Below are 115,546 nucleotides of genomic sequence, written 5' to 3' on the forward strand. Positions count from 1 at the left end.
TCAAGCTTTCCCTTAAATTGGAAATGTTTCATCTGTCTAGGAAGGAGAGAGACTGGTCTTGAAGCTGAATCTCAATGGCCTGCATTGTGACTTAGATCAAGTCCACCACAACAAGAAAACCTCCTATAATATCCATATTTTAATTCTGGCAGAAGACTTCAATGTAAAAATTGATTACATATCAAAATACACAAAATTAATCAGAAAACAATCAACTCTTAATGATAAACATACAATTGAGAAAGAATAATAGTTGGGAAAATTGATTCTGAAAAATTTAAATAACTCAAAAGAATCTAAAACCACTGGTTTATGTTTCTATCTCTAAAAATGATTGTTAATTAAGAAATGAATGGTTTCAATATGTAGAAGAAACAGCTCTGCTCAACTTTCTTTCCTCAGCATCTTCTCAGTCCTAAGGAAGATAACTGTCAGTTCTACAAGGAGGCCAGAGTAAGAAACAGACACTAAAGAATAACAGATTTACACTTGCTTCAATACTGGACTGAGTAATGTTTTTTGCAAGACCCTCCCTGACTGTTCTTTCTCATCTTCCCTAAATTCCTTTGCATATCACAGAAAAAGGCAAAAGCCAGTCCCAGTCTCTACGTTTCCATTCATTGTTTTCTAAGCCAGCCAGGTGACTGGAGCTTTAGATATGGAACAAGTGTTAGTATTTTCTCTGCCTTTCTTTCTAAGAATGAAACCTGATCCAAATACCTTATTTTAATTCATCAAACTCTATTATATAAACAGATTCAAAATAATAATACATAAAGTACAAAAATCATAAATCAATTTACCTTTTCCATAGTTGACTTGTAGGCAAAGTCAATCCTCCCATTCATCTCCCACAATATATAGTTTACCTCAACTGGTATGGGGTTTTTGTCATATCTATATACAACAGAAGCACAGTACAGTATCTTTTCTAAGATTGTAAAGCCATAGTAAGGATTCAAGTGTATTTACCATTTGCTAACTTCTTTCTATCTCTTTTCCAATAAATCTTCCAATTTTGCTAGCATTTGTCCTTTGTCAAATAAAACTGGAAGAGTTTTGCACAGACCAAAAGAGAGCCCTCCACTCTTTTCAGGGACATTTGCAGGACGAGGGTCAAAAAAGTCAAGATAACAGTTGTGATTTTGTGATTGGAATGCTGTTCCTTTGTGCACATATAAAAAGGTGTAGGTCAACAATAGCACAGTTGTGGCCACCATCTTGATTTCTTTTGACACCTTCAATTCTTGTCATGAAGAGTTGGGGAAAGTGTCTATAATACATACTTCCTAATGCATCTTTTTCTCATTCTTCACACTGTTTTGGTTTTACTTACATCTTAACATGAGGAAGAAAGTCCTGAATATAATGGCTCTGTAATGGGCATCCATATTTCTTTATATCATATATTACTACCTATGGAAAAGACAGTTTAGTACAGTTAAAAAACCAAAACAAAAAACAAAACAAATTGCATCAGTTAGTTCACTAAAATAAAATAGTAATTCTTACCTTGTTTCTTTTATGGCTTTTGTCTCTGAGATACTTCCTAATGTGAGAGAAAGAGGTTCTGAACTGTAATTGTAATATTCCAGTATTAAACATCACATTCAATATTATCTATGCCATCTGCATTAGATAAATGATTCAGTCTCTTTACCACTTCATAAGGACTATAGGGTCCCTAAGTTTTTTATGGGTTGGCCAGTCATAACACAATATATTTCTGATACATATGAGAATTAATATAGAGGATGGTTATGAAACAACCAATCTTAATTACTATTACCAATAATTAAAGATATTTCCAGGCTATGTGCCAATGAAATGCCTATTATTATTGTAGTCAGTTACATGCACAGTCATGTTTAGACTGGATTTAGAATTTTTATCCACCTATTGAGTCTTTCCAAAAGACCTGGTATAGACAGATGTTTGATGGTGTTTAAGATATTGTCACAGATTGCAAATTGTTCCTAATAAAGCTTTCTTTTGCAATGGACTGACTGTGATTTTTGTCAATGCTGATGGTATTCCAGTTAGTTTGCCATTTCACTGTCCTATTACTATCTTTATTTTCTTTTGCAACAGTTATTCTATCTAGAGCTTTTAGTTCTATTTGAGTCCAGTTCACTATTCCAACTGTGTTTCTAATGACTAGATTTGCCCAGGAATTAATTGTCTTGATAGTATATTATCCACTGAGTTTTGGACTTTAAGATCTTCCTCTTACGTCAGCGTGGCCAATGTTGCTGCGGGACGGCGATTCCCTGGGGCTCCGGAGGAACGCTGATATCCCAACCATTTTGGGGGTCCTTCATGGACCATAACTGTCTTGGAGAGACAGTGAAGAAGGGAGGCACGGATCGGTGCAAACAGGGAAGCGGCAAATTCCCTAGAGCCCAATATTAGCCTCCGACTCTGCGGCATGGGAAGTCAGCCATTAGAGCTGTCACAAACTGGGGCGGCCACACAAAAAGATTAGAGCAGGAGAGGCAATTGAACAGAGTATTCCTACTGGAAAAGGGATTTGCCAACGCATAGGTAAGAAGAAAACTTATTAAATTCTAAAAGAAGCCTTCAATTTGAAATCAGCAGCTAAATTGGGATGTGGAAGTATAAATAGAAGAAAAGTAAAAGTAAAACGGAACTTTGCAATTAAAGCCCTAAAAAGGACTTTCCATCTGAATTTTAATTTGGTGTTGGAAGAGACCAAATACTAAAAGAGACAGAAAATTGAAGGAAACATTGTTAACTAACAAAAGAACTAAGACAGGAAATAATAAACTTTGTGGATTAACAAGGGACATTTTGTTGCGGAAGTATTTGTGAATTGGAAAGAGACATCTGGTGGAGGAAAGAAAGTATCACATCATTGAGATCAACATGGGAAAAGAAGCATTGTTTTAACAGCTGTCATGAGATTCTAAAAGAAAAAGGGGGAGTGGAACCGATAAGGACTTAAATTGAAACAGTTTTAAAATATATTTGAATTGGACTCTTTCAGAAATAAAGAAGAAAAGATATATGGACTTGAATTTAACATAACATAACATCAGAGTTGGAAGGGACCTTGGAGACCTTCTAGTCCAACCCCCTGCCCAGGCAGGAAACCCTACACCATCTCAGTCAGATGGTTATCCAACATTTTCTTAAAAATTTCCAGTGTTGGAGCATTCACAACTTCTGAAGGCAAGTCGTTCCACTTATTAATTGTTCTAACTGTCAGGAAATTTCTCCTTAGTTCTAAGTTGCTTCTTTCTTTGATCAGTTTCCACCCATTGCTTCTTGTTCTACCCTCAGGTGCTTTGGAGAACAGCCCGACTCCCTCTTCTTTGTGGCAGCCCCTGAGATATTGGAACACAGCTATCATGTCTCCCCTAGTCCTTCTTTTTGTTAAACTAGACATACCCAGTTCCTGCAACCGTTCTTCATATGTTTTATCCTCCAGTCCCCTAATCATCTTTGTTGCTCTTCTCTGCACTCTTTCTAGAGTCACAACATCTTTTTTACATCGTGGCGACCAAAACTGGATGCAATATTCCAAGTGTGGCCTTACCAAGGCATTATAAAGTGGTACTAACACTTCACGTGATCTTGATTCTATCCTCTGTTTATGCAGCCCAGAACTGTGTTGGCTTTTTAACAGCTGCTGCACACTGCTGGCTCATATCTAGATGGTTATCCACTAGGACTCCAAGATCCCTCTCACAGGTACTACTATTGAGCAAGGTACCACATATACGGTACTGGTGCATTTTGTTTTTGGCCTAAATGTAGAACCTTACTTTTTCACTGTTGAATTTCATTTTGTTAGATAGCGCTCAATGTTCAAGTCTGTCAAGATCTTTCTGTAACTTGAGCCTATCTTCTGGAGTGTTGGCTATTCCTGCCAGCTTGGTGTCATCTGCAAATTTGATGAGTTCCCCTCATCCAAGTCATTGTTGAAAATGTTGATGAGTACTGGGCCTAAAACAGAGCCTTGGGGTACTCCACTGCATACTTCCTCCATGTGGATGTAGTTCCGTTGAGGACTACACGTTGAGTGCGGTTGGTCAGCCAGTTACGAATCCATCTGGTGGTGGTGCTGTCTAACCCACATTTTTCTACTTTATCTAGTAGTAGGTTATGGTCTACTTTATCAAATGCTTTACTGAAGTCCAAGTAAATTATATCAACAGCATTCCTCTGGTCTACTAATTTTGTCATTTTGTCAAAGAATGCGATAAGATTAGTCTGGCATGATCTGTTTTGACAAACCCATGTTGGCTTTTGGTTATTACTTTGTTTGCTTCTAGGTGTTCGGTGATTCGTTGCTTGATTATCTTTTCCAGAATCTTCCCGGTATTGAGGTCAGACTGATAGGTCTGTAGTTTCCTGGATCTGTTTTTTCCTTTTTGAAGATGGGAACTACATCAGCTCTTTTCCAGTCCTCTGGCAGCTCCCCTGTGCTCCAGGATCTTTGAAAGATATAGTTCAGTGGTTCTGAGATCACGTCTGCCAGTTCCTTCAGAACCTTGGGGTGTAATCCATCCGGTCCTGGTGATTTGAACTCGTCTAGGGTATACAGGTGTTCACTTACCATTTTCTTCCCTATTTTAACTTGTGTTTCTAATCTGTTTTTTGTAGTGCTGTTTTTGATAGGTTGGATTGTTTTTTCCTTTTGTGTAAAGACAGATGCAAAATATGAGTTAAGTAGATCTGCTTTCTCCCTGTTGTTTGTCATCTTCTTGCCACTTTCTCCCAGCAATGGGCCAATTGTTTCCTTGACTTTTTTCTTGTTTTTAACATGTTGGAAGAAGCTTTTTTTGTTATTTTTTACTTTTGGGTTAAGTTAAAGTAATAAATTGGAATTTAGACTATATACAAATTACGATAAATAAATTTAAAAAGTCTTTCTCCTTGTATTGAAAATATGGAGAATTGGGAGGAATTATGGGCGATGGTTTTGATGGTCTGAGAGTCTATTAATGGAAACAAACAAGCAGGATTGTGGCTTAAAAATAAAAAAAGAGAAGATGAGGAAATTATGAGATATAATGCTGGAAAAGAAATCAGTGAGGATAATACAGATGATCATATTGGGACTGATTGTGAAAAAATGAAAATGGAGAGACATGGAGAAATCTTAAAAAAGAGGGGGGGAAAGTGAAAAAGAAAAGACTGAGAAGGAAAATTAAAAAAGAAAAAAGTGAAAAAACAGATGATTACACTGGGATTAGCAGTGAAATAGTAAGGAGAGGAGGAGGAAAAAGAGAAAAATTGAGGGGGAACATCAAAAGAGTAAAAGTCAGAGGAAAATGGAAAAGAGGAAATAAGAAAGGGAGAAAAAAGAAAATGAAAGAAGGGAAGGAAGGAAGAAAAATATTAAGAGATGGGATCTGGGAGAGACTGAAAGAAAATGGTTAGAAGTAGGAGAAAAATAAATAAAAGAAAAGAAATTAAAGTAGTGATAGATTTGCTTCCTTTTTTTTCTTTTTTTGTATTGGACAATGCATGGAATGAGAAAAAATTAAAGTTGATGATTAAGATACAAATTTTAAATTTAAAAAAGAATGGAAAATCCAGCAGAGGAAATCTGGAATGGCATGGTTTATAAATGGAGATGATTGGAATTTAAGATGTAAAAGGGAATAAAATTGAAATGTTAGTATTTATTTTATTTATTTTATTAAATTTTTATACCGCCCTTCTCCCGAAGGACTCAGGGCGGTGTACAGCCAGAAGATAAAAAACACGATAAATATACAATTAAAACACCAAACTAAAAACAGAGCATATTAGAAAAATGGCCAACATTAAAAAATTTAAAATTTAAAATTCAAAACCCTAAAATAATAAAACCCCAATTAAAATTTAATAAAACTATTAAGCCAGTCCCGCTTGAATAAATAAGTGTGTTTTCAGCTCACGGCGAAAGGTCCGAAGATCAGGCACTTGGCGTAATAAATGATGTGTATTGTTGGAAGAAAATAATAAGTATTGAATTTTGAATAGAAATGTTAAGAAAATAAGAGGTGGAAAGTTGTACTAACTGATTGAATGATATAAATGGAATAAGATGAAGACAATGTTAAGGTTTAAAATATAGGAGAGGAGGTTTGAAAAATATGTGTAATAAATGAGAGAATTGGGGATGTCTGGACATTAGAGCAGCGATGGGATTCAGCCAGTTCACACCACTTCGGGAGAACCGGTTGTTAACTTTCTGAGCAGTTTGCTGAACTGGTTGTTGGAGGAAATCATTAGGGCAGAGAACCGGTTGTTAAATTATTTGAATCCCACCACTGCATTAGAGATATTGAAAATAAATACAGCAATGGAGAGAGATAAGAGGAAGGAGAGAGATGGAAGGGAGAGAGAAAGAAGAAAGGGAAAAGGAGAGGAGGGAAGGGAAGGGAAGCAAGTGTAGGAGAGAAGGTTAGATAGGGAGGAAGTAGGGTGGAGGAGGAGAATGGAAAGGGAAGTAGAGAATGAGGAGGAGAGGAGAGGAAAAAAGTAGATATGAAGAAATGAGGGAGGGAGAGGAGTATAAGGAGAATAAAAGATTGCTGTGAAAAGAAAATGGAGGAAAGACAACCCCGAAAATATTCGAAGAATAAAAATTGAAATAGTTAAACAAAAAAAGGGATGAAAGGGAATGAATATGAACAAAAATAGAGAAATTAGAAAACGAAGGGCAAAAATAGATGTGATTATATAAAATGAGCAAAGAAATATTAGGAAAGGAATAAAAAACTATGAAAAAAAGAGAACATCTTGGCTAAAATTGTAACTAAGAAAAATGTACCTGAATATTTTGAATTGTATAAGATAAGAAAATGTCAATACTCTGTTCATGAATTGTGTTTGTGTGGAAGGCGGGAAATTTAAAAACCAATAAAAACTTGTATTTAAAAAAAGATCTTCCTCTTATTTATGTGTTCGCTTCTAATCTTCTTGATTTCAGTGTATTTGATGTTGTCAGTTTGAAGGATGCTCAGCTATTTGTAGTAATTGTTTTCATCCAGAGTCTTTATCTTCTCTCCATAGGACATCTGGATTCTTTAGTTTTTACTATTTTTTCCTGTTGATGGTGAGGGTGGCACATTTCTACAGTCCACATTCCATTGCAATGTTTTGGCTGTATGTACAGGTGGTGCTGAGCAGCAATTTTAAATAATGTTTTTCCATGTTTTAAATGCATGCTCATGTAAATGATGTTGTCGTGTCCCACTCCTCCGCTGACGGCCGGGTCAGGGAAATCCGAATCAGGCTTGCCTCTGCAGCTCTGCCCAAAGTCCTAGCAAAGTCCTCAGAGCAGGCAGGAGACCAGTAAGTGACTTCAGCAAGATAGGTTTGACTTTGCCTGACTCAGAGACTGCCAGAAAGCAGATCCTTTATATAGGCCATGGGGTGTGGCTCCATGACTCAGCACTCATTAAGGCCTGCCCCTCCCTTCCTTCTGTTGCCTCCGCCTATCCAGTCTTCTGATGCGAGGGTCACTCCAATCAGCAGCTGTTGGAAATAAACTTTCCTCAGGCTCACATGCTGTGGAGGAGGGGGAGGGGTCTAGCTGCTCCGTTTGCCTGGGCATGGAGACAGGGCTGGGGCCGGGGGGTGCTCCCTCCTCTGCAGCCTGCTTGGGCATGGAGCCAGGACTGGGGCCGGGAGGCATACATTCCTCCGTGTTCGGAAGCAGATAAGCAGACCCCGGCTGCGGTGAGAGCGGGCAAGACACAACAGATGTGGGGTAGTCTGGCAGGTGTTTTTGTTGTATGATAGCCGTGGTTTGACTTAATAGGGGAATCTGTGAAACAACAAACGAACACTAGTGGTGATATTGAGTCTTCTTGAAAATTTTCTCTCCTGCTCGGCAATGAGTGGTATAGACTAGTGAGATGTTTCAACCAAAAACCATGCAATTCATCTTTATCCAGTGCTGATCAATCCTTAAACTTTTATCCACCATTTTTGTTGCTATTACAAGTTTCTTCAGATGGTTTTTCATTCTTATCCATCTCTTTTATTCGTTGCATTCTTGTATGCCACCAGAACTGTGCTGTTTCTTCTTTGTTAGGTGTCGACTTGTTCACTGCAGCCTCTCCTGTGGTGGATTTGTAGAAACATCTCTTATTCAAATGAAATAGCTGATTCTGCCTATAGTGTGCATTTTGAGCTTCATATCTGCTGATTTTCATGCTTATAGTTGCTAAAAAGCTGTTGCTTTATTATTTCTATGACTTCCTTAATTTTTCTTGTTTCTAAATGATATTTTTTGATCAGGCATTCTTTGATCTTGTTCTTCAGCTTCTTTTTTTTTTCATCTGCTCTAGATTGCTTGCATCTGATCTCAACTTGCTGATCTTATTTTCCAGTCTGAGTTTCCATTTTGGTGATGCACTGTTTGTCTTTTTTTTTTTTTAATAAATTGCTGTTACTTCGTTTGCAGGAAGAGTATAATAAGTAAAGAAGCCTTTATGGTCCATTTCTATAGTTAATACTCAGGATTAGATGCAGTTTTAACGATTTAAAATGTTTAGCATATATGTAATTCTTAGACACTTCTTACCAAGGTATAGTGAAGGCAAAATTCTCACATTGTAAAGGTTTCCTATGACAAAATAGAAAAAGGTGCTTATATAACTTAAAAACAAAAAATAATATTGCCTGAATATGACTTTTAACCTTCTGTTTCAGTATCCCCAAATCACATCTTGAGGCTAGTTGGTTAAAACTGTAAAAGTATATTATAGATCAAATTCTTTTTAATGAGATAGCTAGATAGCTAGCTAGACAGACAGACAGACAGACAGACAGACAGACTGATTGATACAGTAGTGAAATCCTTTTACTACCGGTTCTATGGGCGTGGCTTGGTGGGCATGGTGTGGCTTGGTGGCCGTGGCAGGGAAAGGATATTGCAAAATCTCCATTCCCACCCCACTACAGGGGAAGAATACTACAAAATCTCCGTTCCAACCCCACTCTGGGGCGAGCCAGAGGTGGTATTTGCCAGTTCTCCGAACTGCTCAAAATTTCTGCTACCAGTTTTATTTTATTTATTTATTTATTTATTTATTTGATTTTTATACCGCCCTTCTCCCGAAGGACTCAGGGCGGTGTACAGGCAAAATAAAACAAACAATACAAAGTACAATTTAAAATGCAATTTAAAAAACTTATTTAAATTAGCCTGAAAATTTAAAAATTTACCATACACTAAAAAACCCCATTTAAAATTAATAAAAATTTGACATTTAAAATTCAATTCAAGCCAGCCCCGCGCGGATAAAAAGGTGTGTCTTCAGTTCGCGGCGGAAAGTCCGAAGGTCAGGTATTTGGCGTAAACCTGGGGGAAGCTCATTCCAGAGTGTGGGAGCCCCCACAGAGAAGCCCCTTCCCCTGGGGGCCGCCAGCCGACATTGTTTGGCGGACGGCACCCTGAGAAGTCCCTCTCTGTGAGAGCGTACGGGTCAGTGGGAGGCATGTGGTAACAGCAGGCGGTCCCGTAGGTACCCAGGCCCTAAGCCATGGAGCGCTTTAAAGGTCGTAACCAACACCTTAAAGTGCACTCGAAAGGCCACAGGTAGCCATTGCAGTCTGCACAGGAGTGGTGTTACGTGGGAGCTACGCGTAGCTCCCTCTATCACCCGCGCAGCTGCATTCTGGACTAACTGAAGCCTCCGAGTGCACTTCAAGGGAAGCCCCATGTAGAGAGCATTACAATAATCCAAGTGAGAGGTAACGAGCACATGAGTGACTGTGCACAAGGCATCCCGATCAAGGAAGGGGCGCAACTGCCGAACCAGGCAGACCTGGTGGAAGGCCCTCCTGGAGACGGCCGTCAAATGATCTTCAAACGACAGCCAATCATCCAGGAGGACACCTAAGTTGCACACCCTGTCCTTTGGGGCCAGTAACTCGCCTCCAACAGTCAACTGCGGCTGCAGCTGACTGAATCGGGATGCCGGCATCCACAGCCACTCCGTCTTGGAGGGATTAAGCTTGAGCCTGTTTCTCCCCATCCAGACCCGTACGGCTTCCAAACACCGGGACAGCACTTCAACAACTTCATTGGGGTGGCCCGGGGTGGAAAAGTACAGCTGGGTGTCATCAGCGTACTGTTGGTATCTCACCCCGAAGCCACTGATGATCTCACCCAACGGCTTCATGTAGATGTTGAACAGCAGGGTCGAGAGAATCGACCCCTGCGGGACCCCACAAGTGAGGCACCTCGCGGCCGACCTCTGCCCCCCTGTCAACACCGTCTGCGACCGGTCGGAGAGATAGGAGGAGAACCACCGATACACGGTGCCTCCCACTCCCAATCCCCCCAACCGGCGCAGCAAGATACCATGGTCCAGAACCTGTCAGAACCTGCTGGATTTCACCCCTGGATAGATAGATGGATGGATGGATGGATGGATGGATAGATAGATAGATAGATAGATAGATAGATAGATAGATAGATAGATAGATAGATAGATAGATAGATAGATGATAGATAGACAGACAGACAGACAAACAGATAGAGAATTAAAGTACCTAACAAAACATTTTACACACTTCCCTACAAATGTAAACTCTGCTAAAACTCTAAGTGTTTACAATATTTTAAAAGGCTATGAGAAGGATAACTGGGTAGATTTTCCTTGAAAACATTCTCACTTTTTCTATATAATTTTTATTATGCTAGTTTTCAACAGAATAAAGGTAATACAAATTTTAAATTGAAGGTAAGAAGAATATAGAAGAGTAATAAAAAGTGAACAAGAAATTAATAGAAAAGAAGGAACAAAGAATACAATACACCCCAACTTCTAATAAATGGAAGGCATTTTATATGCAGAAATGAAATAAAATACAATATAAATTACACAGGTAACCTAGGTACACTGTTTACTTTAAAAGCATGTAAGAATAAGATGTTTTACACTTACAGAGGGCAAGCAAGTAGGAGCTCCCCTTACTGATGAAAGAATTCTAAATTTTTTAACTCTGATTTTCACTTTTAACTTGTAACTTTTACAATAACTTTGTTCTTAATTCTGTTTTTTAACTGTGGCTTTAATCAAGTGTTTATATTGTTTTATTATGTTGTTGTAAATAGTCGCTTAGGTGAGATGGATAATATAGAAATTTAATCAATAAAAATAATAATAAACAAAACTTTCCACAGTGTGAGAGAAGTCACCAAAAAAAGAAAAGAAATCACAAAGGTTTGTAACATCATTAGCAGCCATAATACACAAACCATCTCCCCTGATGAAATCATTGAAGTCTCCAGAGATGGACCTGAATACAAAAACAGAGACGCTCAGTGGCCCCACAATTCTGTAGAGTCATTTACAAAAAGGAGTCCAGCAAACAAAAGTTCATTTATACTATAAATTCAATTGCCAGATCCAACTCTAACTACAGCAAACTTTGATCATGGCCAGACCTATCCTTACTACAATGGATCCGCTCCCATGAACTCCATACAGAATTCAAAAGACTTCAAGATTACGGCGAATCTAACCTATACATCAACTACTGTGCTGACTGCATAAAAAGTAAAACCTACAATCAATCACCCAACTTTCAACCCTCCATCACCCAAAACACCCAACTATCCATCATCCAGAACATCCAACCATCCTTCATCCAAAACTAGGTACGCACACCCCTTACTTCCTCAATACCAACCACTACTGACCTTAAATGCAAACTAATAAAAGCAAGAAGCATCGTAAACAAAATGCCCGAACTCCTCTTCTTATTAAATACTGCTACATTATATTTTTCTGTGAAACATGGCTAAACTCATCCCTTCCTGACTCCATTATCACAGTAGGAGAATATCACGTTTACCGGTCTGATCACGAAACCCACAGAGGTGGTGGAGTAGCTATCTTCTACAAAAAGTCACTAAACCTAAAAAATATTCAAGTTGCACATGAACTTGCTCTTCCAGAAACGATCATCTGCGAACTTTTCTTAAACACCATACTTTGCTTTTTACTATGTTACAGAACCCCCAACTATGACATCGCACATGCGAACCACACTACTAACATGGGTAGCCTCTTGCCCATACCCTCTTATCTTTCTGGGTGACCTCAACCTACCTCTTATTAATTGGACAATAAACAAATGTACAACTGAACCCATCCATACAACCCTATATAATGCTGTTACTAATCTAGGTCTAGATCAACTAGTAACTAGCAACACTAGACACAACAAGTGCCTCGACCTCATCTTCTGCAACAGCTTAAACTCAATTTATGGATTACAAATAAAAGAACTCTTTTCCAACACTGACCACAGCACGATTGACTTTTGTCTCAATATACGCCCTTACAAAAATCACCATAATAATGGGATACCCAACTACAACTTCAAAAAAGCCAACTATGATCTCATAGACACCAACCTCTCATCTCTTGATTGGCAAATTCTATTCTCTGACTGTAACACTGCTGAAGACTATTATAACATTTTCTTGGTCGAAGTCAATAGAGTTATTAAACTATATGTACCACTAATCACCACCAAAACCAAGAAAAACAAATTATCCATATCAATAAGAAAGTTCCAATCAAAAAAAAAAATCCCTCTGGCAAAAAAACAAAACTGGCTATGTAGCTAACTTTAAAAGCCAATACAAAAATATGTGCCAGCAAATAAAGACTGAATGCACCTTTTACCACATCAAACAAGAAGAAAACCTTTTGCTCATGAAATCCAACCGCGCCTTCTATAATTTTGTAAACAACAAACAAAGACTTGAGATCCATCCCACCCCTAAAAGGACCTAACACTAATGAATGCAATGATAAAGCAGTTAAAGCAAACCTCTTTAACACATTCTTTAGCTCAGTCTTTGCAAACAGCAACGGCTCATGTCCAACATTCCCTGATCATACAACTAATAACTACAACGATCTAACACTAATAGATTTCCCAGAAGATAACATTGAAAAGGCTCTTTGTAGACTAAAACCATCTCTATCTACTGGACCTGATGGACTATTTGCATACTTCTTAAAAAAGCTTTCCACTTTTAGCAGAACCCCTAAGCATACTCTTTGAAAAATCTTTCAGGACCAGCTCCCTACCCTATGGTCACTAGCCACTGCCATCCCTATCTTCAAAAAAGGGAGACCCCAGCCTACTCAAAAATTACAGACCAATCTCTTTATGCTGTGTCACCTGCAAAGTCATGGAATCAATCATCAACCAATCCATTACCCTCCACCTAGAAACAAACAATCTATTCTCTAAAAAACAATTTGATTTCAGGAAAAAAAAATCCTGTAATCTACTGCAAAAACGTATGGACTACAAATCTTGATCAGGGCAAAGCAATAGATGCAATTTACATAGACTTCTGTAAAGCCTTTAATTCAGTGGTACAGGACAAACTACTTCTAAAACTAAAATCCTATGGCAACTCTGGACCCCTCCATAATTGGATAACTATGTTCCTGTCAAACAGACAACAAGTGGTCAAAATAGGAAGCATCCTATCTAATCCTGCATCTGTTAATAGCAATGTCCCCCAAGGAAGCGTTCTAGGACCAACACTCTTCATACTATACATAAATGATCTTTGTGATCATATTATAAGTAACAGTGTTCTCTTCACCAATGATGTAAAACTATTTAATACCACCAACAATGCTGCTACCCTTCAAAAAGACCTTGACTTTGTGTAGGAATGGTCAAAAAATTGGCAACTCCAAATCTCAACCAACAAATGCTCTGGCAAAAGGAATCAGAACACAAAATACAAACTGAGTGGACATGATCTTGTAGATGACCCTCACTCTGTTAAGGACTTTGGAGTACTCATATCAAATGATCTAAGTGCCAAAGCCCACTGTAACAACATCGCCAAAAAGGCATTAAGGGTTGTAAACTTAATCTTGCATAGCTTCTTCTCCGGTAATATTACACTACTAAACAAAGCATATAAAACATTTGCTAGACCAATTCTTGAATACAGCTTGTCTGTCTGGAACCTACACTGCATATCAGACATTAATACAATTGAACGTATCCAGAAATATTTCACAAGAACAGTCCTCCACTCCTCGGCTCACAAAAAAATACCTTATGCCACCAGACTTGAAATTTTGGGTTTAGAAAATTTAGAACTACGCCACCTTCGGTATGACCTAAGAATAGCTCATAAAATCATCTGCTACAATGTCCTACCAGTCAATGACTACTTCAGCTTCAGCTGCAACAATACACGAACACACAATAGATACAAATTTAAGGTAACCCACACCAAACTCAATTGCAGAAAATATGACTCCAGCAACAGAGTGGTCAATGCCTGGAATGCACTACCTGACTCTGTGGTTTCATCCCAAAATCCCCCAAATTTTAACCTTAGACTGGCTACTGTTGACCTCACCCCATTCCTAAGAGGTCCGTAAGGGGCCGTAAAAGCACCAGCGTGCCTACCTTCCCTGTCCTAATGTTCCCTTTAATTGTATTCATTTTACACACACACACACACACACACACACACACATATATGATCTAATACATACTCGACAAATAAATAAATAAATAAAACTCCAGGCTTCTTGCCTCTTCATTTAGACCTCCTTCCTTTAGGATGAATATATGAACATTGAGACAGTGTAATTCTGGTCAAAGGAAATGATCCTACTAGTACCTGGCACTAAGGAATGTAGGTATTTAAAAGTTAAAAAACAAGATCTTGAAATGGGCCCCGAGACCTATTGGTAATCAATGTAGCAATCTAAGCATAGACGTCACAATGCTTCAAGCACCTCCTGTCAGCAATCAGTTGAGGTTTCAGAGTCTTCTTTTAAGGTAAAAGGTAAAAGTAAAGATTCTCCTCACACATATGTGCTAGTCATTCCCGACTCTAGGGGCAGTGCTCATCTTCGTTTCAAAGCCGAAGAGCCATTGTCTGAAGATGTCTCCATAGTCATGTGGCCGGCATGACTAAATTCCAAAGGCACACAGAACGCTGTTACCTTCCCACCAAAGATGGTCCCTATTTTTCTACTTGCATTTTTTATGCGCTTTCGAATTGCTAGGTTGGCAGAAGCTGGGACAAGTAATGGGAGCTCACCCTGTTACATGGCAGCACTAGGGATTCGAACCGCTGAACTGCCGACCTTTCGACCGACAAGCTCAGCATCTTAGTCCCTGAGCCACCACATCCCTACTTTTAAGGGCACATCAAATAAAATATATTGTAATAGTTTAGCCATAGGGTGATGGGATCACTATTGCAAGGACATTCCAGTCCAAATGCTTGGAAGTATGACTGTGAGTGACTGGTGGAGGATGGCAGAGCCCTTGGCTCTTTCAGGAAGGGGATTGGTGAGAATCATATATTGTAATGTCCTTCCTGTTAAAGACTACTTCAGCTTTAATTGCAATAATACAAGAGCAACCAATAGATTTAAACTTAATGTTAACAGCTTTAATCTAGATTGCAGAAAATATGACTTCTGTAACAGAATCTTCAGTGTTTGGAACACTTTACCTGACTCTGTGGTCTCTTCCCATAATCCCAAAAGCTTTAACCAAAAACTTTCTAATATTGACCTCACCCCATTCCTAAGAGGACCATAAGGGGCGTGCATAAGCGCACAAATGTGCCTACCGTTCCTGTCCTATTGTTTTTCTTTTTCTTCTTCATATATATATATATATATATATATATATATATATATATATGTATATGTATATGTATATGTATATGTATATGTATATGTATATGTATATGTATATGTATATGTGTGTATATATATATATATATATTATATATATATATATATATATATATATATATATATATATATATATATATATAGGTCTTTGGTTGTTCGGGTTTTCTCTCGTGTAAAATTGGAAGTGTCTTGGCGACGTTTCGACGAAGTCTCATTCGTCATCTTCAGGCTTCAGCTTCGTGCTTCTGGGAGCAATGTGTGATCGCAGCTGTTTCTTCCTTTTAACTGCTAGTGGGGGTTTGAACTGATTGGGTGGGAGCTTGGCTGTGCTCTGATTGGATGGGGTTTTTTTGTGCTCTGATTGGCTGGGGGTGTGTCCTGTTTGGGTGGGGGCTTGGTTGTGCTCAGATTAGTCTGAGTTGCAGGGGGATTTGAACTGGTGAGCTGCATTGCTGTTGTTTGGCTTCGTGTCTTCATAGTGGGTGTCAGTCTGCTGCATGTATGGATTGGAGGGGTTTGAAATGGCTAATGTTGCAGCTGCGGTCTGGTTTCTGGTCCTTGGTTGTGCTTCATGATCAGTGTGGGTTTGGGTCTGCTTTCTGGGTGGATGTATGGTGGGACATCCTGTGTGGACCTTGTGAGTGTGGTTCTGGTGTCATTCCTCGTGTTAGGGACTCGTTTGTCAATAAGGGCAGGTTTCCAAATGGCTGGTAGGCGGAGGTGTCATCTCGTTTGTTCATGCTGTGTGGGCGTTTTCTATCTCAATGGCTTCTCTGATTATTCTGTTGTTAAAGTGTTCAGTTTTGGCGATAGTTCTGGTCTTTTAAAGTCAATATCATGTCCTGTGACTTTAAAATGTTGGACCAGGGAAGAAGTTGGTTCCTCTTTTGAATGAGTTCTTGTGTTCTTCAATCGTGCACTTATTCTTCTGTTCGTTTGTCCAATGTATGTGGTGGGGCAGGCGGTGCATGGGATTTCATATACTCCTTGATTTTCTAACTCAATTTTGTCTTTGGGGTTTCTTAGGATGGTGGATATTTTTCTGTTTGTGCAGAATGCTGTCTTGATGTTGTGTTTGTGGAGGATCTTGCTGATTCTGTCTGTGGTGCCTTTTATATATGGGAGGAGGGCTGTGCCGTTTTCTTGTTCTCTGTCTTGGATTTTAGTGGGGGGGTCTTTTTGGGTTAGCTTGGTAATCTTATTTGTTTGGAATCCATTGGATGTTAGTACGTTAGTGAGAGTGTCTAGTTCGGGTTTTAGGTGTTGTTCATCAGCTAAGCATTTTGTTCTGGAGATGAGTGTCTTGGCTACGGAGTTGATCTGTGCTGGGTGGTGGTGTGAGAGTGCGTGCAGATAGCGGTTTGTGTGTGTTTTCTTCTGGTAGATGGTGTGTCCTAGGGAGCCATTGGGTTTTCTGTAGACTAAGACATCCAGGAAGGGAAGTTGGTTATTAACTTCTGTTTCCATGGTGAACTGTATTTTGGGGTGTAGGCTATTGAGGTGTGTGAGGAAGTTGTCAAGTTTTTCTTTCCCGTGTGGCCAGATTATGAAGGTGTCGTCTACATATCTGAGCCAGAGTTTGGGTTTGTGATCAGATTTTTCTAGAGCTTGGGTTTCAAAGTGTTCCATGTAGAGATTGGCAATGACAGGTGAGAGGGGTGATCCCATGGGTGCTCCTTCTACTTGTTTGTATTTTTGTCCATTTTGTCCATTATATATTTTTGTCCTCACACGTAAAAAACTCATTCCAGTTCATAGAGATCATAAAGAAACAAAACTTACAGCCCAGCGACCTACTTGTGAGCTTTGATGTCATATCCCTCTTCACACAAGTGCCAATCAAAGAAGCCTTGACAGCTATCCAAAACAAATATAACCCCCCCAAGCACATCCTAGATCTGACCAACCACTGCCTATCCAACACATACTTCATCTATAATGGACAAAAATACAAACAAGTAGAAGGAGCACCCATGGGATCACCCCTCTCACCTGTCATTGCCAATCTCTACATGGAACACTTTGAAACCCAAGCTCTAGAAAAATCTGATCACAAACCCAAACTCTGGCTCAGATATGTAGACGACACCTTCATAATCTGGCCACACGGGAAAGAAAAACTTGACAACTTCCTCACACACCTCAATAGCCTACACCCCAAAATACAGTTCACCATGGAAACAGAAGTTAATAACCAACTTCCCTTCCTGGATGTCTTAGTCTACAGAAAACCCAATGGCTCCCTAGGACACACCATCTACCAGAAGAAAACACACACAAACCGCTATCTGCACGCACTCTCACACCACCACCCAGCACAGATCAACTCCGTAGCCAAGACACTCATCTCCAGAACAAAATGCTTAGCTGATGAACAACACCTAAAACCCGAACTAGACACTCTCACTAACGTACTAACATCCAATGGATTCCAAAACAAATAAGATTACCAAGCTAATCCAAAAGAACCCCCACTAAAATCCAAGACAGAGAACAAGAAAGCGGCACAGCCCTCCTCCCATATATAAAAGGCACCACAGACAGAATCAGCAAGATCCTCCACAAACACAACATCAAGACAGCATTCTGCACAAACAGAAAATATCCACCATCCTAAGAAACCCCAAAGACAAAATTGAGTTAGAAAATCAAGGAGTATATGAAATCCCATGCACCGCCTGCCCCACCACATACATTGGACAAACCAACAGAAGAATAAGTGCGCATTGAAGAACACAAGAACTCATTCAAAAAGAGGAACCAACTTCTTCCTGGTCCAACACTTTAAAGTCACAGGACATGATATTGACTTTAAAAGACCAGAACTATCGCCAAAACTGAACACTTTAACAACAGAATAATCAGAGAAGCCATTGAGATAGAAAACGCCCACACAGCATGAACAAACGAGATGACACCTCCGCCTACCAGCCATTTGGAAACCTGCCCTTATTGACAAACGAGTCCCTAACACGAGGAATGACACCAGACCCACACTCACGAGGTCCACACAGGATGTCACCACCACATCCACCCAGAAAGCAGACCCAAACCCACACTGATCATGAAGCACGACCAAGGACCAGAAGCCAGACCGCAGCTGCAACATTAGCCATTTCAAACCCTCCAATCCATACATGCAGCAGACTGACACCCACTATGAAGATGTAGCACGACCACAAAGCCAAACAACAGCTATGCAGCTCACCAGCTCAAATCCCCTGCAGCACAGACTAGACTGAGCACAACCAAGCCCCCACCAACACAGGACACACCCCAGCCAATCAGAGCACAGAAAACCCCATCCAATCAGAGCACAGCCAAGCTCCCACCCAATCAGTTCAAACCCCACTAGCAGTTAAAAGGAAGAAACAGCTGCGATCACACATTGCTCCCAGAAGCACGAAGCTGAAGCCTGAAGATGACGAATGAGACTTCGTCGAAACGTCGCCAAGACACTTCCAATTTTACACGGAGAAAACCCGAACAACCAAAGACCTATATACAAACACCCGTGAAATCCTCAGAAAACAAATATATATATATATATATATATATATATATATATATATATATATATATATATATATATATATATATATATATATATATATATATATATATATATATATATATATATATATACTTATTCCTCCTAATATTTACTCATATATATGTTTATACACTATATAATCTTTTTGTATGATACTTATATATATTGTTGTGACAAAATAAATAAAATAAAAGAAAGAAAGAAAGAAAAGGGAATGATTATCTTGGGGATGTAAGGCAGGACAATGTATCTCAGTGGTGATGGGCATGGGATACAGGAGCCAGAAGACTGGCTGTTACAGGGGAAGATGCCCCCGATGCGTAATATTGGTAGTGTACTTTGGCCAATATGAACTCATTCTCAGTTCCCGGACAGCATATCCTTGGTGGCCCTGAGGTTCAGCTGTGGCTGCTAAATGCTAGGTCAATTAATAACAAGGCTACCTTTATTCAAGATCTTATTGAGGAGGAATGAGCTGCCCTGATAGCAATATTCCAGTATTTGAGGGGCTGCCACAAAGAAGAGGGAGTCAAATTATTTTCCAAAGCACCAGAGGGAAGGACAAGAAACAATGTTTGGAAACTAATCAAAGACAGAAACAACTTGGAATTAATAAGAAACTTCCTAACAGTGAGGACAATTAACTAGTGGAACAGCTTGCCTTCAGAAATCGTTGGTGCTCCATCACTGGAGATTTTTAAGAAGAGAGTAGACAGTCACTTATCAGAAATGGTATAGGTTCTCCTGCTTGATCAGGGGCTGGACTAGAATACCTCCAAGGTCCCTTCCAGCTCTACTTTATTCATGCAACACCAAGACCTGAGTGAGTCTGGAAGGATGTGTGTCTCCTCTCGGAAATATGTCCAGCCAGATTTCAGATTTGGCACTAGCCAAGACCCCAGGGCAGGACAGGTGGTGTAGTAGTGGTTATCAGAAAATATCTTTTGGCTTTCAAGGGTCTTGCTCTGCAAGTTTGTGATTGCAAGATCCTTTTTCTGAAGCTGGGCTCACAGGATCGGTTGAGATTGTCGCTAGTATACCGGCCTGTCTACCTGAGCTGCTGAAACCATCTCAGGGTTGGCAGTGGAGTTTCCCAGACTCATGGTCTGGGGACTGCAATGTGCCATCCCTGGGTGTGGCCTCAGAAGCAGTCCAGGAATTCATGACCACCTTGACAGCCATGGGCCTATCCCAGATTATTATATGTCCAACTGAGGATAGTGATTACACACCAGATTTGATTTTTTTGTCTGAGCAATGGCAACATGACCTGGTGGGGGATTTTAGATTATCCCCCTTTTCATGGTCCAATCACACCCTGGTGTCCGTAAGACTCTCATATGCTGCCTCCTCCACAGGGAGTGTGGACCCATTTGGTGACTGATGGACCCTTATCAGGGATGAAATGTAAAATTTGTTACTACCGGTTCTGTGGGCATGGCCGGGGGGGGGGATGTGACTGGGTGGGCGTGGCCAACTTTAAAAAAAAAATTTAAAAGCATTTTTTCTACAACCTCTTCAGCCAGAAGATTGTAAAAAAAAATGCTTTTAAAAGCTTCTGACAATCCCAATTGAGCTGCACGATCATCAGAGGGTTTTTTTTTTACTTTTAAAAGCATTTTTTCAGCCGAAGAAAAATGCTTTTAAAAGTAAAAAAAAAAAATCCTCTGATGATCACGTGGCACAACTGGGCATGCCGGGGGAAGGGAGGGATTTTTGCTACTGGTTCTCTGAACCACCCGCCATCACTATTGGATCGGGCGATCCGGTCCGAACCCGGAGCATTTCACCCCTGACCCTGATAGGTTCCATAGGGAACGGGGATATCACAGGTGTTGTTACATGGTCCTGCCGAAGCCTTGGTGGTGGCCTGGAATCTAAGGGCAGCTTTGGACAGGATCATTCTTATTGGATCCTGAGAGTGTTGTCCTGGGTCAGGAAGGCTCGGGTGATCATCTGTAGGCCTGTGCAGAGGAGTTTGTTTAGCATCTGATGGACAAAGTAACGCAGTTTCATTCCCAACTGGATCCCATGTGTGGAGATAGTCCATGTAAAATGCCTGGGGCGAGGCCTTGCTTGATTATCTGGGAATGGTTTGACCCTGATGAAGTGGACAGGGTCCTTGATGCTGTCAGTGCTATCACCTATCAATTAGATCTTTGTCCCTTCTGAATGGTGAAAGCCTCCAGAATGGTGACTAGCAGGTGGGTCCAGGCAGTGATTAATATGTCACTAGAAGAGGAGACATTTGTGGAGACTTTTAAGGAAGTCCTAATTTGCCCCCTCCTTAAAAAAAACATAATTGAATCCCACTTCCTGGACAACTTTAATCCAGTTTCTAACCTCCCCTTTTGGGAAATGGAAAAGGTAGTGATCTGGCACCTTCAGAGGTCCTGGATGAAATAGTTTATCTGAACCCTTTTCAATAAGGATTCAGGCCTTGTTATGGGAAGGAAATGGCATTGGTCGTACTTGTTGATGATCTTTGATTAAATTGAGGCAAGAATGGCTTGCATATTACATGTCACAAAACAAGGAAAACTCAAGAGTTATGAACCATCTCTAAATCATTCTGTACCAATTTTCTCTTAAAAGTTTCGCTTGAAATAAATTTTAGCAGTTATTTTTTCAGAAATCCTTCCATTGTTGTAATTTGTTTTTATAAAAGTTTGCATCTACTTTATCAAAAATCATTTACTTGTTTTGCCTGTGTCATATCTTAATAGACATTTATGTATATGTCCTAATTAGTAGTCTTGGTTCTGTATGCTGTAAATGTTTCAAATTCTGTCATTTATCTCAAAAAAAAATTTTCTTCAGCTTGCCTTTTATTTTTCCAGAAATATGTAAATACAAATAATCCTTGCTAAATTTGTATGTTTAGTCTATTTCTAGAGTCTGGAATGTGTAATTTGTTATTACTGGTTCTGTGGGTGTGGCTTGGTGGAGGGGTGGGTTAATGTGACTGGGTGGGCTTGGCCAACTTTTTTTGTTTTACTTTTAAAAGCACTATTTTTTACAGCCTCTTCTGCCGAAGAGATTGTAGAAAAATGTTTTTAAAGGGTTCTGACGATCCCAGCTGAGTTGCCTGATCGCCAGAACCCTTTCAAAGCATTTTTTTACAGCCTCTTCGGCTGAAGAGGTTGTAGAAAAAATACTTTAAAAAGGTTCTGACGAACCCAGCTGAGCGGCGTGATCATCAGAGGCTTTTTTTTTTACTTTTAAAAGCTTTTTTTTTGGCCGAAGAAAAAGTGCTTTTAAAAGTAAAAAAAAAAAAATTCTGATGATTGCGTGGCTCAGCTGGGGGGGGAAGGGTAGCTGGTAGCAAAAAGTAGGGATTTTTGCTACCAGCTACTGGATTGGGCGATCTGGTCTGAATTGGGAGCATTTCAACCCTGGTTTGACCCCCTCATCTTTCTAGGAGCCCCTCAAATATTGGAACACTGCTATTATGTCTCTCCCTAGTCTTTCTTTTCATTAGACTATCCCTATGATGGTGAACCTATGGCACGCATGACAGAAGTGGCACGCAGAGCCATTTCTCGGGGCTATGGCCAGTTGCTCTTCTAGATTCTGGTGCGTCGGCCAGTGTGCCAGTGTGCCGAAAACCAAAAGAGCAGCTGCCCATTGCACATGCATGCTCCAGGAAGATGATCTTCCTGTTTCCAGAGTGCACATGCGCACCAGCCAACTGGTCTGGTTTCTGGCATGCATGCACACGCGAAGACTAGCAACAGGCGCACATGCCAAAACATGCAGAGAGGGGATCCTGGTGGTCGCTTCCTAAGGGAGCAGAGCAGCGTAAGCCTGGACTTCCCTCCCTTCCTGCCCATGAGGGCTTCTTGTGCGGTTCCAGGTAGTATGGAGCACCGGTGGACCAGCAGCCAGTGAGGGCGGGGTAGTGGTGGTGGGCTGCCTGGGCAGATGACCCCATGGCCTGGACTCCTCCCTGCTGGAAGCCGTCATTCCCTGGCCAGCAGCAGCACTCTTGGCCCCACTTTGGCAGCACCGTGCACCAGCGGGGAGGAGTCCAGGCAAGGGTTCAGGTCGCAGCAGAACGAACAACCAAAGCCCATCTCCGCCAGCGCACCTGCCTCTACCCCCCCCCCCAACACACGCTTCTCGGAAGAAGATATGGTTGCCAGCCCTGGGCACCCGAGGGAAGTGCTGGTGGCTATTTTGAAAGGGGAGGGAGCAGTTTATGCAAGCTGCAGGATACAGCCTGAGCCTCCTTGATCGGGGTGCCTCCCTGGGAATTGCTGCCCGGCCTGGCCTGGATGTTTGGAAAAACAGTACACTGCTGGAAGGGGAAGGGGAAGGGGAGAGGAGGAGGAGGGGCCTTACCCAGAGGCAAGACGGCAGATAAAACTGCAAGGCTCTGCTATAGTTCTTTCAGGTGAGCCGTCCTTGCACAGCTCTCAGGTCCCTATCCAAACTGACCTCAAAGTGGCGCATCACCTTGCACCCATAAGCAAGGCGGCGGCTGCTTTTGTCGGTAACTGAGCCCACAAGTTGACATGGTGGGCTCAGTTACCGGTGAGAGAATCTGCCGCCTCGCTCACGCCTTCTCATCCAAGCTGCCAGGTGTTGCTCCAGTTCTTTCCGCCATAGCCATGCAGCCTTTTCTTTCAATTCTAGCTATGCCTTGGCACTCGCAGCCACAGCAGGTCAGAATTGTAGTTCCCCTCCCTCCAACTAGCAGCCTCTACTCGTGTCAAGGAACCAGCAGCCAGGCAGGAGGAGGACAAGGATGGGCGCAAGGTGACACGCTGCTTCCAGCCCAGTCCGGCTGGCAGATGGGTGAGCAGGCAGCCATCAGGGAAGAGCGCTGCACTGGGTGACCCATCTCCCGGTTGCAGGCTGCATGCAGGGCCCGAGGTGGAGGGGTAAACTTCCCCAGCTGTAGCATGGCACTGCCGAGGTGGTGGGGCCGAGAGTGCTGCCACCGGCTAGGGAATAGTTGTGACACCAAGGAACGGGCCAGTTGTCTTCCGTTATGAGGCATACCAGCCCTCTTGGAAAAAGTGGACATGCGCAGTGCGGGGCGCATGCACACGGGGAGTGGGGTGGGTGGTCATGCACGCATGCCCAAATGGGGCACCCATTGCATTATGGGTGCTGGCATGCGGGAGCGCGAGAGCGCTTGCATGCTTGGACTTTTGGCATGCAACACTAAAAAGGTTCGCCATCACTGGACTATCCAATTCCTGTAATCATTCTTTGCATGTTTTATCTTCCAGTCTCCTAATCATTCTATTGCTCTTTTCTGCACTCTTTCCATAGTTTCAACATCTTTTTTATAAAGAGCCTTCTTTATAGAGCCTGAAAATTGTTCTTAGAGAAATTGTAAAAATCATGCCTTAGAGATAAGTTTTATAAAGGAAATATGTTTATATGAAAAGTATAAATCTGGAAATTTTATGAAATGGAGAATTTGGTGAGCACAAATATATACATGTAAATCAAAACACAGGAATAAAGAATTATGGATTCTGCTTTCTTCTTGTAACAGTATAATACACAATCAAAATACTATATGGCTATTAAAGTATTTATATTTGTTACACGCACAGACACTTAATACTAAATTTTTAATTTTTTTTAATATTTAACTTTGTTACAGGGAAATATAAGTAGATAACAGAAAAGTAGAAAAAGAAACAACTTACTTGTCTACAGTTATATTTTTCCATGGAGGACAGCCAACACGTATGTGAGAAAGCTAAAAAAAACCCACAATAGTTAAAACATTTACAAAAGCTTTCTCAAAGTAGTTGCCATATGCCCAAATGTTGTCTGTTTTCCTTTTTAAGTTGTGCCATGACTTGCTTTGATTTTGAAAAGTGTCCAATCTATTCTTTATAACTATTGAGTTTAGTATATGTAAGCAGGAGAGCAAAAGATGGAGTTCAGAGAGAATTTCTCCATATTTTATCCGCATAATATTATGAATGAAGTTGGGTTGGTAAAGAATGACAACCCAAGATTGAGTTTCTTGATCATATGGCTAATATAATCGATATTTTAATTATCATATTTCACTGTTTCTCTCTTTTGTGAGATATGAAGCCACTTGCACATTTCATTATTGTTATGAAATAATGAGGATGTACTGTAGCTATTAACATTTAGGACACTATCTATGTGAGAGATATGCATGTGCCCAAAGTTTCATTCAGAATACTTTTATAGCTAAGGAAAAGTTTTTGTAAGAGTCTATTCCTCAAACACACCACCAAAGGTACTGATGCCCACCTTTTTGTGCAATTCAATCTTTCAAATAATAATAAAAACTAAACATGAAGCAGAAATGCAAGTACTTCAACACTTGTAGAGGAGAAGAAAAATGGAGAGTGTGACTGCACAAGTGGCCATCATAACTTCTACCTGAAACTACTACTAATTTTTATTGCAGATATTAATAATTCTTAGTTTAAGGGAAATAAAATATGTAAAACTGAGAAGAATGAAACGTTATCTTCATCATTCTCAATGATAATCACAAATGTGTGTTTATTGTGTTACCCTGCTGAGGTAGGAGCCGGTATTTGTACAATATAGCCTGGCCACACACAAACCCACAATCCAATTGAAAATAAATATCAACAAGAGGGTATAAAAATCTCCTTGAAATAAATCTCTTTGAAGAGATATATAAAGGTGGAAATAATCAGTTCTTTGATTATTGATTAACATTGAGGATAAAATGTGATGGCTTCCAATGATCTAGAAATAGCCACAAAGAATGTCTGTTTAGTTGATTGTAATACTAATACATAATGCTTAGAACACTGAGATGGAGAAAAGAACACTTTTTATCTAGATAAGGACTATTGTCAAGTGTGTGATTGATGGTGGATGCTGACTTTTAAGAGTAGCTCAAGTTTGTTGAAGACAAACAAACTGAATTGTGAGAACATCAAAAGTTATGTGGAGAACAATATTCAGCCTAAAATGGATTTTGATATGAAAAAAAAAAGAGTATGAGTTTTCTAGTGGAAGTTGAATGTTTTCCCACTCTAGTGCTGACATATTTGTCAACAGGCTGGTCAAATCCAAGCAATAAAATCAGAGATAAGACTTTAATTTTTTAGGACCTATGTATAAAATGATAAAAATGTTTTCATACCATATGTTCCCTCAGCAAATTAACACTGATCAAGTATTTGTTAATTTTATTGTGATAATATAGCCCTTTTGTTTTTCTGATGCTGATTTAACCATTCATTTTGAAGTCTAGGACTGGAGGTGCTATCAGGCATTGTTTGTTATCAAAGTTATTACCTTAGAGCCATGCAGTGGTTAGAATGCAGTATTACAGGCAAATTCACTGCTCATATAAGCAGTTCAATCCTCACCGGCTCACAGTTGACTCAGTGTTCCATCCTTCTGAGGTCAGTAAAATGAGGACCCAGATTGTTGGGGGCAATATGCTAACATTGTAAAACACTTAAAGGGGGCAGTAAAATACTATGAAGTGGTATATAAGTCTAAGTACTATTGCTGTTGCTTAGCATAGCAGAATCTCAAAAACATGTCAGTTACTAAAGAATACCTGCACATTCCCCTTTAATTTAAAAGATCGGCCAAGTCTAACTAGTTTAATTAGCTCATTCTACAGAAAGTGACTCTATGGAGATAGCATGTTGATAGATGACTTTACATGGACTTTCCACAACATTACACTATATGAAGGTCACCTTCCATAAGAAAAAAAATAAAGATAAAAGTCACTGCTTCATTAGCTGCATCTGAGTAATGCTGTAGAGTTACCCACATCAAATAAATAGATTATCCTCAATGGAAAACTATAAACATTTTCTACCACATATATTCTGGAAAATAATAATGCCTGAGAAAAAGAAAAAAGACAGCCATCACAAAGCATTGTTTTCTACAATAGTAACATTTTTTTTTTGAAAACAAAAACTGTTAACACAAAGTTTTCAAAAACAGAGGGGGGAAAAGGATGAATGGGGAAAAATTATGAGAATTGTACACATACTTTATTTTTACTTATTTACCAAAGTCATACGCCGTTTATTTCACTTTCCCTCTAGCTTACACCTAGGTATATATTAATTGGAAGCAAGAATGTGAAACTCCTAATTATTGAACCTGTGATGGTTTTTTTGTCTTTTTCAAAACTTTAGCCCAACTATAAAAGTTTATTAACTGGAGCTTTATGCATAATTATTTATCCACAAATTTTTGAATAAAATAATAAATCAGAAAGTCAGTAAAATACTGTAAATTTTCTTCAGAAAGGAGTAGCAGCTACTCAGAGAAACTCAGATCATTTCACAGGTAGACCATGCATTTCTTATTACTGATTACAGTTTACAGGCTCTAAATGCAACAGATTTCTTTAGTAAATGTCATTGTGAAAATTGTACTGACCAATCCCAGGCCTCACTCAAATTACAGTGACAGATAATAATAAAAATATTTTAATTTCTTTATCAAAAAATCAGCCGTTCAGCGGTTCGAATCCCTAGTGCCACGTAACGGGGTGAGCTCTTGTTACTTTTCCCAGCTTCTGCCAACCTAGCAGTTCGAAAGCACGTAAAAAATGCAAGTAGAAAAACAGGGACACTTGGTGGTGGGAAGGTAACAGCGTTCCATGTGCCTTTGGCATTTAGTCATGCCAGCCACATGACCACAGAGACGTCTTCGGACTGTGCTGGCTCTTCAGCTTTGAAATGGAGATGAACACCGCCCGCTAGAGTCGGAAACGACTACCACGTATGTGCGAGGGGAACCTTTACCTTTATCTTAATTAGTAATCAATAGTATTGAATTCCTCCAGCTGCCTCCTCCTTACGTTACTTGGGATTTTAATTTCAACCTTAATTTATTATTTATTATAATTTATTATTTAATTAACATACCTTGCTTTTCGTTAAGCATGTTTTTCCAGATTCTGAAGGCTGAAATTCAAATGTCACAATACCTTGAGATAATGCTCTACATGTAAAAGAACACATATGAAAAAAAAATCAGATATTATAATTCCCTGTATTAGAGGATATATTTAGTATGTGTGTGTATAAACACACAGACACACAAACAATCTGCATGTATTTTTCTGCTTTCATATTATTAGTAAACTAACCTATCTACTAATTTATTATGAATTAAACTTTCATAGAAAATTTGAATAAAATTGAAAATGCTCCTTTTCTCCCATAAGTTGAGTATTCAACATATGTATCTATAAAATTACTCTATGTTTATATGTTTGATAACCAATACGTGAGAGAAAATATTTTGTTGATACATAACAATACCCCACAATCTTTTAAGTTGAACAAGCAAATTTCTACACAAGATAATAAACAGATATCAGAACTGATGATTTCAAAAAAACCAGGAAACATTTCAGTTATTTCTCTGAGCTTTTCATATCATAAAAAAATGATATAAATAAATTTCATGATAAAATAGCAGGACTAGAATTCATTAGAAATTTAACCTAATTTCTTATGGCTTAAACAGACTATAATACCTTTTTCTGTGTGTTCTGGTTATTTAGATAAGAATGACTGTACCATACCTAAGAGCTACTTTTTGAACTTTTGTAATTTTAGCTAACCTTCACTTCTCATGTTACTATTCCCTCCTTTTCCCCCCAGCCAACCAGAATTTTATGTATATATATTCTTCTCTTTTCTTAGATCTAAAATCCAGTTATTTGATGAATATAATTCACAAAAGCCTAAGTAACAATGTGCCTGTTAGTCCTTAATATATCATAAAACATTTGTTTTTTTCAGCAAGATTAAACATGACCATCGCCCTGGCTCTTATGTGATGACACTATTTTATTGGAAATCTTGATTCTAAATATATTTACGTTAATTTCTACATACTTTTCTTCTCTCTCTCTCTGTTTTAAAAAATTCTTTTATTATATTGTTATAAAACTTGCACATTACATTACAGGTAGTTTTTGAGCTAACAATACAGTAGTAATTGGGACCAAAATCTATATCACTAAATGATGTAGTCATAAAGCTTGACATCACACAACTGTTTCACTTCGTGATGGCAATTCTGGCTGTAATGTATCTTTAAGGGTTTTGGAGGGAAAATAGAGCGGGAAATAGCACGTTGCTAATTGGCTGAAGCCTCCAGCTGAACTGTATATAAGGAGGGGTTTTTACCGTTGCTGGCTGCTGGGTTCACTATAAACTAAAGAGTTGTTGTCACTCATCTGGTCTCCTGCCTCGTTATTGCCCGAATCTAACACTGGCGACGAAGATGGGATATTGAGGCAAGAAGGGCGCCAGGAGTTTACGAACCCAGCAAGTAAGAGGCGGTAAATAGCGATGTCTAGCTATACACCGCCAGCGCCATTCGACCCAGCAAAGGAAAAATGGGGGTCATACATGGCTCGCTTCGAGTGTTTCCTCGAAGCCAACGAGCTCCAAGGAGTCTCGGACAACAGGAAACGGGCGTATTTCCTGAGTCACTGCGGTCCCGAGGTTTTCGACACCGCGGAATCGCTTTCTGAGCCAACGCCGGTACAGGCGGTACCGTGGCAAACTCTGCAGACTGTTTTGAAAGCCCACTATGCACCAACGCCTTCCAAGTTCGTTCAACGGTTCGAATTAAGGCAGCGCATGCAGCGAGAGGGCGAGTCCATCAGTGTGTACATGGCAGCACTGAGGAAAGCCGCGAACCATTGTGAGTACCGAGACTTGGAAGACGCGTTGCTCGACCAGCTAATTTGCGGGGTCAGGGACATCCGTTTGCGACGGCGGCTGCTGTCCAGAAGCAACCTAACGCTCGCAATCGCCCTGGACGAGGCAAGGGCTCACGAGATGTCTACCCAAGCGGCAGAAACGCTACAAAAGCCGGTCGCGCCAGGGGCGGCAGCGAAAACAACCCCGGTCCACAACGAGGAAGTCCAGGCCGAGTCGGAAGAGGAGGAAGAGGAAGAAGTCTTCCACACCGGGAGGCCGGAGAGGGAAGACCGGGGCGAATGCGCGAGTTGCGGGGGCCAACACCAACGGCAACATTGCAAATTTAAGGATGCCACATGTCGGCGATGTGAAAAAAAAGGGCACATCGTGAAACGCAAACTGCGGCCACAGAAGCTAAGAGTGCAGGACTATCAAGGGAACAGGATCCCTGTTCGAGGGGTGACGACCGTCCACGTCAAGTATGGACAGTTCGAAAAAACTCTGCCCATCACCATCGTCGATGGGACTCTGCCTAGTTTGTTGGGACTAGACTGGTTCCGGGCATTGGGCATGGGAATGACCGGAGTCTTCCGAAATGAAGTCGACCTCAAGGACGAACTCATGAAGGAGTTCGAGGACGTCTTCAAAGATTGCCTGGGCAAGTACAAGGGGACCCCTATCTCCTTCAACCTAGACCCTCAAGTTGCCCCTATCCGTTTAAAGGCTAGGAGGGTTCCCTTCGCCCTGAAGCCCAAGATTGACCGGGAACTGGACAAACTAGTAAGCCAGGGGATACTAGTGCCAGTCGACCATGCGAAGTGGGAGACGCCGATAGTCACCCCAGTGAAACCAGACGGGTCGGTCAGGATTTGCGCCGATTATAAGGCGACGCTAAACAAAGCTTTGCAAAAGAGCGCTTACCCCGTCCCAGTGGTGCAACACTTGCTACACTCGTTAGGGCAGGGGCAGGTTTTTGCCAAACTAGATTTGGCCCAAGCCTATCAGCAGTTACCCGTAGATAGCAGCACGGCCAAAGCACAAACAATCGTAATGCACAGGGGTGCTTTCAAATGCACCAGGTTACAATTTGGGGTCAGTGTGGCACCAGGGTTATTTCAAAATTTAATGGAGCGGCTTCTGCAGGGGCTCCCCGGGGTGGTACCGTACTTTGATGACGTACTGGTATCCGCCGACAATATGGAAGAACTGGGGGTGCGACTGAGAAAAGTTTTAAGTATTTTCCGGTCCGCCGGTCTAAAAGTCAAATTAAACAAATGCCAGATCGGGGTAGGATCCGTAGAATTCCTGGGCTATCGGATAGACAGGGAGGGGATCCACCCCACTGAGAGCAAGGTTAGGGCAATCAGAAAGGCCCCAGCACCCCAAAACAAAACAGAGTTGCAGGCGTTTTTGGGTCTGGTAAACTTTTACGCGGTCTTTTTAAAAAATAAGGCAACTATAGCCGAGCCGCTACACAAATTACTAGGGAAAAATGCTGCATGGTCTTGGGGAAAGGCAGAAGCTAGAGCATTCGAAGCAATAAAAAACCTCCTGTCTAGTGATAGCCTATTGATCCAATACAATAGCACACTACCATTGGTGCTAGTTTGTGATGCATCCCCTACGGGTGGGGGCTGTGCTCAGCCACAGGCTACCAAATGGCACAGAAGCCCCTATAGCGTTTTACTCCCGAACAATGTCCTCGGCTGAAAGGAACTATAGTCAGTTGGATAGGGAAGCCTTGGCCATAGTCTCCGGGGTAAAGAAGTTCCATGAATATGTTTTTGGTCGCGACTTCGAAATCGTCACAGACCATAGACCCTTACTAGGGTTGCTGGCTGGCGACCGCCCAACGCCCGTGGCACTTTCGCCCAGATTGACCCGATGGACTATCTTTCTGGCTGCATATTCTTACAAACTGCTACATCGGCCAGGAAAGGAGTTAGGGCATGCAGACGCTTTGAGCAGATGCCCTTTACCAGCGACTATCGAAGACCCCACTCCGGGCACACCCGTCTTGTTAATTGACTCTTTGGACTCTGGTCCAGTCACTTCCAAGAAGGTGGCTCGGGCGTCTTACAAGGACATTACATTAAGGACTGTAATTGGTTGGGTGCAAAGAGGATGACCCGCTGCGCCGGGCGAGCGTTTTAGGGAATATATAAAAAAGCGCGGGGAATTGTCGGTGCAAGGGGGGTGTTTGCTCTGGGGGGATAGAGTGGTGGTCCCAGAGAAATTGCGGAAAAAAGTTCTGGAACTTCTGCACGAAGGCCATCCTGGAATTGTGAGAATGAAGGGTTTAGCCAGGAGCTATGTGTGGTGGCCCTTGATGGACATGGAGATTAGCGATAGGGTTGGGAAATGCCAAGCATGCCAGGAATCCAGACCACTACCACCAACGGCCCCAATCCGAGAGTGGGAGAAACCCCAGGGGCCATGGTCCCGAATCCATATCGATTTTGCCGGCCCCTTCCATGGCCAAACATTCTTAGTGGTGGTAGACGCATTTTCCAAATGGCTGGAAATCATTCTAATGAAATCCATGACCGCAGAGGCTGTAATTTCAGTCCTGCGGCACCTTTTTGTAACACACAGGTTACCAGACACACTCGTTTCAGACAACGGGCCACAGTTCACGGCGACCCTTTTTGAGGGGTACTTGGCGGAAGAGGGCATCCGGCATGTCCTCTCGGCGCCTTTCCACCCTGCGACGAACGGCCTTGCAGAGCGTTTCGTCCGGTGCAAGAGGCATTGTCCAGACTCAGACCCGGGGATTGGCAATTAAAAATTGACACCTTCTTAGCGGTACAACACAGAACCCCTTGTGTAGCGACTGGCCGCAGCCCAGCAGAGCTACTGATGGGGAGAAAGCTTAGATGCCCGTTAGACCGGTTAAACCCGAACTACACACCAGACGGGTACAAAACAACACCGGGCAAAACAAGAGAATTGACAGTAGGGAGTTCCGTATGGGCACACAATTATGGTGAAGGCCCAAACTGGCAAAAGGGAACAATACTAGAAACAACCGGGCCCAAATCATATCTCGTAGAGATAGAGGATGGCCGGGTTTGGAAACGCCACATAGACCAGTTAAGAAAAAGAATAGCCACAAGTCTAGAAACAGACGAAACAGGCCCTGACTATCAAATGATTGAATCCACAGCTAACTCAAACCCGAGAAAACCGCAGGACTTATCTGAGTTCGATGAGGTCCAGCGACACCAACCGGTCCCTCCGGAGGGAAGCAGGAACGACTCTGCAAGTAATCCAAGGCCGGGTGGCCTGGAGGAGGAGCTGAGAGGAACGAACAGTCCCTCCGGCCAGCTCGACTCACTCCCAGATAATGAACTGTGCAGGTCCGAAAGAGTTAGGAGACGCCCTGCGTACTTACGTGACTACGTAGAAAAATAATTATTCATTTATGTAAATAGGGGTAAAAAGTTTTCTGGGAGGGGAGGAGTGTAATGTATCTTTAAGGGTTTTGGAGGGAAAATAGAGCGGGAAATAGCACGTTGCTAATTGGCTGAAGCCTCCAGCTGAACTGTATATAAGGAGGGGTTTTTACCGTTGCTGGCTGCTGGGTTCACTATAAACTAAAGAGTTGTTGTCACTCATCTGGTCTCCTGCCTCGTTATTGCCCAAATCTAACACTGGCAATCTCTGTTGCTCATTAAGTGAATCCCACTGGTCATCAGGTGAAGCTACACCCTATTTATGCCAATCCCAGCTTTGTTATCCCACTCCCAGGCTTCAGTAAGGTAAGGAACTGTCTCCTCTGCCTCCTCTTTAATTCCCCCCCTGGTTATCTCCCCCTCCATATCTGCCCTTCTGGGCACCCTGCACAATGGCAGTCCTCAGTGGCGGCAACGCTAGGAGTGAAGTAGAGACCCAGGACTTTCAACAGGCTCAGCCCCACCCCAGTGCATTTGCATTTTCTTTTTCTCTAACTTCCAATAATGCCAAATTGTCCAGTTTATAAATTCTGGCTCTTCTGCTGGGATCCAATATGTGGTTGTTAACCACCTAAATTTGATATCTATTTCATTCTTCTTGCTGCCTTAACAAACAAAAAGTAACGTAACTAAGATCTATAGGAAATATATATGCAATATTCAGATATATATGCAATATTTTCCTTCCAAATATTCTCTCGAAGTATAAAGCAGTGTTGAACAATAATCACTACAATGTCAGAAACAATACCTCTACATAATGAACTACAAATACACATCTATTTTATGTACATCAGTGTGCAACTCAATGCAAGCTGGAGCCAAAATTAAAATGGGGTCAAAAAGTTTACAATTAGTAACTAATGTGAAATGAGACCTACAAAATTTGGGATTAAAATCGAACAGCTCATGGCAAATCTCTTATTCTTATTTTGTCTGGGAATACCTCTGGTTGAAGATAAGACTCTTGTTTACACTTGGGAATAAAATATCCATGAGGATTATGTTCCCTTTGATTGTATACAATTTCATATAGTTATTACATACTTATGGTTATATATATGCTTATATATCATATAGTTATTTTATGCTTATGCTTATATATAATGTTGTGACAAATAAAATAAATAAATAAATAAATAAATAAATTTGCATGAGACCATGGACCCCAAAAGTTTCCAGTCTTCATCTGGACAAAAAGTGTTTGAGCATCCCTGGGGTGGTTGGAAATGGAGTACGGAGGGAAAGTGTTTGCATGCCAATAAGAGGCTTGAAGCAACGTGAGTTCACTGCCCCAAAGCCTCACTTTAGCGTGCAAACGCTTTTCTGTGCCGAGCCTGGAAGACTTTGGAGGAATCTCCACCAAGGCTGTCCTCCACTCTAGAAGTGGCAAGCAGCCTCAGTGAGTCAGAGAAGCTAAGCAGGGTGCGCTCATCCTGCTCTCCCTCTGCTCTTGCCAGGTAGTCTGAAGCAGATGTCCTGTTCCATCACTAGGCCCTCCATGGCCTCCCTACCCTGAGATACCTCAGTGGAGTTAACGACCCATGCATTCAATTAGCGAATGCATCGGCAAAAGAAGGGAATGATCACAGTCAAGTTACGTGATTCACTCCTACGAAATCCTCAGGTTACGAATGTAATTGGCAGGTTCCATTACATTTGTACCTCAAGAACTACCTGGTATTTGTTCTATAATCAACAAGAGTAAGCTAAACCCTGACCTGGATCCTATGAACATAGAATATAACACTACAATACTGGAATATGTTAAAAACAAAATGCATTGACATCCTTGAATTCAAATAGTGAATTGATTCTGAATTCTAAATTATTGTTTTTATATTAATAAATTTTAACTTACACCTGAGTTCGATAATCAGGCATTTCGGAATAATCCTTTTCATGATAAAACGTTACAGTCTGTGAGGAACAATGGATAAATGCATCAGTGAATCAGTGAATTATAATACCTTCCTCTGAATTTCTAATAAACATATAGTAGGAGAAAATCGCATAAAGCATATATGAAATCTTTATTTTATTTTATTTTATTTATTTACTTCGCTATTTAATTTATATGCCACCCATCTCACTTTCCAAAGTAATTCTTTGGATTCTTGTTGGTTTAAGGTAAGCAAAATATATAACTTGATTAATAAATAAAATATAAAAAACAAGTTACATGAGCTACATCAAATATATAATTTATATGTGCTTCAACTCAGTATGTCTTCTCCAACATATATAGAATTGTATCTTATCTAAATATTATTTTAAAATTAAATATTGCATTTGAGGCAAGTCATAGCAGAACAGACCTTTCTGATCTTGGTTGATCTTGAAAAGGTTAGGAAAGATTCTTGTGCAAGTGTGCAAGTGGCCTCATGTAACAGATATTGTCTGAATGTATCACTAAGTACAGGTTTCAAAGGTTGCAGATGAGTTTTTAATTTTTTTAAAAAATAATTTTTATTAAATAGATTTTTAAAAAAAAACAAAAAAACAAAAAAGAAATATTGACACTTTCTTCTTTCCAACAGTTTCACGTTGATGATCAATACTTATACATGTTCTCTCTCTTATCCTAATGTATCTTTTATACATATGTTTCTAATATATCATATATGTATCACTATAATGTATTATATTATTCTAATTATTTTATTTACATATATACTTAGATATACGCATGTACCCAATTTCCTTTCCACAATTTCTGTTTCTTCCTATTTGTTCTTTTATTTCTACTCCTAATTTATCCGTTATTTAATCTTTCCTTGCACCTTTTCCCCCCCTTTTCCTCCAACCATTTATACCATCTCTCCCATACTAAATAATATTCTGTTTCCTCTTTTTCTTGTATCTCCTTCGTAAGCTTATCCATTTCTGCACATTCCATGGTTTTTCTAATTACACTGTCTTCAGATTGTATATTGTTATTTTTCCAGTTCTGTGCGTAGACTATTCATGCTGCTGTAACTATGTGGATCACTAAATACTTAAGAGTTTTTAATGTTTTAAAGTACATTATTGTCCTTATAGAGTGATCCACAAATATTCCTAAAATATTTTATTGTTTTAATCTGTGGACTATTGAGCACAGACTTTTGTGTTGAAGTATGTTTGTTATAGATGGAAAATATTTTATGGAAAAAGTATACGGTATTTAGCATTTCTGTGATGTTACATATCACATCATTATATGCTGTTTAATAAATGACCTTTGCAGTGTTTCTTAATTTGTTTATATTTTTTCTAAATTCTAATGTTTGGCTTTCTTTCTGGTTTACTGTATTTCTGATTGCATACTGTGATCTGCAGAAAATTTTCTAATAAGAATAGACAAAAGAATAGAAGATGGGAATTTCAGAAAACGATATAGGAAACACAGGGCCCCATTATTCAGCCTGGTTCATATATAGTAAATACAGTAACAAAAAGTAGAAAATAATGACACTGTGTATAGAAAGCACTCACCTTATTTTTAGTGCAGATTCCACGAGCTATTTCATAATTGATAAGGACTTTAGTCTTCAACAGTTCTGGCCTATAAATTTCAACATCTACTGATAAGCCCTTATTTTCTAAAAATACTATCTGACCCCAAAATGTCACCTCGTCTCCCATATCTACATAATGAACATTGAGACTCAAATTGTTTTCAAATAATATATATGGGCAAACGTCATTCAATTTTGATGCAGCACTAAGCACTTCTAATTTCAATGGATATACCTGGCGGTTTATACTTGTGCCACTGATTGTCAGCAAATACATATCTCCAGAAGGATTAAAATAAAAAATAAACTTTTTAAGATTGTTTTCCCAAGGAGGAAGCTTTACAATATCTGTCACTTCAAATTTGAAGAAAAACAGATCATTATTTTCCAGCTTTATTAGGGCATTTCCAATGTAATCTGGAAAAGAAAAAGCATACCATATTCAAATCAATTTGAATTGATTTGATTACCATATTAAGTACATTTCAAGAGAAATTATTTCATATAAAATATTAATGTCTTAATACTGTAATTTCAAATATATTCAAAGCAGAATAAGCATTACTGAATATATGGGAACTTACTTTTCCGTAAACATTCATGATTTTGTAAACATATAATGTCTTTTAGTCTATCTACAAGCTTTTACTCCAAATAAATCTCATTATTCTTACTTATTTCAGTTCCCACTTTCTTTTTTAAAAAAATTCATGGTAACATATTTATTTTGATAATTCTTGGAGGCATACTAAGTTGACAAAGTCCCATTGGCCACTTTACACATAATTTTCTCAGCTGAAAATAGGGTCATTCACATATTTATTTTTAATATATTTATTTCATTAGGTGATACTATCAGATTATAGTTCTCACTTGAATGCCAGATAGTCACAAAAAATTTGCTGTCTGAAGCCAAACTCATAGTGTCCCTCTATGACCAAAGTCTGATACCATTCTGGAATAAATTTCTGTCTCATTTTATTATTCTGCCTAAATTACATCTCTTTACTCTGCTAATCAAAAGACCAGATTTAGCTTTCCCAGTGAATTCTAGGAGATTAAAGTCTCATAGACGATCATCCCCATTCTCCTTCCCTTCTATCATAGTTGCTGAAACATCTGGAATTCTGGAAGCCAAATGTTAAATAGGGGCTTACATTCTTTGTCACCCAGCCAGATTTCAATCCAGTTCTTTTTACTCTTCCAGGAACAAGCTAGGAACAACCAATGGTTCCCTTCTTGGGCCACCACCATACAGCTGTAGCAGCCCCTACTCACTCACAATCATCTTAGGGCCATACAACTCTCTTATTGACTAAATACTTCAAACAATCTCTTGTGACAACTGCACTTCACTTTTCACACAATTTAAAATTTTGTTATTAATCATTACATCTCTACAAAGTTTGAGACTTTTCTGTTTGAAGAGTGATCAGTTCCATTTTATATTTCTATTAAAACATAGAATACTTAACCAATAATAACTTGATGAATTGTAGATCCTTTAGATACTGCTGAAAATTTGCTTTTTGTATCATAATCCTGAAGATAACCATACTGTTTATGCTCTTTGTAAGTATAGAAAATGACATCATTATCCCACAACACCATGGATGTTAATGCTGAAAGTATGACTTCCATTTGTATGGTACCAACAGTGGGTAAATCTAGGATAAAGTCTGTCAAAATCCATTTATCTGTATCTTCTTTATAGGTAACCAGGTATAATACGTTTTTGCTTATACAGCCAGTGCATTCTATTAGTATTGCAATTGAAGCAATAAGTGAGTCATAGCAAGCAGATACTATTAATAGAGTAACAGTTCTTTGTAATTTTAGTTTTTCTCTTAATAGTCCTACAGCTATCAATGGATGAAATTCATTGTCAGGATATCCAAGGAAAATTTCTTGTTGTGACCATAAAATGATTTCACTTAATTTTCTCTCCTGAAGGAAAACAAAATTATGAAAATAATGTTCCAAATTCTACAAAATAACAATAAGAAGATTACAATGTTTATAAAATATTTATTAAAATTAACAATTAGTATCATGACTTACTATATTTGCAGTTTATAAAAGGACAGTCAAAACCAGAGAAAAATAGTTTGTGCTTACATATAATTGCTATACTTCTAGCAGCCTAATGTATTTGTAATTTGACAAACTTGATATAGTATATTGATATTTGGAACTGATAAGAATATAGAGTTCAACTTCACTTAACTCAAACATTCAGGACAATGAATTGCTATTCTAATAAGAAAAGGTATTTCCCTAATTGAGAAAATGTAGTCACATTAACTTAATTAAAACAGATGTTTGTTTAGATTTTTGTTCTATGTATTTTTGGTTCTATATAGATCTGCATTTTGGTTCTATTACCTATGTATCTTCTCCTCTTTTATCTTCAATGTGCAGTTCTGTATTGCTATATAGATTAATTATTTCATACTAGAACAGGTACATCAAAGCAAAAAGAAAAGATTAATAAAAAGAAATCCATGTTGTAATAGCATATAAACGCTTACATAAAATGAGAACCACAAATGTGAACCAAACAGACCATGAGAAGAAAAACAATTTTATATTAGCATAACTGTAATTCTGCTTTTTTAAAAATTTTGGTACCAGTACATTCACAAGTCTGGCCAGCTGCATATCCAGAAGTTAATCAAACTGAGATTTTAGTAGAACGTCATTTTTACAAATATGAATTAGCTTTTAACTAATTTTCAATAGCGTCAATTAATAACTTTTAATATTAATAAATTTGAATTCCAGCCTCCCATGGAGGAACCATGGCCACCTTATAGTCAACTTTATATATTTTGTGGATTAAATAGAGGTACTAAAACAGATTCCTTGGCACACACAATCTCAATACTTGTCAAGATTTCAATATATTATTTTATTATTATTCACAGTACTTATCAGACCACCCAAATCTATGCTATTACATTCTGGGCAATATACCTACAGTAAGCACTTTCACTAGGGACCAAAAGTAATTCTTAAGCATACACTAAATAACAATAATTCTCAAGAAGGACTAAATACTGAAATGTCTTACTGTATTCCAGCCATTGACCAAAGCTAGGATAAGTGCCTAAATAAATAGAAAACTAAATTTACAATTCCTGATCAGTAATTATAACTTGCATAATAAAAACCTCACAGGTTGCCCTTGCCAGAGAAATCTATATAATATCCTGTACATTTGTTCCAATTTAGTACATTATGATGTAATAAATGTAAGAATGCTGTACATTCAGCCTAATCTCATTTACTCTATGCACTCTCTCTCATGCATTTCTCTTCCATTAAATCTTTTTCTGAGGTTCTATACCAGAGTATGCCTGATATGGAGAGCTTTCCCTTGAAGACCTGAAAATATATTCATGAGAGATAAGGTTGAAGGATGGCATAAAACAGTTGGCCTTTATCAGTGATGGCTAACCTTTTTGCCGTCGCATGCCAAAAGCGGGGGAAGCACGGGGGGGGGGGAGGTCATGCACACACGTGCCCACACCTGTAATTCAATGTGCTCTGCCCTCCATGCATGCATGCACTCCCCCTCTCCCCGCCTTTGGCATGTGATGGCATGGTGGGCTCAGAAGGTCCATTTTCTCCCTCCCCAGGCTCCAGAGGCTTTCTAGGAGCGTGGGGAGGGCGAAAACGGCCTTCCCCCCCCGGAGGCCGGAAACAGCCTGTTTCCCGACTTCTGGTGGCCCCAGAAGGCCGAAAATCAGCTGGCCATTGCGCACATGCACACTGCAGCTAAGCTAGGGTAACACTTGCATGTCCAGGTGGCATGCGAGCCATAGGTTTGCCATCATGGGCCTATATCAGAGATGGGTTCTACTTACCTTTACTACCGGTTTGCAACAGGAGCGCAGAAGCTTCTGCGCATGTGCAGAAGCCCCTTGATGATGTTGGGGTGGGTGGGCGGGGCCTCCCACCAGTTTTACTACCAGTTCTATAGAACCGTAGAGAACCGGGAGCAATCCACCAATGGGCTATATCATAAAGGGTTTTTTTTTTTTTTTTTTTTTGTTTACATTTATACCCCGCCCTTCTCCGAAGACTCAGGGCGGCTTACAGTGTATAAGGCAATAGTCTCATTCTATTTTGTATATTTTTTTACAAAGTCAACTTATTGCCCCCCCAACAATCTGGGTCCTCATTTTACCTACCTTATAAAGGATGGAAGGCTGAGTCAACCTTGGGCCGGGCTCGAACCTGCAGTAATTGCAGGCTACTGTGTTCTTAATAACAGGCTTTACCAGCGTGAGCTAAACCGGCCCCTGATGTAACATTCTTGAAGTTCTTATGTGAAATGATGCTGGAGGGAATGCAAGAGGCTCAAAGAATGCTATATCCCATGTCAGAAATCAGAGGATTGCCAAACTAGTGTATAAGAGTATGAGAGTATAATCCTGTTTGGATGAAATGAGATTGGATTTTGAAAAGATAAAAGACTTGGCTTATGGGCATCAAGCACTATTACTTCACTGCTTTACTCCAGGCACCTATCCACTCTTTGAACAATCCAATTTTTTTTGCATCTTCAGCCCCTCAATTACATCACAGCTTCTCAGGTGATTTGTCACTTGTCAACAGACAAGTTGGAGGGGTTGAAGGTGCAAAGAAGTTTGCATTGTTCACAGAGTGAACAGGTGTCTGGAGTACAACAGTGAAACAATATTGTCAGCTGACAATATGATTGTCAATCATATTGTCAATCAGTTGACAATCACTTTTATATGAGCCAGCAGTGTGCTGTAGCTATCAAAAAAGCCAATGTAAGCTGCAGTAAGAGAGGGGTAGAATTGAGATCACATGAACTATTAATACTGCTTTATAATGCCTTGGTAAAACCTCACTTGGAATATTGCATCTAGTTTTGGTCATCTCAATATAAAATAGATGTTGAGATTCTGGAAAGATTGCACAGAAGAGCAAAAAAGATTATTAGGGGACTGGAGGCTAAAACATATGAAGAACAGTTACAGTAATTAGTATGTCTAGTCTAGTGAAAAGAAAAACTTGGGGAGACACAATAACAGCATTCCAAAAGAGAAAAAATAAATAGAGAGAGAGAAGGGGGGGAAGTAGTAGCAACTAATAATAATAATAATAATAATAATATTTTAATTTGTATACCGCCCTTCTCCCGAAGGACTCATAACAAAAACAACAACAAAAAGGAATCATCCATCCATCATCTCTTGCCCGCTTCATACTTTAATTGCTATGCTTTAAAAGAGAGGAAAAAGGAAAAGCGAATCAAAACAATAAACAAGAGAATCATCTATCCATTGTCTCTTGCCTGCTTCAATACTTTAATTGCTATGCTTTTTTTTTTGACTTGCCTCCCAAATTCCTCTCTTAAATCTCCATCTATGTCTATTTTTTGGATGTCCAATCTAGGCGTTTCCCCCACCTCTACCCTCTTCCACTGTTTCTAATATTTCTACCCAGGCCTCTGCCTCCATTTCAAACATATCTTCCAACTCTCTTAATATGTTTTGCCACTGGTTTAATTCATCAATCACTATTGTTTTCATTGTTATCTCCTCTTTGTCTTCTTCCTTCTCTGTTTCTTCATTTGACTCTTCCCTAGGCATCTTGGTCTTGTATCTTATTTTTTAAAAAAATGATTTTTATCCATCAGTCCAAGAACTATTTATTCAGTCTTTGCATTACCCTTCAAGGAGTACACTAGTCCCAGTACTTTATGTCTCATAGGTTAACAATCAGTTCCATTTAAGTAGTCCCAGAGGTTATCAAAAAAGCCAATGTAAGCTGCAGTAAGAGAGGGGTAGAATTGAGATCACATGAACTATTAATACTGCTTTATAATGCCTTGGTAAAACCTCACTTGGAATATTGCATCTAGTTTTGGTCATCTCAATATAAAATAGATGTTGAGATTCTGGAAAGATTGCACAGAAGAGCAAAAAAGATTATTAGGGGACTGGAGGCTAAAACATATGAAGAACAGTTACAGTAATTAGTATGTCTAGTCTAGTGAAAAGAAAAACTTGGGGAGACACAATAACAGCATTCCAAAAGAGAAAAAATAAATAGAGAGAGAGAAGGGGGGGAAGTAGTAGCAACTAATAATAATAATAATAATAATAATATTTTAATTTGTATACCGCCCTTCTCCCGAAGGACTCATAACAAAAACAACAACAAAAAGGAATCATCCATCCATCATCTCTTGCCCGCTTCATACTTTAATTGCTATGCTTTAAAAGAGAGGAAAAAGGAAAAGCGAATCAAAACAATAAACAAGAGAATCATCTATCCATTGTCTCTTGCCTGCTTCAATACTTTAATTGCTATGCTTTTTTTTTTGACTTGCCTCCCAAATTCCTCTCTTAAATCTCCATCTATGTCTATTTTTTGGATGTCCAATCTAGGCGTTTCCCCCACCTCTACCCTCTTCCACTGTTTCTAATATTTCTACCCAGGCCTCTGCCTCCATTTCAAACATATCTTCCAACTCTCTTAATATGTTTTGCCACTGGTTTAATTCATCAATCACTATTGTTTTCATTGTTATCTCCTCTTTGTCTTCTTCCTTCTCTGTTTCTTCATTTGACTCTTCCCTAGGCATCTTGGTCTTGTATCTTATTTTTTAAAAAAATGATTTTTATCCATCAGTCCAAGAACTATTTATTCAGTCTTTGCATTACCCTTCAAGGAGTACACTAGTCCCAGTACTTTATGTCTCATAGGTTAACAATCAGTTCCATTTAAGTAGTCCCAGAGGTTATCAAAAGCCCCTTTATGTCCTCTTTACAAATTCAATCCTCTAGTATAATATTCAAATGTCTCTTTAATTGAATCACTTCCTCATTTTCATATTTGGATCTCCAGTACTCGTTGTTGTTGTTAGTTGTGAAGTCGTGTCCAATTCATTGTGACCCCATGAACAACTTTCCTCCAGGCCTTCCTGTCCTCTACCATTCCCCAGAGACCATTTAAACTCCAGTACTCATAGGGTAGCTAAACATAATCCAATGGAATTTTCATTTTCACTGTCTTTCAGTTTACTACTCCATCACATTTTGGTTATAAAACAATTGTGAAAGCAGAATAAGTTTTGTAAATAAATAATTCCAACATTTAAAAATGCTTCTTCCCAGTACCGCTTCTTCCCAGTTTGGGAGTCCAATTTTCTGTTTATTTCAAAATCTATTATTTACTCTTCTGCACCTTTCATTTCCAGTTGGGTATTTCTTCAAGAGTGCCCCTAAAATGCTTAAACACCACTTTAGTTCTGAGCAAATGATTCTGAATTGTTTCTTGGGGTTAGGTTTAAAGCGAAAGAAAAATCCTCTCCCCCAGTTCCAACACAGCTCACCTTCTTCTCTCCAGCACCAGTCTTAGCTGTTCTTCGGTTATCTCAACTTTGTAACAGCCATTTTTAGGCTGCTACTTCTTCCTGCCATGGCTGAGCGGGAGAAAAAACCCTGGGCTAAACAGGAGAGCTGTGACTCTCCCTAACCTCACAGGTTGCCTCTGTTTGCTTCACTGCCCCTACAGGGTGGCTTTGGCTCCCTCCGGAGCCCAGAAACATGAAGAATTCAGCACAGGGAATGCGGAGACCCGTTCCTCTGTGTCTGTACCGCTGTGATGTCAATCAGAAGTCTTCTTTTCCACAACATTCCAATATTTGAGGGGCTGCCACCTGATTTCCAGCTCCATAACATTTTTCTATCGCATTTCTCACCTTCGGGTACAGGAAACAAAATTTTGTGGGACTAAAAAAAAGTTCAATCAATTCCACCTTCTCACGAAAAAAAAAGATCTCATGAGAAGTTGGAATTGATTGAACTTTTTTTTTAGTCCCACAAACTTTTGTTTCCCTGCCAGCTGCTCCGTTTCCTGTTTCTCCATTGCAGTGCAGCACCCAGGATCCACTTTGACAGCAGGGGTAATTTAACAATTGGTTCGTCTAGGTTCAGGTTGGCCATCACGGGAGGTTTGTCCCGCATGTACGGCGGAGCTGGAGGACGGGGATGGGCCACACCTTCCACAATAGCCAACCTGACCCTGGGCGAACCCGTTGTTAAATTATTCTGCCACTACTAGATGACTTCCACAGTACCTTCCAATTCTGTTATTCTATGTTCTAAAGAGCACCCTCAGTTGATACAACTTAAGATAGGGCTTCGTTGTGAAGTTCTAGTTGCTACTGACAGAGTTCAAATGGGAAAAGTACCTCCTCAGCATAATCAAATTTTAATACCAGAACCAAACATTTAGGGCTCTCAAGATCAAACCAACACCTTCAATGACGAAACGAGGACAGCAATAAAGATGTTTCAAAATATATATGATTACAATGGCTTTCACATGATTGACCATTTTAAATGTCAGAATTTCTGGATTGTCTTCAATGTCAGAACCATAGAGAGCACCTGGAATATTCTAACATAAGCATTATTGTAGCATAAACAATAGCAGCCATGTGTTCCCCCCTCCCCCCCAGTATCAGATAAGGCAGGTGAAATTATAACTAAGTACACTAGGCCACTAGTATTTAGACATTGAGAAAAATCCCCAAACTGCTATTGTGATCCTTAAAGTATTTCTTTAAGAAAGAAAGCAACCCTGCCATAACTATGTCATATAGACTAAACTCCAATTTACTCATCCTGACATAATCTATCATTTCATATAATTCATGTAGTCTATCAGAGTTGTTAAACATTTCACCTGATCTGATGTCATAGATTAGTTGCATATTATATGAAGCACTGATGTATTTATTTTAAGGATGAGTACAGCTTCCTTTATAATAAATATAAAACAACATTTTATAAATACTCACAGTCAAAGGATATTCTCCAGAACACCAAGTTTGGGTTCGTATTCCAATAAATTTTACATGTGGAAAATACACCTCTCCAATATTGATAACTTCGCCTACTCTTGCCTGATAAAGCATGTTTTCAATCAGAATGAAGACATTTGGAAAAACAATTCCTAGTGCTTTGACTTTGTGTATCATGGTAGATGGTATGAGTCCTGAAGGAAATTTTATTTCTTCTACATTTAAAAATCCATTGCTAGTGTGGAAGATACCATCAACTGTCACTATGTAACCTGTTCTTGGATAACAAGGATACCATTCTATTATGGCTTCACTACCAGCTGGAAGAGTGACAGAAATTCCTGTTTTTGAGCCTAATGTATATTTAGGCTGGGCAATAATAAAAGGAATATCCTGAACAAAACAATCCTGAAAAGTAACCACTTTGCCAACAATGGTTGCCACGTTGTCATTTGTTTGGCTAGGTACTTCAAACATCCATATTCTGAAAACAAGCAAAAAGGTAATACAATTAGCTATTATATTTTTATAAACAAAGTATTTGAATATGTTTTTCATCAATATGATTTATTCTCTAATTCTTTTTAATAATGTTTACCTATAAGCTTCAATTACTTCCCAATTAAATGCTGAACTTAAGTCCTAAAAAGCAAATTTTGCTGAAGAATTCAGTGAAAATAATAAATTGGTTAAATAGCATTTCAATTTAACATTTCAATCTATATTTATATTTCAATATCCACAAGCAGATCTATACAAACATATTCTATCAATAGTTTAAAGCTGTAGCTATGAAGTATATTGTATTTATATTCTCAGTAGCACAGTTCTTGTACTTATCAAATGGTTACTGAGCACTAATTCATTTTAGAATGATCACTAATCTAATGCCTCACATGTACAAACAGATTTCAGAGGCGCTCTTGTCCGAATTATCAACAAATGTATATATTTGAGGAAAATAAATGCAGTGTAATCTGCATTTATTAAGTGAAACATCATGTGACTGACTTGCAATTTTGCTAACAGCTTCTTTATTGATTTTTTCAGAAGCTTATTGTGAAGCATGCAAATGGCAATCATGTGACTGTAGGACGCTGCAATAGTCATAAACGCTCAGTGGTTGCAAAGCACTTGAATTTTGATAATTGCAAGGATGCTGTGATGGGCATAAGTGCTAGGACTAATTGTAAAATTATTTTTCCAGTGTCTTTAAACCGTTGTTAAACAGTGCAGTAGTTAAGCTTGAACTAAGAGAATCTGTAGCTCAGGCCTGAACTGTGGAGTTCTTGATGCTTTCTTAGTTTGGTTGTTTGCCAGCAGATGTTTCATTACCATGTTTCCCCAGTCTTAGTTTCTTTTGGGCTTGAAAATAAGCTTTTGGGCTTATTTTCAGGGAGATCTTATATTTTTAAGGGTAGGAGGCGGCAAGCGCAGGGACCGATGGGAGTCACGAGCGCAGCTATTGCTGGCCCCACACTGTCTGTCTGCTTGCCCACAACTGCAATAGGCCAAGCTCTCAGCATGCCCTGACCTCCACCCGCTCTTTCTGCTGGCCCAGCTGCTCCTGGGATACTTCTCGGCCATGGCAGGCATCATGGTGGCCACCAAGTGGCTGCCCATGCTGCTGCTGGCCTTGCTCGGGCTCTTTGCCTTCCTGGCAGGGCAGATGGAGGGAGGGGCATGCTGAAAGCTTGGCCCTGAATGAGGCTGTGAGTAAGTAGTGGGATGGAGAGGGTAGGGCCAGTGGTAACTGCCCAAACACTTTTTGCCCAGAGGAAGACAAAGCTTCATTTTCTTGCAAAGGGGACAGTTTGAAATTGAATGATTAGCTTTGCAAGATTAGCTTTGCAAGCAGATGAAGCTTTGTCTCCCTCTGAGCGAAAAATGCACAGCAGAGCCAGGTGGAGGCAGAGGTGATCCAAACACACCATCCATTCCGTTCCACCACTTCTTGGTTTGCCTGTGGATGCGCCAAGCAGGCACCCACACAGGGCATCAGGATTGCCTGCCTTCCCCATCCCCCATGTCTCTTCCTCCACTTGCTGCCGGTGCTGCTGCGCAAACCTCATGCGAGCCTCCTGTGAGTCAAGCTGCCACGCAGCACATCCAGATCGCCTGTCTTCTCCCCCCTCTGCCTCCATGCTTGGGCTTATAAGTATTTGTGCTGTGCCAAGGGGCTGGTAGGCTGTGGCTGCTGCGAGACACCGTTGGCCCCCGTGCACTAACCACCTCTTGTGATGGCCACGCCCATTCCCCTGGGCTTATTTTTGGGGTAAGGCTTATATTAGGTCCGCCACAAAAAAATCAAGCTAGGGTCTTATTTTTGGGGAAACACGGTAGTAATATCATCACTGCAAGAGTAATATGGAGTGGAATCCATTACTTATGTTGGAAAACCAACTGTGACATTTATATCTTTTTCAATAGTCATCTAGTTTACAGCCATTCCATCATAGTTTTACAGGCTACCAAACCAAGTTTTTCAATGGTGAGTTTTATTCAGTCTGTCCCAGAAATTGAATTAGAAGGTGTGTTAGTAGCTTTTTATGTATGTCTCAAGATAAGGTAGAATACAATAGAATATGAGATTGGATCTCAATGTTACATTTTTACAAGGGCAGATTATTTCCACATATGAAATTTTATATTTTACATCCAACACTGCTGATGATACAGTATTGAATTGTAACACTTGCTGAAACCTATTGCTTGTATGATGATCTAGGTACAATGCAGGACTAGGAAAATTTGCTATGGCCAACTCGCCACAGGACAACTTGCCACATGTTCTGACCAAAAACCAAGAGAGTTTTTGGGATTAGTCCCAAAAACCCTATTTTTATTTCAACAGCTGTGAATTCTGTTCATTCACAGCCCATAATGAGTCACAAATAGTTTGTAAAGAGTCCAACAAATGTCTACCACAGTCCTTCAGGATAAGGCTGATAAGCACCCACCTTTATCTCCCTTGACATGCTGCCAAAGACCTAATTGGCAATTAGCTTTGCAAGGATACACGGAGCACAGAGTCAAAATGGAGCTTCAGAATTTAAACCGACCAGAACGAACAAAGTTGTTTCCTGCAAAGGCTCACGTGCCTTTGTGTCTTATGAGAGGGGCCAATCATCTCCAAGTCTTACTCCCAAGTCATCCCTTTAACTGATCTTGCCTTCTAGCAACTCTGTGCATGTGCATACTGGGAACAGGCTCCCCATTCCTCTGCCTCGCTGATGTCAGACTCTGGAGGCTCCGGAGTCAGCACATAACTCCCAGATGGCCCTGGCCCCATCCCTGCCTCCAATATAGAGCCCTCATCTGAGCCTTCCCCAGACTCCAGGACTGGCCCATGTTCCTCCCCAGCCTCCTCATTGTCTGACTCTGCTGCCAGCTCTGGAGGCTGCTGGTGAACCACAACACCACAGAGCAATTCAACATTGCAGTAATCATTTCATTCAGGTACTTTTATTATTGATGACCATGTTTTTATCAAAATCATTGTAAACTTGTATTTCTGGATTGGCTTTCTTTATTTCATTATTATTGGCCCTGGTTCTGTCAAAATTAATTTATCTTTTGTATTTGTTGAAGATGTCCCCTGGTGTGTTCGTTGTGACGAGTTGTCCTGTGGGGAGTTGGTGTAGTGAATTCACCATGGCACGTTGACCGTGGTGAGTTGTTCCATTCCAGTACAATGTTGCTTTGAAGGGTACATTGCTAAAAGGCCCACTTATACCTTGGAAATTTTAAAATAATAGCTAAGCTTACATCTGCTAATCCCAATAATTTGGTAATTATTTTTTCATTTAGTTGGTGGGGGAGTTTCATACAATTAATTTATCAGTGGTGGTAGTGCAGTATTTGAAAATTTTTATCAAATGGATTGTGATTTTTCTCATAATGCTTTCAATCTGCATCTCACTATTTTGCCTCAGAAAAATTTCATGCAAATTCTTTCTTCATATGCCTTGCATTTCTCTTCCCTTCCCGACTTATTAAGTACAAGGCACTTATTTATTGGTACATATAACATTGATTTTAAAATTGGTGAGTTTCAAGAGAAATGGAATTACATTCCAAGAGAAATGGAATTACACACTACTGAGAAACAATTTTTTAAAATATCTAGAATAATTCAATTTTTGCAGAAATAGAATGAATTTTAAAAAATACATCATAGCAAGGATTAAGGCCAGCACCCTGAAAAACTGATGGTCACATGGGGAAAAAAAGATATATTACAGATGGAAAATAATGTGTTTGACAAAGACATAGCTGGCTAATTGGAAAAAAGGCATATTTATCAGAAGGCAAAGCAAATATAAATTATTTTTGCAGACAGCGTTGTATCACAATTCATCTAACCATTAATCATGAACTTGCTACATGGGGAGCAAACATAACTTTTCAGACACTATTTAATTCTAATATTGTTATTAGGGCTGCTAATGATTGTCAGTTAGCATTATCTGGAAGGCTACATGTTTGCTACCCCTTCATTTGTCATTTCAAAAGCATTGCATTACTTTATAAAATGTAATTAAAAGAACAGTACCCATTAATAAATGATTTGCTAGTATATTCCGTTTCTGTAAATAATGTTCTAATGCTAGGTGCCTGTCCCAAATTCCAGAACTGCCTACTAAGGGTCCTAGAATACTGTGAAATAAAAACAGTTATTATTTTTAAGAGAATTTTTAAAAATTCTTTTGTTAAATATAAATATAACTTCATTTGCATGAAGTTCTACTTCTTAGAAGAGATAAGTTAACAATACCTTACACACTGTAAGCCGCCCTGAGTCTTCGGAGAAGGGCGGGATATAAATGTAAATTAAAAAAAAATACAAAAATAATAATGATTAGTATGAAATTTATATATTTTTACTGTGAGTTGACCAACCATAAAATTTATTATAAAACCATAAAACAATGCAGTGTCACAGTCTCGAAAGTGACAAAGAATTCTAATATAATGGCTCAGAATAACTAGAGTATGATCCTTTATGGAAGAGAATTTTTTTAAAGATTATTTCTTAATAAAGTAATTTTTTCTACAATATTTAAACTGATGAAACTGAAGGCTATAGGAAAAGAACAAATTACAAGCTCAAGAACAAGCCAAATATAAGTAGAAAAAGGGTTTTGGAGGTCTTTCAAAAATAGCTTAATTGAATGATGTGAAAAAGATAAAAAGGTTATTACTTGGAGAGGAAAAAAAGTGAGTTTATGTTATTTATTTATTTATTTATTAATGAAATTTATATGGCCTCCCATCTCACAGAAAGTGACTCTGTGCAATATATAACAAATATTCCAACTAGAGTTGCATGCAACAAAAATTCCAAAATGCAAGAGATTATGCACTGCCTCAAATGATATGGAACTCATTTAATGATATAAGATTTAACATATCAATAAGCTGCAAGCAAACATGTAGGGTAGAATTTCTGGAAAACTCTGATTAGATGTATCTCAACTCAGATGTTATTAACTAATAACTTGGTCCCATGCCATGTAGGGGTTTAAAGATGATAACTAGAACCTTGAAGTAGGAAACTGGGAGACACTGCAATTGTACAATAGAAGTGTGTTCTGGACAGCTTCTGACTGATCTTCAGGAACAGCCCAATGTAAAGTTTATTGCAGTACCCAAAGCTGAAGTGACAAGGCATGAGTAATTGTGAGCAAAGTTCCCTATCCAGAAAAGGTTGCAATTGATGAGCAAGACAAATCCATACAAAGGCCCTCTCACTGCCCCAGCTCTCCCCTAGGAGGAGAAGCTACATATTCCAAATGGCTGGGTGGCAGCACTCCAGGTCCACTCCTATCTCTCATATGAGGGAAGCAGAAAAGACCCAGCTACACCCAGCCCTCACTCCTACTACCAGAATATGTAAAGGAGCCTGGATCGTGCAAGTGTCCTTAATCCAGGTGCTTGCCAGCCACCAACATAACCATCCTGTATCTCTGCCTTGGGATCTCCACTACCACATTGATCACAGGAAGTTTCAGTCCAGAGTTGTCCATGATAGGAATAGGGTATGTTTAGTTTAATGAAAGAAGACTAGGGGTGACATGATAGCAGTGTTCCAATATTTTAGGGGTTGTCACAAATAAGAGGCAGTCAAGCTATTCTCCAAAGCACCTGAAGGCAGGACAATAAGCAATGGATAGAAACTAATCAAGGAGAGAAGCAACTTAGAACTAAGGAGAAATTTCCTGACAGTGAGAACAATTAATCAGTGGAACTATTTGCCTCCAGAAGTTGTGGATGCTCCAACATTGGAAGTTTTTAAGAAGAGATTGGACAACTATTTATCTGAAATGGTATAGGATCTTCTGCATGAGCAGGGAGTTAGAGTAGAAGACCTCCAAGGTCCCTTCTAACTCTAATATTCTGTTCTGTTATAGGCAAGAACCCATCAAAATGGCTGCTATAACTTATGGCTGCTTGAGGAGCAGCCACAAAACACATCCTACCCCCTCCCCCAGATATGCTGCTGTTCCCTGCACCCAGTACAGCAGACAGTCTGATCACTAAAGTCTACAATGGTTAAGACCCTGTAACCACCACCAGTTCCTTGTTCTGTGCCAGCCCAGTGTCTCTGTTTTCTCTGAAGTAGCAGAGTCAAGATAGAGGATAGGAGTCTAAGCCACTAGTCCATTTCCATCTGCTCCACTGCACCCTCTGGAGCTCATTCCATGTCGCCCATCAGTTGGAATAAAGGCCTGCACATGATGGCTTGCTCTAAAGAATCCCTACAATGGAAGGCAAGTTTTACTTAGCTCCTGCCAGGGGGATGTTGATGGAGGTTCCACTAGCCTTTTCGAGTGATTTGGTCCACTGTCACCTCACTGGTTAACTGCACTGCTGCTATTCCCGTTCCTCCCACCAGCCCAAAGCATTGACACTATCATTGCTGGCCACCCATTGATCTGACTGGGACAACCAAACACCTCTGTACACCATACACAACTAGGTGAGCCCATCAACAGGCATCCACCTTGGTGCTATGATGGAAAAAACAAGAATACATCAACAAAACCCTTTTTCATTGAAAAGTTTTCTTATCTTTTCCCTTCTCTTCTCTTTTAATTGAATTCTCCCTTTGTTGTTGTTCATCTCCTTTGATCCACAATCCCCCATATGCAGCCATTAAATTTATAAAATCTGATTCAGAACACATTTTTCAAAAAATCAATTGAATTACCATTCAGTGGGATTGAAGTTATCTGTTTTCTCTTCAGCTGCCATTCCTTGAAAAGATTCTTGTGCAGCAATTAAGGAAAAAATATATTTTTTAAATGTGTCGAACTTCCAGATAGTGCCAGATTAATGAAATAGATAAAAGAAGCAATTTCACTTTGCTTCTGAAAATGTGATAGCATTATTATGTATACCATGTAAATTATAAGGACACTCTTTTGGAACAAAATAAAATACGTACTATTGATGGTGAACTGGCAGTGTTTAGCTTTTCCTTCCTGTCTGCACTTTCTGGATCAAATAACCATACCTTTATAACCTGACAAAAAATAAAGATTAGTATTACAGAAGAAGACTTTTTGTTTTCATGAATAATGCTTTTTAAAATTTCTATAAATGTTATTTAATTATTAAAAGAAGTAATTGTATTTGTTTAGTTAATAAATTGAAAGAATTTTATTATTATTAGAAAATATGATTAATTTTCCCAGAGTTAATGAGAAAGGGAATGGGATTATTCTGCTTATATACTAGTATTCATGATTTCATGGATTTCACAAAACACCTTATCACTAACAATTAGCACCCAGATATGCAAGGATTAATATCAAGATTTATTTAATCAATATTTTTTTAATTTAATCAAATTTTTTTACCGCCCTATCTCCCGAAGGACTCAGGGCGGTTTACAGCCAGATAAAATAGAACAAGACTAAATACAGGATAAAAACAATATTTTAAAAACTTATTAAATTAGGCCAAATTTAAAATTATAATTAAAATAGTAAAAAAACCCATTTAAAAACTAAAATCCTAGGCCAGTCCTGCGCAAATAAATAGATGTGTCTTCAGCTCGCGGTGAAAGGTTCGAAGGTCAGGAAGTTGGCGGAGTCCTGGGGGAAGTTCATTCCAGAGGGTGGGAGCCCCCACAGAGAAGGCCCTTCCCCTGGGTGTCGCCAGTCGACACTGCCTGACGGACGGCACCCTAAGGAGTCCCTCTCTGTGAGAACGTACGGGTCGGTGGGAGGCAATCGGTGGCAGTAGACGGTCCCGTAAGTAACCCGGCCCTATGCCATGGAGCGCTTTAAAGATAGTGACCAAAACCTTGAAGCGTACCCGAAAGACCACAGGTAGCCAGTGCAGCCTGCGCAGGAGTGATGTCACATGGGAGCCACGAGCGACTCCCTCTATTACCTGCGCAGCTGCATTCTGAACTAACTGGAGCCTCCGGATGCTCTTCAAGGGGAGCCCCATGTAGAGAGCATTGCAGTAATCCAAGCGAGAGGTCACGAGAGCATGAGTGACCGTGCATAGGGCATCCCGGTCAAGGAAGGGGCGCAACTGGCGAATCAGGCGAACCTGATAAAAAGCTCTCCTGGAGACGGCCGTCAAGTGATCTTCAAACGACAGCCGCCCATCCAAGTTGTGCACCCTTTCCATCGGGGCCAATAACTCGCCCCCAACAGTCAGCCGCGGCTGCAGCTGACTGTACCAGAGTGCCGGCATCCACAGCCACTCTGTCTTGGAGGGAATGAGTTTGAGCCTGTTTCTCCCCATCCAGACCCGTACAGCTTCCAGACACCGGGACAGCACTTCGATAGCTTCGTTGGGGTGGCCCGGGGTGGAGAAGTACAGCTGAGTGTCATCAGCGTACAGTTGGTACCTCACCCCAAAACCACTGATGATCTCACCCAGCGGCTTCATATAGATGTTGAACAGGAGAGGCAAGAGAATCGACCCTTGCGGCACCTCACAAGTGAGACGCCTCGGGGTCGACCTCTGCCCCCCTGCCAACACCGTCTGCGACCGGTCAGAGAGATAGGAGGAGAACCACCGATAAACGGTGCCTCCCACTCCCAAACCCTCCAACCGGTGCAGCAGGATACCATGGTCGATGGTATCAAAAGCCGCTGAGAGGTCTAATAGGACCAAGGCAGAGGAATAACCCCTATCCCTGGCCCTCCAGAGATCATCAACCAACGCGACCAAAGCTGTCTCCGTGCTGTATCCGGTCCGAAAGCCGGACTGGAACGGGTCCAGATAGACAGTTTCATCCAGGTACCGGGGTAATTGACATGCCACCACACTCTCTACAACCTTCGCCACAAAGCGAAGGTTGGAGACCGGACGATAATTTCCTAAAACAGTTGGGTCCAGGGAAGGCTTTTTGAGGAGGAGTCTCACTACCGCCTCTTTCAAGGCGGCAGGGACAACCCCTTCCAACAAAGAAGCATTGATAATCCCCTGGAGCCAGCCTTGTGTCACCTCCTGTGTGGCCAGCACCAACCAGGAGGGGCACGGGTCCAGCAAACATGTGGTGGCATTCAACCTCCCCAGCAACCTGTCCATGTCCTCAGGAGCCACAGGATCAAATCCATCCCAAACAGTCTCAACAAGACGAGTCTCCGACCTCTCACCTGGATCTACCCAATTTTGATCCAGACCATCCCGAAGCTGAGCGATTTTATCATATAGATAAGCACTAAACTCCTCGGCACGCCCTTGTAGCGGGTCATCCCACACCCCCTGTTGAAGGAGAGAGCGGGTCACCCGAAACAGGGCGGCCAGGCGGTTATCTGCCGACGCAATGAGGGAGGAGACGTAAAAATGCCTCGCTTCCCTCAATGCCACTAGATAGGTCCTACTATAAGACCTAACTAGTGTCCGATCAGCCTCCGAACGGCTGGATCTCCAGGCACTCTCTAGGCGTCTTCTCCGGCGTTTCATCTCCCTCAGCTCCTCAGAGAACCAAGGAGCTGGTTGAGACTTACGCCGGGTCAGAGGCCGCAAAGGCATGACACGGTCTAGAGCCCCAGCCATGGCCAGTTCCCAAGCCGCGACTAGTTCTTCAGCCGTGCCGTGGGCAAGACCCTCAGGGAATGGCCCAAGCTCCGTCAGGAACCTCTCTGGGTCCATCAGGTGCCTGGGACAGAACCAACGCATTGGTCCCGTCTCCCTGCGGTATTGAGTGGCGGTCCAAAAGTCCAGACGAAGGAGAGAATGATCTGACCATGACAATGGCTCAGTAACTACATCTCCCAAAACCAGATCATTCACCCACTGTCCAGAGATAAAAATCAAATCCAGTGTGCCTCCCCCAATGTGGGTAGGGCCATCAACTACTTGCGTCAGGTCCAAGGCCATCATGGAGGCCATGAACTCCCGAGCCGTCGTCGATGACATGCCGGTAGATGACAGGTTAAAGTCCCCCATGACCATAAGTGTAGGGGTCTCAACCGCCACCCCAGCAAGCACCTCCAACAGCTCGGGCAGGGCTGTTGTCATGCAGCAAGGAGCCAGGTACGTGACCAACAAGCCCAACTGACCTCTATGGCCCCACTTCACAAAGAGGGATTCACAACTGGCAATCTGAGGAACAGTGGTCTCCTTCGGTTCTAGACTCTCTTTTATAACAACCGCCACCCCCCCACCCCTACCTTGGGCCCTCGGTTCATGGAATGCTCAGAAACCCGGTGGGCACATTTCAACAAGGGGCACCCCCCCTTCCATGCCCAACCAGGTTTCTGTAATGCCCATAAGGTCCGCGGAGCCCCCCTGTATAAGATCACGAATTAGGGGGGCTTTGTTAACCACGGACCATGTATTGCACAACATCACCCGAAGGCCCAAGCTCTGAGGATCCTGACCATCCGGGGAACAGGAGAAGTCTCAGGGGTCGGGGCGCGTGATTGCTTTCAAACAGCGAGCACGCACCCCCCAAAAAAAGATTAATACTAGACCAATAATCAAGAAGTAAACAATATCCCAACCAAGAACTCAGACAAACAACCTAATAGTAAACAACAGCCTAAACAAGGAACCACCAAGACCACCCCCACCAATACTGACAGGCAAACCATAGTATATAAACAGAGAACAAATCTCTTTCCCTTTTACCACTGATGATGTTACCTAGCCAGGTAATAAAATGTCTCAAGAAAACAACCAAGCTCAGAGAGCATCAAGGATTATACAACCTTAACACTATCAACCACACATTTAAATAATTTATACAGTGCCTCAAGCTGGAATGGTAGTTTTTTACTTTAATAAAAGATTTATCAGATATAAGCGTGTAACCTTTTACCAGCTCTGAGAGTATAAATGATGATAGGGGATGAGAATTAATAAGGAAGTCATGGCTTTTGCTAAAACATGTGCTAATATTATCCAGAAACAGAGAGTGGTTAATATTCTCTTTACATTTATTGACTAATTTATAAGGAGCATATTTACCTGAGTTGGACCATTATCCCATAACCTTGAAAAAAAAAATACTCAGTTTACAAAAACCTTGAAAAAATCCTAGTGAAAATACAGTATCATTTTCAATTCAGAACAGTGGTTAACAAAGCCCTGGTTCTGAACACTTGTATTCATAGATTTGAAGCTCGAAACAAATTATTTGCAGATATATCTTGTCAGTTTCTTCAAGTTTCCCAATTTAATTCTGTTTATAAAATGCTGTATTCCAACTCAGGAATCTACTGTGACTGATTCATTTTATGTTTTACAAATAAAGATGCTTCTCTTTCTCAGATGTGGATGCATTCATTAGGATATTCTTGGCTGTATGCAACAAGCATGATTTGTTGGATTATTATGGGTATCATTTTACATTTATATAGTCTGAAAATATCCTGCTGGATAACCTCCCCAAAAGAATGGCTAGTGAAGCCGCTGGGTGAGATCATCAGTGGTTTCGTGTGAAGTACCAGCTGTATGCGGATGACACCCAGCTGTATTTTTCACACCGGACCACCCCAACGGTTATCAAGTGCTGTCCCGGTGTCTGGAGGCCGACGGGTCTGGATGGGGAGAAACAGGCTCAAGCTCAATCCTCCAAGACGGAGTGGCTGTGGATGCCGCATCCCGCACAGTCAGCTAACCGCGGCTGACCATCGGTGGCGAGTCACTGGCCCCGGCGGAGAGGGTGCGCAACTTAGGCGCCCTCCTGGATGAACGGCTGTCTCTAGAAGATCATTTGACGGCCGCCTCCAGGAGAGCGTTTCACCAGGTTCGCCTGGTGCGCCAGTTGCGCCTTTCTGGACCGGGAGGCCCTATGCACGGTCACCACGCCTCGTGACGCCTCGCCTGGATTACTGCAACGCCTCACATGGGGCTCCCTTGAAGGGCATCCGGAGGCTACAGTTAGTCCAGAATGCGGCTGCGCTGGTGATAGATGGAGCCCCTCGTGGCTCCCGTGATAACACCCATCCTGCGCAGGCTGCACTGGCTACCTGTGGCCTTCCGGTGCGCTTCAAGGTTTTGGTGACCACCTTTAAAGCGCCCATGGCATAGGGCCGGGTTATCTACGGGACCGCCTACTGCGACCAGATACCTCTCACCGACCCGTGCGCTCTCACAGGAGGGACTCTCAGGGTGCCGCCAGCTAGGCAGTGTTGCCTGGCGACGCCCAGGAAGGGCCTTCTGTGGGGCTCCCGCCTCTGGAACGAGCTCCCCAGGACTCCGCCAACTTCCGGACCTTCAACCTTCCGTCGCGAGCTCAAGACACATTTATTCATCTGTGCAGGACTGGCTTAGATTTTAAATTTTATAGGGGTTTTAAATTGATTTTAATATTTATATTTCTATTTTTAATGATAGGGCATTGGAATAAGTTTTTTAAAGATTATTTTAATTTTGTGTATCGATGTTTTATATGCCTGTGAACCGCCCTGAGTCCTTTGGGAGATAGGGCGGTATATAAATTTAAATAATAAATAAATAATAAATAAAATAAATATTCTTGGCTGTATGCAACAAGCATGATTTGTTGGATTATTATGGGTATCATTTTACATTTATATAGTCTGAAAATATCCTGCTGGATAACCTCCCCAAAAGAATGGCTAGTGAATGCAAACCTGATATTTTCCTGATATTCTCAGTAAGTAATGGTAACAGTGACAATACCACTTTGTATGTTTCTTAAGGGTGTTATAATTATTCTAGTCATTTATGGAAGGAATTTTCAGAAAGGAAATTGAGATTTGGTGTACTTGCCTCCATGCAATTCAATATCTATAGTATCTAAAATCCTTGGGAGAGATCATTTGGAAATCTGGACTGAGATATTGTTAGCATGGGATATCAAACTATTCTGCCTCTGTTCTAAACTATTCTAACTATTCTAACTATTCTAAACAAGGAAAATGATATAATCTCTTACGAATCAATCAGATCACAAATAAATATTTACTTCAAAAAATATCCTAGCATCTGACAGCTGACAGCTGCAAAAAATGCATACAAAAAAGTCTGCTGTCGAAGCATGCAGAATGTATATGCTAGGCAAAGTAATATATATTACCATTATCTTTATTGAGTAAACTTAAGGGTACAAAAAAGTGAGAAAGATAAAAAAGGCAGAATGAAAAATAGAACATCAATAAAAACATTTCTTTCCATTAACCATTACAGGTAGTCTTTGACTTACAATCAGTCACCTAGAGATTGTTCCAAGTTATGACTTAACTGAAAAAGATGACTTATGACCCAAATCAGAAATTCTTATGGTTGCTCCACTCCTCATGTGACTGCACTTCAAGCGCATAGCAACACAATTGCATTTATGTTTCATTGTGGCATCCCAAGATCATGTGACTGTTTTATGACAGTTTTGCCAAAAAACAGCACTTTCAGTTTTCAGTAAAATGTCACACATAGCAAACAAAGGCTTCACACTTACAGTTGCTGTATTTGCATAACAAATCCATATGCAGTTACAACCACCGCAAAAAAGTTGCAAAATCCTGTCAGTCACATGACTGACCTGTTTTACAACAGTCACGATATACAACTGTAATGTGCAGGCTCCATTACGTATCTTTGTTGAGCATTACCTGTATTTCAATATTGCTTTTTAATATTTGATATTAAACATTGGAAATGTTCACTTCACACTTCACAAAAGAAAAACTGGTATTCATTTTATTATAGATAATAATTATGTCAATGAGTTATAACAGTGATGGAGAACCTGTCATGCAGAAACGTTGCGTGCATGTGCGCGCGCTCATCGGGGACACACTTTGAAAAAGCTGAACTTTTGGGTTCTAGTGCACATATGCGCCTGACGATCAGCTGGCCAGCGCACATGCGCAGGCTGGTTTTCAGCACTGCCTTGTGCGCAAAGGACAGCTGATCATCGCGTGTGCATGTGCATCAGAAACCCAGAAGACAAACAGGCAAGGCTGCGCATGCCAGGTGACATGGCTTCACATGCCACTTGGGCACACGTGCCATAGGTTCACCATCACGGAGCTATAAGATGGGCAAATTATGTCATAATAAATGTTGGGCATTCTAGCTGCTGGCCTAGAAACCAGGAGCTGGTGAGCCTTCTTCAAGCCTGAAAACTGGCTGGGGACTTTGTGCCAAATACTCTCTTTCAGCTCTCCCTGCCTCATAGAGTTATTGTTGTAGTGAAAATAGGAGGCAGGAGTATTAGGCATATTCACCATCTTGCGTGAACCAAATGGATATTAAAAAGGTGGAAAAAATATATAACAATATTTCAGTAAATAATAACAATGAATCCTACCCTGCATCCTCGCAGCAATGTTGGCAGACTGTATCATCCACGGAAAATAAGTGGTGTGGAATGTTGCAAATACATTAGATGATTGGAGAAGAAAAACGGGCTTTGGAAGAATACCTGGAGATGCACAGAAGCTGGTATACTAGGAAGGTTTACTGAATACCAAAATGGCTTACAAGAAGGACCAAATGAAGAATGGAAAAGTAGCATGGGATGGAAAGATAAAGTATTACATGGCCAGTACATTAAAAAACAACAACAGGTAAAGCAGATAATATCAGGACCTGACAATGGCTAAGAGCAGAAATATTGAAGAAAGAGACAGAGTGCTGTACTAGTGAAGCCTTAAGAACAATGGCATACAAAGCCAGAATTAAAAAGACAGTAACAGATAGTAAATGTTCCCTCTGCAAAGAAGCTAAAGAAACAGTGGATCATCTAGTTTTTGCAAGAATATCACACAGATCTTCTTGTTGACTACAAAGAAGCTCACAAACATATTGCTGTTGACTACAAACAACAGCATGATAAAATAGCAAAAATGGTGCTGGAAGATCTGCAAGAAATACTATTTGCCAGCTACTAAGAACTAATGGGACCACAAAATAGACAAAGTAGTAGAAAACGAAGAAATTAAAGTGCTCTGGGACTTTAGAATTCAAACAGAGAAGAACCTGCCACATTACACCCCAGATTTAACCATTGTTGATAAGAAAGACAACAAAGTCTGGATAGAAGAACAGCACAACAAAAGAGAAAGGAACGGAGAAAATAAATACAAAATACAAAGATCTACAAATAAAAGTAGAACCGTGGCAAAGAAAGCAAAGATAGTACCAGTAGTGCTAAAATGCATACAGTAGGTGCAATCTCAAAACTTCTGGAGCACCAGTTGAATACCAGTTGGATTGACAAAATCTCAATCAATTGCAAAAGACAGCTTTACTTGGAATAGCTTACATCCTACAAAGATGCCTTAAATATTATTAAAGAATAGCATCTGCCTATCCCAGGTCCTTGACAAGTACTTGATACATGGACAGAAATGCCAAATCCAGCCTAAACATCTGAAGGGTTATGTGACAAACCATAATGATAATGCCACAATACAGAAGAAAAATTTATCACGTATGGCAGTTATGCAAAACTGTCCTCAAAATCAGGACGTCCAGGGGAATTTCTATCAAGATTCTCAGTCATCCAGGTCATGGTTGTCCCAAAGGTACTTTTTCAAAAGGCAATTGGACGCCCTTGTTTTTCTTTGAAAACATTTTACTTCTCAACCAAGAATGGGGATTAGAAAGTGAGGTTTGCAGATTTATTGTGCTTTAAAAGGATCCATCACAGTTATAAGAGCAAGATAACTGATCCTGTTGATTCCCAGCACTCAAACACATAGAAATCAACACCTGCCTATCTCAGGTCCTTGGGAAGTAACTGATACATGGATAAAAAGGGCAAATCCAGTCTAAACATCTGTCTGGTCATGTGACAAGCCATAATAATAATGTCACAATAAAGAAGGAAGATTGTATCAATTGACTGATAAGAAGCAGTCATCAAGAGCACATGGTGACTATGGTGATCTCCCATCCTCATCTTATCCAGAGAGATTCCAAGTAAACAGTCTACTCACCAGTTCCTTGGTCTTTCCTGTGGTTGTTGGCTCTGTTTTCACAGAGCCATATTCCATTCACCATACCACCCTGGAGGTCATCCCAAAAGTGCTTTTTCAAAAGACAACTGTTTTTTCTTGAAGACATTTCACTTCTCATCCAAGAAGCTTCTTCAGTTCTGACTGAATGGAGGAAAATTGAAGGATTTATATTCCTTGCAGTCACCTGGACATTAGCACTCTCTCTGGGAGGCATTGAAGCCACTTGGAGGCTTATTTTTACCCTCAGGGTCACCTGAACAATGCAAATGCATGTGGAACCTTCTTGGAACTGTTGAAAGGACTGTGTTGTAAACAGGAGGTAAGTGGCATTGTATCCCTCCCTCTCTGTTGAGAGGAGGGTGTTCAATTTTAAAGTAGAAGGCCTCTTTGACCCCTCTTTCAAACCAGCGGTCTTCTCTGTCCAGAATGTGTACTTTGCTATGTTCAAAAGAACTATCCTTGTTTTTCAAATGCTGATGGACTGCTGTATCTTATCCTGATGGGTTTGTTCTCCTATGCTGTGCATGCCTTTGTGAAGTGGTTGTTTTGTTTCTCCAATATATAGATCTGCACATATCTCACTGTGTTGTATTGCATATATCTCATTGCTCAATTTGTGTTTGGATGTTTTATCCTTGGGTTGGACAAGCTTCTGCCTTAGTGTATTTTGGGGCTTAAAGTGTGTGTATATGTTGTGTTAGTTGAAAATCTTCCAGAGCTCTTCATATATTCCTGCAGCATATGGAATGATAATGTTGTTTCATTTGTTTCTCTCTTCTTGTCTGTTATGCTCCTGCTGGGTCCTTTTTTGGATTTGATGAAAGCCAAGTCAGGATAATAAATATTCGGAGGGCTTCCTTTAATTCTTTTTCTTTTCCATCTTTGCTAGTAGGCAAACCTTCAGCTTGGTGTTGTAGAGCTGATCACTCCCATTTTATGTTCTAGTGCAGTGGTCACCAACTGGTGGTCTGTAGACCACTGGTGGTCTGCAAGAAATTTTGGTGGTCCGCAGAAAAATTACTTGCATTTTTTATATTGCAATAAATCAGGGGTCCTCAAACTACACCCCATGGGCTGGATACCTGCAATGAACGTTTGTGTTGCTGCAGAGAATCTCCCCCTTCAGGGTCTTTTTGTGTGGGTCGGAGGGAAGGCATAAATTCCAACTTGGGGTCTGCTTCAGCCTCCTGGGGCGGGGCTGTGGGTGAAGGCTGGAGGGAACTGCTGCTGGTGGTGAAGAGCCGGAGGGCCTTGTTCCAGTGGGACTGCATCATGGCCTGGAACTGGCTGACCATCTCAGCCCACTGAGCCTCTAGGCACTGGTACCTGGCCTTGCACTCCTGCAGGTCTTCTCTCTGCTTGGAAAGCCTATGCTCCTAGTCTTCAGTGAGGTGCTTCTGCTGAATCCAATTTGAACTGAGCCAGCTATTTTGCCAACTCTTTCTCATGGTGGCTGCTTAGCTCCAATAACTGCTTCCTGTTGGGACCCTAAAGAGCCCGGGCAGGCAGGCAAGGAATGGCTGGGAGGGGAGGGTGAGTAGAGGCTGTTGAGGTGCCCTTCGACATGAGTGACATTGAGTTGGCCATGCCCACCCAGTCACATGGTCACCTAGCCATGCCCACGCAGCTGGTCATTAGGCAAATCATATTAGTGGTCTGTGGGATTTTAAATTATGAATTTAGTGGTCCCTGAAGTCCAAAAGGTTGGGGATCCCTGTTCTAGTGGAAGGTGAGAATCAAAATCTCTGTGTGGAAGTTTTCTTTAAACTTCAATATTAAGGCTTCTGTCTTTCTTAATGTGTACTGCACAATCCATGAAGGCCATACTATTTTCCTTAACATTTTCCTGAGTGAACTTAATATATCTGTCCACAGAGTTGATGTTTTGGGTGAAGGCTTCCATTTCCTGGGTTTTAATCTTGACCCAAGTATTGTCGATATAGCTATTCTTGTGAGTGAGTGGAATTCGTATGAAGTTGTTTAGGACTTTGATTCCTACCTCTCCATGTAGAGATCAGCCATAATGGGGAACACAGTTGAACACAATTATTTTTTCACTACTGTGATAGCTTTAGTTGTTGGAATGAAGGTGAAGAGTGAAGTCACATCATAAGAAATCACAATCTTGTCTGGATCCATTTTTAGTTTCAAAGTCTTGCTGACAATTTTTTTTTGAATGAATTTAAGATTAATTCTGTTAGAAATAAAAGGAAGGAATATAAAACTGATTTATTTGATCAACGTTAAAATAAAACTTTTTTGGCAATGTTCTGGCAACACTTTTTGGACTTTTTGCTGATACCAGGATTGAAAATGTGATGTTTTATAGCTTTGCTTACATATTTGGTATGAACAGGTATTTGTTTAATCTTATGCAGTGGATAGTTATTAAATGTATTTGTATTTGTTGCGATGAAAGTTGGAAGTTATTTCTTTTTTTTTATTATTTGCATTTATATCCCGCCCTTCTCCGAAGACTCAGGGCGGCTTACACTATGTCAAGCAATAGTCTTCATCCATTTGTATATTATATACAAAGTCAACTTAGTACCCCCAACAATCTGGGTCCTCATTTTACCTACCTTATAAAGGATGGAAGGCTGAGTCAACCTTGGGCCTGGTGGGACTTGAACCTGCAATAATTGCAAGCAGCTGCTGTTAATAACAGACTGTCTTAGCAGTCTGAGCCACTCAAGGACCCTTTTCTTTACGTATTTCTTTTCTTTTTCTTTATTACGTTCTTTCTTTTCCTTTTTTCTCTTTTCCTGCAATTCTTTCTATTATTTACTCTTTTTCTAAGTTTAATTTGTATTAATTTTTATTACTATAATTAAAATTCTTAATAAAATATATTTTAAAAACTCAAAGCAATGAAAAGAAATATACCACAATATTCAAAAAATAAATAAAAAATTGGACTGAGAACAATTGTAAATATTTTGATGCTTTTGCCATCTGCAGAAAATTTGACAGCATAGACTAATAAATGAATGCCAACTTACTTGGTCTGCATGTGCTGTGTTCATAAGGGAGGCAAGAGAAATCCATATATTGAAGTGTATATAAAAGTGTGTGTTGTTTTTAATTTACAAATGCTTTTTACTATTCAACAGAATTTTATGAATAATGTAAAGCATACGAACAAGATATTGTTGAATTTCTTTCTAAAAGCAAACATAATTAAATATTTAAGAAATTATACATTATTAAAGTGTTTCCTAAGTGGTATGAAGATTCTAATAGTGCATCTGTGTGTGTTTGTGTGTGTGTCCATATATGAATTTTATTTAATAAATATCTAATGCAAATATCTAAGAAGAATTTAAAGTCCATATTTTGAAAATGTATTTAATTTAAATGTTTGTTGAATTTGCTACCATGAAAATTGTTTTGTAGTATTTTCAGAAGTGTTCTACAATAATAAGTGCATGAGTGCTTATTTGGAAAGGGGGTCCATGAAGGAGTTAAAGCTTTGAAATTGGTAGCTGAAAATTTATTATAGAAAAGAACAAACAGAGAATTGCAGAATTCATTGAAGGGGACTACCAAAGCATCAAGACTTTGAAAGAAACTAAAGACCCAGTACAAAATTGATGGGTTCCAGAAGGCGAAGCAACTGAAGGATCCATGCAGAGGCTGAGTATTGAAGCAATAGCTTCAATCATGTCAAAGTGATTGAGGCAACAGCCATGCCAAGCAACATGGGGACAAGATATCAAGAGACAATGACTGGCTTGTTTAATTAACCAATGATAAATGGAACTACCAACATAGGAACCAACTCTCTTACCAACAGCAGAGAAACTATAACAAGCAGAGAGAAACCAAATAGCGATCCTGTTTGGCAGTAAATGGCAAACATGGGAGACCACCTGTTGAGACATTGCAATTAACTAAGCCAGCCAGAGCTATGAGTAACTAAGTGGCAGTAAGGAGAAGATAGAGAGAAGCCCACTATTGGTGTCTCTGCATGTATCCCTATACACCAGCAGCCTGTTAGTAGTGTTCATTGCAAGAGGAGATGAGAAAGAAAGAAAGAAAGAAAGAAAGAAAGAAAGAAAGAAAGAAAGAAAGAAAGAAAGAAAGAAAGAAAGAAAGAAAGAGGAAAGCTAATTAGTATATCCCAATGGTAAGGTGACCCAGAAGAGGGGGCAAGCCTACAACCCATTTAGCTTTCTGTAAAGAAAAAAAAGACAGAAATTCTCATTTTGATTCTCTTGTCAACTCTCTATAGAAAAATCGCCTCTGATGGAGGGAAGGAGAGTTAGATAAGTTTCTGCTTTTCACAGGAAGGCTCTGGGGAGACATCCAAGGTCAAACCACCTGTTTAAACAATGCTAGGTGCTGTGTTGAATGATGTCCAGAGGCTAAAACTGAAAACTAGAAATCTAGCTAGAAAAGAAAGGAGCATGAAAGAGGACAAAATCTTTCCTTCATCACACTTTGTGTTAAGCACTTCTATATATTTGAAACAAATACATGAAAATGAAAAATGTATGTAAAATATATATTCAATGATAATTAGCAGCATTAATTCAATTCTCCTAGTGACAGAAATAATATTCAATTAAAATATAATTAAGATAACTAGTTTTTATATTGGACTATTATGGGAATGGTTAAGATTTCTTTCAATGGTTTCAATTAGTCCTAAATATCAAATATATATTCTCACTCATCCACTTATGTTTTTTTTTCTATTCAATCTTGGATTCTTGGATTCTTGGAGACTGACAGGAGAGGTCACTGCCATTTTCTTGGCAAGATTTTTCAGAAGTGGTTTGCCATTGTCTCCTTCCTGTGGATGGGAGAAAGTGACTGGGCCAATCACCCAGTTGGCCTTGTGCCCAAGGTGGAAACCCAACTCCTGGTTTCTAGCCTAATGCCATGGACCGTTATAGAAATATTTCTTTCAGTGTTTTCAGTTAGTCCTAAATACCAAATTTATATTCCTACTCATAAGTACTATTGTATAACATCTATAAACATAAATCTGATTTACACTGCAAAAAAAAGTATTAATGTTATCTTGAAATGATTGATTCTTAAGCAGCCTGTTGAAGTCAGCATAATTGCTGTTGGGTAAGAAATGCAGAACTCTAGATTCAAAACTGCAGCCATAGTTGAAGATATATAAATAGAAAGAAGTGCAAATGTGTGGGTATTTTTTACCTGTCTTCTTCTTGATAAATATACCATGAGAAACAATTTATATCTGCCTTGATAGATAAGTAGCGTGCCTCATCATCAGACGTCTATAAAAGGAAAAATACAAATTATTTCTTTTTTCATAGTATCAGAGTTATCCAAGAAGTTTCTTATGCATAGTTAGGGATATAGTTTTACATATTTATAAAAATAACTGAACTGGATGAAGGTATAAATTACAAAACCATACTTGCATATGAGGCAAAACTTGAAGTTGTGACCAATCACAAGGAAAATTCAAAAAGTCTTGACAAACTAAAATATAAAACCAAAACAAACCAAAAAAACAATACAAGGTTTTTAATAAATATGGGGAAGAGTTGCCTCGGGAGCAAAACATCTGAAAATATTCTAAATGTCTTAAAGCATAACAAATTGGTTAGGAATCAGCAATTGCTAGTGCAATATTTAATCACACTGGAAGAATAATAATTCTGCTTCTTATTGTGTTAATAGGGTCATAATCAGAGGGATGGCTGGTGGCTTGAGGGCACTCCCTCCACCTTGCTAACCTTTTAGCCTTGTGAATTTTAAATTTTGATTCTTACTTTTAACTTGTAAATTTTAACCTTATTTTTAATTTTATTGTTGACCGTGCTTTTAGACATGTTTTTATATTATTATCTTGTTCGTAAACCATCCAGAATCACTTAGGTGAGTTGGGCGGTGTAGAAATTTTAGATAGATAGATAGATAGATAGATAGATAGATAGATAGATAGATAGATAGATAGATAGATAGATAGACAGACAGACAGACAGACAGACAGACAGACAGACAGACAGACAGACAGACAGATGGATGATAGGTAGGTAGGTAGGCCGTCAGGCAGGCAGGCAGGCACCTAGTTATTGGAGCAAATTCTGGTAAAGTACACAATAAGAAGCAGAATTATTCTTATTTTTTGTCTACAATAAAAATTCCCCTTTACTTGGGTCATATCTGGGAACCTTCCACAAAGTCTAGTCAAAAACTATTACTACTGATTCGAGCTGTGAATTTTGGGGAGTGGAGAAAATTTTATGTATGGTCATAACTGGTGAAAAATAAAACCAGAGTGGGGAGTTTCTAGAGAATGCTGCACCATCTCTGGTTAGTAGTAGAGCTAACCTAACCCTAAATTCCAGGGTTGTTTTGATCAAAAACTACTTTCTTTTATTGTCAGTGCTGATTGAATTTAACTGTTTATACAACACATAGTTCTACTTTAACCCAGTCAGAGAATGATCACTAGACAGATCATAGACAAAATAGCCTGATAGGGTAAAATGGTAATTCAATAATTACATCATGAAACATGAAAACTGAACCACTTCAAACAAAAACAATTTTAATTTTTTTGAGGTGTCCTAGTTGAGGATGCTATCTTCTTTGCTACTGTTTTTCTTTTCACTAAGGACAATGGTTTCTGTGCAATGAATACTGGATATTTCCACTTCTGTTAACATGTGCTAACAGTGGAAATGTTGCAGTTCACTCCTCTGATAGAACTATTGTCATTGTTGTTTCCAAAAAGATGCCTAGCCTCCATCACTAGTTCTACTGGATCGGTAAAAAGAATTTCAACCTCAAATAATAAAACTGTGAAGTTTTCCTTCCCTTCTTTTGCAGCATGAATCTGCCAATTCTGTAGCACTGAAATTCATAACCTACTGCTGACATTCATAACCTACTGCTGCCTGTTTTCTCTCAATAAAGCAGAGATCTTTTAATAAGACATTCAAAACAATCTCTGTCACCAAACAATAGCCATTTATATTTCAGGAGAGTAGAACTTTGTCAGCCATGATAATAAATAAATATAATTCTACTTGTGCTTATGATTTCTTTCATTTCAGAGCCTTTGGTTTCATCATAAAAACACAACACAGTTATATAGTCATATATGTGTTCATAATATTTTGAAATAATTGAAAACTTACTGCAGCTGTAAGTACTGGTTGAATCTTATGAGAACCAGTAACTGGACAAACCAGTTCTGTTTTTTCTGACCTAAACCAAGGGGGAGGAGGGAGAATCATAATTAAGTGAATAATACATAATTATTTATAAAGTTGTCCTGATAGCTTGCTAAATTCCAATATTGTAACTAATGTAATTTCAGAATGCTGAAAGTAAGGCTGTTTTATAGCATTCTGCAATTTTGTGAAAGTACAGTACAAAACACACATAAAGAACTTCACTTAATGTTATGTTAATATAATACTTGGTTTTTCAGCTTAATATGTTGTGTGAACTAATTACTGTTTCTTTTACACTATGGTTTAAATGGATTATGTTTATTCAATAAACCATATTTTAAAAAATCATCTGCCCTGTATAACTGCAAAAAACAGACTAGATTAGAGCAGGGATCCCCAACCTTTCAGATCTCAGGGACCACTAAATTCATAATTTTAAATCCCGTGGACCACTAATATGATCTGCTTAATGACCGGCTGGGTGGGTGTAGCTAGGTAGTCATGTGACTGGGTGGCCATGACCAACTTGATGTCACTCACATCAAGGGGCACCTCACTGGCCTCTACTCACCCCTCCCTTCCTACCCACTCCTGTGCCTGCCTGGGCTCCTTAGGGCTCCAACAGGAAGCAGTTGTTGGAGCTAAGCAACCACCATGAGAAAGAGTTGGCAAAACAGCTGGCTCAGTTCAAATTGGATCTGACCGAGAAGGTGGCTCAGCAGAAGCACCTCACTGAGGACTAGGAGCATAGGCTTTCCAAGCAGAGGGAAGACCTGCAAGAGTGCAAGGCCAGGTACCGGTGCCTAGAGGCTCAGCAGGCTGAGATGGTCAGCCTGTTCCAGGCCATGATGCAGTCCCACTGGAACAAGGCCCTCCGGCTCTTTGCCACCAGCAGCACTTCCCTCCAACCTTTGCCCAAAGCCCCACACCAGGAGGTTGAAGCAGACCCCAACCCACACAAAAAGACCCTGAAGAGGAAGACTCTCTGCAGCAACACAAGTGTTCATTGCATGTATCCAGTCCAGGGCCATAGTTTGAGGACCCCTGATTTAGCGCAATATAAAAAATGCAAATAATTTTTCTGGGGACCACCAAAATCTTCTCCAGTTTGTGACCGCTGGATTAGAGCACTTTTTCCTAATATAATTACCCACTGTTTTAAATATCTCTGAGTATATTTGATATTAGCTGTATTGTCTTCAAATAGTGGGAAAATTAATTGAAAATATTGGGGAATGCACTCTTATTTCAAAAACAAAGAAAAATGTGCTTCTTTAGGGAAGAAAGGCGCCAATGCCCTGATCTGCATGCTGATTTACACAATTAGTTTAAGCACACAATCATCTGTTTATTACAAAAAGAAGGGTAATCCACATCTATCTCATATCTTTTTTCATAGAGCTGCTTTGTTTAGAATTAGATGTTTAAAAAAGAAATGATAGTTGTCAAACCACTTTTATAATCTTTATTATACTGTAGTTAAAAAGAACTACAAAATATCTCGCCATTCTATAAATAAATTATTCTTATTAGCTCTGAGATTTCTTACTACTGTTAAAGGATCACCATGTCATCCTCTTTCTGCCTCAACGAATAACTGGTACATTAGTTATAACCAGTGGTAAAAAAATTTCCTATCGGTGCTGTGGGCATGGCTTGGTGGTCATGTGATTGGGTGGGCATAGCCAACTTGACATCACTCACATCACTTACCGTTAGAACCAGGAGATGTCATGGATTGAGTAAAATGTGGTGAAACTCACTTAACAACGCTCTTGCTTAGCAACTCAAATTTTGGGCTCAATTGTGGTCATAAATCAAGGACTATCTCTGCATGGCAGCCTTGTCCTAGTAAATTCCTCCTTTCTGGAAATTTTCCTCTCTGTTAGAGGCACCAAACAATGTAAGGTTTCCTGCTGTACAAGGGGATTGGATTAGATCAGGGGTCAGCAACCTGTGGCTCTGGAGCCACATGTGGCTCTTTCATCCCCCTGCTGCGGCTCCCTGTTGCTGGTCGGCTCCACAATTGACAGGGCTTTCAGTTAGGGCAGGTAGAGGAAAAAGGATGCTGCACTAGGAGGAGACTCTATGGTGGGCGAACTGGACTTCTGCTCAGCAGAGGAAAAAAGGGCACCACACTAGGAGGAGACTCTAGTGGGGGAACTGGACTTTCGGTCAGCTCCAGAACTGAATGTGGGGCTTCCGGTTAGGACCTTTGTGAGTGTTTAAGGTTGCCAACCCCTGGACTAGATGACCTCCAAGATCCCTTGCAGCCCTAAATTACGTCTTCTGAAGTCACGTCTAATGCCAGGGTTTGTGGTCCTTCCTTCCTCTTTCTTTCTTTCTTCTTTCTCTCTCTCTTCCTCTTTCTTTCTTCCTCTTTCTTTTTTCTCTTTTTTATCTCTCTCTCTTTCTTTCTTTCTTTCTTTCTTTCTTTCTTTCTTTCTTTCTTTCTTTCTTTCTTTCTTTCTTTCCTCTCTCTCTCTCTCTTCCTTCCTTCCTCTCTTTCCTTCTTTTTTTTTTCCGGCGGCGGGAGAAAGAAGACGTGCCCCAGGAGGGAGGGCGGCCCAGCCTGGAAGCAGTGTGTCTGTCATGGGCTGGATGTAGGTAGCGGAACCTGAGGTAGAGGGAAAGGCAAGTGGATGGCAGGCACCCAAAGGCCCCACGGAAGCCAAGTTCACCAGGCCTAAAAGGCTAGGGAGCCTTGCCATGACCCCCCCGAGGCAGCTCCTTGGCTGAGTGCAGCGGGTCTCCCTCCCACCACCACTCTGCCGCCAGCATTGGCCTTACCTTTTAGATCCCCCACTGGTGTATTCAGCATGCCCATCATCCCCATGGAGCCAGTGTAAGTGTATACAGTGTAAGGCTGACGGCGGGCGGCCCTTGGTGGAGGGCAGGTGGACGTCTCGGTGCTTTACATTCTTAAGCATATTCTGCCCTTCTGAAGCCTGAACACTTTGAGTTTCCCTCCACCATTTGGCTTGACTGACTATGTGAAATTTGGAGCCTTTTCTTGCCCCGCTCTCTATCCCGGAAGGCTGCGCATCCCCCTGCCAATCCTCCATACAAACCTCCTGCCCTGTTTCTGCAAAGGCAGAGCCCCCCCTGCAGGATGATCCAAAGAGGGGAGGGAGATGCTGCAGAAAAGGCCACCTTCCACCCGGGCCTGTGTGCCTCCCGGGCTGACTCTGCGGGGCTTGGGGCTCCGAAGCAGCCCACTGGTTTACCACCCGGCCATCTGCCTACTCTCTTTGCAGATTGGCCTGGCCAACCACCGGCACCAATCCAGAAACTTGGCCCACAGAGTACAGCGCTCTGGGAGAAGGAGGCTCGGCCATGGCGTGGCTTTCTGTCAGCGAAGAAGAGGAGCAAGAGGTGTGAAAGCTGCTGCCAGCTGGCCATGCAGCAGGCCCTCACACGGGGAGAGGGCCAGGCCCGGCTGTGCCACCATGGAGCCTATGGTGCTTTACCTTTGACCTGGGTGGCATTGCTTACCTGGCAGTGTGGGTAACCCTTCATCTTAGTGAAAACCAGGGTTGCCGCACTTGTAGTCGCACGGCCGGCTGGAGCAAGACATGGCATGGGTGGAAAGGTTGATGTAGCCGCCGCCGAGGCTGCCCTGGCTGAGTGATTGCTGCACCTCCCCAGCAACAGACACACTGAGGCTGCCTTGCCCACTGCCTCCATGCAGTGCACTTAGAAGGGGCTGCCGCTCTTGCAGCCCTTCCTCCCTGCCTGGCTGCAGACATCCGCCTGCCCTCCTGAAGCACCACCGCCGCCGTTCGCTTTCCTTTCAAGACAGGAGAGGGAAGAAAGTGAACAACGGCGCTCCGGGAGGGCAGGCAGACCTCCTGGTGCTGCACATGTGGTGCATATGTGCAGAAGCCCCAGGATATCCACCTGCCCTCATGGAGCACCACTGCCTCCATTCCTATCAGCTCCAGTGCAGTGTCTGTATTTCCAATAAAGGCTGCCCACCCACCCACTGGCTGGGCTGGGCTGGACGCTGACCTCAGAAGGCAAGCAGGCATGGGGGACCGCTGGGAAGGCTGCATGGAAGGCAGGCAAGCATGGCAGGGCTGCAGGGAAGATAAGCACACAGTAGCACGGCACTAATTCAAACAGTCAGGAGGAATGCCAGGAATGCAGGCCACACACAAACCACACAAAATGTTTTTAAGATGGCGGCAACGGAGGGAGCATAGTTACATTGCAGGGAGTTAAAAGAAGAGAAAAGTTGCTACTAAAGTAAGATAAATGATAGGAGGAGTGGTGGAGAGGGAAAGACAAATCATAGAATAAATCATAGAGAAAGAAAAATAAGTGGAGAAAGGAAAAGGAGAGGAAAGACTGGCAAAATAGGAGGAAAACGATTCACAGCAAACTTGGCCTGCTGAGAGAAGCTCAGCTGCACCCAAGAGGCCTTCCGAAGAGCACGGAGGCCCATTGAAGCGAGGTGAGTGGAGACGATGGGCGGAGAACAACAAGACGAGCCAGTGAGCAAATGGGGCCCAGCTATGGGGCAGAGAGATCAAAGGCAGAGGGCAAAGCAATGACTGGCAGAGAAGGAAAAGGCGAGCTGGTGAGAAACAGAGAGGAGCAGGGGAGGAGGACAACTGGCTGTGGAGAGGAGACAAGAGGCGAGCTTGCCATGGGCCATCCAAGCGGCCCTGTTGCTGGGAGAAGCAGCGCAAACAGGACCCATGTGGCTGAGGAACCATGAGCAGCGGCAGCACAGCAGAGGGGAGACCCGGCAGCAAGAAGCAGAACAACAAAGCAGAGCTGAGAGGAGCATGGAAAGCAATGGGACAGCATCGGTGCAACTGGAGGCTATCAGTCTTGGTGGAGCATTTCAGCACAGCGGTTCAGTGAACCAGTGACTGAGAATGGCAACAGAGCAGCATGGCAGACCAACCGGCGAGGTGGGAGGGAGCCACAAACTGAAAAAAGCAGGGAGAGCTGAATACCTGCTAGAGGCAGGAAAAAAGCAATGAGGAAGGGAGGATAAAAAGACAACACAGGACACAAAGCAAAAGAAAAAAAGGCAAGTAGATAATAGCAAGTACGGAACATATAAAGGCAGAGAAGTAAAAGATAAATCAAGCCCACAAGAAAGCAGGGAAGGAAAGGATCACAAGAAGGAAGGGACAATCAAAGAAAATTCCAGTACTGGCTAAGAATGAACCTCGCACTTAAGTCCACTTAACTCCAAAAAATAAAATAAAATTGGACAATCTAAATGATCTGCTAGAACCTTAAAATTTTAAACTAGACAATTTGAACTATAGAACTTTAAATCCTTAAACTAGGCATTCTTTAAATGTTAGAACCTTAAACTTAAGCTAGACTTGAGTCCCCCAAATTTTAAATTTTAAATGATCTGTTAGAACATCTGTATCCCAAATTGGACATTTCCCCCTTTTAAAAATCTGTGGTAAAACCCTCTACACTTTCACTCTCAATTTTTTGTAAATCCACTCATGGAAGAAGAAACTGATACCATTGTGATCTGCAGAACATGTTCCATGTATATACTTATGCCCATAGAATACTCAAACTACATATGTACCAAATGTAAATTAATCAAGTTACTAGAAGAAAAAGTAAAGGATCTAGAGGAAACTCTAACCACTCTGAAACTCGACCTACAAAATGAGAAACCTCAAACCTTGCAAAAAGAATATGCCCAAATTGAACATAATCATGACCAAACAACTTCTAAAAGAGTTGACCTCTTAGAGGAAGAAGACAGATGGAAACATGTCACTCATAGAAAAAAACACAAACCCGTGTCCAAACCAACCCACTCTGATGCAGCCCCACTGGTGCTAAGCAATCGATATCATGGACTCTCACTAGAAGAAAACATGCAGACACATAGAAAAGAAGCACCATCAAATGTCCCTAAAAAAGTAGCACCATCAAATGCTACTGTGATAGATAGAAAAATATGCCAAACTTCCCAGGAAAAAAAAGGCGAGTGCTGGTGATAGGAGATTCAATTCTCAAGGGAAAAGAACCTGCCATCTATAGATCAGACAGTCAATCCAGAGAGGTATGTTGTCTCCCTGGAGCTAAAATCAAAGATGTGGCTGAGAACCTAGCCAAAATAATAAAACCAACAGACTACTACCCCTTTCTACATGTAGGGATGAATGACACAAAAAAGGACTTGAAAACAATATTGAATGATCATGAGCAGCTAGGCAAGAAAGTCAAGGATTTAGGTGCACAAGTAGTTTTTTCATCTGTATTGCCAACGAAAGGACAATATCCAGTAAGAGAACAAAGAATTCTAGAAGTGAACCACTGGCTAAAGAACATTGGATTCCTGGACCATGGTCTATACTACCTCCAAGATGGACTTTTGGCAAGGTATGGGTTGAACCTCACAAAGACTGAGAAGAATGTTTTTGGAAAATGACTGGCTCATCTCATCAGGAGGGCTTTAAACTAAAATTGAGGGGGGAGGGCGACCTGTCCAGGATCTAATTCCAAGCAAAAACCCCTAGAAAGCAAGGCAAATAATGAAGTAAGGAGGAAAGGGAAGGAACACAAACTCAAATACCAAATAGGAGACATGGGAAGCATACTCGGAGTCAGGCATAAAGATCTCAAGTGCCTATATACAAATGCACAAAGTCTGGGGAACAAACAGGGTTAACTTGAACTATTAATACACGAAGGTAGATACGACATAGTTGGAATAACAGAAACTTGATGGGACGAAACCCACATTTGGAACATACTGATAGAAGGATACAAACTGTTCAAAAAAACCAGACCCCCATAAAAGAGGAGGTGGAGTTGCACTGTATGTAAAGGACCACTATATTGCTACAGAATTGCATGAAACCAAAGACGAAAACCTCTTAGAATGCATATGGATCAACATAAAAAAACAAAACAAAACAAAAGGAAAAAAAAACAGACCCAGGAAATTACAGACCGATCAGCCTAACACCAATACCCGGAAAGATACTGAAAAAGATAATAAAAAAACAGATCTGCCAAGACCTAGAAACGAGTAAAGTAATAACTAGAAGCACGGCTTTGTTAAAAACAGATGATGCCAAACCAATCTTATTTCATTCTTCAACACAGTGACTAAATTAGTAGACCAGCGAAATACTATGGACATAATATACTTAGACTTCAGCAGGGCATTCGACAAAGTAGACCACCACCACCTACTTATTCGTAAAGTAGAAAAAAGTGGGATAGATAGCTTCACCACCAGATGGATTCGCAACTGGCTGACCAACTGTACTCAACAAGTAGTCCTTAATGGGTCTAAGTCTACATGGAGAGAAGTAAGCAGTGGGGTGCCACAAGGTTCCATCTTAGGCCCAGTACTCTTCAATATCTTCATAAATGACTTAGATGAGGGAATAGTAGGGGAATTTGCGGATGATACTAAACTGGCAGGAATAGCTAACACCCTAGAAGATAGGCTCAAGATCCAGATGGATCTTGACAGACTTGAACGCTGGGCCCTATCTAACAAAATGAAATTCAATGTAGAGAAAAGTAAAGTCCTACGCTTAGGTACAAAAAACCAAAAGTACACATAAAAACTGGCTGAAACCAGGCTTAATAGCAGTGATTGTGAGAGGGATCTTGGAGTCTTAGTGGACAAGCCAGCAGTGTGCAGCAGCAGCCAAAAAAGTCATTGCAACCTTAACTTGCATTAACAGAGGGATACAATCAAGATCAAGTGAGGTACTAATACCACTCTATAAAGCCCTAGTAAGTACTGCAGCCAGTTTTGATCACCACACTAAAAAAGATGTTGAGACTTTAGAAAAAGTGCAGAAGAGAGCAACCAGGATAATTAGGGGACTGGAGACTAAAACATATGAAGAATGGCTACAGGAACTAGGCATGACTAGTCTAGTGAAGAGAAGGACTAGGGGAGACATGATAGCAGTGTTCCAATATTTGAGGGGCTGCCACAGAGAGGAGGGGGTCAAGCTATTTTCCAAAGTACCTGAAGGCCAGACAACGAATAATGGATGGAAATTGACCAAGGAAAGATTCAGCCTAGAAATGTGGAGGAACTGTCTGACAGTGAGAACAATCAACCAATAGAACAGCTTGCTTCCAGAAATTGTGGCAGCTTCATCACTTGAGACTTTCAAGAAAAGATTGGACTGCCATTTGTCAGAAATGGCGTAGGGTTTCCTGCTTGAGCAGGGGGTTGGATTAGATGACCTTTAAGGTCCCTTCCAACTCTGCTAATCTGTTAAACTCTCAACACCAGATGAATTCAGTGTTTGTTCCCGACAAACGCCCCTCCCAACTGTCTCTCCTTTAAACTCCATCCCCAGGTGTGCCTTCTGAAGGGAATCGGGGCCCTTTCCTTCCTTGTAAGGCACACAACCCACATTGCTCTCTTCTGCATTCTTCCCTGTATGCCCTAGGATGAGGAGGTGGTGGGCCTTGGTCTTTATCTGAACCCCCTCTCCCTTGTTCTACCTCTCCCCTGCTCTGCCCAGCCTGACTTTGCCCTTCCCCAGTTTCCTCCACAGCCAAGGAGCCACTCTCCTGCTTTCAGTCAGCTGTTTGTCTTCCATCTCAGGTTCAGACTCCTGACGGTGGCATGACAATTATATTTTCAAAGAAAAAACAGTAGATATTCTTCTTTCTACAGTCTATTTCTTTGTACTTTGTACAGGTATTTACATATTCTGTTAATACTTACGTTGCATCACGAACTGTACAAAATGTTGGAACATCCCATTTTGAAAATGTAGATCCTTCATATTCTAAATGTATCTAATAAAGAAAAGAGAACATAGAAATATCCAGTAAAACATATAATTGATAATGCAGATTTATGCATTTCTATTTACATACTCCTTTAAATTTCTTCCACATGTGAATTCTGTACAGAAAGAGTTGCAACTTCCAATTCACCAGACTTTGGTTGGTGTTGAAACATATAGCAAAACTTCCAGTTTTAAATTTATTTATTTGGTTGTTTATCAAATCTGCATGCTTCTCATCTTGCAGTATGAGGTTTAGCAAATCTATGTACTGCTCATCTTACAGTTTACAATATAATAACATATGGAAGTAAAAACAATGATAAAATATTAAAATAGATTAAAGCTAGATTAAAACTAAAAAAGTTGATGGTGGTGGCATCTCTGTTCCTACACTAGCCACCTGCTAACTGGCATAGTTAAGTTTTAAGGCATTTCCTGAAAACCTTATTTATTTATTTATTTATTTATTTATTTATTTATTTATTTATTTATTTATTTATTTATTTATTTATTTTGTCACAACAATATATATAAGTATCATACAGAAAAGGTTATATAGTGTATAAACATATATAAGAGTAAATATTAGGAGGAATAAGAATATATATATGTATAAGAAGGAGAAAAAGAAAAACAATAGGATAGGAACGGTAGGCACGTTTGTGCTCTTATGCACGCCCCTTATGGTCCTCTTAGGAATGGGGTGATGTCAATAGTAGAAAGTTTTTGGTTAAAGCTTTTAGGATTATGGGAAGAGACCACAGAGTCAGGTAAAGTATTTCAAGCACTGATGATTCTGTTATAGAAGTCATATTTTCTGCAATCTAGATTGAAGCGGTTAACATTAAGTTTAAATCTATTGGTTGCTCTTGTATTATTGCAATTAAAGCTGAAGTAGTCTTTAACAGGAAGGACATTACAATAGATGATTCTATGAGGTCTTGTCGAAGGCGACGGAGTTCTAAGTTTTCTAAGCCTAGGATTTCAAGTCTGGTGGGATAAGGTATTTTGTTGTTTTCAGAGGAGTGAAGAACTCTTCTTGTAAAATACTTCTGGACACGTTCAATTGTATTGATGTCAGAAATGTGGTGAGGGTTCCAGATAGGCGAGCTGTATTCTAGAATTGGTCTAGCAAATGTTTTATATGCTCTTGTTAGTATTGTAGTTGTCGTGTCCCACTCCTCCGCTGACGGCTGGGTCAGGGAAATCTGAATCAGGCTTGCCTCTGCAGCTCTGCCCAAAGTCCTAGCAAAGTCCTCAGAGCAGGCAGGAGACCAGTAAGTGACTTCAGCAAGATAAGTTCGACTTTTGCCTGACTCAGAGACTGCCAGAAAGTAGATCCTTTATATAGGCCATGGGGTGTGGCTCCATGACTCAGCACTCATTAAGGCCTGCCCCTCCCTTCCTTCTGTTGCCTCCGCCTCTCCAATCTTCTGATGCGAGGATTACTCCAATTAGCTGTTGTTGGGAGTAAACCCTCCTCAGGCTCACCTGCTGTGGAGGAGGGGGAGGGGTCTAGCTGCTCCGTTTGCCTGGGCATGGAGTCAGGGCTGGGGCAGGGAGATGCTCCTTCTTCTGCAGTTTGTGTGGGCATGGAGCCAGGACTTGGGCCGGGAGGCATACATTCCTCAGTGTTCGGGAGCAGGTAAGAAGGCCCCGGCTGCTCTGAGGGCGGGCAAGACACAACAGTAGTGTTTTTGGAAAAGAAGCTACGCAAGATTAGATTTACAACTCTTAGAGCCTTTTTTGCTATGTAGTTGCAGTGGGCTTTGGCACTTAGAACATTTGATATGAAAACTCCAAGGTCTTTAACAGGGTGGGGGTCATCTGCAAGGTAATGTCCATCAAGTATGTACTTAGTGTTTGGGTTCTTTTTTCCAATATGTAAGACTGAGCATTTGCTGGATAAGATTTGGAGTTGCCAAGTTTTGGACTAAGCGGTTAGATGATCATGGTCTTTTTGAATGGTAGATGTATTGTCTGTGGTGTTAAATAGTTTGACATCGTCAGCAAAGAGAACACAATTACTTGAGATATGGTCACAAAGATCATTTATGTATAGTATGAAGAGTGTTGGTCCAAGAATGCTGCCTTGAGGAACGCCACTCTTGACAGGAACAGGATTTGATAGAGCATTGCCAATTTTGACCACTTGTTGTCTGTTAGACAGAAAAGCAGATATCCATTTGTGAAGGGGTCCTGAAATGCCGTAGGATTTTAGTTTTAGGAGAAGTTTATCATGTACTACTGAGTCAAAAGCTTTGCAGAAGTCTATGTAGATTGCATCTATTATTTTGCCTTGATCAAGATTTGTAGTCCATATGTTTTTACAATGGAGAAGTTGTAAATTTCATGATAATTTTTTCCTGAAACCAAATTGTTTATTAGAGAGTCGGTTGTTTGTTTCTAAGTGTGAGGTGATGGATTGGTTGATGATTGATTCCATGACTTTGCAGGTGACGTAGCACAGAGAGATTGGTCTGTAATTTTCGACTAAGCTGGGGTCTCCTTTTTTGAAGATTGGGATGACTGTGGCTAGTGACCAAAGTTTAGGAAGCGAACTGGTAGTGAAAGCTTTATCAAAGATTATGCTTAGGGGTTCTGCTATATTAGTGGAAAGTTTTTTTAAGAAGTATGCACATAGTCCATTGGGTCCAATAGATAGCGATGGTTTCAAATTATGAAGATCTATATGTGTTAAGTCGTCGTACTCATTGCTGGTATGTTTTGGGAATGTCGGATATGAGTCATCACTGTTAACAAAAACTGAGCCAAAGAATATATTGAAGATGTTTGCTTTAACTGTTTCGTCATTGCATTCTTTGCTGTTAGAATCTTTTAGTGGTGGGATAGATCTTGAGTCTTTTATTGTTGACAAAATTATAAAAGGCACGATTGGAATTTGTGCACAGAAGGTCCTCTTCTTGCTTGGTGTGGTAATTTGTGCATTCAGTTTTTATTTGGTTGCATATATTCCTGTAGCAGTTTTTGAAGTTTGCTACATAGCCTTTTTTGTTTCTTCTCCAGAGGGATTTTTTTTTAATTGAAGTTTTTTTATTGATATGGGTAGTTTGCTTTTCCTGATCTTGGTGGTCATTTGTGGTACGTGTAGTTTAGTGACTCTATTAATTTCAAATAGGAAAACTCTATAATGGTCTTCAGCAGTTATACAGGTTGCGAACAGATTTTGCCAGTCCAAAATGAGAGATCGTTGTTTATAAGGTCATAGTTGGCTTTTTTGAAGTTGTAGTTAGGAATACTAACCTGATGGGTGGGGGCAGATCTTACCTCCTGTGGCAAGATGTTCCAAAGGACAAGAACCATGGTAGAAAAGGCTCTTCCCCTGAACCCTACCTGCTACAATGCCTTGGCTGATGGGGTTCCAGTTGGCCTTTTCTGTTGGCACAATTGGGCGGGCCAATTTCATTGGGCCAAGACAGCTCTTCAGATATCCTGGACCTATGCTATACAGGCTTTAGAGATAATGACCAAAACCTTGAATTGGGCCCAGAAGCAAATCAGAAGCAAGTGCAGCAATGTCACATATGCCACTCAAGAGACCTCCAGAACTATCTATGCTTTTGCACTCTGTACCACTGTAGCATCAAATATTTTTCAAGAGTAAGTCCCGTGTAGAGTGTATTGCAATATTCCAACTGAGAGATGACCAGGGCTTGAGTCACTGTGTGCAGGATCCAATGCTTCAGGAACAGGTGCAACTCGCATACTACACAAAGTTGCCCAAAGGCTCTCCTAGCCACAACTGCCATCTGCTTATTGAGCAGGAGTCACAAGTCTAGGAGAACCCCCAAGTTGTGTACCGGGTCTGTCTGGGATAGTGCTACCCAATTCAGAACTAAAAAGGGTAAATCTCCAGATTCTGAGGCTTCATGAATCTACAGCCCACTCAATATTATCAGGGTTCAGTTGAAGCTCGCTGTCCCCATCTGGGCCCTTACAACTTTTAGGCACTGTGTCCGGGCAGTCACAGCACCACTTGGATCACAAGAGATAGAGATGTAAAGCTGAGTATAATCAGCATAGTGATACCGTATCCAATAGTGTCAGATGATCCTACCTAGCGGCTTCATGTAGATGTTAAAAAGAAACAGATAGAGTACCAAGCCATATGGCATCCCACAAAGGAGTGGCTGTGGGCTGGACTTCTCACTCCCTATTAACTAACTATGAAAGAAAACCAAACACTTTTTTTATTACAAGTTTTTATTGATTTTTTAGTTTCCGCCCCTACACACTTACATGATTTATGAACAGATTATTAGCCATATCATATCTTATACAATTCAATATATTCAAATATATTTTACTTATTTACAGTTTTTGCCAAAATATTCTTTTTTTTATAGTTTTTATTCATTTCCTAATATTTCCTTGCTCATTTTATTAAATCACATCTTCTTTCGCCCTCAGGTTCTAATTTGTCCATTTTTATTCATATTCATTCCCTTTCATTCTTTTTTTAACTATATTTTAGTTATTAACATTGTTTTCATCTTATTCCATTTATATCATACAATCAATTAATGCAACTTTCCACCTCTTATTTTCTTAACGTTTTTGTTCACAATTCAATACTTATTATTTTCTTCCAATAGTGTACATCATTTACTAACATTTCAATTTTATTCCCTTTTACATCTTAATTTCAATCATTTTCACTTATAAACATGCTATCTTTTATATTTCATCTGCTGGATTTTCCATTCTTTTATATGCTTAAGATTTATTTCTTTACCATCAACTTTAATTCTCTCTCATTCCAAGCATTCTCAGACACAAACAGAAAAAGAAAACATATATCCCATTATATATTCCACATTTAATTTACTTCTCCTTCTCTTTTTTTAATTTCCTTCACTCATTTCAACCTTTTTTACTACCTTTTTACAATAATCCATATATTTCTTCTAATTTCCATTATTTCAGAAAGAAAAGAAAAAAGAAATTTTCTATTTTAGTTTCTTTTCTTCTATTCATTTTTCTCCTACTTTTAACCATTTTCTTTCAGTCTCTCCCAGATCTAATCTCTTAATATTTTTCTCCCTTTCTCCCACTCTTTCATCTTTTCTCCCTTTCTTGCATCCTCTTTTCCACCTTTCTCTGACTTTTACTCTTTTAATGTTCTCCCTCAATTTTTCTCTATTTCCTCCTCTTCTCTTTATTCTGTCACTGCTAATCCCAATGTAATCATCTATTTTTTAATTCTTTTAATTTTCCCACTCAATCTTTTCTTTTTTCTTCTTTTTTAAAATATCTTTCCCTCTCTCCATTTTTATTTTTTCACTATCAATCCCAATATGATCATCTATATTATCCTCACTCATTTCTTTTTCAACATTATATCTCATAATTTTCTCATCATTTCTTTTTTTATTTTTAAGCCACAGTTCTGCTTGTTTGTTCCCATTAATAGACTCTCACACCATTTGAAGCATCTCCCATAATTCCCCCCAATTCTCCATATTTTTGATATGAGGAGAAAAACTTTTTAGATTTGTTTATCTTAACTTATATATAGTCCAAATTCAAATTTGTTACTTTGACTTAAATATAATCCAAATTCGAGTCCATATAGCATCCCTTTTCTTCTTTTCTTCATTTCTGAAAATGTCCAATTCAAATGTTCCTTTAAGCTATTCCAGTTGAAGTCTTTGTCGATTCCACTCCCTTTTTTTACAATCTCACTGCAGCTGTATAAACAAAGCCTCCTTCTGACTTTCCCACGTTGATCTAAATGATGTGATACTTTCTTTCCTCCAGCAGATGTCTCTCTCCAATTCACAAATGCTTCAGCAACAAAATGTCACTTGTTAATCCACAAAGTTAATTACTTCCTGTCTCAATCCTTTTGTTAGCAACTGATGTTTTCCTTCAATTTTCTTTTCCTTTTATTATTTTTGGTTTCTTCCAAAGCCAGTTTTAAATTCAGATGGAAAGTTTCCTTTTTGGGGCTTTAATTACAAAGTTCCACTTTGCTTTTGGCTTTCTTCTCTTTATATTTCCACGTGCCAATTAGCCGCTAATTTCAAGTTGAAAACTCCTTTTAAGCTTTAATAAATTTTCTTCTTATCTATGAGTTGGCCAGTCACTCATCCAGTAACAATACTCCGTTCAATCACCGCTCCTGCTCAGATCTCTTTGGGTGACCACCCCAGCTTTTGACAGCTCTAATGGCTGTCTTCCTGTGCCATTGAGTCGAAGGCTCTCCAGGGAATTTGCCACTTCCCTGTTTGCGCCGATCCGTGCCTCCCTTCTTTGCTGTCTCTACAAGACAGCTATGGTCCATAAAGAACCCCCAAACGACTGGGATATTGGCGTTTCCTCTGGAGCCCTGGGGGACCGCCGTCCCACCGCGATGTTGGCCACACCCCTCTGAAAACCAAACACTGTGCTGCTGTCCCAAACCTTGCAGCCAATTCAAAAGGATACCATGGTTGATGGGATTGAAAGCTGCTGAGAGGTCAAGGAGGTGAGAATGGGTGCACTACCCCCATTCTTTTCTTCTTTACCAATGTGGCAAAGATGTAACATTTCCAGTATTATCTGAAAGATCATTACAGAAGAATAATGGCTTGTTTTTATAAACACTTTCTGCATATTTGAAGTTTCACTGAAATCAAGGAAGGTAGTTGCTTAATTGCATTAATAAAAAGTGGCTGTTTTGTATAGTTTTTGAAGATCTATCCAGTGGTGGGTTGCTACCAGTTCTCCCCAGTTCTTGCGGAACCAGTAGTAAACATTTTGAGTAGTTCAAAGAACCAGTAAATGCCACCTCTGCCTGGCTCTGCCCCCAATCTATTGCTGCCTCCCGACTCCCAGCTGATTGGCTAGAAGGAAAAAATCAGGACTCACTTGACAAAGAAGAGAAAAAAAACCAAGACACCGTTGCTTTAAACTGAGAAGCCAAGAAGCCTCCCAACTGATCGGCTAGAATGAAAAAATCAGGACTCGCTTTTCAGCCAGGAGATCACTTGGCAAAGAAGAAGGGGGGGGAAAAAGACGTTGTTGCTTTAAACTGACACAGCTGCTGGAAGGAGGTTTTTACTTGCAGAAGCAGTAAAAAAAAAAGTTTGTTGTTCAGCTGAACAACAAATTGAATAAGAGGATTCTTATATAGTTCTGTTTTTGAAATTTTGGGGTTTGTGCAGCATGGGCTTTGTGTTTCTAAAAAGGTTTGGGCAATTTCCATTGTGGAATATTCTGTCTTGAATGAGTTTTCTGCCGGCTTGTAAATGGAGCTGAACTTCCGGCTTCCACTTTCTATGATCTCTAAGCACCGGTAGCAGTTTTCTGCTTACAAAGTTTCCTTTATGCAGCTGGCAGGAATGTGGAATTCCAGGCATGTTCCTTGTTAGCAGCTTGATTTTTCCTTGCTTATGTGGGAGCCTTTTCTTATGAGTAATATTTTATTTGGGAAATGAAGAGGGGAGAGTTTTTCCCAGAGCAGATTAGTGGGGTGGGGAGGGAATGGGGATTTTAGGCTTGCTGTCAAAAATCAGCCATAAATACTAATAACTGTTTTGAACAATATGCAGATTGTATTACACGAATGGCTATTTTATATGTGAAATTATGACTGAATCCTATACTGGTTCACACTGTCAGGAAGTTTCTCCTTTGTTTTAGATTGCTTCTCTCTTTATTCAGTTTCCATCCATTGCTTCTGGTGCTTTGGAAAATACATTGCCCCCCCCCCATCTTTCTGGCAGCCCCTTAAAAGCCTGTTGCCTATCACCCTTAGGCAAAGCATGTGAGCCATTTCCTCCTTTCAGTGGGCCATGAAAGTGCATCTATAGCAGAGGTCTCGAACCTTGGCCACTTTAAGACTTGTGGACTTCAACTACCAGAATTCCTCAGCAAAACTGGCTGAGGAATTCTGGGAGTCCACAAGTCCACAAGTCTTAAAGTGGCCAAGGTTGGAGACCCCTGATCTATAGTATGTAGATAATAAAGTTGAAAACAGGTGAATAACATTTTTGCAGAACTATAGATACGTTGAAGCTGGGTGTGACAAGGAATGGCTGGCAGGGGAGGGGCCAGGTGAGGTACCCCTTGACATGAATGACATTGAGTTTGCCATGCCTACCCAGTCACATGACCATCAAGCCATGCCCACAAAATAAGCCACACTCACAGAACCAGTAGTAAAATAATTTAGAACCCACCCCTGATCCTATCCACTAATGTTCCAACAGTGGGTGCATTTCACATATTAAATATTATTATAAAATGATATACAAGATTAAACATACAATGTATTGGAAAATAATTCATTGTACAGTATAATATCTGACATCATGAACGCATTCACTATTCACAGTATTGTAATGATGTAACATAAAAACAGGTCACAATTTCTATTTATATGTTCTCTAAATTTATTGTGAAATGAAGGTTAGTCAAAAACTATTAAACTGACTTTATGGATATATTCCAGAAAAAAACATTTATAAGTATATAAAATTATTAATATACTCTCATATATTAGTACAGTAAGCTGCAAATGAATAATAGTTTAGTATTCTGTAATTGATACTCTAGCAGTTATCTCCCAGCAGCCAGTTTGTGCAAATGTAAAAATGGAGTCTTAATCCAAATTATGTATTTGGTTTTTTTTTAATTGAAAAAGTTTTACAAAATTTTTTCCCATACATCCCCCCTCCCCCCAACCCTAACCCTTTCCCTCCCTCCTCCCTCCTTCCCCCATCCCCTCCCCCCCCCGACTTCCCAGAGCAAATACAGGGTATCGTATCTAACAATCATAAGCTAAAATACGCTAATTAACATAAACTCCCATCCATCTTCTTGAACCTCAACTCCCCTTTTCCATAAAAAAGAAGGAAACGGAAAATATTAATACTAATACAATTACAATTACATTCTATTCATTTAAAAGCTATTTAGTATTTTGTTATTTCAGTCCAATTTTTTTTAAAAAAATCAAACCGTCTCCATTATATTTATCTTTCGAACATAATCTTTCAAATACGCTGATAATTCTACCTTCTCATCTAAATCCATTAAGTTTAAAGTCCAATCTTCTGTAATAAACAATATCCCATCTTCCAATGTTGTAATTTCAAAAATTATTCCTCAGTATACCTTATAATCCATCAATGTATATCCATCATACATAATAAACATCATCTTTTTAGCTTATATAAATTTAACATTTACCTTATATTCTTCCCCAGATTCCCCACACTATAAATTTCTAAACATTTCACACCCCATTTATCATACAATCCATAACTAATTACATTTCTTATCCCCACACAGTATTACCCTATCAAAGGGTTTCAATATATCTTATAGTCCCTCAAATTTATATATCCATCATACCCTAATAACTTTTATACCATCTAGTTTAACTATCCTTGCTAAAAGTAAATATAATTTATTCTTTCTACTTTTTATATTCAAAAATATCCCTTATAATTTACCCTATCCCATGAAAGTCCTTTCATTTGAAAATATTACTTGCTCTTTACGTTTAATAGTTACAATCATACTTTGATCCTCCCCTGCGGCTTTCTGTGTTTCTTCTCTGAAAATTATAGCCCCAGTTTTAAGTTGTATTTGCTTTACTTCCTTTTCCCCTTTTTTAACCATTCCCACCTCTCCTTCCATCTTAACTTCTAACAATGGTAAGCTTCCAACCTTCAATACTTTAGTATAAAAATCTCTTGCTTTAAAAACTGTATTAAGACACTATTTCCCTCCCTTATAGTTTACTGTTAATCCAGCTGGTACATTCTATCTATACTGTATCTGGAGATTTCTAAGCTGATACACCAAAAAAGCATATTCTTTTCTATTTCTTAACATTTTAGAAGGAATTTCTTTCAATACCAATACCTCTTGTCCCAATATTTGAATTTTGTTTTTATAAGAAACTTGTGAAATTTCATTCCTAATCTTCCTAGATGTAAAATAAATTACTACATCTCTTGGCAGGTGTCTCTGCTTTGCAACCCATGAATTAACACGGTAAATTTTCTCAATTTGGATTTCAAAGTCCACTGGTTTCTGTCCAATCAGCTGTGCAAAAGCCTTTGCAAAAATCTTTTTTAAATCCTCTCGTTTATTTTCTTTCAGGCCTCTTACTCTCAGTGCAGATTCCATAACTCTGTATTGCAATAAAACCCGCTCTTCTTCTGCTCATTCCCCCTTGATCTGGAGCACCTCTATTTTATTTTTTTAAGTCCAAATTAACTTGATTAATTTCTTCAACTCTATCATCCAACTGCTTTATATTCTCCGCCTTGGTCTGAAACTCCTCTATTTTGCTTTTTAAGTTCAAATTGTGATCAATCTCTTCCACTTTTTCATCCAATTGTTTTATACATTCAGCCAGAGTCTTAATTGCTGCCACCACACCTTCTCTGATCTCTTCATTCTCAGCTGCTACAGATCTTTAATTTTCAATATTTTCACCTCAATTTCCTTAATTTTTTTATCCCAAGCAGAAATTTGAGCCTTCAGAAATTCCTTCAGCTCCTCTTGTAATTTATGTTACTAACGGGGCTCCAACTTCCTTGAAGACTGTATTCCTTGAAGACTGTATTACAGCTGTATTTGTACAGAAGCCATCTTACTTTGATTTTATAATTTGAAACAAAGTCCAATCTTTTCGTAAACATAGTATTTAAGTTGAATAAATCAGTTGTATAATCTTTCCAGCTTTCACTTTATAGTTTCTTCATATAAACGTAAAATCCAGCAAGTTTAAGCAAAATTATAAACGGTAACAATGCTAATAAGCACCTCTTTGACTTTCACTTTCACTCCCGTTATACTCAGACACCATTTCCTTTCTTCTCAAACGGAATCCACACACGGGGTTGAGGTCTGGTACTTACATCTACCTTGCCTCCTGACATTGCTCTGTCTGGTTAAGTCAAAAATCCATTTAAACTCAATATTGATCACAGATGTGGTCGCGGCGTTTTGCTCTGTCAAAAAAGACAGAGGCATCCTGGATCTGGAGCTCTTCGGGTTACCAAGGGAGCTCTTCCCTTCAAGCCTCCAGGATCATTCCTGGTGCTTTTGGGGCAGCTCTACCTCCACCCAATCACTCACCTTTCCCTCTTCTCCCGGGGGAAAGGTTTCCAAGCCGCTAGACAGCTGATTTTCGCTGCCTTAGCGGCTCTACGCAATCCAGGGCTGGCGGTCTAAAAAGACCGTCCTTAACGACAAGCGGAGCCACCGGAAGTACTATGTATATGTTGTATTACACTATAAATATAGTTCAATTAAATTTACAAAACTTTAACTAAAGATGCCAAAATAGTTTAGAAAATTTTAATTACTACCTCAATACATAATACAATACAATTAATTTTGAACCCATCACACAAAAATATATATTTCATTGAGGCAGTTAGAAACCATTTATATTTTATATGGATTTTGACAATAAGCACTTACAGTAGTTCTTGTAGTAAACATATAATACCTTCCGGTGTTTGTTGTATACCTGGAAGTAAAATAAAAAAAGTTTTCCAATAACTGCTAATACTTGCATTCCACTGTCATTCATATAAAGGTTAGTTATGAATTATTCTGATTATTCATTATTTGACTGCCCAATTTTCTTAAATAAAAAAAGAGACAAATGATTAGATTAATAGTATTGAAGAAAGTGGTATTCCATTCTTTCTAAGCCAGTTCTTTGATCAAATTACTTTTGGATTTGCTTTTTACATTTTAGAATACAGTAATTTGTAGTAGTGATCTTTTTCTGCTCCAAGATCTATACAAGTGCCATGAAAAATCATCTCTAAAAGTAGTGTGGTCCCACCCAGAGAGTCACATCTTAAGTTCAATTTTGCCTTTCTCCAGTAGAAAAATGTAAATTTTAAAGAAGTCAAAATATTCAATTCATGAGCTTCCATAATGAATAATTGGGCCTCAGTATAGCATTATATCAAGAAAAGCTGCATTCATCTCATCCCCCTCTAATATTATTTATTTTTGCTGCTACCGCGTTTCTCTGAAAATAAGACCCCGTTTTATATTTTTTTGAACCCTGAAATAAGCACTTGGCCTTATTGCCATGCATTCAAAAGCCAAATTGGGCTTATTATCAGGGGATGTCTTATTTTGGGAGAAACAGGGTATTAAAAATGGGGAGCCACTTCAGAAAAATGTATCTCATGCAGAAATAAAACAGGGAGCCAAAAAAGTCACACAATGACAACTAAAATAACTACAGTACCTCATATCTTCAATCAATCAGGGAGAATAATGCCACTCTAGGGGAAAGGAGGGGGATACAAATATCAATAGAAGAGAATATATGTAGTTCAGAATTGAAATGAGGGGTCTTGATGCTCTCTGAGCTTGGTTGTTTTCTTGCAGACATTTCATTATCCAAACTAGGTAACATATTGGTGCTAGTATGGAATGAAGTTTGCTCTCATTTTATATTCTAATCTAGTGACTGTCTTGTCAGTTGGTGGGAATGGATTTGGTGGTTTTTTGGTTGGGCTGTTTATTGTTAGCTTGCTTGGCAGTTCTTTGTTTGGGTAACTTCTTGATTGTTGATCTAATCTTAATCTTTGTGTTCATCTCTACATAGCTGGTTGTTGATTGTAGGTGGGAAGTACTTTAGGCAACACATAAAGCCTTTTTTAAGGGGCTGCCAAGTTTTTAAATAGGGCAAATTATATAGGGCAAATTACAAATTATACATGTGATATGCCATAAAGAGACAAGAGATACAACCAGACACCCTTACAATGTTACATCTCCTCTTTTCCCACTGGGGTTTGGTTTTGTTTGATCGAAATCCCTGAAAGGCTATTTTTTGCACATCAAAAGTGGCTTTGGTTCAAAGAAAAACATGGTTTCCTAAACTTCAAAAGAAGCCATGGATGCCATGTTTAAATACTACTATCACTTTTATTAAAATGCTAATAGTCTAAAAATTTACATAAGTCACAGCAAGCATATTTTATTGGAAAAACAGAAACGAAGGACAAACCTGAAAGAAATTCAAAAGGATAACAAAATTCATAACTTTGTTGTACAAAGGAAAATTCAACAGCAAAACCAAAGAACGTAATTAAATTACACAAATATAAAAGGATATATATTTAATGAAATATAAAGGACTGTCCTTCAAAATAAAGGATGTATGGTCGCTATAGGCGTAAAGGCAGAAAAAGTGGCGAGTCAGCCGTGAGGGGAGCCTTTTCGTCCTGTGATAAGAAAAAAAATGGAAATTCTCCAGGCTTTTTATTCGCCACACCGGGACGAATTAATTTTCTAGTTGCAGTGAAAGCAGTCTTTATTTTTTTTAAAAAATGGGAGGAGTTAATCTGAACCGAGTATCAGTCTTTTATTGCACTTTAGAATTTTGACTAGAAAAATGCTTTTTAATATGTTCCGTGTTTTTTCTGTTGTAGAGCAGAGCCACGTTTCTTGGAACGCAACGTCGGTTATGGAAGGTAGATGCTTGCCTTGCTTTCCCTTATGACACCCTTTTCTCACCTTCCCTTCCCCCTGAATCTCCCCCATGCCCCACCTCCACACTGCCCCGCAACCGCTCCACCACAGGCAATTCAGCAGCAAGGACAGGATCAAAAAGCCGGCCATCACAGCTGCGCAAGAAACATCCCAGCCCGCTACCAACAACGGCCGCCGCGCGTTCTCCCCCTCGCGGCTCAGGCAGCGCCACCACTCAGCAGCGTTCGGAAGAGGCTAACAGCGACTACGTTTCCCGAGATGCCCCGCGGGTTTAAACCGCGGCGTAGTTTAAACCGCCGATTAGAATCCTGGGAAGTGTAGTCCCTTCTGTGGAGGAGCTCGAAGCGGCACGTTGTTCAGGCTATGCAAGATGAGGAGGCAAGTCTTCACATCGCCTCACGCGGGGCTATCGAAGGATGACCAATAGGCGGCGGGCAGAGCAGGGATGAGATGCGGCAATGGAGTTAGGTCTGCGTGAAAAGGGCGGGGAAGAAGGAGCCTTCACAGGCCGGGATGGGGTCACCTTGACTCTTTCTGCGGCAAGTGCAGAAAGTGGGTGGAGGAGGAGTAATTGAAGCGCGTGGTCTTTCCCGCCCATAATTTTCTATACTAATTGGAACGGTTTGTGTAGGTACACTTATTAATCTGATCTCGCCTGTATTGTATTTCTAAGCAGCAACCAGTTGATTTATGGGGCTTTCTCCACTGAGCAATTCCAATGCGAGCACCATCTCACTTGCTGGGAAGCGCTCCTGCCATTAAACATGCTGTCCTCGTAGCTTATTCCTATTTTGCCTCTTACTTTTGCTGTGAGCCGCCTGCCAAATGGGGCTACGCTGATTTTGCAGCGGTGGGGACTAAGTGGGTGAAAGTAGTTATTCTTCTAACTTTACTGCCCCTCACTGGACACATTGCCAGTCCCTGGGAAACATTTGCCAGTTGCTGTGGTGTAAAAGGGATGTGGCAAATCTCCAGGTGTTTTCCTGTGCTCCTCTTTCTACTCTTGTCATGGTCAGAGTTAAATAAAATAAAAATATACTGGAGTAAGGAGAGCAACTTGCTTCTTTCCTCTCTCTTTCTTTTAGAACTGCAGATTGAACTGCAGTGTTCAATCTGTTGCACTATTTCAACTCCTGGCAAGCAGTTTTCTTGTACAGTATGTTTCACACGCCCGTCCCCAACTCCTTAATGGGACAGCAGCAGAACATCATGAAATGAGGCTGTCTGGGTTAAAGAAGTCGGTATCAGCGGGGAAAGGTCAGTAAAAGCTTCTGTTTCAACCTAGCAACAATTTTGAACAACCTACAATTATTGCATGTTGATCTTTAAAAGGGGAATACTGGTTTGGATTAGGACAATGACAGGCAAATATGGCAGATTTTACCAGAGCGTGTTTATACCATGGTTAGGTGCAAATAGGGAATAATTTCCTCACATGTGATTCTTCCTTCACTTTCTCCATAGCGTGTCCTTCTTGTAATTTCATGATGTTCTGCTACTTTGGTCTTTTAAACTACCATGCATGTAACATTTAGTAGGTCCAGAAATGCTGATAAGCTGAGAACATATACTGGGAGATGAACCTAGGCTGTGGGAAACAAGGATGGGATAAGATAAAATTAACACTTTAGAAAGACAGTTACTTTCCTAGAACATTGACCTTTTGTCAGAAGTGCCATTGTTTTAGTAACACTTCCCTTTTACTTCATACTACCCTAAGTATGTCACTGACCTCACTAAAGACAAGATGTGCTGCATTTATTTCAGTGTTTCTCAAGCTCTTTAAGATGTGTGAATGCATGCTAGCTGGGGAGTTCTGGGAGTTGAAATCCACATGTTTTAAAGTTGACAGGGTTGTGAAACACTGAAATTCTAATCAATAATCTTGCTCCTGTCTCCAATCCCACATATACCAGTATGTATATAGTGGGAAGATTTGCTTCCACACTGGGTTTATTTTTTGCTTCTGTACTGAACTGAAATAAATAAATTGTGCTTCAATAAAATTATGTATTGGTCTCCAATTTAAATGAACTATTTTTTTCTACAATTTGGTGTCAGAAGTGTGATGATCTGGAACAAGGAGGCTGAGATTTTGCCTCTGTAGCAACCATCAGGCATTTTCCCACTGAAGTGCAATACAAATTTGTAAATGCCAATGTCCTTTGTGTTTGTGGATGAAGCTAGTCTGAGAATGTCTGGAATCATACAAATCCTGTAAGTGAAAAGTTTTTCAGATTTTTATATAGGTTTCAAGATTTCCCTAATGCAAGCCTTTAAGCCCTTTCCCTCCGACTATCCTGTATTAGTACAGTTTATTCTGGATAGGGCTAATGTTACCATCTCAGTCACAATTAGCCAGCTAGATCAGGTAACCACACCCTTGACCTTTGGTTTACTTACAATCATCTGTAAGTACTAGGGGAGACATGACAGCAGTGTTCCAATATCTCAGGGGTTGCCACAAAAAGAGGGAGTTGGGCTGTTCTCCAAAGCACCTGAGGGTAGAACAAGAAGCAATGGGTGGAAACTAATCAAGGAGAGATGCAACTTAGAACTAAGGAGAAATTTCCTGACAGAACAATTAATCAGTGGAACAACTTGCCTGCAGAAGTTGTAAATGCTCCAACACTGGAAATTTTTAAGAAAATGTTGGATAACCATTTATCTGAAATGGTGTAGGGTTTCCTGCCTGGGCAGGGGGTTGGACTAGAAGACCTCTAAGGTCCCTTCCAACTCTGTTGTTATTATTATCTTTTTCTGGCTTTTTAAATATTAATGTGAGGCCCAACTGTTGCCAGGTTACTTAGTGATTATCTTCAGAGTTCTTGCTGAGCTCCAAGCTGAGCTCAGTGCAAGTTTTTAAGCAAGCCTGCTTTTGCTTGTCCTTTGGGATAACTGCTTACATCCTGATAATCCTTGTCACCTTATAGCAGTAGTAGCTATTGCTGCTATAAGGGCTTCTTTACAGTCTTGGAATGCCCTTTATTGAATTGAATACTTTATTTGGCCGTGTGATTAGACACACAAGGAATTTGTCTCCGGTGCAGAAGTTCTCAGTATACATGCAAAACAGCAGAGTAAGGATAATTATCATAATTATAGTTTGGCAGTTCAGTTCTCACCACCTAAAGGTTGACTCAGTCTTCCATCCTTCAGTGGTCTGTAAAATGAGGAGCCACATTGTTGGGGGCAATTTGTGGACTGCATTTTGTAAACCACTTACAGAGAGCTGTAAAGCACTGAAGTGGTATAGAACAGAACAGAATAGAATAGAATAGAATTTTATTGGCCAAGTATGATTGGACACACAAGGGATTTGTCTTGGTGCATATGCTCTCAGTGTACATAAAAGAAAAGATACCTTCATCAAGGTACAACACTTAAAACACTTAATGATAATCATAGGCTACAAATCAGGAAACAATATCAATATAAATTGTAAGGATACAGGCAACAAAGTTACAGTCATAAGTGGAAGGAGATGAGTGATGGGAACGATAAGATTAATAGTAGTGCAGATTTAGTAAATAGTTTGACAGTGTTGAGGGAATTATTTGTTTAGCAGAGTAATGGCATTTGGGAAGAAACTGTTCCTGTGTCTAGTTGTTCTGGTGTGCAGTGCTCTATAGGGAGGGACATTTTGAGGGTAGGAGTTGAAACAGTTTATGTCCAGGATGTGAGTAGTCTGTAAATATTTTCACAGCCCTCTTTGATTTGTGCAGTATACAGGTCCTCAATGGAGATTAGGTTGGTAGCAATTGTTTTTTCTGCAGTTCTTATTATCTTCTGAAGTCTGTGTCTGTCTTGTTGGGTTGCAGAACCAATATATAAGTATATAAGTCTAAGTGTAATTGCTATTGCTATCATAATAATATCAATAAAGGGGAAGGTAAAAAAAGATAATAAATAAAATACTATACCCATACTACATGGTAAATACAGATAGACATTAGACAGCACTTGAGAATTAGGTGTTCAGCAGAGAGATGTCATGAGGGAGGAAAAAACTGTTCCTGTCTGTTTGGCTCCTGTTTTCAAATCAGGATCTGAGCCCAAGTGGAATAATGCAGTACAAACTGGCTGAAATATGCAATTCATCTAGAAAATAGCTTACTTTGGGAAAGAGGAATGCTGGATGGCCTTCAGCTTCTCTGATTCCGATTTAATCATCCATTTCCCATTAAAATTTCTAGGTAGTTTAATTTTCAGTACTACAGATGACTTTTAGTTAGTTTGATTCTGGGTTTTATGCATTTTGTTGCATATGTTCCTAAATGTCTTGTGTGTTCTTCCTATTTTGGGCTACAACCACAATTTAGAATAAGTAGACCTCATACCATTTTGCTTTGCCAGACTATATTCTGGATAAGCCTTTGAAATGATTAGGGGCCCAAAGATGATTAGGGGACTGGAGGCTAAAACATATGAAGAATGGTTGCAGGAACTGGGTATGTCTAGTTTAATGAAAAGAAGGACTAGGGGATGAATGGTGGATGCAGGTGTGACCAGAATCTGCATTCACTTTTTCAAACATTCTTTTGTTACTACAAAATAATTAGAAATATAATATTAATTATATAAAATATATTATATTAATTATAATATTTTAATAAATAGGAAATAGGCTATACAAATTATAAATAAATAAATATTGGAGGAATTGAATAGCTATCTCATTTAGCAATTAATTTGATTTTGTTGTATTTATTTATTTATTGTATGGCACATTCACATCCATCACATTTTGGATTTTGCTGTATGTTTGCACAGAACTGGATTTCACAGTTTGATTTTGGTTCTGACAATAGAGGTACACCAATCACTGCCAAGAGAGTTCAATCATTTCCATTTACTACAATCTACTTCTTTCTCTAATACCTTTTCGACCCCCTCTGGAATCTGATAGATAGAACATAGCCATCCCAAAGGGAAGTACATTCCTTTTGATTCTGCTACACATTTCATCAGCCTTTAGTGTCATCTACCATGGTATTTCATTGGATTGCCCGGGATTGGAGGCTCTGTTCTGAAGAGGATCTACTTCTCCTCCTTTTGTGGATGGTTGTGGTTGGTTGGAAAACAGAGGTTAGTATCTGTTTATTTGTGGATCAGAGATGAAGTTGTGAATGCTCCAACACTGGAAATTTTTAAGAAAATGTTGGATAACCATCTGACTGAGATGGTGTAGGGTTTCCTGCCTGGGCAGGGGGTTGGACTAGAAGGCCTCCAAGGTCCCTTCCAACTCTGATGTTATGTTATGTTATGAAATGCTGACATCATTTGCTGAGGTAAGAGAAGTATCTGGCTAAAAAATGACAAAAAACTTCCAAAAATAAAACAACCTTGAAATCATCATGACTATTGCAGTGTTCCCAGGTCATGTGATCACCTTTTGCAACCTTCTGACAAGTATAGTCAATGAGAAAACAAGATTTGCTTGACAACAACTACAGTGATTTACTCAACTGTGGCAAGAAAGGTCATAAAATGGGGCAAAACTAGCTTTATTGTGTTGCTTGGCAATGGGAATTTTGGACTCAGTTGTAGTAGTAAGTTGAAATAAAATGTTTATCTATTTATCTTTCCACCTCACCATTCATGATTTATAGAACTTTTAAACAAGGAAACATCATTATAGGTGGTAGGTATTCCTGTGATAAGGCATAATTTGCATACAGTATGCATACAGCATGTAAGGCATAATCTATCTTACTGAAGTACTTTGAGTACTTTCAGAATTTCTAAAAGCAATCATAAGCAGGAAGTTTTAACAAAATGAACAGAATGCCTCCATATGTCATAAATACTTAAAAGAAGAGGATATGCCATTTATAATCACTGGTGATTTTGTGTGTGCCTTCATGAGTTGACTCCTGGTGACACCTGATGATTGCCTGGACTAGTCCCTGTATCAAGGGCTAAGTAAGCTACGTATAAACAGATTATAAAACTTTCAGGGAAAACCAACTCTATCATAAACAGAAATGTTTTATCCCCGACTATTAGAGCCAAGAGCCTTTCTCAGTTTCATAGAATTAATTGCCTCCATTATTTTTGAAAGAAAAATATTTATAAAAATAAGGTTAAAATATTTATCTTGATCTGTGGTAACTCACATTCTGTGGAAGCATGAACCTCATTATCTGAATTCATTTTAGACTCCATTTTTTTTAAAGACTTGATGGCTTATGGTTCTGGAAACTTTTTCCATAGATATCCTAGTGATATATTGGCTGATCAGTTTAAGTTTAAAAGCCAATAGCTTACTCCCTTCTCAATACCATAAAATGATTGTATAAACCTGTTTGGGAGCATTTAAGTGTATTATCTAGAAAGACAAGGATTCAAATTATTCAGGAAATGGAGAGATTACACAGAGTTGATAATTCTTTTTCTTATCTTTCTGTGGATTTAAGCTTGTATTTTAATGTCAAAATATATTTTTGAATGATCCCACATTCAAAAGCAGAGATATAATGAAATCTTGTTGAAATGGAAAAACAAAAACATAACTTGCTACCTCCTTGTGGCATAATCTCTTTGCACTTATGAGCTGTTTTGGCCCCCTCCCCCAAGGCAGCTGGTGAGGAAGAGATAAGGCAAACACTGTCCCTGTGGCTATTTTTTATCTGGCCTATTTTGGTTAAAGGAGTCTGTGCTTAACAACAGATAACTTTCCTTTCTCTGACTCTTGCTTGCCTGCCTCTTTTTAAGATGTCCCATACATTTATTCAAATATAAGAAATATTTGTTAGCATTGAGATGAATATCTTCATTTGGCAAAGTCTGTTCTTCATTCAAGAATTATATTGTGAGCATTTTTTTCTTTTTAATGCAATTTCTTTTTAATTCTTTTCTGAGTTGGTCTTCTTTTAAGCACACTCCTTACGCTTAGGAACCATATCCTCTCATGTGAGCTCCTACTGAATGCTAATCTCCCACACTCCTGTTCTACATGCTTAAGAAATATTAAATCATTCAACATTCAAAGAGAAGTTGAAATATATATTTATAATATTATAATAAAACACCACAAGCTTCATTGGAAAATGGCCTGAAATAGTAATGTTATCTATGAGCCATGCATTAGCTCATGCTCAGGAATGAGATATGAGGAAATAGCCTAGGCAAGAAAGCACCTTATGCTCAGAAAAAAGAAATGCTGTAATGGAAATGAAATATTTACTAAATTACATATACATCTGGATTATGTGGATTCATAGATGGGTGAATTATATTAGCTTTCTGCCTGCCTGCAGGCTAAAGCAATTGTCACTGTGCATCCCTTCTTTTGTTATTCCCCTAAATTGAGATCAGCCTCTCCTCCCTCTGCCCAGATGATTTGTGTTCAAAAACTTTACTTTTAGAAAAGCAAAAATGGAGGGTGTCACCAGGTGCTTCACTGCCATAGGCTTTATATAATTGGTGGTTTAGGAGCAGGAATCTTCTTGGAACACTAGTTTCAGTTAGGATTTTATATACAGTATGGGTTCTCCAATAGAAAAGGCCGTGTATTAGGGCTGATTTGGATTTAGAGTTTTAAGGAATAGAATAGAATTTTTTATTGGCCAAGTGTGATTGGACACACAAGGAATTTGTCTTGGTTCATATGCTCTCAATGTACATAAAAGCTCCATGGCACAGGACCGGGTTACTTACGGGACCGCCTTCTGCCACCAACAGCCTCCCAGAATAGAATAGAATAGAATAGAATAGAATAGAATAGAATAGAATAGAATAGAATAGAATAGAATAGAATAGAATAGAATAGAATAGAATAGAATAGAATAGAATAGAATAGAATAGAATAGAATAGAATAGAATAGAATAGAATAGAATAGAATAGAATAGAATAGAATAGAATAGAATAGAATAGAATAGAATAGAATAGAATAGAATAGAATAGAATAGAATAGAATAGAATAGAATAGAATAGAATAGAATAGAATAGAATAGAATAGAATAGAATAGAATAGAATAGAATAGAATAGAATAGAATAGAATAGAATAGAATAGAATAGAATAGAATAGAATAGAATAGAATAGAATAGAATAGAATAGAATAGAATAGAATAGAATAGAATAGAATAGAATAGAATAGAATAGAATAGAATAGAATAGAATAGAATAGAATAGAATAGAATAGAATAGAATAGAATAGAATAGAATAGAATAGAATAGAATAGAATAGAATAGAATAGAATAGAATAGAATAGAATAGAATAGAATAGAATAGAATAGAATAGAATAGAATAGAATAGAATAGAATAGAATAGAATAGAATAGAATAGAATAGAATAGAATAGAATAGAATAGAATAGAATAGAATAGAATAGAATAGAATAGAATAGAATAGAATAGAATAGAATAGAATAGAATAGAATAGAATAGAATAGAATAGAATAGAATAGAATAGAATAGAATAGAATAGAATAGAATAGAATAGAATAGAATAGAATAGAATAGAATAGAATAGAATAGAATAGAATAGAATAGAATAGAATAGAATAGAATAGAATAGAATAGAATAGAATAGAATAGAATAGAATAGAATAGAATAGAATAGAATAGAATAGAATAGAATAGAATAGAATAGAATAGAATAGAATAGAATAGAATAGAATAGAATAGAATAGAATAGAATAGAATAGAATAGAATAGAATAGAATAGAATAGAATAGAATAGAATAGAATAGAATAGAATAGAATAGAATAGAATAGAATAGAATAGAATAGAATAGAATAGAATAGAATAGAATAGAATAGAATAGAATAGAATAGAATAGAATAGAATAGAATAGAATAGAATAGAATAGAATTTTTTATTGGCCAAGTGTGATTGGACACACAAGGAATTTGTCTTGGTTCATATGCTCTCAATGTACATAAAAGCTCCATGGCACAGGACCGGGTTACTTACGGGACCGCCTTCTGCCACCAACAGCCTCCCATCGGCCTGTGCGCTCCCATAGGGAGGGCCTCCTCAGGGTGCCATCAGTTAAACAATGTCGACTGGCGACCCCCAGGGGGAGGGCCTTCTCTGTGGAGGCCCCTGCCCTTTGGAATGAGTTGCCTCCGGGGTTGTGCCAACTCCCCGACCTCCGAACGTTCAAACGCGAGCTCAAGACACTGTTATTTCATCGGGCGGGGCTAGCCTAACGAAACTTTTAAATTGTGGTTTTATGATGGTTTTATGTTAGCTTTTAATTTGATTTGGCCAAATTTTTAGAATTGGTTTTTTAATAAGCTTTTAATCTTTGTTTATGTTTATGTTTTTATCTTTGGCTGTAAACCGCCCTGAGTCCTTCAGGAGAAGGGCGCTTTAAAAATCCAATAAATAAATAAATAAATAAATAAAAGAAAAGATACATTCATCAACAATTGTAAGGTACAACACTTAATGATAGTCATAGAGTACAAATAAGCAATCAGGAAACAATATCAATATAAATCATAAGGATACAAGCAACAAAGTTACAGTCATACAGTCATAAGTGGAAGGATATGGATGATGGGAACAATGAGAAGATTAATAGTAGTGCAGACTTAGTAAATAGTTCGACAGTGTTGAGGGAATTATTTGTTTAGCAGAGTGATGGCATTTGGGAAGAAACTGTTCTTGTGTCTAGTTGTTCTGGTGTGCAGTGTTCTGTAGCATCGTTTTGAGGGTAGGAGTTGAAACAGTTTATGTCCAGGATGTGAGGGTTCTGTAAATATTTTCACAGCCCTCTTTTTGACTCGTGCAGTATACAGATATACAGTGGTGCTCAGGCGGGCTGTTTTTCAGAAAGTAGCAATTATAGCCATGTGCTATAAACTGGACAACTTACAGACAAGATGCTGAGAAGCCTTACTGGAATCGGGCAAAATGGGGCACATAAATGCCAATTCTTTTTTATTCAAAAAGTTTTACAAAATTTTTTTCCCCCCCTTTCCCCCCCTCCTCCCCCCTCCCTTCGCAACCCCTCCCCGACTTCCCGGAACGAGCACAAGGTATAGTTAAAATAAAACAAACATATGCTAAAAATTTTCATCCCAACTTAATTGTACCCCTACAATCATCAATTCCTAACTTCCCCAAAAGCAATCAAAATAATACATCATAATCATTCAAAACAGTCTGATAACTCTTAGTCTGATATCTACGTTGAATATAGTCAATCCATTTTTCCATTCCTTTAAGTATCTTTCTTGCGTATTGTCTTTCAAAAGGCTGATATCTTCGCCATCTCAGCCAAATTGGCAACTTTCAATATCCATTCTTCTATTGTTGGTACTTCTTTTTCTTCCAATATTGTCCTATTAGTAATCTTGCTGCAGTTATTAGATTTAAAATCAATTTAGTCTCAATTACTGTACAATCCGTAATAATTCCCAACAAGAAAAATTGCGGCAGGAACTTTATCTTCTTTTCAGAACATTTTGTAAAATCCACCAAATTTTTATCCAAAAGGCCTTTATGTCCTTACAAGTCCACCAAATGTGAAAATATGTAGCGTCATCACAATTACATCTCCAACATTTTGCTTGCATTTCTGGATACATACACGATAATTTTTAGGATCTAGATGCCATCTATAAAACATTTTATAAAATTTTCCTCAGATTCTGTGCCTGCGTGAATTTAACATTTCTAACCCAAATTTTTCCCACGTTTCCAATAATATTGGCTCCTGAAAATTTTGTGCCCACTTTATCATACAGTCCTTTACCAAGTCCCTTTCAGAATCTATTTCAAGTAACACATTATACAATCTCTTTATATGCTCCTGAGACTGATTTCTAATTTGCTTTACCAAATTTCTTCTGCTCTATACCAATTTTCTGATCTCCCTTCCATCTAGCACGTAGTTGCTCATATTGAAACCAAGTATAATTTTTCCCTTCCTCTCTTAATACTTGCAGAGATTTTAACTGCAAATTACCTCTTTCAGTATACAAAAGATCTTTATATGTAATCATTTCCTGATTCTGTTCTATGTTTATATTTTCTACTGTATGTCTAGGACTTGCCCATATAGGAACCTTATAATTTAGTTTATAAGAGTATTTTTTCCAAACACGCAGAAGGGCATTTCTTAGCACATGATTTTTAAAGGCCTTATCCACTTTTTTGTCATAAATTAAATATGCATGCCATCCATATAGCAAATCATAACCTTCTATATTCAAAATTCTGTCCTCTGTTAAATTAAACCAATCACTTATTGCAGAGAGAGCAGCTGCTTCATAATATAATTTAAAATTAGGCATTTTTAAACCTCCCCTTTCCCGAGAATCTTGAATTATTTTCATTTTAACCCTAGCTTTTTTACCTTCCCATATAAATTTGTTAATTCCCTTCTGCCATTCCTCAAGATTCTTATCTTTCTTAATTATTGGTATCATCTGAAAGAGGAATAAAAATCTAGGTAAAACATTCATTTTAATAGCAGCAATTCTCCCAGCAAAGATAATTGCAATTTTTCCAAACAATCAACTCCTTCTGAACTTTTTGCCATAAAACCTCATAGTTATTCTTATACAATTTCACATTTGATGACGTAATATAAACCCCTAAGTACTTAACCTTCTTTACAATTTCAAATCCTGTTACTTCCTCTAGTTTTTCTTTCTGTTGTCTGGCCATATTTTTTATTATCACTTTTGTCTTTTTCTGATTTACCTTAAACCCTGAGACATTCCCATATTGATCAATTATTTCCAACAAAGATTTACTAGAATTTATAGGGTTTGTTAAAGTAATCACCAAATCATCTGCAAAAGCTCTTAACTTATATTCATACTGTCTAACTCTAATTCGCTCTATCTCCTTTACTTCTCGTATTTTATCCAATAATGGTTCTAGAGTTAAAATAAACAATAATGGTGATAAAGGACATCCCTGTCTTGTTCCTTTCGCAATCTTAAAAGGTTCTGTTAAGCTACCATTGATTATAATCTGTGCTGTTTGCTCTCCATAAATTGCCCTAATTATTCTTAAAAAACCATCTCCAAATTGCATCTTTTCTATTAATTTAAATAAAAAATCCCAATGCAATCGATCAAAAGCTTTCTCTGCATCCAGAAAATAAATGCTGCTGGAATAAAATTTTTCTTTTCTAAGTACTCCAGTAAATTAACAATCTGCCTAACATTATTCCTCATCTGTCTCCCTTTTATAAATCCAGATTGATCATTATGAATTCTTCGCTGCAGAATCAACATTAATCTATTAGCTATTATTTTAACAAAATCTTATAATCATTATTTAAAAGTGAGATTGGCCTATAATTCCCAGGTTTAGAACAATCCTGTTCCTCTTTGGTATCAATGAAATAAAAGAGGTTCTCCATGAGGGGAATTCTCCTAGTTGTATCTGATTAAATAATTCCTTAAGTGGACCTAACATCTCATCCTGTAAATTCCTATAATAACTAACTGTGAGCCCATCCGTACCAGGAGTTTTCCCCATTTTTAATTGTTTAATTACCAAAATAATTTCTTCCGAGGTTATAGGCCGATTCAGTTCATCCGTTTGTTCTAAAGTTAAATTTTTAACCTTATATTCCTTCAAATAATTATCAATATCCCTATTCAATATATTATCTTTAAGATATAAATTTGTATAATATTCTAAAAAAGCTTTTTTAATTTTATCCTGTTGATATCTCTCTTTACCTTTATATTCTATTTTTTCTATAGTACGTTGTTTTTGTCTTTTCCTTAAAGTATATGCTAACCACCTACCAGGTCTATTTGCATTACAAAAGTATTATGTTTGGCATATTGTATATTTGTTGCCACCTGATCAGCCATTATCATATTAAATTGATTCTGTAGTAACTTTATTGCATCTTTAAGTTTTTGATCATGTGGATTATGTATTAATAATTGTTGTTTCTTATAAATTTCCTCTTCTAAATACCTACGCTGTCTTTGTTGCTTATTTCTCTGTCTATTATTAAGATATATTAATACACCTCTCATAAAAGCTTTACTGGAGTCCCAAACCATTTCTATCGATGTTTCATTATTCAAATTATAATCAAAAAATTCTTTCATCTGCTTTTTACATTGATTTACATTATCCTGATATCTAAACAAATTTTCATTTAATCTCCAAGTTCTTCTACCCTCTTTTCCATATTGCAATTCCATCCAAACAGGACTATGATCAGACAAACATCTTGGAAATATCTTAGTTTTCTTCACCCTAAAAAGCAAATCATTAGAAATTAAAATAAAATCAATACGTGAGAAGGATTGATGCCTATCAGAAAAAAAGTATAGTCTCTTTCCTCCAAATTCGCAGTCTCCATACATCTCTTAACTCAAAATCTTCTATCATATCAAAAAAGGATTTAGGCAGCTTTGCATGTGCAGGTATCTTCTTGGAAGAAATTCTCTTGTCCTTTCGTGTATCTATTACTCCATTCCAATCTCCCAATATAATGCACGATTTATAATCCCATAGATTCAACTTATCATATAACATTCTATAAAATTTTTCTTGTTGCTGATTGGGTGCATATATACCAAGCAAGAGAGTCCTTTTTGTTTCTATTGTAAGTTCAATAGCAATATATCTTCCGTGAATATCTGCCTCTATTAACTTGGCTGGTATATCTTTTCTCAAATAAACCACTATGCCATGTTTTTTCTCCAAAGCTGAAGCAACAAAATGTTTACCTAACTTTGAGTTTATTAGGTACTTTTGATCTGATAATTTAATATGCATTTCTTGTAAGCAAATAACATCATTTTTAAATTGTTTCAAATAATGAAATATTTTTCTTCTCTTCTGAGCTGAGTTCAAACCATTGACATTCCAAGTCAAGATTTTATTTGCCATTACTGGGCTGCTGAAGCCTTTGAGCAATCAACTGAAGATCGTCCTCCCGTATCTTCGGCCGTGCTCCTCCCACCGCTTCTGTAGCAGAATCCTGAACTTTACTTTGAGTTTGTTGCTCCTTTTCTTTACGCTTAAGGGCTCCTCGTCAGTCTTTGTTCTTGTGGTTGTTCCTCTAATGGTAACATCACTGGAATCACCTCAGCTTCCACACCCATTTGAGTCTCTTGAATTCTTTTTTCTATTATTTCTATTTCAAGTTTCAGCACTGTAGAAAGAAAATCTTTGGCCTTAAGCACTGTGTCAATACGATATCTCCTTCCCTGATAATACACTGTCAAGCCAACTGGAACCTCCCATCTAAATTGAATCTGGTATTTCTTAAGTTCTTGTGTAAAAATGTAAAGTCCTTTCTATCCCTTAACATCTTGGGAGGAATCTCTTTCAAAACCTTCAACTCCTGTTCCCTATTTTCAAGTTTTTCTGAAAAGCAACTTGCAAAATTTGATTCCTCACTGTTCTTTTCAAAAATAAACCACAATGTCTCTAGGAAGTTTCTTTTGCCTAGCAATCCAAGAATTAACTCTATAAAATTTTGTCAATTTGATAAGCAACCTCTTGTGGATCAAGTTCAATAAATTCAGCCAGAGCTTCTGATAAAATTTTTAAATCTTCCCTTTCTCCTCATTCAAACCTCTAATTCTCAGAGCTCCTTCCATCATTCTATACTGCATCACCACCACTTGATCTTCATTTTTATCCAATTTGATTTGCATTCCCCATTCTATTTTCTATTTGTTGATTTGACTGAACAATTTCTTGCACCTCCTCCTCCACCACCTCCAGTCTTTTGCCAAACCTTGAAAAGCCATCAAGATATCTTCTCTTATTTTTTATTATTCTCTTTATTTCTTCTCTTATTTTCTCATTATTATCCATAATCTCCTTAAACCTTTCTTCAGACACTTTCCCTTGCTCTTTAATCAGATCTTCTAAAGCTGGTTCAGAACCCCTTCTGCCCCCAGTCTTAGGTGGTTTAGTAGCCATTTCAGTTTTAAAATTCACAAAATATAAGTCTAGAAACTTCTCTTTCCCGCTTTAAGTATAGGAGAGCTCAGTTCACTTCATTAAAATCCACACATAACATTTCTTATCTTCTTAGTTGCACAGACTGTTTGAAATTCCATTCGTCACTTTCACTCCCGTTCAGGCGCCATCTTTAAGAGTCAATTAAAACAAAGGAAAAAAATTTTTCTCTTCTGAGCTGAGTTCAAACCATTGATATTCCAAGTCAAGATTTTATTTGCCATTACTGGGCTGCTGAAGCCTTTGAGCAATCAACTGAAGATCGTCCTCCCGTATCTTCGGCCGTGCTCCTCCCACCGCTTCTGTAGCAGAATCCTGAACTTTACTTTGAGTTTGTTGCTCCTTTTCTTTACGCTTAAGGGCTCCTCGTCAGTCTTTGTTCTTGTGGTTGTTCCTCTGATGGTAACATCACTGGAATCACCTCAGCTTCCACACCCATTTGAGTCTCTTGAATTCTTTTTTCTATTATTTCTATTTCAAATTTCAGCACTGTAGAAAGAAAATCTTTGGCCTTAAGCACTGTGTCAATACGATATCTCCTTCCTTGATAATACACTGTCAAGCCAACTGGAACCTCCCATCTAAATTGAATCTGGTAATTCTTTACTTCTTGTGTAAAAAATGTAAAGTCCTTTCTATCCCTTAACATCTTGGGAGGAATCTCTTTCAAAACCTTCAAATCCTGTTCCTCTATTTTCAAGTTTTTCTGAAAAGCAACTTCCAAAATTTGATTCCTCACTGTTCTTTTCAAAAAATAAACCACAATGTGTCTAGGAAGTTTCTTTTGCCTAGCAATCCAAGAATTAACTCTATAAATTTTGTCAATTTGATAAGCAACCTCTTGTGGATCAAGTTCAATAAATTCAGCCAGAGCTTCTGATAAAATTTTTAAAAAACCTTATTAAGGGCAATTGTCTAATGACATCTGTTCAGTAACAGTTTTCCTTGCAAATACAATACCCATTTGCTACAACAAGCAGAACAAATAAGGTTCTACATTTAGGCAAAACAAAATGCACCAGTACCGTATATGTGGTACCTTGCTCAATAGTAGTACCTGTGAGAGGGATCTTGGAGTCCTAGTGGATAACCATTTAGATATGAGCCAGCAGTGTGCAGCAGCTGCTAAAAAGCCAACACAGTTCTGGGCTGCATAAACAGAGGATAGAATCAAGATCACGTGAAGTGTTAGTGCCACTTTATAATGCCTTGGTAAGGCCACACTTGGAATATTGCATCCAGTTTTGGTCCACGATGTAAAAATAAATAAATAAATAAATAAATAAATAAATAAATAAATAAATAAATAAATAAATAAATAAATAAATAAATAAATAAATAAATAAATAAATAAATAAATAAATAAATAAATAAATAAATAAATAAATAAATAAATAAATAAATAAATAAATAAATAAATAAATAAATAAATAAATAAATAAATAAATAAATAAATAAATAAATAAATAAATAAATAAATAAATAAATAAATAAATAAATAAATAAATAAATAAATAAATAAATAAATAAATAAATAAATAAATAAATAAATAAATAAATAAATAAATAAATAAATAAATAAATAAATAAATAAATAAATAAATAAATAAATAAATAAATAAATAAATAAATAAATAAATAAATAAATAAATAAATAAATAAATAAATAAATAAATAAATAAATAAATAAATAAATAAATAAATAAATAAATAAATAAATAAATAAATAAATAAATAAATAAATAAATAAATAAATAAATAAATAAATAAATAAATAAATAAATAAATAAATAAATAAATAAATAAATAAATAAATAAATAAATAAATAAATAAATAAATAAATAAATAAATAAATAAATAAATAAATAAATAAATAAATAAATAAATAAATAAATAAATAAATAAATAAATAAATAAATAAATAAATAAATAAATAAATAAATAAATAAATAAATAAATAAATAAATAAATAAATAAATAAATAAATAAATAAATAAATAAATAAATAAATAAATAAATAAATAAATAAATAAATAAATAAATAAATAAATAAATAAATAAATAAATAAATAAATAAATAAATAAATAAATAAATAAATAAATAAATAAATAAATAAATAAATAAATAAATAAATAAATAAATAAATAAATAAATAAATAAATAAATAAATAAATAAATAAATAAATAAATAAATAAATAAATAAATAAATAAATAAATAAATAAATAAATAAATAAATAAATAAATAAATAAATAAATAAATAAATAAATAAATAAATAAATAAATAAATAAATAAATAAATAAATAAATAAATAAATAAATAAATAAATAAATAAATAAATAAATAAATAAATAAATAAATAAATAAATAAATAAATAAATAAATAAATAAATAAATAAATAAATAAATAAATAAATAAATAAATAAATAAATAAATAAATAAATAAATAAATAAATAAATAAATAAATAAATAAATAAATAAATAAATAAATAAATAAATAAATAAATAAATAAATAAATAAATAAATAAATAAATAAATAAATAAATAAATAAATAAATAAATAAATAAATAAATAAATAAATAAATAAATAAATAAATAAATAAATAAATAAATAAATAAATAAATAAATAAATAAATAAATAAATAAATAAATAAATAAATAAATAAATAAATAAATAAATAAATAAATAAATAAATAAATAAATAAATAAATAAATAAATAAATAAATAAATAAATAAATAAATAAATAAATAAATAAATAAATAAATAAATAAATAAATAAATAAATAAATAAATAAATAAATAAATAAATAAATAAATAAATAAATAAATAAATAAATAAATAAATAAATAAATAAATAAATAAATAAATAAATAAATAAATAAATAAATAAATAAATAAATAAATAAATAAATAAATAAATAAATAAATAAATAAATAAATAAATAAATAAATAAATAAATAAATAAATAAATAAATAAATAAATAAATAAATAAATAAATAAATAAATAAATAAATAAATAAATAAATAAATAAATAAATAAATAAATAAATAAATAAATAAATAAATAAATAAATAAATAAATAAATAAATAAATAAATCCAATAAATAAATAAATAAATGAAAAGATACGTTCATCAACAATTGTAAGGTACAACACTTAATGATAGTCAAAGAGTACAAATAAGCAATCAGCAAACAATATCAATATAAATCATAAGGATAGAAGCAATAAAGTTACAGTCATACAGTCATAAGTGGAAGGAGATGGGTGATAGGAACAATGAGAAGATTAATAGTAGTGCAGACTTAGTAAATAGTTTGACAGTGTTGAGGAAATTATTTGTTTAGCAGAGTGATCGCATTTGGGAAGAAACTGTTCTTGTGTCTAGTTGTTCTGGAGTGCAGTGTTCTGTAGCATTGTTTTGAGGGTAGGAGTTGAAACAGTTTATGTCCAGGATGTGAGGGTTCTGTAAATATTTTCACAGCCCTCTTTTTGACTCGTGCAGTATACAGATATACAATGGTGCTCAGGCGGGCTGTTTTTCAGAAAGTAGCAATTATAGCCATGTGCTATAAACTGGACAACTTACAGACAAGATGCTGAGAAGCCTTACTGGCCTCGGGCAAAATGGGGCACATAAATGCCAATTCTTGAACTGTGAGGTCCAATAGTTTAGTCTCCAAGATTATGTTAGAGCTCAAAAGGTAGACCTCTGGACTTAGTATTTGTTCCCAGAGTCTAAGAAAAGCCAAATCTACATAACAACCTGTACAAATAAAAGAACACTGAAGTCTTCGTGCATGGGATATTGTCAGTATATTTTAAAAAATCCTTATTAAGGGCAATTGTCTAATGACATCTGTTCAGTAACAGTTTTCCTTGCAAATACAATACCCATTTGCTACAACAAGCAGAACAAATAAAGTTAACCCATTTTAAGGATGGGTTGGAATTACAAAATATATATGTTGTATTTCTTCATTGTAACTGTAACTCCTGAAAATGCAAAAAAAGGGACTAAAACTTTTGCCCCCATCCATTTTGGTCATGTCACATGATCAGATACATCTCTTACGGCCCTTGAACAGAGCAAAAAGGATATATGGAACCTGATTGTTTCATTCTGCTATAATACAATAACTTGGACCAGCGGGAATAAAAATTGGAGGGGAGCATAATACTCTAGCTTTGATTTGAGGAAGAGCAATGAGATATAAGGGCAGTAGATAAACAAGGCAATAACTTTAATTCTTGCCAGGGTCTATGTACATCCTACCTGATTTTTAAAAAAATATTTTAGTAAAAACATTCATTGGAAGCTGGCATGTTGCAAAGTCATGATTTCTATAATCATATTTAATTCTAATAATGCCATTGAACCCCACAGATACCCCTTGAAATGGCAGAGAAGATCCTAGGGCCCTACTTTGCCCTTGGGATTTTGTTTCTGGACTTGCCACATGCTCTCAAAGTGTCAAATGAGCCATATCCTAAACAGGTGGCTACCACTCCCTTAAAGAGGCAGTTTGGTGTAATGGTTACCAGGGTAGAAACTGAGAGACTGTGAGTTCTGGTTCTGCCTTAGGCACTGAAGGACCTTGGCCAGTCACTCTTTAAGCACTAGGAAAAAGGCAAGGACAAACCACTTCCAAAATCTTGTCAAGAAATCTGCAGGGACTTTATCCAGTCAGTTATCAGGAATCAAGAACTATAGTTTACATGCACATAAAACCACTTCCTTATACTGTGGGGAAAACGTCATAAATCCTGTTTTGTTAAATGTTCATCACAGATGAGGCCAGGTCCCTGTGACTGAATATTCAAAATTTGTTTCTTTAGCCAGCACTTTAGCCCCCATCCTCTGCACTGCTTTGAGTTGTTTGCTTCATGAAGAACAAAATCAATAAATCACCATATGAGAGGAGCTATAAACTGGACAGCAACTTACAGATGGGCTGCTACGAAGTCTTATGCTCTCAGAGAAAATGGTAGACCTAGATGCCAAGTGTGTACAGGTAGTCCTCGACTTACAACTGTTCCTTTAGTGACAGTTCAAAGTTACAATGGCACTGAAAAAGGTGACTTATGACCATTTTTCATACTTATGACCATTGCAGCATCTCCATGGTCAAGTGATTTACATTCAGATACTTGACAACTGAGTTACATTTATGACGGTTACAATGTCCCGGGGTCATGTGATCACCGTTTGTGATCACATGACCAATTGTGGTCATAAGTCAAGGACTACTTGTATCATGGGGTCCAATCTTTTTATCTCCTCATCTCAGCAAATAAGAGGTAAATAGTATTTTCTATCTTCAAAGTTCAAAAAAGATGTTTTAAAATTTAGAAATTTCATTTTCTCAGTAATCAGTATTAGACGAGATTTCAAACGGATGGCATCATTTAGTTTTTTGCATGCAGTTTTCAGATTTTTATATTTATTTTGAGCAGTTCACACACAAAGGAGAATAAATGTGAAAACAGGTTCTAATCCTGTTTTTTTGATCCTGCTGTGCTATGCTGCCTTGCCTTTTTTCAGCTAAATTCATGTGTTGTGTCCTGTTTCTTATTTATTATAACCATAATATTTTTCATATCAGGAGATGCTGGAAGAGAAGAAACCTGTATTGCCAAAAACAGTTGTAAGGAGCAGGACCAATACCAAAATCCTCATGATTCATTATTAGATGAGCAAACGTCTCACCTCCATTAATTTCAACAAAGCTGCTTTACCCACTCATATACAAGCAATGGTGAAATACATATTTTCCCCTTGGGGGTTTTCTCAGCATGTATTTTTCTGTTATGCACTATGTTTGTTTTCTCTCAATTTTCTTTTTCTTCTCTACATGAGAATACAATACAAATACACAGAGAAGGAATTTTACTCCATATTTTAGGCTACAATAATGCCTATTGATGTTCACTCACAGCGTCATTTATGTGATCACTTCCAACTGCCCTATCAAAAGAACTTCAGAGAGTGAAGAAAGCTACAAAAAAGAATTTCAGTCCAACTTCTATCTTCAATCAAGGGTTAATGATTCTATGGAAAGGTTCCAGGAAACAGGAAAGCTAGCAAGGATAATCCCAGGAGTCCCCTTGTATTCCAGATGGACTGCACTTTTCCCACACAGAATCACTCAGCAGAAAGAATTTCTGTTGCTAAAAATACTGCCTCTTACAATTTTATTCATGAATTTTGCAAACTTGTCTGAAAGTATATATAGCCTGAAATACACCATTACAACTAGAAAATAAATTAAAAATAACAGCACCAATATTTTGAACAAATCATTATCTTCATATCACACACCCAAAAAGATTGTACTACTTTTAAAAATATTTAAATATTTGTTCAAAACCAAGACTGAAAATTTAACTAAATCGTGTGAAATGTTTGTTCTATAGAATTGCATGCTTAGAAGAGGATTCAGTGGAAAGTCTACAACTTCCCATTATGTAGAGTATCAACTTCATTTCATATTATTCAATTATATTTGGAACCCTGAGCCCTTGAATGCAATGTGGGATATCAAATCTAATAATTGATAAATAATAAATGAAAAGACAGATTTAAATAAACTACGATCTCTACTGAATTCATACAGTACTTGCCACAATGTAGTAGCTCTACTTTAGGACTGAGTGCTCTGAATTACATAGTAGTAATTTTAATATGTTTGTTACCATTACATTGCCCTTTTCCTCCAGCATAACACTAGTTGTTCCCCACAACTGCTTTGTGAGATATAGTGCACTGAGAGAGAGCAACTAGCCCAAGTGAGCTTCCACCTTTGAGAGTAACTTGAACCTGGTCTCCTCAGCCCTAGTTCAATATGTAGATCAATATGGAGTTTTTTTTTAGAAATTAGACTTCTCACATCAGTAATACTATACATCAATTAACTAAAAAGATGGAAGTTATTCTTCTAATTTTTATGTATCTATTTTAGTTGTTTTTAGGGTTTTAAATTTTTAATTAGTTTTTGGGATTTTAAATGTATTTTTAAATTTGGGCCAAATTTAAATAAGTTTTTTAACTAGTGTTTTTATTTTACTGTGTGTATTGATTGTCATTTTTATTTTGGCTGTTCACCGCCCTGAGTCCTTCGGGAGAAGGGCGGTATACAAATTAAAACATTATTATTATTATTATTATTATTATTATTATTATTATTATTATTATTATTATTATTATTATTATTTAAATTAGCGATTTGTTATTTTTTGGAGTGTTACAAAATTTTCAGTTTTATCTATAGATATAAATATGACATTGTATATGATGAACTGTCTTTTTTTTCCTAGAATAATTAAATTTAATGACATATTCATGGCATAGATTTTCATAGAATTTTATAAAGAAATAGTCTCACATTCTGGCAATACAAATTTCCTATCTTGGTAATTATTTTAACATATCCACTAAAGTTCTGCCTGTAGGAATGCCACCCCCACCCCCAGATTAAAATAGTATTTATTCTTAACTTTAAAAAGAGGCAGAATAAAATATTTCCCCAAAAGAGAAATGAAGAAAAATCTTAAAAGGCAGAAAATAGCCCCAGTCTTCCTGCCATAGGAAAATATCCTCAAGCTTGAAGAGGCTGGTCTTTTGGAATGGAGATTTAAACCCATTCAGAAAGACTGGGCCAATCTATTCATAAGCAAAGAGACTCCAAATAAGCAATACAATTAGGCAAGGCAGAGCTGACAAGATTAGCTCTGATAAACACCTAGGATTTGCATTTCCTGTAGAGCCAGCCATGACCCCTACAGGATCCCATAGGAATCTGGGAACAGCCATTAAAATATAAAAATATTAAAGGACACATTCTTACACAGGAACAGGCATCTCAATCACAAAGCCCCAAAGAATGTTTATCAGCCACCCCAGAAACATTCTGCTTTTACTGAAGTTTCTGATATTCAAATAAACAGAGACCTTTCCTGCACCCGGCCTCCATTTTATTCCCAACATCTTTCTCCCGGCTTGGAAATGGACTGGAATGTACTACATGCAATTTTAAACAAATATGTTCCCAAACCTATGTATCAAAATAGTCAAACATGGAAAAATCATTTGTAAAGAAAAAATGCAAAATGGTGGATGAAGAGTTTCTACACTTTGTCTTCAGAAAAGACCCTACTTCCAGGTTGTCCTCTTCAGCCCACCAAACTTGTTTCCCCCCCACAAAAAAGTCAGTTCCATGTTAAGATGTCACAATGTCCATCGTTTGTCATGTAGCCCATACCCACACAGGCTTTCAATATTGTAGTAACCCTAGATTTAAAAAAAAAGGAAGACATCATACAATATTCTACCAGTAGATTTCTTTCTGAAACATGATTGGATTTTCTTTTTCAAGTTTACATACACATTGTGCAATAAGCTCAGTAATTGCACATCACTTCAAATGGTATTTGCAAATTAAAAAGACAAATCTATTACCAGGATTATCCAGTTTCAGAAGTGTGAACAGCTATCGAATTACAGTACTGTATTTAGTCAACTTCTATAGCTATCCATGTCAATCCAATAGACTTAGCAAAGAACAATATCACAAAACCATAAAAAAGTAATATATATATATATAGCCCATCAAGATTTATCATAATAATTACATAAAAACAGTGCAGCCAGGTAATGGAGCCTCTTACACTTTCAGGATCCCAGGCAATATATAGCCTTCCATACTGTTTAATTCCTGAATGCAAAATAACATCATAACTACGTAGTACGATGGACTTGCAGGGCCGGCACAACATGTAACTTGTTCACACTGGTGCAATAGGACTGGGTGTTTTGTTAACATGATTTATTGGGTTAGGGATTTTCTATTTTCACTGAGTTGTATTGTGTTGGGGGGGGTGTGCACTGAGGGAGCTCAACCAATCTCATTGTACATATGTTGTGCACTCTAGCCACATAAAGATTTGAAATTGAAATTGAAAAATTTCAACTCTCATTCCACCTCAATAATGACATATATGTCTGATAAGAAATCATGTTCAGCAAG

The 115,546-nt window shown here is 38.5% G+C and overlaps 1 protein-coding gene across 1 annotated transcript; it reads right to left on the minus strand.

Moving 5' to 3' along the window:
* Positions 1-757: 757 nt before the first annotated feature.
* On the minus strand, positions 758-72,839 carry CATSPERE (catsper channel auxiliary subunit epsilon). Its single transcript, XM_058170968.1, has 12 exons — positions 72,816-72,839; positions 67,324-67,406; positions 45,740-46,226; positions 38,364-38,874; positions 36,866-37,305; positions 35,250-35,308; positions 28,137-28,212; positions 24,915-24,967; positions 8,552-8,593; positions 1,513-1,549; positions 1,337-1,416; positions 758-897 (listed from the first exon to the last, which is right to left on the minus strand). Exons 1-12 carry the CDS (start codon positions 72,837-72,839, stop codon positions 795-797), a joined length of 1,995 nt encoding a protein of 664 aa, XP_058026951.1. The 3' UTR covers positions 758-794.
* Between the last annotated feature and the right edge of the window lie 42,707 nt (positions 72,840-115,546).

Source organism: Ahaetulla prasina, chromosome 1, assembly GCF_028640845.1.
Source record: "Ahaetulla prasina isolate Xishuangbanna chromosome 1, ASM2864084v1, whole genome shotgun sequence".
Lineage (NCBI taxonomy): Eukaryota > Metazoa > Chordata > Lepidosauria > Squamata > Colubridae > Ahaetulla > Ahaetulla prasina.

Bases quoted from the DNA above. Each gene is read 5' to 3' on its own strand.
- CATSPERE (XM_058170968.1), bottom strand. From the start codon at position 72,839: ATGAAGGGTTACCCACACTGCCAG. The intron at 8,594-24,914 runs GTAAGTTGTTTC...ATTTTGTCATAG, and splicing joins AAAAATATAACTGTAGACAA to GAAACCTTTACAATGTGAGA. The intron at 1,550-8,551 runs GTAAGAAGTGTC...CTCTCACATTAG, and splicing joins TTTGCCTTCACTATACCTTG to GAAGTATCTCAGAGACAAAA.